We start from the raw sequence: 133,659 nt of genomic DNA, 5'->3' as shown, positions 1-133,659 counted from the left end.
TTTCCACATCCTCCCCATCACTTGTTATTTCTTGTCTTTATAATGATGTCTTGTTGTTTGGCAAGTTAAAGATCTCATTCTTAGTGGCCTTGGCTGCCTGCCAGCGGGAGAAACCACAACCAATAAGCCCCGACAAGACCCAGGGCAGGCTTGCCAAGTAGAGTGTCTTGAAACAATGAATTTCTCTGACAGCCAAGGAAAACTGCTGTGTTTTAACAAAGTAAAAAATTCTATTTCCTAATTCAGAATTTGTAACTCTTTTTTAAAAAGAGTTTATTTATTTATTTGCTTATTTATTTATTTAACGGCAGGGGCGTGGGGAAGAGAGCATGAGCAGCGGGAGCGGCAGAGGTAGAGGGAACAGAGAGCAGAGAGCCTGATGTAGGACTCAATCCCACAACCCGGGGATCACAACCTGAGCCGAAGGCAGATGCTTAACCGACTGAACCACCCAGGTGCCCCCAAACTTGTAACTCGTGACAAGAGTTCATCAGAGCTGGCCCTACTCATCTTGCTGTAAAAGAGGCTACATGAGTTTCCTCTGGCTGCTAAAACAATTGTCCCAAAGATGGTGGCTTAAAGCAACAGTTCCGAGGGCCAGAAGTCTGAAATCAAGGTGTCAGCAGTTCAGTTCCTTCTAAAGGTCCCCAGACCTACGCCTTTCTTCTAGCTTCTGGTGGCCGACAGCGGTCCTTGGCCTTCCTTAGCTTGCAGACAAGTCAACGGCCATCTCTGCCTCCGTGTTCACGTGCTCTTCTCTGTGTCTCTTTCTCCGTTTCGCCGTCTCCAGTGAAGACCATTGTTACTGGACCTTCCTCCTCCAGGATGATCTCGTCTTGAGATCCTCTCGGACAACTGCAAAGACTGTTGATTTCAATAAGGTCACATTCTAAGGTCCAGGGTGGGTGTCTCTTTTGGGTGATGCCATTCAACCCATACAGAGGCCATATTATGTGGGGCTTGGCCCACCAGCCCCTGACAAGTTGGTCATAATGGATTTTAATGAGAACATGGTGCCCTTTTGGAAGAAGATCAGTGTGACCCTGTGGCTGCGGATTAGGATGCTGGGATGGTAGTGACCCTGGTTGCGAAAGCATCTGGTGACAAGGGGGACAAGTGGTACTCGGCTGTTACCCTAAGACCCCAGTATTTTGGGTTGGTGGCTAGAGTTACGGAGGAAGGAAAGGATTCTGAAAGCTAAGAAAAACAGCATGGTGGTTATTCACCCTTTTGTACTACTGGGAGAGCAAAACTTCCCTTCCACTTGTGGCTGTGACCACAGGAGAAACTCCCTAGGGGTCAAGGACAGTCATTTGCACAGAGATGTACTAAGGTCTGCTCTTACAGTGAGCTGGAGAGGAAGAACACTGGGGAGGGTTTTGGCTAAAACTGAATGTCTTTGTCTACCTGGACTGCTGTAACAGAATTTATCATAGACTGTGAGGCTCATAAACCACATAGATTTATTATTCACAGTCCTGGAGGCTGGGAAGTCCCAGATCAAGTCAGCCGCAGGTTTGGTGTCTGGTGACACCTGTCTTCCAGATGTCCTCACGTGGCAGGAGGGTGAGGGAGCTTTCTTGGATCTTAGAAGGGCACTGATCTCCAGTGAGTCTTTACCTCAACAGTGAAATAATGGTCTGCTCAAGAGGAGCTCTCTGCTAGGTATCCATGGGCAATAATGATAAGGGAAGCTATAACTTCCTTTAGAGTCACTGTAACTTCAGCCTGGATTTATAATGGAAACCACAAGTGCCCAGATGATAAGATAGTCGTTCAGGGTCAGGGTGACTGGTTTGTTCAATTGGCACCAATTGTCAGGGACCATTAAATCCAGAAATCTCCATCTACTGGACAACCAACTCCCCCAAATAGAAGCCCAGATACAGGTCAAAGTAAACAAACTTTAATTCCATCTGGCTCTCTAATTCCCCTTATCAGGTAACATAACTATTCACAGGTTCCTGGGATTCGGACTTCAACATCTCTGGGCATCCAAATTATTTGCCTCCCAGAGATGTGTTTTCAGAGAGGCACTCCATGTCCATCTGCACGGGATGTAGGTGCCGTACCAGTCAAGGACGCTTAGATGGACTGCATCACATTTTTGGATTTCCTGAGCACATCTTTGGAGCAAAAAGTGCCCAGCAGTGGGCAGCATCTGGGGCCCTTTCAAGCTGGCATCCTCCCCAGGCAGCAGGTGCCTCTGCAGGATGGCCCGGGCTCCTAAACAAGGAAGAGCTGGCAGGGATAACCAGCTGGATAGTTGAGGCTCAGCTTCCAGCAGAACAAACTACAGACTGTCTTTGAATGTGGCAATTCCTGAGCAAGGACTTCCCATTAAAATAAGCCGCCTGGGTGGCTCAGTGGGTTAAAGCCTCTGCCTTCAGCTCAGGTCATGGTCTCAAGGGCTTGGGATCAAGCCCCACATCGGGCTCTCTGCTCAGCGGGGAGCCTGTTTCCTCTTCTCTCTCTGCCTGCCTCTCTGCCTACTTGTGATCTCTCTCTGACAAAATAAATAAATAAAATTTAAAAAGAAAGAAAGAAAGAAAGACACTGCTGAGCTGCCTAAGGATGAGGCTGGGTGTGTGGTGTGGGCCACATATGGGATGGCAGACGGGGTGACCAGCTGGCTACAGAGGCAGGACATAGAATCATGTGGCTGTGGAAGGAGGGGAAGGACCCTGCCTGCTGGAGAAAGAAAATCTTAGACTTCAGGAGGTTAGCTAAGGAGGCTATGTCAGGCGATGTGACAAAGCAGAGTCTGCAAGATTTGTGGGACCGAGTGGACCACCCTATTCTTTCTTTCTTTTTTTTTTTTTTTTAAAGATTTTATTTATTTATTTGACAGAGAGAAATCACAAGTAGATGGAGAGGCAGGCAGAGACAGAGAGAGAGGGAAGCAGGCTCCCTGCTGAGCAGAGAGCCCGATGCGGGACTCGATCCCAAGACCCTGAGATCATGACCTGAGCCGAAGGCAGCGGCTCAACCCACTGAGCCACCCAGGCACCCCTCTTTTTTTTTTTTTTTTAAAGATTTTTGAAAAAATTTATTTGACAGACAGATCACAAGTATGCAGAGAGGCAGGCAGAGAGAGGCCGAGCAGAGAGCCCGATGTAGGACTCGATCCCAAGACCCTGAGATCAAGACCCAAGCCAAAGGCAGAGGCTTCAACCACTGAGCCACCCAAGCGCCCCTATTATTTCTAACCACACCAAGTAACGTCGGTGGAGAGCCCCATGTTTGCCTGAATGAGGACAGCCTGTGGTGGGGTCCTCACAGGTCAACGGGCAAGAGCAGATGTACAGGGAGCATTGAGTGGATGGTCCTACAGGAGGCTGGGAAGAACAAGGAAGTAGCAGGGCTGCGAGCAATGGGCTTTCCAGATGGATCTACCCTTGGTGAGCCTCAGGAAGGGAAAACAAGATAATACAGCAAATCTGGGGGGGAGTTGAGAGTGGGGGACAAGACGGGAAAACTGGTCAAGGCTGGAAACCCAATCCAGAGAAGGCAGGAAAGAGAGGGGACTTGGGAAGGGTTTCCATATAGTCTCCAGAAATAAGGGTCTTGCCCAGAGGGTCTTCGTCTTCTGGACATCATCTGGGGAGGAAACCATATATTCACGGGTGAATACAGAACTCTTCTACTTTCTCTTCTCTCCTCTTTGCCCTCATGGATTTTGTGGCTTGTTTGCTACTTGAGTCTAAGGCCAATTTTTTTTTCAGATTTTTTTAAAAATATTTTATTTATTTATTTGACAGACAGAGATCACCAGTAGGCAGAGAGGCAGGCAGAGAGAGAGAGGAGGAAGCAGACTCCCCACTGAGCCGAGAGCCTTGGGCGTGATCCCAAGACCCTCAGACCATGACCTGAGCCGAAGGCAGAGGCTTAACACACTGAGCCACCCAGACGCCCCCTTTTTTCAGATTTTATTTATTTATTTGGAGGAGTAGGTGCAGGGGGGGGAGAGAGGATCTCAAGCCGACTCCATGCTGGGCATGGGGCCTGATGCAGGGCTTGAGCCCACGACCACGAGATCACAACCTGAGCTGAAACGAAGTCAGATGCTTAACTGACTGAGCCACCCAGGTGCTCCTAAAGCCAAAATTCTAACTCAGTGTCAAGCCAACTCTTAAAACGAGGGTCCAGAAACCGTCTATGCAGCAGTTTGCCAGACACTTCTGGCCTGTGAGGACATCCCCTAAGCTTCTCCCTGAGATAGAGACCAGGCCCAGCCTAAGAGAAAGAGCCCCGGCGCCAAGAAGAGGGAAGAAACTTTCTGGCTGCAGGGTTCCAACAGGAGAGTGAAACCTTCCTAGGGACAGTCAGAGCTAGGGGTTTTGCCCCCAGGGTAAGGGGGATGTGGGGGCAGATTCCACGCTGTTGACCTGCTAGAGGAGTTAGCACAGGGCAGGTTCCTGAGCAAAGGACTGAGTTTAGGATAATCAAGCTCTGTTGCCAGCCCCATTTTCCCCACGTACCACAACCAGGAGCTATGCTTGTAGCTAGGAAAAATCAGCACCTGCCTAATTTTCCGCCACATGAATTCCTGGGGTCAAGATAAGCTCTGCTTTCCCTGTCAGCTCAGCCTTGACCTCAGTTCCTCTTACCATGATACTCTGACCGCCGGGCACTGACCCTGCGTTTGTAATCACAGGCAGAGTGTGGGAGACCGACATACAGACCTGATCTCAGATCCAGGAACATGACTGTTCACTCGTCTACAGGATAGGGATATTAATAATTAAGTACCTGGATTGTTTTGATAATTAAGAACCCAAACACCATGTTTAGTCCACGCTAAGATGACATCAGTTGTTACATGCATCATTGTTTCCTATATTATCATGAAAGGAAAAATGCCATCCTTGCTGCTTTTTGGCCTTTTTTTGGGGGGGGGGGTAACACTATTGAAATATGGTGTTTTCATTTCATACTACATAGCCTTATCATTTCATACCATGCAATTCACCCCTTGAAATCTGTAATCCCATGGTTTTTGTATATTCAGAGTTGAGTGTCTATCACGACAACCTGATTTTAGAACATTTTCATCCCCACAAAGAAACCCCATTAGTGGGCATGTGGGTGGCTCAGTTGTTAAGTGTCTGCCTCTGGCTCAGGTCAAGATCTCAGGGTCCCGTGATCGAGCACCGGATTGGGCTCCCCACCTGCAGGAAGCCTGCTTTTCCCTCTCCCACTCCCCCCTGCTTGTATTCCCTCCCTCCCTGTCTCTGTCTCTGTGTCAAATAAATAAATAAAATCTTCAAAAAAAGAAAAGAAACCCCATTAGTGGTCACTACCCATTACCCCCTTCCTCTACCCCCTGATAACCACTAATTTTCTTCCTGTCTCCATAGATTTGCTTGTTCTGGACATTCCATATAAATGGAATCATATCCTTTTTTTTTTTTTTTTTAATTTTTATTTATTTATTTATTTATTTGACAGAGAGAAACCACAAGTAGATGGAGAGGCAGGCAGAGAGAGAGAGAGGGAAGCAGGCTCCCCGTTGAGCAGAGAGCCCGACACGGGACTCGATCCCAGGACCCCGAGATCATGACCCGAGCCGAAGGCAGCGGCTTAACCCACTGAGCCACCCAGGCGCCCCTAAATGGAATCATATCCTATGTAGCCTTTGGTAACTGGCTTCTCTCACTTAGCATCGTGTTTTCAAGGTTTGCTCATGTTGTAGATAAACCAGCACAGGCAAACCTTGTTTTATTGCACTTTGTAGATATCACATTTTAAAATATATTTATTTATTTGAGAGAGAGAGAGAAAAAAAAAATCATGAGCAGGGGGAGGAGTAGAGGGAGAGAGAATCCTTAAGGAGACTCCCTGCTGAGCGCAGACTCCTACTCAGGGCTTGATCCCAGGATCCTGAGCTCATGACTGAGCTGAAATCAAGAGCCACACATTTAACTGACTGAGCCTCCAGGTGCCCCGTAGACATCAGATGTTCACACTGAAGGCTTGTGGCAACCCTGGATTGAGCACGTCAATGGTGCCATTTTCCCAACAGCATTTGCTCACTTTGTGTTTCTGTGTCACTTTTTTCTAATTCTTTCCAGGTTTCAAACTTTTGCGTTAGTACATTTGTTATGGCGATGTGTGATCAGTGACCCTGAATGTTCCTCTTGTACGTGTTTTGGGGCGTCATGAACTGCACCCACCTGAGATGGCAAACGTAACCGTAAACACTGTGTGTCTTCTGGCTGCTCCGCTAACCAGCGGTCCCCATCTCTCTCCCTCTCCTTGGGCCCCCCTAGTACCTCAGACACATCAATATTGAAATCAGGCCCATTAAAAAAACCCTACATGGCCTCTCAGTGTTTAAGCGAAAGGCAGAGTTGCCTCTCTCTCACTTGAAATCAAAACACTAGAAATGACAAAGCTTAGTAAGGAAGGCATGAGACCGGCTGAGAAAAAGCTGAGACCCGCTAAAAGCCATGTGCCTCGTGTCAGTCAGCCAAGCTGTGAACGCAAAGGAAAAGCTCTCGAAGGAAATGAAAAGTGCTACTCCAGTGCACACAGGCATAAAGACTGAAACAACCTTATTGCTGATATGGAGAGAGTGTTAGTAGTCTGGAGAGAAGATCAAACCAGCCATAACAGTCCCTTAAGCCTAAGCCAAATCCAGAGCGAGGCCCTAAATGACTTCAGCTCCATGAAGGCTGAGAGAGGCGAGGAAGCTTCAGAAGATGAACAGGAGGCTGGCTGAGGCTGGCTCATGGGAAAGGAGATGTCTCCATCATATTCAAGTGCAAGGTGACAGTGAGTGCTGATAAAGAAGCTGCAGTGACTTCTCCAGAAGGTCCAGCTAGGATAATTCCTGGAGGGGGCTAGAGTCAACCATAGTTTTTCAATGCAGGCAAAAAAGTCTTATTGTTATTATTTTTTTGAACAGCCTTATTTGGGGAGGAGGAGATGCCTTCTAGAACTTTCAGAGCTAGAGAGAAGTCCATGCCTGGCTTCAAAGCTTTATGTATGTGTGCATATGCATTTGTGCATGTGCACGAGTTTCATTTCCTGGGTTGGGGCACAATTCAAGACTAGGGCCACTAGGCCTCACGCCCCCCCCCCCCTTTGAACCCACCTCAATCCCAGATTTGGCTGCATCTTGATAATGCTGGCTCTGGGCTGTCCCCTCCCTTGTTGTTCATGGCTCTCGAAGCTCTGGCCATCTGAAAGGAACGGTTAAGTTCAGCTCCAGGTTTCTGTACTGTTCCTCCTTGGAGCTGGAATATTTGACATGAAGTTGTACAGAAACACAACTGTGGATGAGTTAGGGGCTCATGCAGCTGGTGACTTTGAGTCGAAGCCCATGCTCATTGATCATCCTGAAAATCCTAGTGCCCTTAAGAGATGTGTTATGTCTACTCAGCCTGTGCTGTATAAATGGAATGAAGCTTGAATGACAGCATACCTGTTTACAGCATGGTTTACTGAATATTTTAAGCCTGCTGTTGAGATCTATTGCTCAGAAAAAAAGATTCCTTTCAAGATGTTACTGCTCATTGACGAGGCTTCTGGTCACCCAAGAGCTCTGGTAGAGATGTCCAATGAGATTCATGTGGTTTTCATGCCTGTTAACACATCATCCACTCTGCAGCCCATGAATGAAGGAGTCATTTTGACTCTCAAGCCTTATTATTTAAGAAATACATTCTGTAAAGCTTTGGCTGTCATGGACAGTGGTTCCTCTGATGGATCTGGGCAAAGTAAACTGCAAACCTGGAAAGGATTCACCATTAAAAAAAAAATTTTATTTATTTAGTTGACAGACATAGATCAAAAGTAGGCAGAGAGGCAGGTGGAGAGAGAAGGGGGAAAGCAGGCTCCCTGTTGAGCAGAGAGCCTGATGTGGGGCTTGATTCCAGGAGCCTGAGATCATGACCTGAGCTGAAGGCAGAGGCTTTAACTCACTAAGCCACCTAGGCGCCCCAGGATTCACCATTTAAATGTCATTAAGAACATTCGTGATTCATGGCAAGAGGTCAGAATATCAACATGATATTGGAGGAAGTTGATTCCAACCCTCATGGATGACTCTGAGAGACTTAAGACTTTGGTGGAGGAAGTCACCACAGATGTGGTGGGAATAGCAAGAGAATGAGAGTTTGAAGTGGAGCCCACCAATGGGACTGAATTCCTGTGATCTCACGATAACTTGAACAGATGAGGAGCTATTTCCCAAGGATGAACAAAGATGGTTCTTGAGATGGGATCTACTCCTGGTGAAGATGCTGAGAAGATTAGAAAAATGACCACAAAGGGTTTTGAATATTGCGTAAACTTAGTTGATAAAGCAGGGTTTGAAAAGATTGACTCCAGTTTTGAAAGTAGTTCTGTTTTAGGTCGTGCTGTCAAACAGCATCGCACGCTATGGAAGAGTTTCTGGTAACACGAAGAGTCCACTGATGCAGCAGGAACTTCACTGTTGTCTTATTTTAAGAAATTGCCACGGCCAGGCTAACCTTCATCAATCAGCAGCTGTCAACATCAAAGCAAGACCTTCCACCCAGAAAAGATGACAACTTGTGGAAAGCTCAGATAGTGGTTAGCATTTTTTAGCATTGAAGTATTTCAAAATTAGTGTGTACACCTCTTTTTATTTTTAAAGATTTTATTTATTTATTTATTTGACACAGAGAGAAAGATCACAAGTAGGCAGAGAGGCAGGCAGGGAGAGAGAGGAGTGGGGAAGCAGGGTCCCTGCCGAGCAGAGAGCACATTCGGGGCTCGATCCCAGGACCCTGAGATCATGACCTGAGCTGAAGGCAGAGGCTTAGCCCACTGAGCCATCCAGGTGCCACTGTACCTCTTTTTAGACATAATGTTCTTGCACATTTACTAGACCACAGCAAGCTGTAAACATAACTTTATATGGACTGGGAGACCCCAAAATTCATTTGACTCATTTTATCACAATATCTACTTTATCATGATGGTCTGGAGCCAAACCCATAATATCTCTGAGGTTTACCTGTACTACTACTACAACGGTTTCTCTTCCTCCTCCTCCTCCTCCTACTTCTTCTTCTTCTTCTCCTCCTCCTCCTCCTTCTTTTTAAAGGTTTTATTTATTTATTTATTTGACAGAGAGAGAGAGAGAGATCACAAGTAGGCAGAGGCAGGCAGTGAGAGAGGGGGAAGCAGGCTCTCTGCTGAGCAGAGAGCCCAACATGGGGCTTGATCCTAGGACCCTGAGATCATGATCTGAGCTGAAGGCAGAGGCTTATCCCACTGAGCCACCCAGGCACACTCTTCTTCTTCTTGAGATGCAATCGACATATAACATTATGTTAGTTTAAGTGTACAACATAATGATTTGTATATCTTTTGAGTACTGCATTTCATTTTTTTTTTTTAAGATTTTTAAAAATTTGACAGACAGAGATCACAAGTAGGCAGAATGGCAGGCAGAGAGAGAGGAGGAAGCAGGATCCCTGCTGAGCAGAAAGCCTGACGCGGGGCTGGATCCCAGGACCTTGGGATCAAGACCTGAGCTGAAGGCAAAGGATTTAACCCACTGAGCCACCCAGGCTCCCCTTCATTTTTCTTTTTATTACCAAATAATATTCTGCTATATGGATGTACCATTTTGTCTCTGTACTCATAAGTTGAATGATGTTTGGCTTGATTCCACTTTTTAGCTCTTTGGCCTTTTGGCTATTATGAATAATGCTGCTAGAAACATCCCCATACAGGTTTTCATATGGACATATATTTTTGTTTCTCTGGGTATTCACCTATGAATGGAATTGTTTTCCAAAGCAGCAGCACATTTTGCTTTCTTACTGTCAATGTATGAGGGTTCCCTCCCTTTTTTGCCCAAACATCCTCACCAATACTTGTAATTATTGGCTGTCTTTTGGCAAATAGCCATCCTAGTGGGTGTGATGCAGTATCTCACTGTGATTTTGATTTGTGTTTCCTAGATGGCTAATGATGTTAAGCATCTTGTCATTACTTCCTATCACCTAGAAATTTCTATTTTTCTTATAATGAGACCTTTAGGATATACTCTCTTAGCAACTTGCAAAAATGCAAAACAGTATTATAAACTATAGTTACTTGTTGTACATGATATCCCCATGACTTATTAATTTTTTAACTGCAGGTTTGTACCTTTTCATCCCCTTCACCCATTTCACTCATGACCTGCTTCTGGCAACCACAAACCTGTCTCTTTTTTTTTTTTTTGAAGGCTTTTATTTCTTTCTTTTTTTTTTTTTTTTATTGTGCTTGGGATTTTTAAGATTCCACATATAAATGAGATCGTATGGTGTTTTTCTGTCTGATTTATTTCACTTAGCATAATACCCTCAAGGTCCATTCATGCTGTTGCAAATGGAAAGGTTTCCTTCTTTTTCATGGCTAAATTGTGTGTGTGTGTGTGTTTGCAGCATTATTTACAATAGCCAAATGTGGAAACAACCTAAGTGTCCATCAATAGATGAACAGATAAAAAAATTTTTCGTAGCTATGTATGGTGACAGATGTTAACAAGACTTACTGTGGTGATCATTTCACAATGTATATAAAATCTAATCACTATATTGTACAACTGAAACTAATATAATGTTATATATTAAATATACTTCAATAATAATACAAACCCTTATTAGCCAGATATAAAGTTGTTAAGGATGTAACTTAAAGTATAAAAAGAGGCTGTAGGGTATCATGGATTTAGCAATTGTCTGAAGTAGGGCACCTGGGTGGCTCAGTGGGTTAAGCCTCTGCCTTTGGCTCTGGTCATGATCTCAGGGTCCTGGGATCAAGTCCCAAGTTGGGCTCTCTGCTCGGCAGGGAGCCTGCTTCCTCCTCTCTCTCTTTCTCTCTGCCTGCCTCTCAGCCTACTTGTGATCTCTATGTCTGTCAAATAAATAAATAGATAAATTCTTTTTTTTTTAAAGATTTTATTTATTTATTTGAGACAGAGACCACAACTAGGCAGAGAAGCAGGCAGAGAGAGAGGAGGAAGCAGGCTCCCTGCTGAGCAGAGAGCCCAATGCGGGGTTCAATCCTAGGACCCTGGGATCATGACCTGAGCCAAAGGCAGAGGTTTTAACCCACTGAGCCACCCAGGCACCCCAAATAAATAAATTCTTAAAAAAAAAAAGTAATTGTATGAAGTAGCTACAAATAAAAAAAAAGGAAGTTTTGTTATTTATTGTTTTATTCACAGATTATTGGTTACATTTTTTCCTTCTTGTGTCCAGTAATTTTTGTTATATGTTGGACATTGCGATAATATGTTGTAGAGATTCTGGATTATTTTATCTTTCTATAAAAATATTATGTTTTATTCTGTCAGGCAGTTAAATAACCATGTCTTGTTGAGGCTTGCTTTTAGGCTTTGTTACAATGTGTCTACTTCAGTTTTGCTCTTATCCCTAGAGAGTGGGTAGGTTTACTCCTAGAGGAGTTCAGATTGTTTGCCATGCTCTCTTCATTCTGTATAGGGAAATCTGGGCTGACCACAGAAAACTCTATCTAAGAAGCATGAAGATAAAATTAGATTTTATGGGAAACTTGCTTTCCTCTGCCAGCTCTTACAGAGAGAATTTTTATTGTTTAATAATATATCTCACTTTTCACTTCTCAGGATTAGATTTTTTTCCTCAGACTTCTTTTTTTAAAGTAGGTTCCACACTCAGCATGGAGACCAGTGTAGGGTTTGAACTCAGGACCCTGAGCTCAAGAACTGAGCTGAGATGAGTTGGAGGCTTAACTGACTGAGTCTCCTTGGCACCTCTCTTCCTCAGACTTTGAACAGCAGTCTAGAAGCAGCAGACAGAACAAAACAGGCATAGTTTGGGGGTTAAAGGTATCAAAGATTCTAGAAGAAAGGCCAAGATTTAGTCTTTAATGGAAGTTATGAACAGCTTATATTTAAAATGGGGGAAGTTAGGAGAGTGAAGAAGGAATTAAACAGAATTTGATAGAAAAATAAATGCTATTTTCCCCTTTACTTCTTCTTTGCCGTAAGCTAGGTGACAGGAGTCATCAGATCTATTCCCACTATTGGCACTATCTTTGGGGCTGTTTATTTCAGCGAAACCTCAGTTAGGCATGTTGTTAGGGGAGGCCTGGGGAATAATCAGAAATTGAAATCCTCACCCTAAACAATAGCTCTACCTACTTTCTCTTTCTTTTAAATTCTTCACCAGAACCACTCACACATAGGAATCCCATGATTTGCAAAGTTAGCAAAATCATGATTTGGAAATCCTTTCTCACATTTTCTTCCTGTTTCGCGGTGGGGCTGCCGTGAGAAGGGAGTGGACTGGTTAAGCCATAAGCAGAGAACATCACGCCCTCAAATCCCTGAGAACCAGCTGCATCCTTCCCTCTCAGGGGCTCAGTTTTCCATCTGGCCTCTCCGGGGGTTCAGAACAGGCCATTAAAGGACCTTGGATGAGCCCTAGTTGGAGGTGGGGGTCCGAGAACCCACATTCTCCTCCCCAGAGGAGGTGGTCAGTTGAGCAGGTACCTTCTGGGGCCCCTGGGCCATTTTCTGCCTGAGCACTCCATGCTGCGGGCGACAGAGTGACTTGCAGGCACTGTGGAGGCAGCCCAGGCTTCTGGGGTGTGAGCTCAGTCTGGACACGGATGTGGAGGTGGAAGGGTGTTCTGGCCTCCAGAGGCCTCCAGCTGCTAGAGCCATTCCCAGCCTCTTCTTTCCCGTGGCCGGGGGTTGGGGGGCCTCACGGTGGCGCTGCCGGAGCAATTACACAGCCTCATCTCGCGTGCTCGCGCGCGCTCTCCCCTTAGACACATCTGACCCTAGGGAAGAAGTTCCCAGAGCAGTGGAAGCCAAACAGGTGGCTCAGCAGAAAGAGGCTGCAGCAGTTACACAGGGTTTGATACACTTACATGAGCTATTGTAAGAATGACCAAGGAGACGATGCAGCAGAGGAAAGAAAACCCAAGTAAATATCAAAGAAATCCAAGACACCCAGGTCCTTCCTCAGTTACCTAGAACAAGCTTTTTTTTTTGGGGGGGGGGGGATCACAAACTACCAAGATATCTGTGACATACACAGGTTTTACAGAAAAATAAGATGACAGAGAAACGCGAAGCTATGGACTGAATCTTGAAGAATCTCAAGCAGACTCCGAACTGAGCGCAGAACTGGACACAGGGTGGGGCGCCTGGGTGGCTCAGTGGGTTAAGCATCTATCTGCCTTCAGCTCAGATCATGGTCCCAGGGTCCTGGGATCGAGCCTTGCATCGGACTTCCTCATTCAGCGGGGAGCCGGCTTCTCCCTTTGCTTGTGCTCTCTCTTTCTCTGTGTCAAATAAACAAGTTTAAAAAAATATGTATATATATAAAAGATGAGACCCTGGAGAGCAAGCTCGCTCTCTACTGTGTGAGCACATGCAAAAAAGTGGAGCTTTTTTGGGGGGCACCTGGGTGGCTCAGTGAATTAGGCCTCTGCCTTCAGCTCAGGTCATGATCTCAGGGTCCTGGGATTGAATCCTGCATCAGGTTCTCTGATGGGAGCCTCTCTGCCTCCTTGTGATCTCTGTCTGTCAAGTAAATAAATAAAATCTTAAAAAAAAAAAGGAGGGGGGCCACCTGGGGGGCTCAGTGGGTTAAAGCCTCTGCCTTTGGCTCTGGTCATGATCTCAGGGTCCTGGGATTGGGTTCTCTGCTCGGCGGGGAGCCTGCTTCCCCTCTCTGTCTCAGCCTGCCTCTCTGCCTACTTGTGATCTCTGTCTGTCAAATAAATAAATAAAAGAAGAAGAAGAAGAAGAAGAAGAAGGGGCACCTGGGTGGCTCAGTGGGTTAAAGCCTCTGCCTTTGGCTCAGGTCATGATCCCAGGGTCCTGGGATCGAACCCCGAATCCGGCTCTCTGCTCAGAGGGGAGCCTGCTTCCTCCTGTCTCTCTGCCTGCCTACTTGTGATCTCTGTCTGTCAAATAAATAAATAAAAGAAGAAGAAGAAGAAGAAGAAGAAGGGGAAGGAGAAGGAGAAGGAGAAGAGGAAGAAGAAGAGGAAGAAGAGGAGGAAGAGGAGGAGGAAGAGGAGGAAGAGGAGGAGGAAGAGGAGGAGGAAGAGGAGGAAGAGGAGGAGGAAGAGGAGGAGGAAGAGGAGGAAGAAGAGGAAGAAGAAGAAGAAGAAGAAGAAGAAGAAGAAGAAGAAGAAGAAGAGGCACCTGGGTGGCTCAGTGGGTTAAAGCCTCTGCCTTTGGCCCTGGGATCGAGCCCCGCATCCGGCTCTCTGCTCAGCGGGGAGCCTGCTTCCTCCTGTCTCTCTGCCTGCCTACTTGTGATCTCTGTCTGTGAAATAAATAAATAAAATCTTAAAAAAAAAAAAAAAAAGAAGAAGAAGAATATTCCAGACCAGGAAAGAGCTGGTATAAAGGCTTCTTAGGGAAAGGAACTCAATGTGCTTGAAAAAAATTAGATAAGGCCTGTGGGCTGGAGTGGAGTGAGGATGGAGGGAAAATAGAAATTGAAGTCTGGGGGGCTCCTGGTAGCTCAGTCACTTAGTCGTCTCACTCTTGATTTTGGCTCAGGTCATGGTGTCAGGGTCCTGGGAGGGATGGAGCACCCCCCCCCCCCGTCAGGGTCCATCTCAGCGGGGAGTCGCTTCTCTCCCTCTTCCTCTGCTCCTCTCCCTGCTTGCAAAGGTGTACTCTCTCTCTCTTTCTCCAAAATAAATAAATAAATATTTTTTTAAAAAAAAGATTTAAAATAAAAAAAGAAGTTGAAGTCTGAGAAACAGCCAGAGACCAGATATCACAGGCCATGGTAAGACGTCTTAACCTTTTTCCGAGTCAGTGAGCGATACTGGATGGTTTTTAAGCAGGCAAGTCTGATCAACTGATTCACCACGGGACTTGAAGAATGGCTTGTAGGGTAGGAGCAAAAGCAAAGAGACCAGCTAGGGAACTTTTGTCAACAAGATAGTAAGCAAATGCTGGTGATTGTGGCAAGAGTGGCACCTGTGACGGTGAAGAGATGGGAACAGATGTGTCCTCTGGACTGGGACTCGCAGCTGGGTTAGACACTGGGGACTAGGGAGAGGAAGGAAAAAGCATGATCCCTAGATTTTTGTCTTAGGAAATTTTGTCTTGAGAACCTTGTGGGGGGTAGATCGCATCCTTTACTGAATCCAGGAAGACTGGGGGATGGTCCCATTTGGGGAAAATTCGGAAGATTTCCATACACCAAGCTCATGATGCCTTTAATCTCTCAGATGTCAGGTAGACAATCAGCTGTGTCAAGAAGACGACTGGAGGGGCGCCTGGGTGGCTCAGTGGGTTAAGCCGCTGCCTTCGGCTCGGGTCATGATCTCAGGGTCCTGGGATCGAGTCCCGCATCGGGCTCTCTGCTCAGCAGGGAGCCTGCTTCCCTCTCTCTCTCTCTCTGCCTGCCTTTCCATCTACTTGTGATTTCTCTCTGTCAAATAAATAAATAAATAAATAAAAAGAAAAGTGAAATTAAAAAAAAAAAAAAAAGAAGACGACTGGATAGGCAAGTGTTATATAATAAAGCATGTGGTTGGTCTTTGGCCCTGTTTCCTATGTTGCCCCTAAATCCTTCAAATTTCTGAAGGAAATAGGAATCAGTCCTGAGTTAAGTGAGAGCTGACTCAGATGGGGACTGGCTGGAAAAACCAACCACGCCATCAGAGGATTAGACCTTTGGGTCTGCCTGACCTCCAGGCAGGGGAGGCTCAATCAAGAGTTCAACTACGCGATCAGTGAGTCAGTCAGTTATGCCTGTTTATTTATTTATTTTATTTTATTTTATTTTTTTAAATTTTTTTAAAGATTTTATTTATTTATTTGACAGAGAGAGAGATCACAAATGGGCAGAGAGACAGACAGAGAGAGAGAGATGAGGAGAAGCAGGCTCCCTGCTGAGCAGAGAACCCAATGTGGGACTCGATCCCAGGCCCCTGGGATCATGACCTGAGCCGAAGGCAGAGGCTTAACCCACTGAGCCACCCAGGCGCCCCAATGCCTGTTTAATAAGACAATGAAAATTCTGCAAACCCAAGGCTCATTGAGTTGGCTTCCTGGTTGGTGAACAGATTAATGTGCTGGGAGGGTCATGTCCTGATCCTGTGGGGGAGTGGATGCAGAAGCTCTGCATTGAAAACCTGTCCAGGCCTGGCCCTAGGGGTGTTTCCATTTGGCTGATCCTGATTTGTATATTCTTTTTTTTCTTTTTAAGATTTGATTTTATTTATTTGACAGAGAGAAATCACAAGCAGACAGAGAGGCTGGCAGAGAGAGAGAGGAGGAAGCAGGCTTCCTGCCAAGCAGAGAGCCCGATGCCCAATCCCAGGACCCTGAGATCATGACCTGAGCCAAAGGCAGAGGCTTAACCCACTGAGCCACCCAGGTGCCCCTGATTTGTACATTCTAACAAAACTGTGATAAGTGTAGAGTTTCCTGAATTTTCTGAGTTTTCTAGGAAATTATCAATTCAGGGGAGGAGGGGCATCGTAAGCCCTGAATTTGTAACTCATTGGTGAAAAGTGTGGGTCGTTTGGATACCCTTGAACTTGGCAGGTGCAGTGAAGGTAGTTTTGAGGACCGTGCCCTTAAATCTCTGAAGTCTGTGCTAACACGGGGTGGTGAGTGTTAGAATTGGATCGCAGTCTTACAGGAGTTTAGAGACAAGGCAGAGGTAGAGATCTGATAGTCCTTGGCATGGAGATGGTCTTTAATGCCTTGGTCTGTGGGAGAGTTCCTAGGAGGAGTGTACAGTTGGAGAGAGAGTCTCAGGAATGACCTTGGGGCAGGCCAACATTTTGAGTTTGAGCAGAAAAACAGCCAGTAAAAGAGACTGGAAAGCACCTGGCAGGGAGAGGAGGGAAACTTGAAGGATATGATAGGGTAGAAGCCAAAGGAGAAATGGATTCCTACGAAGATGGAACAGTCAACTGTCTTAAAAGTAAGAAGGTAAAGAGAGGGAGTGCAGGAAAGGGACCAACTGTGTTTGGCAATATGACCTTCTCAGTGGAGTATTTACCTCCTAAGCATCTTTCCTCTTAGATCTCCTTCAATATTCACAAGGTCCTTCCTTTCTCACCTTCCTCCTTGGTCACAGCGGAAGAGGACATTGAAATTATGCCCTCTGTGCAGGCAAAGCAGCTTTCTTAGCCTCCTAAGTTGGGGGCAGAAAGGACATTTTATATCTCCAGACCCTTTCAGTCCAGGTGGGGGGCAGTATGCCAACATAGCTCTCTCAAAGAAGAATATTTCCTATGTATTTTATTTATTTATTTATTTATTTAAAGATTTTATTTATTTATTTGACAGAGAGAGAGAGATCACAAGTGGCCAGAGAAGCGGGCAGAGGGAGAGTGGAAGCAATCTCCCTCCTGAGCAGAGAGTCCGATGGGGGGCTCGATCCAAGGATCTTGGGATCATGACCTGAGCCAAAGGCAGAGGCTTTACCCCACTGAGCCACCCAGGTGCCTCTATGTTTTTAATTATTACCCTTACATTTTTTTTTATTAGTTTCAGAGGTGGAATTTAGTGATTCATTGCACACAATATCCAGTGCTTATTACATCACTTGCCCTCCAAACTGCCCATCACCCAGTGACACTGTCCCCCCACTTCCTCCCCTCCAACAACCTTCAGTTTGTTCCCTATAGTTAAGAGTCTATTATGGTTTGTCTCCATCTCTGTTTTGCCTTACTTGATTTTTCCTTTCCTTCCCCTATGGTCATCTGTTTTGTTTCTTAAATTCCACATATGAAATCATATGATATTTGTCTTCTCTCACTGACTTATTTGCTTAGCACAATACCCTCTACTTCCGTCCATACTCTTACATTCTTAACACACATACTTATCCCTATATTTTTCCCATCAAAATCTAATGGTGACTGGCCAAAACACCTCTTCTCCTTTTCTGAGTGAGATAAGATTCTTGGCTTTTTTTTTTTTTTTTTTTTTTTTTTTTTTTTACTATATTCTAAACATTCCCTCTCCATATCTTACGCTCTTGCTTTCTGATATTTAAATTTACAAATATTTACATATCATTCAGTAGTGTTTATAACAACACACCAGTATATTTTATTGATTCTTTAAAAGACTTTATTTATTTATTTGTCAGAGAGTGAGACTGAAAGAGAAAGAGACCACAAGCAAGGGAAGTGGCAGGCGGAGAGAGAAGCAGGAGCCCAACATGGGACTCCATGGAAGGAACCTGGGATCATGACCTGAGCCGAAGGCAGAGGCTTTAACCCACTGAGCCACCCAGGCGCCCCTCACCTCACTTTTAAAGTTACATGTAGGATTCTAAATTGACAGTCATTTCCCTGTGGTGCTCCTTGGGTCTCCAAGTGTTTCCAAGGTACACTTGCAGAGCCTTCTGACCTCTCTTGTTGCTAATACACAGGCTGCTTTCATTCTGGACAATATTCCCTTATTAGAAATCCCATAGTGCTTGTCTCCTTTCCTGGTATTTTTACATTTTCCACTTGAACCTTTGATCTTTCCCAGCCTCACCACAATAGGTTGATTTGTTTTTATTTTTCCTCCTCAGAACGTGGTGTGTCCTTAAAAAAAACAAAACAAACAAACAAACAAACAAAGAAACCAACAGCATTTTATTTATTTATTTATTTAGAGAATGGGGGCTGGGGAGGAATAGGGAGAGAGAGAGAGACGCAAGCAGATTCTTCACGGACCATGGAGTCCAGCCTCGGGGCTCGATCTCATGATTCCGAGATCATGACCTGAGCCAAAATCAAGAGGACACTTAACTGACTGAGCCACCCAGGTGCCCACTGGTGTGTGCTTTTCAAAGGGAGGATGCATCCTCCTTTCTTCAGTCCTGGGAAATTCTTAGCCATTAACTCTTTGAATATTCCAACTCCCCACTTCTGCTCTGCTTTTAAGGATTGAATGTGTCTTTATTATCTTTGGAATATGCAAACATACTCATTTTATTATTTATTTTATTTTATTGTTTATTGTTTATTGTTTATTTTTAAAGATCTTATTTATTTGAGAAAGAGAGAGAGACAGAGATAGTGAGAGAGAGCGCCAGCTGGGAGGAGAGGGAGAAGCAGGTTCTCCACTGAGCCGGGAGCCTGACACCAGACTGAATCCCAGGACCCTGGAATCATGACCTGAGCCAAAGGCAGACGCTTAATTCCCTGAGCCATCCAGGTGCCCGTAGTCTGATTTTTAAGAAATCAGTAATCTCTATGCCCAACATGGAACTCGAACTCACAGAGTTCCGAGCCAGCCAGACAACCCGAAAGTTATGTTTTAATTGGGTATTACAGTGTTACTAAAATGATGCTGATTTTTGCATGTGGATCTTATCCATACTCATTTTAAAGTCTGTTCCCAATTGTCTTACCATTTCTTTCTTTTTTTTTTTTTTTTAAAGATTTTATTTAGGGGCACCTGGGTAACTCAGTGGGTTAAAGCCTCTGCCTTCAGCTCAGGTCATGGTCCCAGGGTCCTGGGATCGAGCCCCGCATCGGACTCTCTGCTCAGCAGGGAGCCTGCTTCCTCCTTTCTCTCTGCCTGCCTCTCTGCCTACTTGTGATCTCTGTCTGTCAAATAAATAAATAAATAAATAAATAAATAAATAAATAAATAAATCTTTTAAAAAATTTTTTTAAAAAATAAAAATTTTATTTATGGGGCATCTGGGTGGCTCAGTGGGTTAAGGCCTCTGCCTCCGGCTCAGGTGGTCGGCAGGGCTTCCCTTTCTCTCTCTGCCTGCCTCTCTGCCCACTTGCGATTTTATCTATAAATAGATAAAAAATCTATTTATTTATTTGACAGACCGAGATCCCAAGTGGGCAGAGAGGCAGGCAGAGAGGGGGCCGGAGCAGGCTCCCTGCAGAGCAGAGCCTGATTTGGGACTCAATCCCAGGACCCTGAGCAGAGGCCTTAACCCATTGAGCCACCCAGGCGCCCCTGTCTTACTTACCATTTCTAGTTCACAATTATTTGTTGCATCTGCTAGCTATCTCTCATGGTGCTGGGTTTCCTTATACACTTTATAGTATTTATCTAGGAGTATGTTTCTGGAAGAGTATCTCTTTGGGCATTCCTTCTTGGGGGAGACTAATTATTATCCTGGCTTGTGAATATGTCATATTATAGTGGTGACTTTTAATTTTGTAAAAATTTTAATCTCTTAAGCTTATTTATTTATTTTTAGTAAACTCTACACCCAACCTGGGGCTCAAACTCACAACCCCCAAATCAAGAGTCACTTGCTCTATTGATTGAGCCACCCAGGCACCCCTCCCTTTCTTTTTTCATAATAGACTCTCAATATATTCAGGGTGTCAATAAGTTCAGCCACAAGGCCACATTTCCCAGATGATCTTAAAGGTTGGGGTAGTCACGTGACATAATTCTGGCCAAGGAGATGTCAATGGCCATCACTTGGTAAGGAGGGGCAGATGCAACCAGCCCTCTCAGCTTTTTATACTTGGTCCTTTCCCATCACCCCCCACCCTAGGAATGTGGAGTTGATGGCTCCAACTTCAGCAGTCATTCTGTAAGCATGAGGATCAAGCCTCATCCTAGGGATACTAGAGAGCGGGGAGCTAGAGGAGCCTGGGGCCCTCATATTGTAAAGCTACCAGCCCAGCTCTGAATTACCCTCTTCTAGATTTCAAAATTTCTAAGATTTCTAAATTATTCATGCCCCATTTCTGAGAGACTCTGTTTCTTGGAGATTTCAATTCCTAACAGCTATTCACTGTATCTCCTTCCTGTTATCCAGTATATGAACAGCTTGGCTGGGGCTCCAGCTGCTTTCTTGTAGGTGAAAGTGCCCAAAGGCTGGAAGTAGCTTAGGCTCCTGAGGTCATGTACCTAAGCCAAGACCAGGTATACACAATGCTGAATAATGGGCACTTAGCCCTCATTCTCATACATTCCCATAATCTATCATAGATAAGAGTGTGGTCAGAAGCTCCCAGAGCTTACCTGTGCTTAAATCTGAAGACCAAGGCAGAGCCCCACTTGGGTTCAGCTCCTCTGTTTGGTCCTTCTGCTGCTTCCAGGCCTGAGACCTTACAACACTGCCACCAAATAGCCAACTAAACCGTATGGTATCAGGTTACCAGAGGTTTGCATGATGCCAGCTGGCTGAAGGAAGCACCTTTATAAAATGTAAAGGTTGAAAGTACACTGACCGTGAAATGCAAACAAACTCTACAGACTGATCGCTCAGCTACCTCGGTCTTTATGGAGCCTCTGAATTAGCTACTGAGTCAACACAACTGGTAGTACTCTCTGGGGAGTCAGGTTACAGGCCTACAATGCCATGAGGGTGTCCTTGGAGCAGGAGGTCATTCTGTTCCTTGGCACAGCAGCTCTAGAGAAGTTGGGAGCCGGTGGGGGTGCCCGGGATAAATGATGGATAGCTCTAAGCACAGATGGGAGCGTCCTATGCAGCTTTGCTGATAATTGTACTGGTTCACTTCATCCCATGTTACCTGTATTTGTTCTGGAAGGTCCGGGGGATAAAAATTAAAAACAAAACAAAACAAAAAAAAACTACATCTACACCATCCCTGCCCTTGGTTTCTGTCTGGGCCTGTGGCACAGGGCAGAAAAGAGCATATTTAAGTGAGTCTGGGCTCTGAGAAACCAGGAGATTTTCTCAACTTGTCTGAGGGATAGGAGTAGAACTGGGAGACAGCGGTACATGGACAGCTCAGGATTTGTGAATTGACTGGGTGCTTCGTAAGTATTCCCAGTCCAGGCAAGGACCTGAAATTCATGGGCACAATGGTATCAAGACTGTGGGTCCCCACAGCCCAGAACAGGAGGTGGGTTGAGAGCTGCAGAAACTGGTTGGGAGTGAGATCTGGTTCCCTGGGTAATGTAAGGCTACACGGTAGAGGGCACAAGGATAATCCCATTTAAAAATGGATGTGTGGGGCGCCTGGGTGGCTCAGTGGGTTAATCCTCTGCCTTTGGCTCAGGTCATGATCTCAGGGTCCTGGGATTGAGCCCCACATCGGGCTCTCTGCTCGGCAGGGGGCCTGCTTCCTCCTCTCTGCCTCCTCTCTGCCTGTGTCTCTGCCTACTTCTGATCTCTGTCTGTCAAATAAATAAATAAAATCTTAAAAAAAAATTAAAAAATAAAAAAATAAAAATGGATGTGGCACCAGGTGCCCTGAGAGTCTATTTCTTGATTTCTCTCTCTCCCCCTTTGTGTTCCCTTTGCTCATTTGTTTTGTTTCTTAAGTTCCATGTATGAGTGAAATCATATGGCATCTGTCTTCCTCTGATCGACTTATTTTGCTTGACCTAATCCCCTTCGGGCCCACCCATGTTATTGCAAATGGCAAGGTTTCGTTCTTTTTTTTTTTTTTTTTTTTTTTTAAGATTTTATTTATTTATTTGTCAGAGAGAATGAGAATGAGCACACAAGCAGGCAGAGGTGGAGAGAGAAGCAGGCTCCCTGCTGAGCAAGGAGTCCCATGTGGGACTTGATCCCATAATTTTGGGATCCTGACCTGCGCCGAAGGCAGCAGCTTAACCAACTGAGTCACCCAGGTGTCCCAAGATTTCATTCTTTTTTATGGCTGAATAATATTCCACTGTAGATCTATACCATGTCATCTTTATCCATTCATCAGTTGATGGACTTGGGCTGTTTCCATATCTTGGCTATTGTAGATAATGCTGCTATGGACATAGGGGTGCATGTATCCCTCTGAATTAATGTTTTTGTCTTCCTTGGGTAAATACCTAGTAGCGCAATTAGTCAATCATAGGGTAGTTCTATTTTTAACTTTTTGAAGACCCTCCCAACTCTTTCCCCCAGTTTGTATTCCCACCAACAGTGCAAGGGAGTTCCTTTTTCTCCAAATCCTCACTGATACCTGTTGTTTTCTTTTTCTTTCTTTCTTTCTTTCTTTTTTTTTTTTTTTAAGATTTTATTTATTTATTTGACAGAGGGAGAGAGAGGTCACAAGTAGGCAGAAAGAGTGGGGGAAGCAGGCTCTCCCCTGAGCAGAGAGCCTGATGCGGGGCTGGATCCCATGACCCTGAGATCATGACCTGAGCTGGACAGAGGCTTAACCCACTGAGCCACCCAGGTGCACCCTGTTGTTTCTTGTGTTGTTGCAAAGCAGTCCCCTTTATTAAAGCCAGACAGTTCAAGTTCATATATACAAAGTGTACTTATTTATGGAGACAGTTCAATTCTCCCTCACACTTTTTCATGGATGAACCACACTGATTAGAGAAAGATTGCTAAGAAACTGCCTTAGCATGGCAATGTAGACATGGGACAATTTTTAGAGGTCACTTAACTATAAAATATGGCGAAAACTACTCCTGTTGATGAAGCTCTAGGGCCAGTGGCAGGTTCATGACTTAGAAAACAATAGAAATTGTGGAAGGGGTTTTAGTCTTTAACAAGGAGCATTTTATTGTTTTCAGAAGTGAGGAAACTCTGTTCATATTTATGGTAAAAAAAATTTATGATCATAACTACTAACCAAGAAAAAATTTTTTTCTACCTATTGGTAGAAAACTGAAATGAAATTTGGTTAATTTCCAGATAGTGGTCCCTGGACCAGAATTCTGTGATATTATTTGGTCACCTCCCCTGAGGTCCAAACCCATAGATTCTCAGATTCCAAATTCTGATGTGGAAATGTCAGATCCTCATAAAATTTCCAGAGCTGACATGGCTTATTCCTAGAACCTTCCATTTTTCTTCCATTGCTAAGATATCAGAAGAGGAGAAATGCAAGAAGAGTCTGAAGACAGTGATTGGTGAATAGCTTTGATCTCTACACTGACCAATTTTGAGGCTTATGACTGTTTTGTGGGGAGACACAGTGGATCAGTGTACCATTGCTACAAAAAGTGCTGTGTAACAAACAGCCCCACACTCAGTGGCATAAAACAGTAAGCACTGGGGCACCTGGGAGGCTCGGTTGGCTAAGGACCTACCTTCGGCTCAGGTCATGATCTCAGGGTCCTGGGATCGAGTCCTGCATCAGGCTCACAGGGAGTCTGCTTTTCCCTCTTCCTCTACCCCTGCCCCATGCTCTCTATCTCTCTCTCAAATAAATAAATACATCTTTGGTTTTTTTTTTTTTAAAGATTTTATTTATTTATTTGGCAGACAGAGATCACAAGTAGGCAGAGAGGCAGGCAGAGAGAGTGGGGGAAGCAGGCTCTCTGGGAGCCTGGTGTGGGGTTTGATCCCAGGACCCTGGGATTATGACCTGAGCTGAAGGCAGAGTCTTAATCCACTGAGCCACCCAAGCATCCCTAAATAAATACATCTTAAAAAAAAAAAAAAAAAAAACAAAAACAGTAAGCATTGTAAGGACCTGGTTGGCCAGAGGGGGTCATTTTGTGTTTATGTAGTGAACTTAGATTGACCCTGCCCCTCCCAGAGGAACTTACTTGCAAAGCCTAGATACAAGGGCGGGTCAGGCCAGGTGAAGACATCCAATCAGTGGGGCGCGCATATATCTACTAGGGTAAATTGAAATTCAATTGGCCACCTGTGTGTTACCTAGCAGTTTTTTCTGTGTGTGGCAGACCTAGCATGACTGTGCAGTTTTCTCTGTGTATTGCAATCTCATTGGCCACCTGTGTATAGCCCGGCTAAACTACCTCTATAAAAGTCTGTGAGGCTGGGAGGGGTTGCCTCTTTGCAAGAGAGGGCCCTGACCTGTCAGTTGATTCTCGATGCTTGGTGCGAAATAAAGCTTTGCTTGACCTCTTTGTATCAGCCTCGCTCCTTTGATTATGGACCCTAATATGAACACTCCCATGTTCACAGGTCAGTGGGGCACCTGGAACAGCTCTTCTCACATGTCTCTCGTATTTCTGGAACCAGAACATCTTTTTCTCTTGACAGTGGTAGCAGTCCAGGAATATGAGTAGACCCACGCAATGCGTCAGAAGTCCTGGGCTCATTCTGGCATGCCCTCCCTTCTGCCCCTACTCCCCTGGGCCAATCCCAACACCAGCAGAGTAGGGAAGGATACTCCACGTCCAGCAGGAGGACCCACAGGGTCCCGTCATGGAGGGCACCCATCCACGGAGCGGTGAATCACTGAGAACTATCATGCCATGGACTCTATGTGGTCTGTCCCTCCGCAGCTGGACCTAAGGAGGTCCATATGACCCCACTCTCTAGATTTAGGACACTGCCAAGAACACACAAAAGTTGAAGACTGAAAGTGTACATTTGATTTAGTAATGCAAAGGTCATGGGGATCTTAGCAGATGCCGTTCTTCTGACACTCTGGAGGGGCGTCCTTGACAGAGACATTGAGGCAGGTGTGGCTGGGGGAGGGATGAGGCCAATGAGGTCAGACAACTCTTCAGAGAAATCTGGCTGCAGAGGGAGGAAGGAGAATAGTGGCTGAAGAAAAAACTGGGGAGAAATTTTCTTTTCTTCATGAGGCGTGAACGTGTTTACAAATTGCCTGAAGGGGTCCAGGAGAGAAGGAGAAACTACCAGAAACTACCAGAAGCCAGAAGGGAGTCTGGCTCACAGGTGTCGCAGATGATCCAAGCTCATGCTGTTTTCCTCTTCCTCTGTCCTCTCTACTGTGGAAAGACGTGGGCAGCAGCTCCTCTCATGGGGAGAGTGGGGCAGACCCTCTTCCTCTTACCTGTCTCACGGCTCCCGGAGCACACATACTCCAAGTTCCTTCCAGCGCCAGCTCCAGGGCAAGCTATAGAAGTGTGTGGTGCAGAGAGAGAAGGACCTGATGTTTCAAATCCCCTTCCTAAGGGTGGATGTTCCAAGCTGGGACTCTATGTCCATCAGGACTCCTGGAAAAACAGAACCAGAAAACCATAGGACATGGTTTATCTCTCTGTAAGAGAGAAGACTCACAACCAGGGGTTGTCTCCTGTCATGATTGATGCTGTGAAGCCTCAAGATGGGCAGTCGGCAAGCTGGAGACCGAGGAGAACTCACAGGGGAGCTCCAGTCCAAGTCTGAAGGCCTGAGACCCAGGAGAACCGGTGGTGGGAGCTCCGGTCTGAGTCTGAGGGTGGGAGAGGACTGATGTCCCAGCCTGAAGCCAGTCAGAGAGGGGACATTCTCTCTCACTCAGCCTTTTCGTTCTCTTCAGGCCTTCAGCAGACTGAGGCCCGCCCACCTCTGCTTCCCTCAGTCCACAGATTCAACTGGGAATCTCATACGGAAACAGCCCACCAGACACAAGTATCCGAACACCCAGGGGCCCCTGTGGAGCTGACACAGAAAAGTCAGTCAGCGCAGATTCCAAACAATCCGGGCATTCAGAGCCAAGGTTAGAACTGGCGGTGCTTGCTTTCAAGGGGAAATGGTGTTGCGGGAATTCTGGATTCGGTCTCCCTACACATGTCTTTCTTTGTTTCTGGGGAAGACCTCATTCCTTGTTTACTCAAGAAATGAGTATCAGTGGGAAGTCTAGAATGATGTTCTGGCGATCAGGGCCACTGAGCTCCTATGCTTTGCAGCTCAGCAAGCTCAGCGCAAGGGTGTGTTTTTTCTGTGTCGTGTAAGGGCACACACAGCCCAGGGAGGCGTATTCAGGTGCAATTATGCCTGGAGAGAGAGCAAGAAAGTGCACAGAAGACGGCATGGAAAGATGTTCTGATGATACTTCAGAAGGGTGTGAAGGAGTGGATGAAATGGCATTAAAGAGACTTTAGAAGCTTACAGATGTTAGCGAATAAGTATGGATTAGTGGATAGCATTTACTCATGTGTCAAGCATAGAAGGTGCTTTACTTGTACAAACTTTTTATATTCTTTTTTTTTTAAGATTTATTTATTACTTATTTGACAGACAGAGATTACAAGTAGACAGAGAGGCAGGCAGAGAGAGGAAGGGAAGCAGGCTCCCTGCTGAGCAGAGAGCCCTATGCAGGGCTCGATCCCAGGACCCTGAGATCATGACCTGAGCTGAAGGCAGAGGCTTTAACCCACTGAGCCACCCAGGTGCCCCAACTTTTCATATTCTTAACAGCTTTGTGAATGAGGTCCCATTACCATGATCACTTGATCACATGATCACCCAGTATCCGATCACAGATCATGTGATCACAGATCACGGATAAAACCCCTGAAGCACGGAGAAGTTAAAGGACTTGCCCAAGGTCGCACAGCTACAAGGTACACCCGGAATTTGGCTCCAGAATCTATGCTTTTATCCCCTTGACTACCTTAATTGACTGCTCCTTAATAAAGTGAAAGAAATGCAAATTCCTCCCAAGAAGGGAGGAAATTAGATGAAATCTTTGAGGATGAAAGGCACAACACAGGGAATACCATTGCCTTGCATGGTAACAGGTTACACTCGTGCCCTCGTGGTGAGCAGCGCATGAGGTAGAGACTTGTGGAGTCACTGTGTCATACACCTGAGACTGACGCAACATTGTGTGTCAATTACACCTTAAGAAAAAGGAAAAAAAATTAGATGCAATCTTGGTGAGAGTGAAGACTTCAGTATATGCAAGTTTTTTTCTAGTTTTATCTTTTTTAAAAAATTTTCAATTCATAATTTTTCTTTGGCATACTCCAATTGAATGAAAGGATTAGATAATGGTGTAGTGTGGACTTAAAGGGATAGGTCCTATGAGGACTCTCTAATGATAGGATACAGGTTTGCAATCTCAGCTGGCTGAGTGTTTATTTAAATCAGGGAGTGGTGAAGTCTCAGATCCCAGTGAAAACTTGCCAGCCGGTAAACAACTCAGCCTGCTGAGATGGTAACTCTAGTTATTTCTGGGTAGAGTGAACTAGTTTTAATGAAGTTTAATTCCTGGATAGTTCAGAAGTAAATATAAAGATGAAATAATAAAATAAATCAAACCCATTGTATTTATATTATATTGTTGGGGCCATACTCAGGAATAATTTGTGTTTTAGTAAGTAATGGGGTTTTTGATTATTGATGACTTGTTTAGTTATATATTTATTTACTTATTTATAGAGCACGAGCAGGAAGAGGGGAAAAGGAAAAGCAGGCTCTCTGCTGAGCAGGGAGCCCGACCCAAGGCTGGAGGAATTGGGGATCATGATCTGAGCTCAAGGCAGAGGCTTAACTGACCAAGCTACCCAGGTGCTCCTAAGAATTGTGAGATTTATTTAAGAGAAATGTATGACCCTGGATTAAGTTTATAAAGTGATGGGATTTTTTTTATTCTTATTTTTTAAAAATATTTTATTTATTTATTTGACAGACAGAGATCACAAGTAGGCAGAGAGGCAGGCAGAGAGAAGAAGGGAAGCAGGCTCCCCACTGAGCAGAGAGCCCAATGCGGGGCTCGATCCCAGGACCCTGACATCATGACCTGAGCCGAAGGCAAAAGCTTTAACCCACTGAGCCACCCAGGCACCCCGATGGGATGTTTGTCTGATCAGAAGTGCTTGAAAGAGAGAAAAAAGTGAATAGAAATATGTTCCCCTTAAGAACGCAAGTACAGGGTGCCTGGGTGGCTCAGTGGGTTAAGCCGCTGCCTTCGGCTCAGGTCATGATCTCAGGGTCCTGGGATCGAGTCGGGGAGCCTGCTTCCCTTCCTCTCTCTGCCTGCCTCTCTGCCCACTTGTGATCTCTCTCTGTCAAATAAATAAATAAAATCTTAAAAAAAAAAAAAAGAACGCAAGTACAGGGGCGCCTGGGGGGGCTCAGATGGTTGAGCCTTTGCTTTTGGCTTGGGTTATGGTCCCAGGGTCCTGGGATTGAGTCCTGCATCCGGCTCCCTGCTTGGTGGGGAGCCTGCTTCTCCCTCTCCCTCTGCAGCTCCCCCTGTTTATTCTCTCTCTCTATCAAATAAATAAATAGAATCTTTGAAGAAAAAAAAAAAACACAAGTATAGGCGGTCCGATGGTTTGACTTACAATTTTTTTGACTTTATGGTGATACGAAGGCAATATGCATTCAGTAGAAACTGTGCTCCAAATTTTGAATTTTGGTCTTTGCCCCGGGCCAGCAATACATAACCCAATGTTCTCTCATGATGCTGGGTGGAGGTAGCTCCCCGTCCACTACCTGATTGTCAGGGCAAACAACTGAGAACCTGTAATCATTCTCTGCCTATATGGCTGTTGTGGGTTGCATTTTCAGTACAGTATTTCATAAATTACAGGAGACATTCAACACTTTGTTATAAAAGAGGGTTTGTGTTAGATGATTTTGCCCAGCTGCAGGCTGACGGAAGTGCTCTGAGCACATGTCACCTAGGCTGAGCTATGATGTTCAGTAGGTGAGATATATTACGTGCATTTTTTTAAAGATTTTATTTATTTATTTGACATACAGAGATCACAAGCAGGCAGAGAGGCAGGCAGAGAGAGAGGAAGGGAAGCAGGCACCCCGCCGTGCAGAGAGCCTGATGCGGGGCTCGATGCTAGGACCCTGGGATCATGACCTGAACCAAAGGCAGAAGCTTTAACCCACTGAGCCACTCAGGCACCCCTATTACATGCATTTTTGACTTAGGATATTGTCAGTTTATGATGGGCTTACTGGATGGAACCCCACTGAATGCTGAGGAAATTCTGTAGAAATGTTTTAGGGAATTTAATTAAATAAGATTGTTGTAGAAAAGAAGACTATCTAACCATCCAGAGAGCTGGGCTTCCCTCCTATGGTGGGAGGTCCCCCGATAGCTTGTTGCTAGGAACTGACTGCCCAGCCAGGGTCCAAATTCCCCAGGCTCCTCTGATCAGTGGAAGGGAGTAGAAGTTATGTGTCCCTTTCGGAACAAAGAGGACATTTATCTGGCTTATCTTTTCCATGAGTTTCTTGGGATAGAGTCAATAGTGCCATAAAACAAGCCTTTAGTCTCAGGCTCTTTGGTTGAAAGTCCAACTGTGGTAAAGCAGATCTAGGCTGGGCTCAGCTGGGGAACTCTGCTTTCGGCTACTGGTCGTGGGTTCCAGGTGGCTCTGCTTCCTGGCTTTTCTTCTGGAGCTACAGCTGAAGGGACAATATCTGTCTGGGACAGTCTCTTCTAATGGCAGATTGCCGGAACTCAGGAGATAAAGCAGATTCACACAAACATAGTGCAGCCTTTGCTAACATCCATTTGGCCAAAACAGGTGTTATGGCCAAGCCTCAGGTGGTAGCTGGGGCCCACCAGGAGGCAGGGCAAGGGTGTGATGTGTAACTCTTACAGGGGAACAAAGCCTCAGAAGTGATCAGTCAGCAAATAATAAGATCTGTTCATTGAAAACAGAGCTTGCACTTGAGACTTCACTAAATTCAATATTAATTTAAACCCTAGCAATCGCAGAGACTTCTCAAAGCACAAAAGCTTCCCTTCAAATAATAATTGCTAACACTTACTGTGGAAATATCACTTCCTGGACACTGAAGTACTTTACATGTATCAACTCACTTAATTCTTTTTTTTTTTTTTTTAAAGGATTTATTTATTTATTTTAGAGAAAAAGAGAGGGGGTGAACAGGCTGGGGGGTGGTGGAGGTGTTGGAGGAGGTGGACAGATGCAGAAAGAGAGAAAGAAGAGAGAAACAGACTCCCTCTTGAGCACCAAGCTCAACCCGGGGATCAATTCCACAACCCTGAAATCATGACCTGAGCCAAAATCAAGAGTCAGATGCTCAACCAACTAAGCCACCCAGATGCCCCATCGGCTCACTTGATTCTTAAAGCAACTTCTCAAGATAGGTACTATTATCTACATTTTTATAGCTGAAAGTACTGAGGCACAGAGATGTTCAGTAACTTGTCCAAGGTCACAGAACAGGTAGGGGGCAGGAGCAGAGCTAGGCTCTAGAGTTCATATTTTTAAATTTTTTAAAAATTATTTTTTCTGGAGTTTGTCTTCTAACCAGTATGCCATACTGCCTCTTGAAGGCATCCAGACCATTCAGAAGACATCTGAGAAGCAATCTGCAGCCTCTCAAGTCTGTGTTACCTTTTGCCCTGGTCCGCATAAGTCAAGGTCAAGGTCAAGCTGAAGCCAATAGGGCAGCATCCTGTCCTGGCTTCACTGTTCCAGATGTGGCTCTACTTCTTCCTGACTTTCTTTCTGTCTCTCACAGGACACCAGGCAGCAGGGCAGGTGGGGGGCTTCCTGACCGACAGAGGAGGTACCAGTCCCTCTGGGTCCCCCAGCAGGGCTCTGAGATTCACCTTCTTCATGTGAGAGTGAGACAGACCAACCAAAGCCTACTGTTGTCCTGAGCATCGCAGGATCTGGTAAGATCCCTTCCTTCCTTTCTCCGGCAGACAGTTTTTGAGTATTAACTACGAACCAGCTCTTGTGCAAGGGGATACAACGGTGAGCAAAACAGAAGGGGTGCTGTTTTTCAGGGAACGTGGGAACCAGGCAGCAGACACACATACACGCGTGCACGTACTCACATGTGACTACACAGGCATAAGAAAATCCTGGGTGCTGCAGAAACACCAAAAGAGGAACCTGACCTGGTCTGGAACAGGCCTCTCTGAGGAAGTGACATTTAACCAGAGGCTGAAAGTAAAAGCCAGGCAACAGAAGCATAGGGGGTGTGGCGGAGTCTCTGGGGGAGAGGGAAAGGCATGTGAGCCCTGGAACAGCCTTCACAGCTCCTTGAGATCCTAGCTCAGTCTGTTGAGGACCTTCCCCCTTGGAGGGTCTAAGTTCGTGCCCTCATAACTTAATTCTTAGTCTCAAGCAAATGATACCACTTCCTTTTCCTGTGGGATCATGACAAGTACGTGTTGGAGAAGGTAGGTGACCAAGAGGATGTGACCTTTGGTTGACCTTCAGGCTGAACCTGAGCAATTAGGGGTTCCTTCTCCCCTCTCCTGGCCCTGGAATATATGCTCTGTGCACTGCCCCCACAGCGAGGGCTGTTCCAAAGACCACCTGAACAGTGCAGGAGACCAAACACAGTTTAAGGCCCCTGTGGTATAAACTGTTTTTTAAAGATTTTATTTATTATTTGACAGACAGCTTGAGAGGGAACACAAGCAGGGGGAAGGGCACAGTGAGAAGCAGGCTTCCTGCTGAGCAGGGAGCCCAGTGGGATGCAGGGGCTCGATCCTAAGACCCTGAGATCATGACCTGAGCAGAAGGTAGAAGCTTAACGACTGAGCCACCCAGGCCAGGCACGCATCCCGCCCCCACCCCGCGCATATAAACTTTACCAGCCTGGGGAGGAGATGCACAGAGCTTCTTGCCTGCAGTGGACTGTGTTCTGCAAGTTCCCTCTTTTTAGAACTGCCACCCACCCATCTGGAATGGTCCGCTTTTTCTTCCATCTCTCCTTGTCTCCCATGTTTGGGGGACATGAAGTTTGGGAATGAAGATCAGAGTGTTTCATCCCTACCCCTTCTGTCCCCTGAACACCTGAACTTCTTTTTCTTCCAACACCCATTTATTGAGCATGAGCAAGGAAGGGCTGGATTTGGGGAGGGGGGCGAGGAGTGCCTTCGGGTAAGAAAGTCCTGGGCTCCAGGCAATCATTCACTCAGTGGACTTATTCTGAGCCACCTTGCCCCGTGTGGAGCTCTGGGAGTTCCAAAATGAATAGGACCCAGTCACCTTTCCCTGGAGCTAAGAAGTGGCTATCAATCACCAGCACTTTGAGACGGTGTCAGAAATCATCTGACTTCCTTCCTCGCTAAGCTCCCCTCCTCTTGGCCAAGAGCACTGTTTTAATTGGACCAGGATGCAGAGCTGGCTGAATCAGTCTTTCACAGAACACCTTTGAGAAGGCTTGCATAGGACACCAGGATCTGCTGGACGCAGGTGAGGTCCTTGCCGGCCACTCCAAGCTTCTTCCCGAAGGGACAAGCAGAAAAGAGCCTGATTATCAAAGATAAAGAGTTTGGCCATTGGCCAAGTGACACCAGTGGCAGAGATGTTTGTCCTGGGACCTGGGAGTGGCTGGAATGACCAAGCACAGAGGTGACTTAATTACTTAACAACCTACCAGTTTGTTCAAGTGGTAGCCTGCTCTGGGCCCACAGCCAGGGAGACGTGGAGGTCACATCCTGGTGGTAAATAGTAACCGGCCACAGTGACGAAGCCTGAGGTCACCCGCAGGGAGAGGCTATCCCCGGATCAACCCCAGGCAGCATCTGGAGTAAGATGCACACCAGCCCGACCACCTACCCATCTGTGCTCCAAGTGGTAGTCAGGGGCCATCTCTCCTCTCCCCCTCAGGGCAGCAGCGAACACCAACCAGGGACCACAGCCTGCCTCTGCCACATAAAGCTTGGTGTTAGAGCTCCTGGCTGGTTGGGCTGAAACCCAGCAAACATGACCTCACTTAGCTAACTTGCCAGGCAGAAGTTATAGTTGAATGAACCCAGACCCCACTTCTGAGTCCTGAGAAAAGTCCTCCTGTTTAGGGGTGCCTGGGTGGCTCAGTCTGTTAAGCGTCTGCCTTCGGCTCAGGACCTGGGCCTTGATCCCAGGACCAGCAGGATCCAGGGAGCCTGCTGCTCCCTCTCCCTCTGGCTGCTGCTCCCCCTACTTGTGCTCTCTCTGTGTCAAATAAATAAATAAAATCTTTAAAAAAAAAGTCCTCCTGTTTAGGCGAAGCTGGTGAGGCAGGGGGGTACAGCAAAGCCAACCCGGATCCCCCTTTAGAGAGCCAGCTCCTGGGAGCAGGTCCTAGCTCCATCATGGGCCACAAAAGTTTGAACAAATCATGAAATCTTTCTTGGGCTGGGTTTCACATCCGAAAGGCAGCGCATGGCATTATCACAAGAGTTGAGTTAAGGAGGATAATGTATGTGACAGTCTTTTATAAGCAATGAGGTCTCTGTACTACCCGCACAGGGTTAAGTAGAATTGCTTTCCTGATTAGTCTTGTCCAGGAAAGCAGAACATCTCTTCCCCAGCTGTTTCTAGAAAGCAGTCATCTGTATTGCTACCTCAGTACTCCCCTCAGGCAAGGTTGTCTTTTCTGCTGGCTGCAGAGAAGCTAGGAACTGAACTTGTGACTCACCTGTACCGAGATTGTAACTCCCTTTGGCATTTCTTTCTACTCCTTCTGGACTTACCTGGTTTGACTGATGGGAGTACCATTTTTTTTTTTTTTTTTTAATTTGCACGGCCTTGTATTGTATACATCTGTCTTAAATCCCTTTTGGGACACAACAGGGTGTAATGAAGTACATCCTATATCCAAATAGAAGCACCAGTCCTTTGGCAAGACTTTGCCTGCTATTGTTTTGTTTACTTAAAAAAAGGTAGGTTTTGCAATGCGGTCTAGGTCATGGTAAAAACACAATACAAGCCCACTGGAGCTGAACCATTGCTGAACCACAGTGCCCAGCACTGCGCGTGGGTATTGAAAAGGGTCCTGCCATATTTTCATCTGAAATACACCGGGCACTGGTGGCCACACAGGTGTGTTAGGGGGATTCAACCCACTCCAGCTTCCCACCCCCGCGTCTTGTGCCTGAACAGTCCCTGTGGGGGTGGGGAAGGGATGGAGGCGGGGCAGAGGCAAAACCCTGCGAACGGATATGTGAGCTGTCGGCGGGGCCCCGCGACTCGGGGTTCGCCTGCACCCAGCTTCCACCGAAGGAAGAGGGAGGGGCTGCGGTGGTCGGGAGGCTGGACTAGGGGACCGCACGGATTGTGTCGCTATGTGAGGGGGAGACAGAAGTCCCTTTACCAGCCTAGGAGGAGAAGAGGTCCCAGATACAGGCTGGAAGATGGCCGGAGAAGGGCGGGGGGGTGGAGTGGGGTGGGGGTGGGGAGCGGCGCTGCAGCCTGGAGCCGGAGCGCTCGGCCTCGGGGAGCGCAACGAGGACCCGCCCCGACAGCCCCGGGAGGAGGGAGGAGCGAGCGACGCTGTGACCGCGCTCCTGTCCCGCCTCCTCCAGCCCCTGCCTATTCGGGGTTCGGGGTACGCGCTCCATCCGCGCGGTCCCCGGCAGAGAGGGCCCCTCTGTCCACTTGGTCCCCCGACGCGGCGGAGACTGGCGGGCTCGGGACAGAAAATGCTCCACTCGCCGGGGAGGTGGGGGCGCTGCTCAGTCGCCCGGATGCGGTTCCCACCCCAGCCCCTCCACCTCCTGGCTGGTCACCCCACTTTGCGTCAGTTTCCCCGTCCTAAAAGTGGGGTTAATGACTGTACTCACTCTCCTCTTAGGGCCGTTGTGACAAGTAAGTGGCACAACGCAAAAAAAAAACGTGTAGCGCCGAGAAAGTCCCTAACAAGTATCACCAGCGGGGGCTGTGGGCCTTCTCTCCACCTTCTCCAGATCCCCAGGGCGTGGGCCCGTGTAGGATTCGGGGGTCCCCGACGACACCGACGCTCTGGCAGACGGGTATCCGGCTGGGCGCACGGCGGGAGCGGGGGGGTTGGCGGGGGTTGGCGGTGACGTGGGAGGGGACCGACCGGGACTCTCCTCGTTTCCTCCACCTGCCCAGTTCCCAGGAATTTGCCTGGGGCAGTCGGCGGGGTGGCCGGGCCAGCGCCAGGCGGCGGTTTCGGGATGACTTGGTGCAGGTGAGTGTCCGGGGCGCAGAGAAAAGTGGGCGGTGGGCCCTGGGCGATGCGCGCGCCGCGGGGACGCCGCGGTCTCTGGACTGAGCCGGACCTGTCCTCCCACGTAGCGCGGCGGGAAGGGGACAGGACGCCGTTTCGAGCCCCTGCTCTTTCTCGATCGCCGCATCCCAGGGCACCCTGATTTTACAGTCGGAAAATTGGACATGGAGGTTGCCTCTGGTCCCGGGGAAGGTGTCGCTCGGGTGTCCCAAACGTGGGAATCGGGCGGAGCGTGGGTGGCTCAGTGGGTTAAGCCTCTGCCTTCGGCCCAGGTCATGATCCCAGGGTCCTGGGATCGAGCCCCACGTCGGGCTCTCTCCTTGGCGGGGAGCCTGCTTCTCCCTCTCTCTCTACCTGCCTCTCTGCCTACTTGTGACCTCTCTGTCTCTCTCTGTCAAATAAACAAATAAAAAATCTTAAACAAACAAACAAACAAACAAACGTGGGAATCGGTCGGCTTGGGACGCGGGCGCTCCACCAGGGGACCGCGGGCTCCCGGCGGACGGGAAGCTGAGGTCGCTCAGAAAACAGCCGGAGCAGTCGGGGAGTTTAGAAAGTCGGATTTCAGGCGCCCGGGGCGCGCAGCCTCAAGGCAGAGTGGGCGTCTGTCTGTTCCATAACCCGGGAGCAAAGGAGCGGGAGGACTAGAGGAACAGTCACGGGGGCGGAGGGGGTGGTGGTGTGGCGGGCAAGGAGACGTGGAAGTCTGCTTTAATTTTTACAGCCTACAAAAAAGGATCAAAATGCATTCTGTGCCTTTTTACCCCCAAAGTTTATTTTCTTTGTATTTTTCAATATTAGAGTCATTATTAAACACTGACAAGGAAATCATCTTGCGAATCTTGCAAAAGAGTGTTCGTGCGATGGATGATGAATGCTTTATAAGCATTCGCACGAAGCCGGGGTTCTACGGAGGATGTGGCGAGGGGAAGGGAGGCAGCCCCGCGTGCAGAAGTGTTCCGGCTTCCATTCCATGTTTCCTCTCCCTCCCCAGCATCCCCCACCCCTCGTTTCTTAATGTGTGACTGAGCAGTCCCGGCATCAGGCTGGGTGCCAACGAATTTAAAACTGGCAAGGCCTTGGCAGGTTTGACTTTTCCTTCACACATGGACAGCTGGAAGGCCCAAGAGGTCTTGGTTTTAACTGACATTGTTTGCTGTGGTTATAGCCCTGATCTTAAGGCAGTTGGCCTGCGCGGCCAGGGGGGGAGCTAAGCTTTCTTTCAACCAATTTTTTTTAACTTTCGCTTGCCTTTTTATGACTCCCCCCCCCCTTTTTTTTTGAAGATTTTATTTTGACAGAGAGAGATCACAAGTAGGCAGAAAGGCAGGCAGAGAGTGAGGGGGAAACAGGTGATCCTGGCTCTATCCCCTGACCCTGAGATCATGAGCTGAGCCTGAGATCATGACCTGAGCCTAAGGCAGAGGCATAACCACTGAGCCAGCCAGGCTCTCCTTTATGATTCTTCTAAAAAGTACTCTCTACACCCAACCTGAGGCTCAAACTCAGGACCCAGAGAGCAAGAGTCCCAGTGCTCCACTTACGGAGCCAGCTAGATGCCTCTAGTTTGTCTGTCTGTTTCTTTCTTTCTTTCTCTGCCTTGTTCCTTCCTTCCTTCCTTCCTTCCTTCCTTCCTTCCTTCCTTCTCTCTCTTTTTTTCTTCCTTTCTTTTTAAAATAAGAAAATGTGAGATTTGGGGGCACCAGGGTAGCTCAGTGGGTTAGGCACCCCAGACTTAATCTCAGCTCAGGTGGTGATCTCAGAGTGAGTTGAGCCCTGTTGGGCGTGGAGCCTACTTAAAAAAAAAAAAAAGTCTGATTTTGGAATGGGTATTTTTGTTTTTGTCCTCTAGAACAGGCTAGTCCACTTGACACATGCTGCCAACCCCAGAAATGATCGTTACAGTGTCAGGTGCTAAACTCAGTAAATTGGTGAATTCATCTCATTTCATACACTGTGGATCACTGGGGGGCAGGCTTCCTGCTGAGCAGAGAGACTGATGCGGGGCTCGATGTGGGCGGGGGGGCTCGATCCCAGGACCCTGAGACCATAACCTGAGTCGAAGCCAGAGGCTTAACCCACTGAGCCACTTTGGCGCCCCTGTGGATCACTTTTTTTTTTTTAAGATTTTTATTTATTTATTTGACAGACGAGATCACAAGTAGGCAGAGAGGCAGGCAGAGAGAGAGAGGAGGAAGCAGGCTCCCCGCTGAGCAGAGAGCCCAATGCGGGACTCCATCCCAGGACCCTGGGATCATGACCCGAGCCGAAGGCAGAGGCTTTAATTGTGGATCACTTTTTGATTAGGTATAGACCCTGTTCTAGATTGACTCTAGATTCTCCCTGTGGAGAATATTCTCTTATTATGTCCACTCTACAGTTGTGGAAATTGAGGAAAGAAGTCGCCCAAGGAATGCATCAGAAGGAGCAGATTGGAATTCAGCTCCATTTGAGACTAAAGCTGATGCTTTTCAATTGCTTGGGACATTTTATTTGTAATATTTCACTCAACATATGTTTGATAATCTGCTCTTTGCTAGGCATTGTGCTGGGTACTAGGAACACAGCTGTCCTCACCTCTTGGAGAAGTGGTAACTTCAGCATATTTCATTCCCAGCTGTTCTTCTTTTTTTAAGTAGCCTTCACCCTCAGCATGGAGCCCAACGTGGGGCTTGAACTCACAACCCTGAGATCAAGAGTCCGATGCTTAAGAGTCAAATGAATAATGGACTGAGCCACCCACCTGCTCCTCTTAGCTATTTATTTTTAACACCCCCTTCCTCTACAGGACAGAATTATTTGCAGTAATAATCATGTAATAATAATATTCTCTTGCTTCTTCCATTTAAAGACAATTGAAGTAAACTGTAATTCCTAAAGATACCAAAATTGGACAAACTATTTTAGGTATGAATTAAAATGGGTGCTTACCGAACAAAATATTACACTTGGCAGTTTGTGCCGTTTGGCTGCTTTAAATCTTAAACACTAATGAAAAATCAGTGGGCACACACACATAATGACAGAATTGAGGTGACTGAAGTTTGGTTTACTCATCTTTAAATTAGATGACAGGGAGGGGTTCCTGCTGGGTGGCTCAGTGGTTAAGCGTCTATCTTTGGCTCAGGTCATGATCTCAGGGTCCTGGGATCGAGTCCCGCATTGAGCTCCCCGCTCAGCGGGAAGCCTGCTTTTCCCTCTCCCACTCCTCCTGCTTGTGTTCCTTCTCTCGCTGTGTCTCTCTCTGTCAAATAAATAAATAAAATCTTTTAAAAAATACAATAAACTAGATGACAGGGAGATAGAGGAGGGATTTGCTTCATTCATTCCACGCATGGACCTGGTATTGTGGTACCTCTGGGTCTACCCCCCAGGGGCTTAAAAAAAAAAGTGTGCTATTCATGTGTGTTTCACATCTGCTGCTTAAATGGAGGAATAGGTAAGACCACATGGTTTACAACCAAGCTGCGCCCTAAGCCAGTTTGAACTATTTCTCCATTTACCCTGGTTGCAAGCTTACCTTTGAAAGGAATGTATGGAGCTGAGCCAGGTGTGTGTTGGGAGCCAACTATATAACTGAGTTGTTTAGATCAAATTCCATGAAAAATATGATTTTTCTAAAGGATAAGCAATAAATGGTGCTGTTTTGAAGCTCATGTATATTATTAAACTGTCATAGTAAGTGACGTAGACATAAAATAGCAGTTCTCAACCATTTTTGTCTCAGAAGCTTTTACACTCTTAGAAATGATGGAGGACACCCAGGAGCTTAAAATTAAAAAAAAAAAAAAATTTACGAGAGGCAAGGGAGGGGCAGAAGGAGAGGAAGAGAGAGAATCCCAACATGGGGCTCGATCTCAAAACCCTAAGAAAAATGACCTGAGCCAAAGTCACGTGTCCAGATGTTAACAGACTGAGCCACCCAGGTACCCCAGGAGCTTTCATGGATATGAGTTGTATTTATTCCCACTATGACACGAGACATTAAAGCTGAGAAAGTTTATTTTTATTTTTTGAAAGATTTTATTTATTTATTGGATAGAGAGAGAGAGAACACAAACAGGGGGAGCGAGAGAGGGAGAAGCAGGCTCTCTGCTGAGGGGAGAGCCTGATGCAGGGCTGGATCCCAGGACCCTGGGATCATGATCTGAGCTGAAGGCAGACGCTTAACTGACTAAGCCACCCAGGTGCCCCCCGAAGCTGAGAAAGTTAAAAAAAAAGTATTTGTTAAGGCATTAAAAATGACAATTCTCAACCTACCAGATGTTAGCATCGTGCATTTTATAACTTTTTAAAAAGATTTTTATTTATTTATTTGACAGAGAGATCACAAGTAGGCAGAGAGGCAGGCAGAGAGAGAGGGGGAAGCAGGCTCCCCGCTGAGCAGAGAGCCGGATGCGGTACTCAATCCCAGGACCCCGGGACCATGACCTGAGCCGAAGGCAAAGGCTTTAATCCAGAGTCACCCAGGCGCCATGCATCATGCATTTTAATGAAAAATTAATTATTTGAAGGTTTGACCGGGACTGGTTGATGTGCTTGCTAACTGTTACTGGCTGGAGACTTTGGTTTGCCTCTACGGGGCACTCTGTGGGCAACTCACAACAGGGCAGCTGGCTTCGCCAGAGCTGATGACTTGAGAGGGGGTGTGCCATCAAGATGAAAGCCACGGTGTCTTTTATTACCTACCTTAGAGGTGACCTATGCTTTTTGCATATCGGTCACCCTGGCCACTGTGGGAAGGGGGTACACTAAGGTATGACTACTTAAGAGGTAGAGATCATTGGGGGCCACGGTGGAGACTGGCGACCACAGGACTTTTGTATCTATTTTTATGAATGAGATTGGCTGTGGTTTTCCTTTTTTTGTTCAAGATTTTATTTTGATTTTTTAAGTAATCTACACCCAATGTAGGGTTCATACTCACAACCCTGAGATCAGGAGTCCAATGCTCCATCCGCTGAGCCAGCCAGACACCCCCCACTGCCCCGCTCTGATTTTTCTTTCTTATCACATCCTTCTCAGGTGTTGATAAACTGTTTATGCTGTTCCACAAAACAAGTTGGGGAGGGTTCCCTCTCTTCCTGTTCTTTAGAAGAACAGAAAATGGAATCAAAAGGAAAATTTGGAACTATAGGATTACTCAGAATTTTCTCTTTTTGCCCGTGTTGGTTTTTATAAGTTGTATTCTTCTCCAAGAATTTTATTTCCTCTACTTTTTCAAGTTTATTGGTACAAATTGTTAATTTATATTCTCTTATTACTCTTATATTCTCTTATTACTTCGTTAATGGCTGTAAGTTTCTAGTGATGCTCTCCATGTTCTTGCCACTGGCGATTTGTGCCTACTCTTGCTTTCTCTTGATCCTAGATGAGGTTGATCTATGATGAGGTTATTTTATTGGTTTTTAAAAATAAAACAATTTTTGACTTTGATGATTCTTTATAGTGTGCATTTCCTTTTTTTTAAGATTTTATTTATTTATTTGGGGGTGGGGGGGCATGAGCACAAGCAGGGTGAGGAGCAGAAGAAGAGGGAGAAGAAGAGTCCAGGCTGAGCAGAGAGCCCGATGTGGGGCTTGATCCCAGGACTCTGAGTCGAAGGCAGACGCTTAATGACTGAACCACATAGGCGCCCCAACAATAAGTGATTTTACCATAAAGTACTTTGCCATTCTCTAAGCATTGAATATTTAAGTCATTCATTAAAAAGTTTATCTTAGTTAGAGTGCCCCTTTGGTACATTAAAAATTGGCAAATATAGGATTATTCAGACTTTTTTCTTTTTTTTTTGGCTGTGTCCGTTTTTGTAAGTTGTATTCTGTAAGAGTTTTCTTAATTCCTTTGCATTTTCAAGAGTATTGGCAGAAAATCATCTGCCAGTTGACAGAAAGAGATCACAAGTAGGCAGAGAGACAGTCGGAGAGAGAGGGGGAAGCAAGCTCCCTGCTGAGCAGAGAGCCCGATGCAGGACCCAATCCCAGGACCCTGAGATCATGGCCTGAACCGAAGGCAGAGGCTTAACCCACTGAGCCACTCAGGCACCCCTCTGGTTTTTCAGTGTTAAGTAATGACGCAGGGAACATATGGTTGTCTATATCTCTTTACCTCTATATGTCTATGTGTCTGTCTGTCTAGACATATATGTCTAATTATATCTAGTTGTTGTGTGGTTTGACAAGCCAAGATTCTCAACCTCCTTCTATTGTTTCTTTCTTTCTTTCTTTCTTTCTTTCTTTCTTTCTTTCTTTCTTTCTTTCTTTTTTTTAAAGATTTATTTGTTTGACAGACAGAGATCACAAGTAGGCAGAGAGGCAGGCAGAGAGAGAGAGACAGAGTGGAGGAAGCAGGCTCCCTGCTGAGCAGAGAGCCCGATGCAATGCAGGGCTTGATCCCAAGACCCTGGGATCATGACCTGAGCCGAAGGCAGAGGCTTTAACCCATTGAGCCACCCAGGCGCCCCCTTCTATTGTTTCTCTGTGTGAACTTTTGTTAAACTTGGCAGCCTCAGGTAATTGTGTCCAGGAAAGTTCTGTGTCAGTAGATTTGCATGCTCACAGGAAAGGGCTGGTCCGAACAGGCATCTACTCCCGTGAAGTTGTCTCTGCTTTTCGGGCGTGTCCTGGAGAGGGGAATGGATCCTTTTTTCATGTGTTCAGAGGCATTTTTAGGAGGCCTGCCTGACTGAGCAGCCTTCAACCTTGACAAGATCAAACAAACTAAACCCTTTGCAGGTTCAACAAAGATGAGAAAAGGCACTCCCCGCGGTTGGTTGAAAACACAAGCAAGGAAATAATTCACTTCTAAAAATGATTGTTTAAAACTGTGCAGTAGCCAAGCCTTGCAAATTTGGTTCCCTTCCTATGTGACAGCCAACGACAGGCTTCATCAAAATTCAATACTGCATCCCTGGGATGAAACCAGACTTGTTTTGAAGGTTAACATTTGCCACCATAACACATATTCATGCTGATATTTTTCTTTTAAAAAAAATTATTTATTTATTTGACACAGAGAGAGAGACAGTGAGCACACATACAAGCAGAGGGGAGGGGAAGGGGCAGAGGGAGAAGGAGAAGCAGACTCCCCGCTGAGCAGGGAGCCTGATGCAGGGCTCGATCCCAGGACCCTGGGATCATGACCTGAGCCAAAGCCAGACGCTTAATGAGTAAACCACCCAGGCACCCCAAAAAAGGAATTTCTTCTTGCGAACCAAATATTTTACAACTTTGAGGTATCTGTGATTTAGCTTTTTGTCTTTAAAATCTACCTCATTTGATATTAATATAGAGATACCAACTTTATCTTGGGTACTTAGTTTATTTATGTTCCTTTTTTAATTCTCAACATCTCTATTTCCATGTGTTTTAGATGTGTCTCTTGCAACACCTCCTATTAACTGGGCTTCTTTTTTTCCATCCAGCCTGTCTTTGTATTTTAGCTGAAACATTTAACTCATTTACTTTGGTTTAAATCTAACTTTCTATTTGTTCCACCTGATCTATGTTCTTCTCCCTTTTCTTGCCCTTTTTTGTATTGCTTATTTTTTATCATTCCATTTTCCTGTGTATTAGCTTGAAAGTTATTCACTGTTTGTACTGTTTCCATGGTATTTACACGATAGGTTGTAACGTATTCTTGACCTATGAGAGTCTAAAATTACATGGTATTTTTTATCTTCCTGGGCAACGCAAAGACTTCACAACACTTTTCTGCCTTTCCTGACTAATTTTACTTTTTGTGGGTTGTTGTTCTATGACATACAAAACGGTATTACTGCTTTATGTAGGCAGTAGTTACCTACATTTCCCCCACTTACTTGCCATTTTGATTTCTCTTCATTCTTTTCCTTATGACCTTCTATCGGGGATAACGTGCCTCCCGTAGCTCCTTTAGTGCGAGTATGCTAGTGACAAATTCCTCAAACCGCGATTCGTCTGAAAATGTTTTTTTTTTTTTTAAAGATTTTATTTATTTATTTGACAGACAGAGATCACAAGTAGGCAGAGAGGCAGGCAGAGAGAGAGGAGGAAGCAGGCTCCCTGCTGAGCAGAGAGTGCGATGCGGGGCTCGATCCCAGGACCCTGAGACCATGACCTGAGTGGAAGGCAGAGGCTTTAACCCACTGAGCCACCCAGGTGCCCCCAAGATTTTATTTTTTTAAGTAATCTCTACATCCAACGTGGGGCTTGAACCTACGACCCTGAGATCAATAGTCTTACGCTCTACCAACTGAGCCAGCCAGGTGCCCCTTTCCAGTATTTAAAGTCCTCTGTTCTTCTGCCTCTTGTGTTGGTGGTTGTCTCCTGCTCTGTCTTTAGTCTTGCTTAATTGTTTAGTGTAACCATCGAGCTGTCAATACTTGTTATTTTTTTGCTTCTTAAAATTCCATCTGGTTCTTTTTTATATTCTTCAATTCTGTGTTGAAATTCCCAAATCAGGGTGCCTGGGTGGCTCAGTGGGTTAAGCCGCTGCCTTCGGCTCAGGTCATGATCTCAGGGTCCTGGAATCGAGTCCCGCATCGGGCTCCCTGCTCGGGAGGGAGCCTGTTTCCCTCTCTCTCTCTCTCTGCCTGCCTCTCCATCTACTTGTGATCTCTCTCTGTCAAATAAATAAATAAAATCTTTAAAAAAAAAAGAAATTCCCAAATCACTAACTTATAATTCTTCAGTGTCCTTAGTCTATTTATTTTACAGTATGTCTGAGAACTTCAGTCTCTGAAGAGACCTTGTGATTTGGTTTGATTTTGCCTTACTTGCCGCATTAGACAATGTAATCTCCATATGTGCTAAATATCATCTTTACAAAATACATTGCAGACATCATCTGAGATGTAGGCTGCTGCCAGAACCGAGGATTCGTGTTTGGCTCTGCTAGGCACTGGGAGCAGGGGCAATGTGTGGTTGCCTCAGTTCAGCTTCCGAGAGACGGTGGGCAGCCCAGCCAGCCACACCTGAATCCGCTTTTCCTGGAGGAGTCCCTTGAAGTTCCTGCACAAAGCGACGGGCTTCACTTGGAACCCCCATCCCGACCTCTACCCATAGTGGATCTTGGACTCTAATATCTAGTCTTCTAATTCTGAAAGGCTGAGAACAGCATGCCCAGCCTCTCAGCTGCCCCCTTAGGAATCGGTAAACACAACCAGAGGGAAAAGGAACCTCATTCTTGAGCTTCCGTTACCCATCCAGTCCTGCCCCTGTAATTCATTACCTTGGTAGCCATCTGAGTGCTTCAGGCAGATGTGTTTTTGGTTTGGGTTTTGGTTCAACTTTTCCAGTTATCAACAGTAAAAAAGTTGGTCCAAATTGCTCTGTCCTCTCCTGCTGGAAGCAGAAGTCCTTTGCCCCTAAGGCATTAGGATGAGGGGTGCCTGCGTGGTGCAGTGGGTTGAGCCTCTGCCTTTGGCTCGGGTCATGATCCCAAGGTCCTGGGATCAAGCTTTGCATCAGGCTCTCTGCTCAGTGGGGAGCCTGCTTCCCTTCCTCTCTCTCTCTCTCTGCCTGCCTCTCTGCCTACTTGTGATCTCTCTGTCAAATAAATAAATTAAATCTTTAAAAAAAAAAAGTTTCTAGGATGAGCCAGTAGGGGAGGTAAAAGCTCCATGAGACTGATTTTGGAGTCTTATAGCAAAGGTGGGGTATAGCTAATTTTAATTGAGTCCAAGAAAATAAAGATGATATTATCTGTACTTCTAATATGGCAAAACAATTAATAGTTATTATTATAGAATTACAGTTGATCCTGGAACAAAGTGAGGGTTAGGGGCACTGCCCCCCCACCCCCAACTTCTGCATAGTGAAAAATCCACATAGCACTTTTGACTCCCCCCAAAACTTAACTACTAGTAGTCTACTGTTGACTGGACGCCTTCCCAATGGCATACACAGTTATATGCATATGTGTTATATAATGTATTCTTAGAGAATACATAACTTTTTCTTTTTTCTTTTTTGGTATTTCTAGGCTATATGGCTTGTCTGTGAGTTTTTCATATTGTGGCAAATCTCCCGAATATTTCCAATATCCTTACTGCGAGAAATCTGCATATAAGTGGACCCACACAGTTCAAACCCATGTTGTTCTAGGGTCAGTTGTGTGTAATAATTCATAGTTATTATGTATATAATTTGAATGGGTTTCTGATACTGGCAACCCAAATTCCTAACTACAGTATGCAGAAGCAGTATGTATGCACCACTTTTACCTAAAATCTCACCAGAACTTTTTGGTTGTTAATTTAATATGTATAAAAAGGCTATTTCAAAGTTACTTTTAATTTTAGCACTTTTAACTTTCAAGTGAGAACAAGTATTTTCCTATGTGTTTGACAGTAAATATATCTATCCTTGAGTTAGTACTTTTTTTTCATCTTCTGTGCCCACTTATTCATTGGTATCTTGATGTCTTTTATGTAAGTGAATTGAGATTAAACCTCTGCTCCCATATTTGTTAGGAACCATTTCAATAGTCCAATAGTCCTATTTTTATTTCAGGGGTGTTTTTTACTGTATAGGTATTTTAAATATATTTTTTAAAGATTTTATTTATTTGTCAGAGAGAGAACACAAGCAGGGGGAGCGGCAGGCAGAGGGAGAAGTAGGATCCCGGCTGAGCAGGGAGCCCAACGCAGGACTCAATCCCTGGACCCCTAGGATCATGACTTGAGCTGAAGGCAGACGCTTAACCGGCTGAGCCACCCAGGCACCCCAACACTGTGTACGTATTTTAAAAAATTGGATGCACACTTAAGCATTTTGGTCTTTCCCCTTGTAGGTGTTTCTAGGCTGTAAAGTATTGTGGTTCACAACAAACAAACAGAAATTATGAGATTGCTTTCATTGGCAACAGGAAAATCCTGCCTAACCAGCTTCCATTGTCTGCTGAGGGGCAGACATCTGGACCAAATCTGCTAGAGTACAAGAGCCTCTCAGGGAAATGAGTGTCCCCATCTTCTGACCCGGGACTCAGGCTGCTCCTGCAGTTCCCCCCTGGTATGAAAGTTCTGTACCTGGAATGTGAGAACTGCTTGTCGGGGTTAAGTGGCTTCACCTTGACCTTGAAGGGACAGGCTGACACCAGCTAATACGGATGACTGGCTCCTGTCCTTATTTCTCACCAACTTTAGAAATTGCACGTTGGCCTTTTCTTGAATGTTTCTCAAACAGGGTCCAACCAGGATAGCAAACTCATGTGATAATTTTAACCAGTCCCCACAGCAGGACACAAACAGCACAGACTGAACATTGTAGAACAAACACTTGTACTTCTAAAATAAAAATTGAAAAAATTTTAATCAATTATCAAAAATTATCAATTATCCAAAAAATCAAATATCAGAATTTTTTATCAATTATCAAGAAAATTGTTAGAAGTTCAACTGCTTCATATCTTATTGGTAATCTCCTACCAAACAATTCCCCTTCATGACTGCATCCCAAATGCTATCGCTGGCTGGAACCAGGTTTTGTAAATGGGAACCCCAAGGCTGAGAAACGTCCAATCACGTGGTCCAAACGTGGGTAAGAGGAAGTGAACTCCTATTTTCTGCATGGGTTTCTATAACTTGACTATTTGAAGTGTGTCCCTCCTTGTCTGAAGGCCATTTTAGAAAATGCAGAAGTTACAAAGTAGTGAAAATTCCATATAAAATTTTTATACATACCCCTATTTCTGGGCTTTGGTTTATTCCCTTTACCTATTTGCTTACTCTGGAATCAGTATCATGCTTTTAATAACTGTAGCTTTCTAATAATTTTATTCTTCAGTAAGAGTACAGCAGCCATCCCTCTTATTTGTAACATATTCCTTGGTATTCTCGTGTTCCCATTAGAGTCATTTTAACAACAACAACAATGACAAATCTTTTATTTTTTTTTTAAGATTTTATTTATTTATTTGACAGAGATCACAAGTAGGCAGAGAGGCAGGCAAAGAGAGAGGGGGAAGCAGGCTCCATGCTGAGCAGAGAGCCTGATGTGGGGCTTGATCCCAGGACCCTGAGATCATGACCTGAGCTGAAGGCAGAGGCTTTAACCCACTGAGCCACCCAGGTGCCCCACAACAACAAATCTTGTTGCAGATTCACTGGTTTGGTTGTTCTGTTAAATTTATAGATTAATAGAGAGTGAAGTTACATCTCTGAAATATGGAGTTATTGTAGTTAAGAATAAGGAAATTAGGGCAACCCTCTTGGGACCCGACTCACTCTTGAGAGCTTTTTCTGTATCTTCACTTAATAAACTTCCACCACTTTACTCATATGCACACAAAAAAAGTATAAAGATTTTATGTCCATTTATTCGTATTTCCCTAATATCCAAGTACTTTTCTTAATTCTTAATTCTTGATTTGTTCAATGACAAAAGTAATTTTTTAAAAAGATTTTATTTATTAATTTGTCAGAGAGAGAGAGAGCACAAGCAGGCAGAGGCAAAGAGAGAAGCAGGCTCCCCACTAAGCAAGAAGCCCGATGTGGGACTGGATCCGAGGACCCTGGGATCATGACCTGAGTGGAAGGCAAAGGCTTAACCAACTGAGCCACTTCCATGTCCCAAATGTAATTCTTAATCACTGCAAAAAGTAAGAGAGAATATAGGAATATATTGATAGAAGAACACGTTGATTGAACAATTTCACACTGTAATCCGATTCCTAGCACTGACTATAATTAACAACTTGGTGTATGTCATTTCAGATTTTTTAAAAAAATATTTTATGTATTTATTTAACAGAGAGACCATGAGAGAGGGAGCACAAGCAGGGGGAGTGGGAGAGGGAGAAGCAAGCTCTCCACTGAGCAGGTAGCCCGAGGCTTGATCCCAGGACCCCCGGGACCATGACCTGAGCCAAAGGCAGATGCCCAAATGACCGTGCCACCGAGGTGCCCCTCATTTCAGATTTTTCTTCTGTGACCACAACACACTTTAAATAGACATGTAGTCTTGTATCCAATCCAATAAGGTCCTAGTTTTTTAAAGGCTTTATACTATGTCTATTCAGTAATTTGCTTTAAAAAAATGCATTTCGGGGTGCCTGGGTGTCTCAGTGGGTTAAAGCCTCTGCCTTCAGCTCAGGTCATGGTCCCAGGGTCCTCGGATCCAGTCCCACATCGGGCTCTCTGCTCAGCATGGAGCCTGCTTCCCTTCCTCTCTTCTCTCTGCCTGCCTTTCTGCCTACTTGTTATCTCTGTCTGTTGAATAAATAAATAAAATCTTAAAAAAAAAAAAAACCAAAATGCATTTCAATATTTATTTAGATATTTGAATTCTCACACTGGGGTTTTGCAAGCCGGTGAACATTTGGCAACTTCTTTCTCCCAGAGAACTGTTAACATACATTCCCAGACAACAGAAATATATAATTTCAACTAGTATCAACGTATATGACTTTTTTATAAACGGATTATCAAGTAATAAAACAAAAACTCTCATAATAAATTCTCAAGTATCCAAAAATGAGGTGACACAGCTCAAAACTCGTCTGCTGCTTTCTGCACGTTCATGTAACACCACTTCACTTATACGAAAGACCGACATTGTACTTGCTTTTGTTAGCCAAAAGAAATCCAAAGAGGATTTTTGCTTTTGTGAAAAAAGATGAAAAGCGGAAAAAGGTGGAAAGCAAAAACAGCGTTCCAGGTCTGTTTTCCAAGCCCTCTGTATAGATGCGGCGTGCGCCCTGAGCCGTCTCAGTGGCGCCACCAAGCACATTTCCAGGGAACTACACTCAGCATCTCAACGTCAAAGGCACCAGACCTTTGCACAGTGTCTGCGACCAACGGACTTATCTCAATTTTATTTTGTGCGTCCTTTAGCAAGAGGTTTGTAAGGTATCAGAAAAGTCTAAGTGTGGTCAGTTTGGAGGTCTGGCAACACTAAAAAATTTTCTATATAAATTTATGATGATTACTTCTTTGCACCGTTTTGCCTTACAGAAGGTCTCATATGGTCGCTTGCTCTAGTTTCAAAGAATGGGGCAAACCTGTCATATATTAGACTTCTGCTAAGTTCCTTGCCAGAAATTTACTTCCTTTTTTTTTTTTTTGGAGAGGTTGGGATGAAAAAAAAATCGCACTTCAAACAAAAATAAAAGTGGTAAACAACTCATAAAATCATGAGATCAGAGATTTTATGACTAAAATTCATTTTAGTTTCAGTAACAAAGCATCACCATCTTTTAAAAAATAGTTACTAAATTAAAATATGTATTCTACATGTTCTGCGCAAGACAAAGGCAATCTTTTATTAAAAACATGAATAGCCCTCTCATTGTTTTTCAGGCTTTCCCTGCTAAATTGCATACCACATGCAAACATTAGTGAACTGTATGGCTTTTGTCTTAAGACTTTATGGTTGTGCTTCCTTCCAAACGGAGGTTTTCTTTTTTTTTTTTTCTTCTCTTATTTTTTCAAGATTTTAAAAATTTATTTGAGAGAAAGAGAGAGAGAGCACAAGCAGGTGGAGCTACAGAAGGAGAAGGAGAAGCAGGCTCCCTGCTAAGTCGGGAGCCAGATGTGGGACTTGATCCCAGGACTGGGGGATCATGACCTGAGCCGAAGGCAGACACTTAACCCTCTGAGCCACCCAGGCACCCCCAAAAGATTTTATTTATTTAAAAAAATTTTTTTAAAGATTTTATTTACTTATTTGACAGAAAGAGAAAAATCACAAGTAGGCAGAGGGGCAGGCAGAGAGAGAGGGGGAAGTAGGCTCCCTGCTGAGCAGAGGAGTGGGGGGGTTGGGGCTCCACCCCAGGACCCTGAGATCATGACCTGAGCCGGAGGCAGATGCTTAACCCACTGAACCATCCATGCGCCCCAAGATTTTATTTTTAAGTAATGTCTACACTCAGCGTGGGGCTTGAACTCATGACCCAAAGATCAGGAGTCATATGCTCTACCGACTGAGCCAGATAGGCACTGCTAAATATATCTTTTTTGATGAAATATACCCATAAAACCCTCCTGGTGTATATTGAAGTACAGTGGTAGTTGTCTTGAGAGAAAACATCTGTGGGGCGGCTGGGTGGCTCAGTGGGTTAAAACCTCTGCCTCTGGCTCAGATCACGATCCCAGGGTCCTGGGATTGGGCCCTGCATCAGGCTCTCTGCTCAGGAAGGAGCCTGCTTCCTCCTCTCTCTCTCTCTCTGCCTACTTGTGATCTCTGTCTGTCAGATAAATAAATAAAATCTTTTAAAAAAAGAGAGAGAGAAAACATTTGTGCAATTCGAGCTGCGAGATGAACTAGGTGTTTTTTTGTTTGTTTTTAATAGAGAGATTTTTAACTTAAAAGTACGACTAATCAACCATGGTGTTTGGTAGGTGTCATCTCAAAAAATTGGAAGTGATCTTGTTACCTCCCTCAGAAGAACAACTGGTAGTATTTGTTGCCAATATATAAAATTTAAGCAAACAATTAGAGGTTTGTACAACTTTGTCCCCTGCAGCAAGCTTGACAGCTTCTCGGTTTGTAGAGACATCTCTGATGAGGGTGGTGTTGGTTATCAGTGAATGTGGACTTTCAATATTGCATAATGAGATGTATTAACATTAGGAAGATCAGCATAACTCAGGGCAACGATATTTTCCATATGACCAATGAATGATGCTGTAAAGTCATACACGGGTAAGAGATCAAAGTACAGGGTAGATTAGTGGATTTTAATGTAACAGCACAAAAAAATCATTGATATGGTTTTGCATTCCTTTTAATGACTATGAACCTTTTAAGAAATGTCTGGATTTTTGGTCTTGATTTTTTTGTGTGGTATCTGGATAAATAGCCACAATTATCTGAAAAAGTAAAATATTTCTCCCTTTTCCAACAACATATCTGCACAAGGCCATATTTCCTTCATATATGTCAACCGACAACATGTAACATTGAATGCAGGAACAAATATGAGAATTCCTTCGTCTTCTATTAAGTTAGATGTTAAAGAGATATGAAAACATGTCGAAGTGATGCTGTTCTTATCACTACTTTTTGTTCTGAAACAGGTAGTTATTTTTCACAAAAATATGTTACTTGTGTTAAAGTATGTGGGGTTTAGTATTCTATTGTTAAATGAATAAATACTTTAAAAATTCCTCCAATTTAATGTCCAGGGTGGTAAGCATTGATAGGTGAAATCCACAAAACAAAGACTCTTTGGCGTCCTCAGTAATTTTTAAAATTGTGAAGTCGGGGCATCTGGGTGGCTCAGTCAGCCAAGTGTCTGACTTGATTTTGGCTCAGGCTGTGATCTCGGGCTGGCAAGATGGAGCCCTGCTTCAGACTCTGCCCTCAGTGTGGTATCTGCTTGGGATTCTCTTTCTCCCTCTCCCCCCACTCGTGCTCTCTCTCTCTCAATAAAATAAATAAAACCTTTCTTTTTTTTTTTTTTTAAAGATTTATTTATTTATTTATTTATTTATTTGACAGAGAGAGAGAGAGAGAGATCACAAGTAGGCAGAGAGGCAGGCAGAGAGAGAGAGAGAAGCAGGCTCCTGGCTGAGTGGAGAGCCCAATCCGGGACTTGATCCCAGGACCCCGAGACCATGACCTGAGCCGAAGGCAGAGGCTTTAACCCACTGAGCCACCCAGGCGCCCAAATAAAACCTTTTAAAATAAAATAAAAATTAAATTGTAACGGGGTGGAGTGCCTGGGTGGCTCAGTGGGTTAGGTCTCTGCCTTTGGCTCGGATCGTGATCTCAGGGTCCTGGGATGGAGCCCCACATCTGGATCTCTGCTCAGCGGGGAGCATGCTTCCCCCTCTCTCTCTGCCTGCCTCTCTACTTGTGACCTCTCTTTCTCTCTGTCAAATAAATAAATAAAATCTTAAGAAAAAAAAATAAAAAGAAACTTAGGGGACCTATTAGTTGAGGTATGGACCTTCTTTGCATCCTGATTGGATCCTTAATAAAAAGAGAGAGAGAGAGAGAGACGATGGGGAGATTTAAATCTTGTGGACACTTGATAGTAATAAAGAATGATTGTTAATTGTTTAGCTGTGATACAGTATTGTGTGGGTGTGTGGCAGGGCAGTGTGTGTAAGAAACTTTGTATCAATCAAGCCTCAGTCAAGGAAACAACTACTATGCATATTACAGAATAAGAAATTAATTATAGGGGCGCCTGGGTGGCTCAGTGGGTTAAGCCGCTGCCTTCGGCTCAGGTCATGATCTCAGGGTGTTGAGATCGAGTCCCACATCGGTCTGTCTGCTCAGCAGGGAGCCTGCTTCCCTCTCTCTCTCTCTCTCTCTCTCTCTGCCTGCCTCTCTGCCTACTTGTGATCTCTCTGTCAAATAAATAAATCTTTAAAAAAATAAAAAGAAATTAATTATAGAGTCAAGATCCTAGTGTCCTGGGATCGAGTCCCCACATCTGGCTCAGCGGGGAGACCGCTTCTCCCTTTGTGTGGCTCTCTCTCTTTCAAATAAATAAAATCTTTTAAAAAATTTCATTAAAAAATTCATTACAGGAATTGGTATGCTTATGGGACAAGCTGGGGAAGTAGAGGCTCAAAAAAGGACCAGAGAAGTCCTGAACCAGCTTTGGCAAAGTACGTTGGAAGCATCCATCTTCTGGAGGACAACCACAGAAAGAGTTGGTGGCGATGGTTATGGAAAATCGTTTGTTCTTTGTGGCTGCTGCTACCATGAGCTCACAGAGGAAGTTCTGGTAGTGAACTGGGTTTCGTTGGTCAGCAGGTCCAGTCAGTGGGAAGGAGGGCTGGATGTGGAGTGGGGAAAAGCAGACCAAGTGGATGGAACTTGCCAATGCCTGGCTATCCCTCACAGCCTCTAAGGAAGGACAGGACAGGACACCTTTCAGAGCACAATGGCTACAGTTTCACTTCCGCCTCCCAAATTGTATGCAAATTTCTCTCATGGCTGTCCCTCACCTGGAATCACACAGGGAAAGGAGTTATGGAAATGTGGTTCTGGCTCAGTCATGCATGAAGTACATAGCTACGCCATTACTCTTCAGAGATATCTATAAGAATTCTCACCGGTGCAATCATATGGTGTCAAGATTTGCTTCAAAATGGTTTGGAAAGGAAGGGGAATAGGAAGAAATAGCTCCATTTTGCCCATGAGCAGAAGATGGGTGATGGTTACCTGGAACTTTGCTTGACTATTCTCTTGATGTTCTGTGTCTGCTTAGAATTTTCCTCTAATTAAAAAGTTAATTAAAAGTGCACTCTTGGGGTGTCTGGGTGGCTCAGTCGGTTAAGCGTCGGACTCTTGATTTCTGCTCAGGTTATGATCTCTGAGTCATGAGGTGGAGTCCTACATCAGACTCTATGCTCAGTAGGGAGTCTGCTTGAGATTCTCTCCCTCTGCCTCTCTCCCATGTGCTCTCACTCCCAAATAAATAAATAAAAATCTTTTATAAAGTACACCTCAGGGCACCCTGGTGGCTCAGTGGGTTAGAGCCTCTGCCTTCCGCTTGGGTCATGATCCCAGGGTCCAGGGATCGAGCCCCGCATAGGGCTCTCTGCTCAGTGGGGAGCCTGCTTCCCCCTCTCTCTGCCTACTTGTAATCTCTGTCTGTCAAATAAATAAATAAAATCTTAAAAAAAAAAGTACACCGGGGCGCCTGGGTGGCTCAGTGGGTTAAGCCACTGCCTTCGGCTCAGGTCATGATCTCAGGGTACTGGGATCGAGTCCCGCATCGGGGTCTCTGCTCGGCAGGGAGCCTGCTTCCTCCTCTCTCTCTCTCTGCCTGCCTCTCTGCCTGCTTGTGATTTCTCTCTGTCAAATAAATAAATAAAATCTTTAAAAAAAAAAAAAAAGTACACCTCTTGCACTTTTCCCCCTTGAAGTATCAATAGACTCATAGATTTTTTTTAAAGATTTTATTTATTTATTTATTTAACACAGAGAAATCCCAAGTAGGCAGAGAGGCAGGCAGAGAGAGAGAGGGGGAAGCAGGCTCCTTGGTGAGCAGAGAGCCCGATGCAGGGCTTGATGCCAGGACCCTGGGATCATGACCTGAGCCAAAGGCAGAGGCTTAACCCACTGAGCCACCCAGGCACCCCCAGATTTTATTTTATTCAATGTGGTGTAGCTCATTGTAGCCATTGTTCTTGTGTATGCTTCAGTTGTCCCAAATATGGCTGGTGGAAGACTAAACTGTCTCCTATTTTTTTTTAAATTTTATTTATTTATTTAACAGAGAGAGAGAGAGATCACAAGTAGGCAGAGCAGCAGGCAGAGAGAGGGCAGGGGGAAGCAGGTTCCCCGCTGAGCAGAGAGCCTGATTCAGGGCTCGATCCTAGAGCCCTGAGATCATGACCTGAGCCAAAGGCAGAGACTTAACCCACTGAGCCACCCAGGTGCCCCATAAACTGGCTCGTATTTCTTTGAAGATGACTGTGGTCTTCTTAGATAGCTCCTGTCCTTTCTGGCACTACAGCACTCCTTCACTCACTTTACATTTCCCTTACCCCAAACCCAGAACTGGGCCAGTTCTCCCAGGTGCTCTGATTTCCTTTAGAGGGGAAGAATGTTTAGAGACCAAAATACAGGTGTTAGGTGTTAGATGTGCTAGTGATTATTAGTGAAGTGTCATTTCTTCTGGGTCCTTTCTTAAATGTTTAACAAATGAAGAATGGATGTTGGATTTTATTAAATGCTTTTTTAAAATTTAGATTTTATTTATTTGATAGAGAGAGATCACAAGTAGGCACAGAGGGAGGGGGACGAAGTCTCCCTGCTGAGCAGAGAGCCCAATGCAACGCTGATTCCAGGACCCTGAGATCATGACCTGAGCTGAAGACAGAGGCTTAACCCACTGAACCACCCAGAGGCTTAACCCACTGAACCACCATATTAAATGCTTTTAAGATAATCTGTCAATATAACCATATTCTGAATTTTCACCTGGTGAAATTTATTAATAAATTGCATAATATTGAATCATCCTTGAACTCCTAGAAAGAACTCCCATTTGTTGATGATGAATCATTCATGTAACCTACCATTGTATTCTAGTTCCTAATATGTATTTAGCATAGGTATATAGCTATTCATGAGTACTCATGTCTGTATCACTGTAAAGCTTTTATTTATAAACCAGGCTGGAATTGTTTACTGGTGAAACATGGATCTGAGACTTTGTTGAAAGGGAGAGTAGATAGGCCTTTGATAATTTTCTCAAAGGCTTTATCACAGGTCTGTTGAGGTCATTTGTGTTTTTCTGGAAAGTCATCCCTTTCATTGGGTGTTCAAGATCCAGGTTTCACTTTGTGTCTCTTGTTTTCTATTCCCCCTTCTCTTCTTGGTTCAGGGGACCAGAATAATCTGATCTCATTTCTAATTCCTGGGGAAGAAATTGTGGTTGACTGGCCCAGCTCAGACCAGGTGTTCACCCTTGGTCTAATCCACCATGGCCACGGAGTACCGAGTAGTGAGCTGAGATCTTAGGTGTCCCCGGTGTGGGTCAGGAGAAAAGTCTTACAGAAGAGAGGTTATAAACTGGGCAGACACCACAAAAGCTGTCTGCTCAGGGCAATGACTCCATTTTAGGTTTCTCTAATTCACGATTTCTCCTTGCGTTGTTCTTAAGTTCCTCTTTCTGCTTTTCTTAGCTTTGTTCCTTTGTCCTTTTCTCAAACTCCTTTTTTTTTTTTTTAAAGATTTTTATTTATTTATTTGACAGAGATCGCAAGTAGGCAGAGAGAAGGGAGGGGAAAGCAGGCTCCCTGCCAAGCAGAGAGCCCGATGTGGGGCTTGATCTCGGGATCCCGGGATCATGACCTGAGCCGAAGGCAGAGGCTTAACCCACTGAGCCACCCAGGGGGGCTCCTTTTTTTCAAGCTTCTTATTTGATTGCTTAATTTATTAATTTTGTGTCTCATAGTTAGAAATTGGCATTTAAAACTTCAATTTTTCCTCTCAGGACAGTTTGAGTGTGTTCCATAGTTCTGGAAGGTAATGTCTTTATTATCTTTATATTTTCATTCCGAGGTCTGTGATTCAAGGGTTGCTTTGGAAGGCCTTTCTAAAATCTCCATGCTGTTGGGGAAGCGGGCTTTTCGGGAGGTTACATTTTTGATTGTGCTGTCATAGTATATGATCTGAACTATTTCTACTTGATTACAGTTTTCTTTGCGTGGCCCATTTTTGTAAGTGTTGTAAGAGCTCTTCGACAGAATATGAATTATATCATTTAGTTGCTATACTGTTTTATATATTTTGGAGACTTGATTTGTGAAGCATTGACCTGCAAGAGTGTTAGGTAGTAGATGTGAGAATTTGGAGTCTAAGACTATCTTTGTATTTGTAATCCTTCTGCCTTTTTTTTTCTTTTTTCTTTCTTTCTTTCTTTCTTTTTTAAATGTAGGCTCCGCACCCGGCGTGGAGCCCAACACGGGGCTTGAACCCACTGAGATCAAGACCTGAGCTGTGATCAAGAGTCAGATGCTTAACTGACTCAGCCCCCCAGGTGCCCTGCTATCTGTACTTTAATGCTATTGTTTAGTGGATAAAGTTCATGACCACTACATCTGTTTTGTGGGTCATGTATTTGGTCATTGTAAGTGATCTTTTTTGTCCTATTTAATACTTTTTTTTTTTTTGGCCTTGAATTCAACTATGCTGACATAAATATTGCAAACCTTACTTTCTTTTTTGTCCCCCTTGGGGTGTTTTTGCCCATTCTTTGCTTTGTGATTTTTCCGAGTCTCTTTGTTGCGGCTTGATTCTTTACTCTCTTTTTAAAATAAGAAATCACTTTTGGTAAGCAGTATAAGGTATTTCACTTACATTTTTCCTCAAGTTATTATTCCCACGAACATTACACAGTCGAGTCATTTATTAGGTGGTCAAGAAAAAAAAAAGGTGTTAACGGAATTTGGTCTTTTTGTCTTCTAACAGGTCTGAGTTTCCTTGGCTTCTCAAGATCTCAGTGTTACTCTTAGGACTTGGCACTGTTGTATTTCTACTCAGAAGTGTGGAGTTCAGTAGCCCCACGCCAGAGCTCCCTCATTCTGCTCTGCCCAACCAGATCCTGAAGCTTCTACCTGAGGAACGACTCAAGAACCTCTTTACCTACGAAGGAATCTGGTGAGAGTCAGTTTATTCCACATTGGCCCGATGTCTCCCTTGTTCCTCTGACGGTTTACTGTGCCCAATTTACTGCCAGTTCCCTGCCTTCCCGAACCTGTGCTTGTTGTTCAAGTGATCCAAACTGGGGGACCTGGAGAAGGGCTGGTCTGCAGGGTGCTGTGTGCTCTCTACAGCACCGAGCAAAGTCCCTTTAAACTACAAAGGGTGTGTTTGGCTAAAACTGTAAGAAAGATGCTGCCTTTCTGTCCCGCTGGCCTCCTCTTCTGGTGAGGCCCCGATGCCATGAGCATTCACATGACTCAAGTTCAAAGCCATTTGGTGCTGGAGATAATTCTAGAGAGCGGGCTTTCTTCCCCTTCCCCTTCCTCCACCCGACCCCTGTATCTCTGGGGGGGGGCCGCTGCTAGGATTCCAGAATCTCCTCCTGAGTAAAGCAAGTGAGTATATGGAAAGGAGATTCTCAGGGTGAAACTCACACTGATTAGGCCCCGGGGTCTCTCACCCACCAGCCCACCCGCCCATTCCATGGTCACAGTCCCTTTTCTGGTTTTAGGCTCTTCCCGAAAAACCAGTGCAAATGCGATGCTACCTCACAGCCGGGAAGCTACAACTTTCAGGATGCCTATGACCAGACTGAGCTCCCAGCGGTGAAAGCAAGGAGACAGGCTGAATTTGAACACTTCCAGAGGAGGTAATGCAGACTGTGAGGGCTCTTTGGTGCTGGGGTAGAGCAAAAGCTCTCTCTACTGTGTCCTGAGGGTGTGGGTCCCAAGAAAACAGGGAGGAGCTCCTCGCTTGCAGGAGTCCCTGGGGGACACTGTTAGGAATAAAGCAAGGAGAAAGAACAGAGAAAAATGGCCCATAAATGAAGATTTACCAAACTTTGGATGTCTAGAACAATTCATAGTAAGAACAGAGCAAAGGAATGAAAATAGTCTGGGATGTCCATGTGGTGTTGGTGGCACAACTCCAGCATCCAGGCCTTCACAGCAGGTGACTTTGCAGCAGGTGCACCTCTAATTCATTTACGTTGTGAGCATGTGTCCCCGTGCTATATGCAGGGCCTAGACACACCTGGAGTGTATAGGCCAGGGTTGTTGATTGAAAAGAGCGATGATCGACTCTGATGGGCTTATATCAAAAGGGTGTTTGTCGGAAGGATGTTGGAACCTCCTCAAAACCATAGGTGATAGGATGACCAGGCTAAGAAATCAAGAACCAAGGAGCACAGAAAGGCTGGACAGGCCCACCCTTGCTCCCTCCCTTCTTTTCTTCCTTCCTTCCTTCCTGGAATCATTTATGAGTCATAGCAGAAGGAATGCCATAATAAAAAATAAAAATAAGGGTGCCTGGGTGGCTCAGTGGGTTAAGCCTCTGCCTTCGGCTCAGGTCATGATCCCAGGTTGCTGGGATTGAGCCCCACATCGGGCTCTCTGCTCATTGGGGAGCCTGCTTCCCCCTCTCTCTCTGCCTACCTCTCTGCCTGCTTGTGATCTCTCTCTCTGTCCAATAAATAAGTAAAATCTTTAAAAAAGATAAAAATAAAATAAAAATAAAAATAAGAGCACCATGATTAGGGACTTGAACTCTAGAATAGGCTAGATAGCAAGTGACTTCACCTCCTAGTACTTAACCATCCTCATATGGAAATTATAATAAAGATACTTCTTTCATAACCTTTGAAGGCTTTGTAGTATGCACTGTATTAACATACAAAGACCTAGTAACTCATGAAGGGCCTGAAATATACAAGCACTACAAAAATATCACCTGCTGCTATTGTTGTGGTTTGCTATTAAAATTGTTGCTCTGCTGGTTCTCCCAGGAGACACATAATTCATTAAGAGATACACAAATCACCTAAATATTAGATCATTGTAAGTGCTTCATGGAGACGTAAATTAAAAATAGGTGTGGTAGAATGTTTCTTGATGGCATAAAATTTAATGGGATGATGAAGGAAGGTGACCTTGAACTCTGATTTGTATATCAAGCAGGAGTCCCCACCACCTCCTATAAAGGAGAAGCTCTGAAGGAAGAGTTAATCCAGGGCTCAGAGCCTTGGGCATAGGGTGCTTTCATGATGGCTGGATGACAAACAAGCAGGTGATGGCTGTCGGAGCCCTGGTCGCTCAAGGGAGGGCTGGTGGGATGAGCCCAGAGAGAGGCCAGTAAGCCAGGAGGTGGAGCATACGTTTTGCTTTCTGAGTAGTGCAAAGAATGGAACCATTTTTTGGTAAAGATCTCATTTGTTTATTTAGAGAGAGCATGAGTGGTGGGGAGGGGCAGGGGGAGAGGAAGAGGACGAGAGAGAACCTCAAGCAGACTCCACGCTGAATGCAGAGCCCAACCCAGGGCTGATCTCACAACCCTGAGATCTTGACCTGAGCTGAAAGCAAGAGTCCAATGCCCCACCGACTGAGCCAGTCAGGCGTCCCAAGAACTGAATGGTTTTTAGAAGTGGCAAGTTCTTAGAGATACTTTCGTAAAATACCGCTCTGGTTTTTGGTGGAGAATTACATCATAGGAAGGTATAGGGGAGGCAGGGAGACCCAGTGCTTAGTTGGTGGGAAAGTAAAGGTTCGTCTACTGCTGGAACAGTGGTGTTTGTGCCTCTTGGATGCACCGACCCCAGGTGCCCAGTTGGCTGAGCCTGAGTCATGAATCAAGGAAGAGAAAGGGTGAGTTGGGCCCTCCAGGGTTGATTTGGGAACTCAACTACCACCTCCCCGCCCCCCAACTACATACAAATGGGAGACCCCACAGAACAGAAATGGGGGCACCAACAGGAGGCAGCATTGGAAGTCAAAGAACCAGTGGGTTAGACAGAGGATTCTGGCGCGGATTTGAACCCTGCCCCCACGTAGCTGTGTGAGGAGCAACAGGGCTCCGTAGTTAACAGTGTGGCCAAGGGAGGCTGACCGGCTGCGTTTGGGTCCTGCATCCTCCACATCCCATCCAGGTGACCTTGCACAGGCTGCCTACCCTCTTCTGTAAAAAGGGCGCCTGGGTGGCTCAGTATGTTAAAGCCTCTGCCTTCAGCTCAGGTCATGATCCCAACGTCCTGGGATCGAGCCCCGCATTGGGCTCTCTGCTCCATGAGGAGCCTGTTTCCTCCTCCCTCTCTGTCTGCCTCTCTGCCTACTTGTGATCTCTGTCAAATAAATAAATGAAATCTTAAAAAAAGGGAGGGAATAGTAATCATACCGAGAGTTGTTGCGACATGTAATGAATGGTGTGAGGGAAACAGGCACATTCTTGCAGGACGGTGGCTTCTGTCTTTGGTCTGGGCAGTGTGGGCCTGCTGGGAGAAGGAGGTCAGGACTGTTCCCAGCAAGGAACATCTCAGGTGTACCTATTGCAGGAGGTGCGTGGTGGGGGAAGGGAGAAGAGGCAGGAAGCTTGGAAGACACTGGAGACAGTGAGATGGGGCAACGGAGGAGGTAGGAGAACATGAAGCAGAGGACTCATAGGAGGGGGTGTTGTCTGGAGGTTGCTGGGCAGAGGAATTAATTATAAGAAGGAGCATTACTTCAAGCAGGGAAGGCTATGAGCTGATCGTGTCCTCACTTGGCCTCCTTTGCTTGGGGAAATGCCCAGCTCTCCTGGGATTATACCTGGCAATGCAGGTACCAGAACAAACAGCCCAGTAATAACCAGTGATGTGAACCAGGCCTCCTGTCATCATGGCTGTAGCCAGGAAAGAAGATGCTCAGCTCCCTCCCCACCCCCCAGCCTCGAATCTTTCTCCGTTAGCCAGAGAAACAGCCAGAACACCCCTAGCAAGGCGCTGAGTTAGATGCAGAGACAGAGCTGATCTAGAGCCTGCTCCCAGGGAGCTCACAACAGAACCAAGAGGGTGGAGTCAGCAGGTCCTCCCTGTGTCCCTTCCACTCTCCGCATCGCCCTCTCTGCCGCCACTGTAACATACCAAGAGCTGCGGGGTGACCGTGGGCGCTCCGTGGCCCCCAGGGTGTGTTCAGCTAACGGTGTGGATCCCAGGAACTCTGTCCAAAGCTCGGTGTTGCGATAGTAGTCAGGGGAGTAGTCAGTCTTAGGAGGGAGAGCAGTTTCCAGTTCTGAGAATTTTACAAAAGGAATGTTCCAGAAGGTAGGATTCAGAGCTGCCTCATTCCTGTTCCTGAACGGGTGACGTAGTATTCTAGTTCTTGGTGTCTTGGTCTGGGTTGTCCCCCCTCCAGGAATGGGATTTTCTTAGTCTCTTTGTACCCACTTGAGCACAGGGGCAAAGGGATCACATAGAATAAATAACACAGAATCTTTGGCCCCTGGCGAATGTCACATAAGCTGACAACTCTCTGCGAGTGTAAAACGGAGATGATTCATGACTTACATGCTCTCTGCTGTGTGCGGGAGCCTGGCAAAACCCTATTTGGAGATCACACCTGTTATCCTTGGCTGGGGAGTGCAGGTCTGATGTGGGAAGGCGGGCGTGGGAACCACCCTGGTGCATGCACCACCCCTGTGTGCTTGGTCTCCGCCACCTGTTTGTATCCTTGAAATCATGAGCTCGCTTGATGCTGGGTGAGATCTCTGGTTCATTTGAGTCTGATCAGCTCCGTATGCTACTTCACTTAAAAAGTAGTACGGGGGTGCAACTGCGTGCTCAGTCGGTTAAGGAACAGCCTGGGGCTCAGGTCATAATTCTGGAGTCCCAGAATCGAGTCCCACATGGGGCTCCCTGCTCAGTGGGGAGTCTGCTTCTCCCTCTGACCGTCCCCCCTCTCATGCTCACTCTCTTAAATAAATTAATAAAATATATTTTTAAAAAAGAGTAGTACACAGATAATGCTTTTCTGTTTATATATTTGGGAGAAAGAGAGCAAGCTAGCATACACAGGTCAGGGGTGGAGCAAAGGGGGAGAGAGAAGCAGGCTCCCGGCTGAGCAGGGAGCCTGAGGCGGGGCTCGATCCCAGGACCCTGAGACAATGACCCAAGCCAAAGGCAGACACTTAACCTACTGAGCCACCCAGGCACCCCAGATAATGCTCCTTTTAAAAAAGTCCACTTGAACCGACCCCCTCAACTCTCCTTGCTCCCCTGCCTTATATGATAGGCTCTCTTGCCAACCCAATCTGCCCTTGGGAGTTTGGTATAGATTACCTCACACTGTTTTACACAGCAACACACACGGACAAACACACATAATCACATACATATGTGAGTGTAGCTATAGCCACATAAACATATACTCTTGGGGTTTTGTGTGTATTGTTAAATTTCATGTTAATTCCAGTGTAGTTGACACACAGTGTTCTTTTAGTTTCAGGCGTACAATACAATACAGCGCTTCAGCAACTCTATACACAACTCCCTGCTTCATCCCCTTCTCCTGTTTCACACATCTGCGTGTATGGTTTTAATGTAATTGACACCATAAGAACAAATCACTCTAGAATTTGTTTATTTTTTCATTCAATTTGGTTATTTTTTTTTAAGTTTTTTTGTTTGTTTGTTTGTTTTAGAGACTGCTTGAGCAAGGGAAGGAGGCAGAAGGAGAAGGGGCAGAAGGGGAGGGAGAGAGAGAATCTCAAGCAGGCTCCACTAAGAGCTTGGAGCCGGACATGGGGCTCAAACTGATGACACTGAGATCATTTCCTGAGACAATACCAGGAGTTGAATGCTTTACCCAGTGAGCCACCCAGGAGTCCCCGGTTAAGTACATTTTTAAGAGCCGTTTATATGTCTAGTTCTTTCCTTTTATTTTTTTTGTTAAGATTTTATTTATTTAGGGGCACCTGGGTGGCTCAGTGTGCTGGGCCTCTGCCTTTGACTCAGGTCATGATCTCAGGGTCCTGGGATGGAGATGGGCTCTCTGCTCAGTGGGAGGCCTGCTTCTTCCCCTCTCTCTGCCTGCCTCTCTGCTTGCTTGTGGTTTCTGTCGAATAAATAAATTTTTTTAAAAAGATTTTATTTATTTATTTGATGTATAGAGAGAGATCACAAGCAGGTAGAGAGGCAGGTCGGGGTGGGAAGTGTGGTGGGGAAGCAGACTCCCCGCCAAGCAGAGAGCCCAATCCCAGGACCCTGAGATCATGACCTGAGCCAAAGGCAGAGGCTTTAACGCACTGAACCACCCAGGCACCCTACTTCTTTCCTTTTAATTGCTATACAGCTATGAATACAATGAATTTTATTAAGCCATTCTATTGAATGATATTCAAATTTGGGGGGAATTTTCATTATTACATTTACATAATTTATAATAATCATCTTATGTTATATTTACATTCTTTCCTTATTTTCTTCAGATGTGTATAAAGATGTTCATTTCAAATGAACTGAAATGAACCTTCTTATGCATGTTGTTGCTTACACCGGCAGGTGTTTTCCCCCTTAACTAGCATCTGAATCCCTCATTCATGAGAGGTGCTTATCTCTGCTTTTAATAAATACGGGCAAATAGCATTCAAGAGTATCTACATTAATTCACATTCTCATGACAACCCACTACCTAACCAATACTCCTTATCATTACATTTTGAAACATTAATGAAAAAAGTCTTTCCTTGTTTTTTTTTTTAAGATTTTATTTTATTTTTTATTTATTTTTTTTAAAAGATTTTATTTATTTATTTGACAGAGATCACAAGTAGGCAGAGTCAGGCAGAGAGAGAGGAAGAAGCAGGCTCCCCGCCGAGCTGAGAGCCCGATGTGGGACTCGATCCAAGGATCCTGGGATCATGACCTGAGCCGAAGGCAGAGGCTTTAACCCACTGAGCCACCCAAGATTTTATTTTATTTTATTTTAAGCAATCTCTACACCCATCATGGGGCTTGAACCTACAATTAGGAGTCACTAGCCAGGCACCTCCAGTTCATTGTTTTTATTTTGTAATTTATTTGTATTTGTATTTTTCTTATTATTTTAAAATTTTATTTATTTATTTATTGTCAGAGCAAGAGAGAGAGAGACCATATAAGCAGGAGGAGTGGCAGGCAGTGGGAGAAGCAGGCTCCCCACTGAGCCAGGAGCCTGATGCAGAACTCGATCCCAGGATTCTGGGATCGTGACCTGAGTCAAAGGCAGACACTTAACCGACTGAGCCACCCAGCTGTCCCCAGTTCATTGTCTTTAAAGTTGTATTTCCCAGGTTAATTCTGAAGCTGAGCTTGTTTCATTTATGCGTTAGCCATTTGCTCTCCTTCTTTTAATTGCCTATTTACATCATTTCCCATTTTAAAATTTTATCTCTTTTGTATTCCCATAAATATTCACTACAGTAGTCTAATCATTCTTCCAGGGGATCTAAATGATACATTTGGCTACACTGGATCGCCAAGGGCTGCATTTTAACCGTATTACCTTAGTCCGCCAAAGAATCAATCTCACTGGCTCGTGATGTGCTTACCCTTGACTGAGGTTGTTATAACCACAAAACCATATGAAAATCATCACCGTGTTTGCTCTGAAAATACTGAGGCAACAAATCACACTTCTTGTGATGTATTTTCTTTTTGAGTTCAGCGCCAGGAAAAGGTTTATTTGCCTCTGAAGTTGTTTGCTTTGTCCTGTTGATAAGACCGGAATATTGACCGCCCATAGCTTTACACCCTGACTACCAGGAAGTTCACCTGTGACCCTGGCATTCATCTGATGCAACTGGGTTCACCCAGATGGTCTTTTACTTTGTTTCTTCTTCCCCTGCTGGTTGTGTTTTTAATTTTCTATGTGCTTTGTTGTAAAGGGCCTGGACTCTTGTGGAATTCAAGGCTGGAGGGAATTCAAGGGTGAATAAAGGAGGGAAGGAATAGAGGGGTGAATGAGGCAGTCTACTTTCAATTTCTCCCCATTGGCAGCACAGAGCTCCGGGTACAGGTACCACTTTCAGAACTAACCAGGGAGGCGCGTGAGAGCAGCTGCTGACAGTTCCGGTTCTGTTTCCTGCAGAGAAGGGTTGCCCCATCCACCGCCGCTGCTGGCTCAGCCCAACCTCCCCTTTGGATACCCAGTCCATGGGGTAGAGGTGATACCCCTGCATACAGTTCCCATTCCAGGTACGTAGCTCTCCATGTGGAGAAAAGCCAGACAACTTTCTTAACTCTTCTTAAGCAAAATGGGGGAGTGGAAGGGAACAGTCATTTATTGAGTACCTGCTGTGTACTCAGCACAATGCGGGAAGCTTGACATGATTTCACTTAGTGGTTAGTCTCAAAGTTTCCACCATTGGGGATTACCCTTAGGTACTATGATGTCCCGGGGGATCCAGAATCACACAGAAGAGGACAGAAATATGTGTGCCTCAAGGAATCTTAGCACATGATTGGCTTTTTGGTGTCCTCCAGCATCATGAGATCGGGCAAAGATGTGCCCATCTCCTGGGAGAGCATATTGAAAAGAATATTTAATGTTGGTTAAAACTCCCCTCCACAAGGGATTTCTACACACTTCTCTAGTTCAGCACCACATTCCTGGGAGGTAAATGTTATTTTGCCAATTTCACAGATGATGTAAGTTATCTAAGGCCCCATAGGGAGGCTCTATTTGAAGTAGAACTTGAATTCACGTATTATGAGCACAGAGATAGATTCTAAAGTACATACATTTGGATGAATTGCTTTAGTCATTTAAATGAATTGAATAGTCATTTAAAAAGTAATTCACCATTTTGGATGAGTCCTTTTTTTGTTGTAAAATATGCATAACATAAAATTTACTATATTAATCATTTTTAAGCACACAGTTTTGTGGCATTAAGTATCTTCTCAGTGTTCTGCAACTGTGACCATCATCTATCTCCAGAAATTTTTTATCTTCCCCAATTGAAACTCTGTACCCATTTAGCTCTGCCTTCCTTCCCCACTCCTGCCTCTGGCAACCACCGTTCTGTAGAATGTCTTATCTCGTCTCTACCAGTTTGACTATTCTAGTAACCTCATATAAAGATGTTTCATTACTTATCCATTGCTGCCTTCCGTTCCATAACAGAGATATCCGGAAGGGGCGGGATTAATTCACAGTACCCGTCCAGGACTAAGGATGGGCATCGGAGGCTTTAGATCCACTAGAATTTGAGAAGGACCATGGGACACCACCCAGCAGGACCCCAGGGAGCGGGGAGTGGTCAGCAAACACTCTACACGGGAGATGAGCTTGGAAGGGATTCTGGAAGGATGTAAGGGAGTCACCAGGAAAGTAGTGAGCATCAGGGAGCCCTTGGCATTCTCTCAAATGGTGTTTTTTATCCTTTTCTCCTGTGTCCTCCAGGTCTCCAGTTTGAAGGACCAGAGGCCCCCATCTATGAGGCAAGTCCCCTTCCCAGCCCCCTTTTGCACTTGGCATCACTGCCCAAGCCCCGTCCGTCCCCAGTGGTGGCCGGTCTCAGATTTTGACAGAGTGCTCATCCAGATTCAATATCTGCCATGAGTCTGAGCTGGGGAGATGGGGTAGGGATGCCTCCAGAAGGCATGATTTTTCCGGCCGTCTGAGTGGCCGGAGCTCCAAGGAGGACTTCCAGAAACCCAGGTCAGTGCAGAGGCTTCTGTTTTTGCTGCAGGAAAAAGCTGTCGCCACAGCCCTGGCTCCGGTGCCTGTTGCCTCCATCGGGTTTAGCACCGGCCAGCAACACGGGGGCTCTGTGCCCTGCCTTTCGTTCCTGCTTAATGTAGCTCCAAATCCAGCCCTTGTGCGTAGAGCTGATGGGGTGGAGGGAGGCAAAGTGCAACTAGAACCCTAATCTAAAAAGTAGTCTGGGAAATGTAGTTTTAGTTTTCCCACTCTGCACACCAGAGGTTGGAGCGGGTGATGAGTCTGTACCTGAATTATTTTATATGCATCAAGATATACTTAACCGCCTTTCTCCCCAACTAGAATATAAGCCTCTTGAAGGTGGGGAGTTGATTTTATTCACTACTTTTTTCCCAGGACCTATAATTTGCATCTCAGAAAACACCTGTTGGCTGACCGAAGTGTTTTCAGCAGGTGTGGGGGAACCCACTGTACTTTTCATAAAAATATCCAGCTGCCCAGAGGACAAGAAGGCAGGAGAGGAGATGGGCTTTAGGGAGTAGCAGTGGGATGGAGAGAGGGGACCAGTTCTAGCTACATGTTGAAGGTAGACGCAACGGGACTCATGCAGAGCGGGAATGACCTCCATTAGGGAACGCAACAGTTGAATGGAGGAAGGTACCATTCACAAGGCAGGGGGAACCAGGAAGAGGGTGACAAACAGGTGTATAGAGAAAAATCAGTGGCTTGGTCGTGAAGATTTCAGGTAGTTGTGGCACTCCTAGCGGAGCAACTGGCCAGGCAGTTGGATCTTAAGAGGAGAGCTGGAGACACACATTTAAGTCATTAGCATATGAATAGTATTTCAAGCCGCCACCTCTAGTGAGAAGGTGTTGAATAGGAAGAGAAAAAGGGCAGAAGCCAAACCCAGAAAAACTGTTTTGGGAGGTTAAATAGAGGTGGAGGAGGAAGTCGGAAATCAAAAGGCGCAGCCAGCAGGAGTAAGGAGAAATCTAGAAGAATTGGATCCTGTAAGCCAAGACCTAAGAGACCAGTGACCTTTGAACACACGAGTCCCCAGGACTTGGTTGTCCTTCTCTGGGGACAGAGCAGCAAATGGCTTTGGCGCCAGACTCCAGCTCCCAGGGACGCTAAGAGGCGCCTCCTCTCTGCCCCCTGCTGGCCATCCTGGGCATGTGCCTTCCCTCGCATTTAGCGTCTTTCTGCCTCACCGGCCTTAGGTCACCCTGACCGCTTCTCTGGGGACACTGAACACCCTCGCTGACATCCCAGACAGTGTGGTGCAGGGCAGAGGCCAGAAGCGGCTGACCATTTCGACCAGTGACCGGAAGCTTTTGAATTTCATCCTCCAGCACGTGACTTATACCAGCACGGTGTACCAGCACCGCAGGGTGGACGTGGGTGAGAGCCTGTCCTAAGCAAAATGCTTAGGGAGTGGGAAAACACCACTGGGCCCTCTCAAAGTCTTCCTCCTCCAGGAAGCCTGCCAGCATTTAGGATTCTGCACTTACTCTTGTTTCCAACTGTAGACATCCAACTTCTCAATTACTGTCCCCAACATTACTCCCATTCTGCCACTGACCCTATAGCGTGACTTGAAGAAAATGCATTTCCCTATGAGGGCAGATCCTTTGTGCTCTGCACCTGGAAACCAGCTGGCTCTGTTCCCCATTATCCGTAGCTCTCAGAGCTGAAGACTTCAGCTGTGAGAGAGGAGGGACCCAGTCTGCGCATCAATATCTCGTCCTGGGCATTAACAGAAAAAGAGGGATGTGGGGGAATTAAAGTCATTCTTTTCTCTTTTGACTAGCTACCTAAGATGCATTCCCAGGACACCAGCAGAAAAATGAAACGCGGGATAGATTATGCTTGACCATGAACTAAAGAGAGCACCCTCTCTACTTACAGATTCCCAAACATCTCCCTTCACCAAATGACCCTGTGAGATAAAACAAGGGCGGGTGGTGGTATCCTGGTTTTGTAGCTGGAGAAGGAGAGTAAGTGATTTACCCAAGGCATTTCGAATTTGTGTGGAATCCCTGCTCAGGGGCCATGATGATCTCTATATCTTTCCAATTTGAGTATTTGTGCTGCCGAAGCAAGCACTGATTTACCCAAGTAGTTCAGATAATAAATGGCAAAGTAAAACTTATTCCAGGCCCTCTGATTCGAAGCCTACTCTACCCCACCAGACTCTCACAGTGGAAGAAACGCGAGTTAAGGAGCATTCAGCAGGAGGCACCTGATGTCTCAGTCAAGAGTCAGCAGGCGACTCTTGTTCTCAGTGTTGTGAGTTCAAATCTCACGTTGAGCATGGAGATTATTTAACTAAAAAAAATAAAAGCACTCAGCCAGTTACCCCAGGGACACACAACAAGTCAGGAGCCAGAATGCTGTCAACTCAGTGGGGTCTCATTCCAGGCAGGACATTTCTTTACTGAACCTTCACTGACGTGCTGCAGGTCGTCTACCTTGGGGCAGTGTGGAGAGTGACCTAGACTCCATGCTACCCTCCTTGATCTTATTTCTCCCTCCAGTGAGTCTGGAGTCCGAGTCCTCGGTGGTCAAGTTTCCAGTGACTATCCGCTATCCTGTCATCCCCAAGTTATACGACCCCGGACCAGGTAAGGCCCTGGCTCCTGGGGGGTGCGGGGTGGAGTCATGTCGAGCTAGTTGGTGAATCTCAGAAGAGATCAGCTCTTGAGGCCAAGGAGGAGAGTTGATGAAAATAACCACTCTGGTATGATTCCTGATAAATGAGAAAAAAATTCTAATATTCTCATATTGCTTAATTGTATTTAACTTATTATGTGGTTGTGCTTATTCTGGGAAAAAAAAAAAAAACCCAACCATTATAACATCTTAATAAGTGATAGTAATAAACACAGAGCGGTATTGGACCATGGCTAGATAATATCGTTGGGGTCAAATTGGAAACTCAGAAACTCCAACGAGTATCTGTGAGAAAGGTAGCTTTCCAAATTAAAGGGTGCAGAGATGATGATTCAAGAAGTCACATGGGACAACTGCACTGATAAAGGAAGATAGAAAGATGAATCTGTCTTATAGCTCACACCAAGACAAATTCCAAACTGATCAACTATCTCATATATATATATATATTTTTTTAAAGATTTTATTTATTTATTTGACAGAGAGAAATCACAAGTAATCGGAGAGGCAGGCAGAGAGAGAGAGAGAGAGGGAAGCAGGCTCCCCGCTGAGCAGAGAGCCCAACGCGGGACTCGATCCCAGGACCCTGAGATCACGACCTGAGCCGAAGGCAGCAGCTTAATCCACTGAGCCACCCAGGCGCCCCTCATATATATTTTTTAAAGATTTTATTTATTTATTTGACAGAGAGAGATCACAAGTAGGCAGAGAGGCAGGCAGAGAGAGAGGGGGAAGCAGGCTCCCCACAGAGCAGAGAGCCCGATGTGGGGCTTGATCCCAGGACCCTGGGATCATGGCCTGAGCCAAAGGCAGAGGCTTTAACCCACTGAGCCACCCAGGTGCCCCAACTATCTCACATTTTTAAGTGCTAGAAAAAAAACAAAACCCATGCAGTTTATTTTTTTAATTTTTTAAGATTTTATTTGTCAGAGAGAGAGAGAGAGACAGCGCACAAGCAGGCAGAGTGGCAGGCTCCCTGCTGATCAAGGAGCCCGATGCAGGACATCATCCCAGGACCCTGGGATCATGACCTGAGCCGAAGGCAACGGCTTAACCGACTGAGCCACCCACCCGTCCCAAACATGTGCAGTTTAAAAAAAAGAAACAAAAAGCTTAGAGTGTAAGACCATTCTAAATATGACATAAAACACAAAGGCCAGGGGGCCCCTGGTTGGCTTAGTTGTTAAATGTCTGCCTTCGGCTCAGGTCATGATCCCAGGGTCCTGGGCAGGGTCCTGAGATTGAGCCCCACATCAGGCTCCCTGCTTAGCTGGAAGCCTACTTCTTTCTTTCCCACACCCCTGCTGGTCTTCCCTCTCTCGCTGTCTCTCTCTGTCAAATAAATAAATAAAATCTTAAAAACAAACAAACAAACCAAAACCACAAAGACCAGAAAGAGGAGACTACACACGTAAAATACATAAAAATTTAAAATTCTGTTTGGGCAGACACTCACCAAAAGCAAAGGCAAATGACAAAGAACAAATTGGGGAAAAAAATATCTTCAACACATGTTAAAGTCAAAGGTATACTTTTTCTTTTTCAAGATTTTATTTATTTATTTGACAGAGAGAGATCACAAGCAGGCAGAGAGGCAGGCAGAGAGAGAGGAGGAAGCAGGCTCCCCACAGAGCAGAGAGCCTGATGAGGGGCTCGATCCCAGGACCTTGAGATCATGACCTGAGCCAAAGGCAGATGCTTAACCCACTGAGCCACCTAGGTGCCCCCAAAGGTATACTTTTACTTTAAAGTGCCCATGAATCCATAAGAACAGTTAATAGGCTTGTGTGCCTGGCTGGCTCCGTCAGTAGCGCTTGTACCTCGTGATCTGGGGATTGGGGAGTTCAAGCCCCATCTTGGGTGTAGAGAGTACTTAAATAAGCAAATGCTTTAAAATATTTTATTTATTTATTTATCAGGGAGAGAGAGCATGAGCAGGGGAGCAGCAGGCAGAGGCAGAAGCAGGCTCCCCACAGAGCAAGGAGCCCGATCCTAGGGATCATGACCTGAGCCAAAGGCAGATGCTTAACTGACTGAGCCACCCAGGCATCCCAAATAAGTAAATGTGTTTGTTTTTGTTTAAACCACCTAAACAAAACAAAACAAAAAGCCAAACACCTAGTAAGCCAATGGAAAAATGCACAGTTGGCAACAGATGAAATTCAATGGTACTTTTCGCTGTTAGAATATATGCTCAGTCTCATACTAAAAAAAGTGCTAATGAAAAATACATTCATTATCAGAAAGTACTGGACAAGGAGTGGGGAGGGGCAGGCATTCTTACAAACTCCTGCTGGGAAATGGAAATGGGCACAGCCTTTCCGGAGGCAATTTGGCAATACCGATCAACATTTGGAATGTGCATTCCCTTTGGCCCAGCAATTGTACTTCTACAAATTATTGTACAGATATTTTTATCTGTGTGAAATGATGTCTGTTCGAGGTTCTTTACTGCAGCATTGTTTGCAAGCACAAAAACCTTAGAAGTGGGATGCACCGATCAGATTAACTGTGGTCCATCCATATAACGAAATTCTGTGCAGAGGCATTCAGAAGGATGGAGGAGAAAAACAGGGGAAGGCTTTTTTTAATACTGATACAAAATGAGAGAGGGAAGAGGAAACTATTGTTTCCATAAAAAGAAAGATGGGGAAGAATATATATATGCCATTGCTTGAACATTCTTATTTTAAATCGGTTTTGGAGTTCTCTGTCATTTTCTGTCTGTCTGGAGTGGGTACATCTGTATACGGGAGATTCATTGGCTGTCGTTCATGCTAATTTCCTTTAAGTGCTCTGTAATTTTTGTGGGTGAGCTCATCGTGAGTAGGAGGCTGTGCTTGTTTGTTTTCTTCTCTTCCCCTTCTCTCTCCTGGCTCCTTCCCATCTCACAGCTTGAGCCTTGGATCTGATCCCCGTCTCCTCAGCCTTCTGGTCTACTTTCTGATACTGGAGGCTCGGGATTCCTGTCTCATGGTGGTATCAGACTTATGAAAGAGCCCGTTGCTGGGCCTGAGGATGGCTTGGCACAGGTCGTGGCTGTGAAGTGATGTCATTTCTGTTTGCACCTGGAGGTGTGTGCAGGGGTGATGGCTGTTCTGGGGTTCCTTGCCTGGCAGGTAGTGGTGAGGGGTGGAGGGTGTGCCACCTAGCTCTACTCCATGACTTCAAGCAAAAAGCCTGGTTCTGGACCCACACATCCCGTGAGATATCTTAATTTCATTATCCTTCAGAATAAACCTCCTCTGTTACTTCTTCTTTTTTTTTTTTTTTTAAAGATTTTATTTATTTATTTGACAGAGAGAGATCACAGGTCGGTAGAGAGACTGGCAGAGAGAGAGAGAGAGAGCGGGAAGCAGGCTCCCTGCCAAGCAGAGAGCCCGATGTGGGACTCCATCCCAGGACCCTGAGATCATGACCCGAGCCGAAGGCAGCGGCTTAACCCACTGAGCCACCCAGGCGCCCCTCCTCTGTTACTTCTGATCCCAGAATGCAGGAGGTCCCAGCTCTGCTCACTGATCTTTATTTTTATTCCTTGGAAGTAATGTGTATTTTTGTGCATCGTTCTATCTTTGTATTTTTATCGTTGCTGTATATTTGGAAAAAATAGGGACTCTCAAACAGAAAGCTACACCACCAACTTAGCCAGGAGTCCCCCAATCTTGACTACATCCACGCTCCTGGTTCTCTCTTTACTGTAACAAAAGAACCCAACTTGGCACATGGCCCAAGAAAAGGTGTCGCCCTCGACCCGCAAGGACAACAAGAAGCCCCAGTTCAGATGTATCTTCTCTCTCTTTATTTCCGCAAGTCTACACACTTATATACGTTTACATGACCAATCAGCGAGCAGGGTACAGGAGGGAGCGAATCAGGCTGTGCACCTAAACAAACAACTTCACTAGCAACCAATGCTGTTTACTTCCTCTTTGGGCATTCCGCTTAGTCTCACAAGGCAATCCTAACCTGGCAACTAGCCAGGCACCATCTTTTAATGGCAGAGGCCGCCCTGGCCAGGGGCCAGCCTCTGACAAAAAAGGGAGGATATAATTCACTTGGCATGCCCTTGAACACAATTTACTTGACTCTTCCCACCAGTCATTTTTCCCTCATGCCCTCAGCCCCCCGGGGGAGCTGCTATAATGGTACAACAGGTATTAAAAAGAGGATTCTGGAAGGATGTCTGACTTCCGTCATTCTGAGAAGGAGCTCTGTGGTGGTGTTCTAGAGCACTTGCCACTGGTTGGGTTGTGGCTTTCAGCCAGCATTAACTCCAACAGAGCCTACCCCACCCAGACATCCCACAGCATCCATCAGTGGGCGTGCCTCCACGTTTGGTGACTAAATCCCAAAAACACACCACAGCTCCAGCTGATTCATATGAAGACTTTTCTGCAGAATAGCTTTTCCTTTTCCAAATTTTTATATTGATTACATGCCTTGAGCTGGACTGTCTGGTCTAGACCTTCCACTCTCCAAGTAGACCTACTTCCACTGATGTCTTCCTGAGCAGGGAGACTAAGTGTGCTTCTCTCTAGGAGTGCAGCTGATGATGGGGCGTAGGTCTCAAGTCCTTTAGAGCTTTTCTCCCCTCCCCTGACCCTGATCTTGAACCCCTTGATGGGCAGAGCTCTGTGCATCTCGATTCCTAGTATTAACACGACAGCAAGATCCAAATAGTTTCGGTAAGACAGAGCATTCACACTGATGGGAGGAGATGGCATAGTCAAGCCAACAGAACCAGGGAAAGAAATTCTAGAAGACACATACAATTTCAACAAGCTGGCTGTGTTTTAAATACATTTATTTTCTGTTCCAACTAACAAATTCTTACCAAGTGCTTTATACGAGAAGCACGAGGGTGTGGCATAAAGAAATCACCAGAACAGCTCAAGTCAAGTCAGTGAGGCTTCCCAAAAGGCAGCGCTCTGATACCCCACCCTTTCTCGTCCAGAGAGGAAGCTCAGAGATCTGGTGACCGTTGCCACCAAAACCTTCCTCCGTCCCCACAAGCTCATGACCATGCTCCGGAGCCTTCGTGAGTACTACCCAGACTTGACAGTGATCGTGGCCGATGACAGCAAGGAGCCCCTGAAGATTAATGACAACTATGTGGAGTATTACCCCATGCCCTTCGGGAAGGTACGTCCCGCCCACATGGGGAGGTGTCTGGGTCCCGGGAAAGAGCTCTCTGGAGTCAGGTTCCGCCCCGATGGGGATGCTTGAGTGGCTTTCCCAGGACGGCATGATGCCAGAGCAGAGGGGATGCGACTTTCCTCTGCGTCCCTTCGCCGACTCCAAGTTCACAGGGAAATCGGACCACCCTCACGTTTCTGCATGGATGAAGTGGTTAATCTGTCTTTGGTACAGACATTAATTGAGGTCCTTCTATGTGACTTGAGGTGTCTGACATTCTAGGGATTCCTCACAGACAGAAAAACTTGTGATCCCTAGGATTCCTCCCAGGCTAGAGGCTTGCTCTCTCTCTCTCTCTCTCTCTCTCTCTCCCTCCCACACACACACCCACCCTCTTTCCTCCAGGACACACAAGGAAATGGATATTATACAAACTGTAGCTCCCCACCCTCCATCACCTTCCAGGCTCCATCAGGGGAAATGGAAAGAGAGCCACAGAGACTCGGGTGAAAAAGGACTTCCATCCTACCACACTGGTCCTAGGACCAAGGGAGAACTTCCTAGCCCTTCCCCGCCTCAGCCTTTGATTCAGGGAGTCACTGTCCTTCCTCCTGTGTCTCTGAGACACGAGCTCCCTTGAACTCAGTGGTTTTCAACTGCTGTTTGGGGTGCAGCCTGGCGGTGGGGAATTTATTTTATTTTATTTTTTTCTTTAAAGATTTTATTTATTTGACAGAGCTCACAAGTAGGCAAAGAGGCAGGCAGAGAAGAGAGGGGGAAGCAGGCTCCCCGATGAGCAGAGAGCCCAATGCGGGGCTCTATCCCAGGACCTTGAGATCGTGACCTGAGCCGAAGGCAGAGGCTTAACCCACTGAGCCACCCAGGCGCCCAGCCTAAAAAGCTCCCAGGTGATTCTAAAATGTGGCAGGGGATGGCAACTGCTGATCTGACCTCATTATACCTGCAGGGCTGGTTTGCTGGTAGGAACCTGGCCATCTCTCAGGTCACCACCAAATACGTTCTCTGGGTGGACGACGATTTCCTCTTCAACAACGACACCAAGATTGAGGTGCTGGTGGATGTCCTCGAGAAAACAGAATTGGACGTGGTAAGGGAGAGTGGCCAGTTTCACCCCAGTTGCAACCTGTAGAGCTGGCCAGGAGAGGGAAGGGGAAGAGGAGGGGGAGAGGGGAGGAAAGGGGAAGTCGGGATAGGGTCGGGGGAGGGGCTGGGGCAGGAGAGGAATAAGCTTGGTGGGAATCAGGAGCTGTGTGGTTTTGGCTTTCACCTCCAAATTTTCTTTTCTCTGGGCAAATTACATCCCCCCCCCATATTAATCCTCGTTCTGTCTTTAAAATGGTGTGTTGATGTAAAAAAAATGCATATTGGGTCCCCCAAAATTGGGTACCCCAATAATGGGTCCGTGATTAGAGGAGCAAGACTGATACAAAGCGAAGGTCAAGCAAAGCATCAGGAATCATACCAACCGTCAAAAAGACCGGTTGGGCCACCCCTCCAGAGAGTACAACCCCTCCCTGCTTTCCAGACTAACTTTTATAGAGCAAAGGCCATGCGGTCGGGCCTGGCCACACACAGGTGGCCAATGAGATTGTAACACACACAGGAAACTCCACAGTGATGTTAGGTGACCACCTGAATTACAGTTTACCCTAGCAGACACTTGAACCAGCCTATCACACCTTGGTTAGGATTGGTGCCAAAAGGCTCCCAAAGGGCGGGGGCCCATACTCCTTGGTAGCTAGGAGACAGTATGGCCCCCCACTGACTGAATACCTCCACCTGGCCTGACCCACCCTTGTATTTGGACTTTATTACCTGGGACTGGTTTCCCGGACTTGCTTTTAAATAAGTTCCCCTGGTGGGGCGCAGGGTCAATTTAAGCTTTACAGCAAAATGGCAGTTCAACCGGGGTGGGGCTGCTCTGGCTGAATAGGCCCTTATATGCAAATGGTACAAAGTTCTAAAAAGCACACATAGGCCTCATGACATTTAAAAAAGGAGAAAAGAACGAGAACATCAAAAGTCATTTGCTACATAGAAAAGAAAAAGGCAGCTACCGTTAATAATAGTGTATTGTATTCTTGAAATCTGTGAAGAGAACAGATCTTCACTCTTCTGGCCAAGGGCACAATGGTTACACATGCAGGTGATGGATATGGTAATTAGCTTGATTGAGGTGGTTCACAATCACGGTTTCACTACATGGTTTTACTACACAGGGTTTCACAGTGTGTAGATATGTGGTCTACACATATCAAAACATCAAGCCCTACACCTTAAATATGTAGGATTAAAAATATATGTACAATTTTAATGTGTTAAAGATAGCTCAATAAAAGCTGTTTCTAAAAAAAAAGAAAAGAAAAACAGGAAATAGATAAGAAAATCAGTGGCATTGAGATCATAGTTCTCTCTTCCAGGAGGACAGTCCCCAAGGCATCTGTATTGACTAAGATATCTCCTGGCTAGGGGCACCTGGGTGGCTCAGTCGTTAAAAGTCTGCCTTTGGCTCAGGTCGTGATCCCAGGGTCCTGAGATCGAACCCCGCATTGAAACCCACATTGGGCTCCCTGCTCAGCGGGAAGCCTACTTTTCCCTCTCCTACTCCCCCTGCTTGTGTTCCCTTTCTCGCTGTCTCTGTCAAATAAATAAAACCTTAAAAAAAAAAAAAAACCATACCAAAAAGAAAAGACCAGGGTATCTCCTAGCTACTCTTCCAGAGAGCAGATCACAGTACATCAGTGGGGTAGAAAGCAGAACTCCCGTCGTGTGAAAATCCAAGCTGGCCCTTGACTTTGCTTCCAGGATCCTCCTGGACCAGCCTCCTTCCCTTGGTGCTACGCCGTCCTCATAGTCCTCGGCTGCGTGGCCAGAAGAAAGGGGGAGAGAACATGAAGGACAAGCATTTGTCTTTGTAGAATGTGCGAGAAGTTGCAGACATCCCTTCTGAAGATTCACATCCCTTCAGCCAGGACTTAGACACATGGTCAGACCTCACAAGGAAAATGGGAAAGAGTCCGTCTTTACTGGTGTAGCTGGCTCTCTTCAGTTAGTCCACTTAACAACCCGGAGGGTCTCTTTGCTAAAGAAAGAAGGAAGGAACTAGTGACGAGGCGACTAAGAGCCACCCTAGAGGATTATGAGGGTTCAGGACTCATCCTGTTGTGCTGGGGCTCACACGTAGAAATGCACAGATCTTCCGTGAGTGCGTGGACAGACAGCTCAGGGAGGAGAGCCAGGAGCAGAGGAGTGGGAGGAAGGCAAGCTTGAGACACACGGCACATGGCTTGTTGCAAGAAGCCTGGCCGTGGGGACTCCACCAAAGGACCCGTGTGCATGCAGGCTGCTTGTCTGCACGCAAACACTGCTCCTCCTCGTGAAAGGGAGTGACCTACCTTCTGGAAAAAGTGAACTTGCTGTTGGGTGAGTGGAGCAGAGTCGTGTGCCCTTTGGACTTGGCACTTTCTGCTCCTACCAAGGAGATTTTCTGCTGTGAGCAGGATGAAAAGATCAAGAGACCCCAGCCATGGTGTTTGGAAGATGGTGGCTGCAACAGCAACAAGAGAGTACCCAAGGACTGGTATGGAGGGTAGATACAGAACAGGTGTGATTCTTGTTGTAACTCAGGTTCAGTCCAGGAAGGCTTCCTGGCAGAGGCAACGTGGATATCAATTCTATGTGCTCTAACATGCATTTCTCTGCCCACCGGTTAGGTAGGTGGCAGTGTACTTGGAAATGTGTTCCAGTTTAAGTTGTTGCTGGAGAAGAGTCAGAATGGGGACTGTCTTCACCGGAGGCCAGGCTCTTTCAGACCCCTGGATGGTTTCCCCCGCTGTGTGCTGACCAGTGGCGTTGTCAACTTCTTCCTGGCCCACACGGAGCGACTCCAGAGAGTTGGCTTCGACCCCCGCCTACAGCGGGTGGCTCACTCAGGTGGGGACAAGCTGAGTGGGGAAGGTGCTGGCCCGTGGACTAACCTCAGCAGTTTGTCCTTTCCAAGAGCTGCGAGTCACTGATCATGGTCGTTGCCGGCAACAGTGGGCTCGTCTCCCTTTCCCCCAATGAGGGAGCTCAGGGTCTCTCTTCCCTCCCTCCTTCCTCTCACTGTGATTTCTTATCTCCTGTCTGCTGCTCCCCTGTGAGACACCTTCCCCTGCAGCTCTGTCCCCTCCCTCACTCCCCTCTGATTCCTTCAGTTCTGGAGTTGGCTGTTTTGGGTCTTTCTGCCTCTCTGGCCACACCTCGGAGAAATGTGCTTACTTATTTCCTTCCCACTCATCAGCCTGGGCAGGGGGCTTTGCCTGGCGCTCAACTTCCCCATGGGTACACACCGCACCCTTCCCCACCTGCCTCTCCCCCCAGACCTGGAATATGGCCCCGGGGTCTCTGGCTGAAGCTTACGCTCTCCCTCTCTTGGCAGAGTTCTTTATCGACGGGCTCGGGAGCTTGCTCGTGGGGTCATGTCCGGAAGTGATCATAGGTCACCAGGCCCGGTCTCCGGTGACCGACCCAGAGCTGGCCTCACTGGAGAAGACCTACAGCGCATTTCGGACCAACACCAAGGAACAGGTCCAGTTCAAGCTGGCACTCCACTACTTCAAGAACCATCTCCTGTGCTCTTCATGAAGGTGCCTGGGCATCAGAAAAGCTCTAGGCTTACTGGGGTTGGGTACCTAAGACAGTGGAACTGGGGGTGGGCCACCTGATGAGATGAAGTTAGGACAAGCTAGTGGGTGGGGCAGGGGGTGGGGCTCAGTTACTACAAATACCCACCAGAGGCTCATTAGAAATGGACTAGTCCCGGGGCCCCTGGGTGGCTCAGTGGGTTAAAGCCTCTGCCTTCAGCTCAGGTCATGATCCCAGGATCCTGGGATTGAGCCCCATGTTGGGCTCTCTGCTCCGCAGGGAGCCTGCTTCCTCCCCTCTCTCTCTCTGCTTGCCTCTCTGCCTACTTGTGATTTCTCTCTCTGTGTCAAATAAATAAAATCTTTAAAAAAGAAATAAAAAAAAATTTAAAAAGAAATGGACTAGTCCCCGAGAAGGGTGACAAAAGCCCATCAATAACAATCATTATTTGTATGATGCAGTACCGTTTATGGAACACCTACCTGCACATCCCCTGTTGGATCTCCTGCAAAAGAGTAGAGTATGGGTTGGCTTCCGTAGTCATTCCTTAGGAATGGCTTTGGGGTTTTTGAGGGTTATTTGGGAGAAATGATATTGTAGTCAGAAATATCCTCTCTGGGGCACCTGGGTGGCTCAGTGGGTTAAAGCCTCTGCCTTTGGCTCAGGTCATGATCCCAGGGTCCGGGGATCGAGCCCCATATCGGGCTCCCTGCTCAGCTAGAAGCCTGCTTCTCCCTCTCCCACTCCCCCTGCTTGTGTTTCCTCTCTCGCTGTGTCTCTCTGTGTCAAATAAATAAATAAAATCTTTAAAAAATTTTTTTTGAATTGGGTCTGCAAAGCAAGTCTCTGTGGATGGCTGGACTTCAGACATCACACTCAGGAGCTGACGACGTGTCCCTTGCACCATGTGACAGGAGCTGAGACAGCCAGCCTTCAGCCAAGAAAAAAAAAAAAAAAAGGAAAAGAAAAAAGCAACATATGCACAAAGAGGAGCTGAAACAAGAGCCTCTTGACAGCCTTCTGGTTCTTTCCTGAGGTCTGGCTACAGTCCTGCCCTGGGATTTTGTGAAACACTATACCCTTATAATTCTTCCTTTTTGCTTAACCTAATTTGAGTTGGCTCCTGTTACTTATAACCACAGTGTTCCGAATAATACGACCATTCTGTGTGTCTGCCTGTTTTCAAAACAGAAAAGCGTAACTAAAAAGTTTTCTCCTTGGGTGGTTTGGAAGCAAAAATCAGGAAACAGACGATAAGAGTCACACGGACCTCCCTCCAGTCTTGCATTTCAGACACAAACCCAGCAGCCCAGACCAGACCGACGACAGAGGTTTCCTTCCAGGACACTGCAGGACAGTGAAGTATCCCTTACAGGAAAGTGACAATAAAGGACAGTGAAGTCATCCTTCCTGAGACTTTGGCCAAACCCCAAATTTCAGGACAAGTTGGTGTAAATCATTGTACAGGCCTCCAGGGGGAGCTCGAGCCTGCTCTCACTGTCTCCCCTCCACCGGTTCATTCCACATCCCCGGCTCAGGAAAGGAAAACTGCTTCTGTGACTTTCAGCAAAGAGGGACCTGCAGGCCACCAGGCATGTGTGGGTGTGTCTGTTTCGCGTGGCCGGAAGTGGAAATGGGACCGGGATCAGCTTTCTTCTGGATATTCTCTCCTCCACCCGGGAAGGTCCTGCCCCAACTGTTAGTTCTCTGGATTTATTTATTTATTTGACAGAGCGCGTGAGTGGGAGAGGGGCAGGGGTAGATGGACAAAGAAATTCAAGCAGACTCCGTGCTGAGTGCAGAGCCGGAGGTGGGGCTTGATCTCACGACCCTGAGATCAGGACCTGAACTGAAACCAAGAGTCAGAAGCTTAACTGTGCCACACAGGTGCCCCTGTTTTTGATTTTTCATAGACAGAAAGTATATATAAGCCGCTATGAAAAGGTTATCTATTAGAATGCTTTTACCTACAAGTACCAGAGACTTGACCCAAGTTTAAAATTGTGTTGAACAGTGTCAGGTGGGGTAAAGACGTGGAGCAGACCACAGGTGTGCTGAAATCAGGAGGAAGATCAGGGATTCCAAGCCTGACAAGAGGAGGGGGTGCCTTGCTCAGCCCATCTGGCAGTTCCAGGTTCTTCTCTCAAGGAGGGATAACCTTGTCCATTATCGTCCATATCCCCATCTGAGTGGCCCTGGGGAAGGGTGACCCTTCTGTGGCCTGTCAAAGATTTATCTGCCCACTTCCTGTTAGTGTCCTTCACATGCCCAGGGATGGCCGTGAGGTAAAACTCACTGGAAGTTATCAGTGAGATTTTTAAGGGAATTGAATTGCTAATGAAATCTTGTCAGCAATTCCTTAAAACTTAAGAGGTTTTTCTGTCATTTCCAGCCAATTTCAGAAATCTTCCTTAGACATAGTCTTTGAGACTGGGAAACCCATTCTGGTAACCCCAGGATGCACCTCGGTGCCTCCTTTGCCCTCTGGCACTCAGTTAAATGGCCTCTGCCTTGAGGCTGTTCAAAACCTTCCTCTGAAGGACAAAGAGACTGCAATCGGCTCTTTGCTCCCAGGCTTTTCCTCTTTGTGCACAGAAAATAATGAAAACATCACAATGTAAATAGGCTGGTCCTTTGCTTAACCTGGTCTCCTGGTAAGTCTCCTGTCTCCGTTGGTGATTTCTCTTGGGGTAGAGAATTAAGCTCTTCTGGACCTGCAAGGCTCCAAATTACAGGACTTCCAGGAAGCTAGGATTGCAAGCCACTCTTAAAGAAACCGTATTACACCCGCTTTAAAACAGGGCACCTTCAGCCTGAAGCTTGTTTTCCTTATGGGACCATCCTAAAGACTACTGCAGGAAATCACTAACATGCTAGCATGCTAATTTTCCCTACCAGTTCTCATTCCTGATATTCTAGAGTCTGTTCTGGACACCAGCAATTTTCAGAATCACCTGTTTCCCACTTGGTCGCTATCTCTACCCCATCTCTTCCACTCAACCATATATCGAATGACTTTCACAGAGGAGTCATATTTGAGTGCAACTCTTTTTCTTTCTTTTTTTTTTAAATTTATTTTTATTTTTATTTATTTTTTTAAGATTATTTATTTATTTGACAGACAGAGATCATAAGCAGGCAGAGAGGCAGGCAAAGAGAGAGAGGAGGAAGCAGGCTCCCCGCCAAGCAGAGATCCCGATGCGGGCCTCGATCCCAGGACCCTGGGATCATGACCTGAGCCGAAGGCAGAGGCTTTAACCCACTGAGCCACCCAGGTGTCCCTAAAATTTATTTTTAAAGATTTTATTTATTTATTTGACAGAGAGAGAGGGCACAAGCAAGGGGAGTGGCAGACAGAGGGAGAGGGAGAAGCAGGCTCTCCGCAAAGCTGGGAGCCCGACGCGGTGCTTGATCCCAGGACTCTGGGATCATGACCTGAACGAAGGGAGAGGCTTAACCTTCTGGGTCACTCAAGTGCCCCAGCTTTTCTTTTTCTTAATCCTTTGCCTAGATGCTCCAGCGGGCCTCATGCCCTTCAGCCTTCCTGCTCTGGCTTCAAACAAGTTTCCCATACAAAATGTATGTCTCTTCTCCCACTTGAAATTTTACCAAGAGATTACCAAAGTTTTAATTATGTAACTGAATAATCTGTCCCTCTCCTATCCCGTGTGCTTGGCAAAGGATCCCAGCTCTCTGCATGCAAGGACACAGAAGGCATGACTCATAAAAGAAAAACAAAAGGATATATTTGATTTGGTTGAAATTAAACTAATGCCTTCTGCCAATCAAAGGACACTATTAAGAAAGTGAAAAGAAAAAAAGAAAAAAAAAAAAAAAAGAAAGTGAAAAGAAGGGGCACCTGGGTGGTTCAGTCATTAAGCATCTACCTTCAGCTTGGGTCATGTTCCCATGGTCCTGGGATCAAGCCCCGCATCGGGCTCCCCGCTGGGCAAGAAGCCTGATTTCCCTCTCTCACTCCCCCAGCTTGTGTTCCTGTTCTCACTGGCAAATAAATAAATAAAATGTTAAAAAAAAAAAAAAAGAAAGAAAGAAAAGCTACAGACTGGGAAAAGAAAAGATCTGTAATACAAATATTTGGCAAAAGGATGCATATCCCAGATATACAAAGAATTCCTATAAATCAATAAGATAAGGGCAGTTGTTCTAAATGGGCAAAATACTTGAAGAAGCACTTAGAAAAGAAGACATCCGAATGGCTAGGGAGCATGTAAAAAAGAGGTTCAACATCATTAGCTATCAGGGAAATGGTTTGTGCTTACTTTATGTAAATGACATCTCAATAAAATACCATTTAATTAGATTTTTATTCTATTATGGAACAGTCTTCAAGATCCAGTGCTAAGTGAGTAAAACAAAGTGTGGAACAGTGTTTCTAGTTTTTTTTTTTTTTTTAAAGATTTTATTTATTTATTTGACAGACAGAAATCACAAGTAAGGGGGGCGGGGAAGCAGGCTCCCTGCTGAGCAGAGAGCCTAATGCTGGGCTCCATCCCAGGATCCTGGGATCATGACCTGAGCTGAAGGCAGAGGCTTTAACTCACTGAGCCACCAAGGTGCCCCCAGTGTTTCTACTTTTTTTAAAAGAAAAGGAAGATGGGGTGCCTGGCTGGCTTGGTGAGTAAAGCATAAGACTCCTGATCTCAAGGTTGTGAGTTCAATCCCCACGTTGGGCACAAGGCTTACTTTTTAAAAGGTGGGAAAAAGAAAGGAGTATGCATATTCATGTATATTTGTGTAAGGATAAAATATCTCTAGAAGGAGAGCATCAGAAATTGCCTCTGAGAGCAGAAAATTATAGTCAAGGGGTGTCTGGGTGGCTCTGTCCTTCGGATGTCTGCCCTCAGTTCAGGTCATGATCCCAGGATCCTAGGATCTAGCCCCATGTCGGGCTCTCTGCTCAGCGGGGAGCCTGCTTCCTCCTCTCTCTGCCTGCCTCTCTGCCTGCTTGTGATCCCTGTCTGTCAAATAAATAAATAAAATATTTTTTAAAAAATTATAGTCAAGAAGTTTTGTCTGTGCATTTCCTTTTAAACCATGTGAATTTTGTATTGTGCTCATGTATTACCCACGTAATACTTTCAACTTTTTAAGGAAAGAAGAAACAAGGTGTTTGTTTTTTTTAAGAAACAAGGTTTTTAAGTAACATGCCATTGTGATATTAAGCACAAAAACAGAACATAAAACTTTACAATGAAGACTACATAAAAATGAATTTTAAAACAGAAAGTGGAAAAAAAAAAATCAAGTGTCAAAGGTGCTTGTTGGGGAGGGCCTGGCTGGCTCAGCCAGAAGAGCATGGAACTCTTGATCTCAGGTACGTGGGTTCGAGCCCCACATTTGTGGAGGGATTACTAAAGAAAATAAACTTTTAAAAAAAGTGTTTGTTGGAATTATAGTTATTTAAAATTCTTTCTGCTGTGCTGTATTTTCTACATTTTCCATAATAAATGCTTCACCTTTATAATCTGAAAAGATAAAATAATTATTTCAAGAGGAGAAAGTGAAAACTTTCAAGAAAAGGATAAATGTAGATGCTGCTTTGTTCAAAGAAAGTAAGCAGCCAGATTGCCCTGTCAGAGCCTCTGTAATGCCAAGCCCAGAGCAAGGGGCAGGGTGGGACGCTCAGAGACTCAGGGCCTCACATGTCGCCTGGCACAAGGTGGCGCTTATGGCTTGTCTGGCATAGCTGGGGCTCCCAAGGCAAAGTAGGGGATTTGTGGCACATTCATCTGTCCTGTGTGGCAAGGACACAGAGCAAGGTTGATTCTATTGCAGCTAGCTGTGAGCAGCATCAGCATGGGTAAAGGAAACTGACTTGGATTTGACAGTGAACCTGAATTCTTTCCACTTCACGCAGAGCATTACTGTATCTATTGTCCCATTCGCTAGCCATTTACAGGCTCACAGGAAATTTGGGAGAATACCTTGAAACTCCCTAATCCCGGACTTCAACTGTCTTTTTTTTTTTTTTTTTAAAGATTTTATTTATTTATTTGACAGACAGAGATTACAAGCAGGCAGAGGCGCGGGGGGGGGGGGGGCGGACGTGGTGGGGGGGGGATGGGGAAGCGGGCTCCCCATTGAGCAGAGAGCCTGATGCGGGGCTGGATCCCGGGACTCTGGAATCATGACCTGAGCTGAAGGCAGAGGCTTTAACCCACTGAGCCACCCAGGCGCCCCTTGAGCTGTCTTTTCTTAACCTCTGACCTCATTAAACTTTCTGGGCCACTCTCTGCCTCTGTTCAGCCCTCAATCCCGGGTGGCACCGCTGAAGCCAGGCAAACCCCGCCTCCCACAGAGCCCAGATTTCCCCACGCGTGAGGAGCCCCCTTGTGGAGGCTGAGGGTCTGTGCTCAGAGCCTTCATGGGATGCCATCTCTGGGGTGTCATGCATTACGGATTTATGTTAAAAGAAACGAGTGATGGGCAGGCAGAGGGATTACATATTGTCTCTGTTTGCTCTGTTGTCTCAAAAATAACCAATGTGAAGTTAAAAAGAATGTTCTTGGGGCACCTGGATGGCTCAATCGTTGGGCGTCTGCCTTCAGCCCAGGTCGTGATCCCAGTGTCCTGGAATTGAGTCCCACATCAGGCTCCCTGCTCAGGGAGAAGCCTGCTTCTCCCTCTCCCACTCCCCTACTTGTGTCCCCTCTCTCGCTGTGTCTCTCTGTCAAATAAATAAATAAAATATTTAAAAAAAAAAAAAAAAAAAAGAATGTTCTTTCTCCCTCCTGAGTTCTGGTATGGCACTAGCCACATTTATAAATCAGCCAGTCCTGGGCCTTGACCCCAGAGCAATTCACAGTCCAACCAAAGGGGACATGGAAGGAGGGGAGAGGGGAGAGACTGAGCCACAGAATAAAAACACCTATAACTCCAGCAGGTAATGACAAGAGCGATCAGGCAGAGGATCCTTCTGCGTAACTTGAGGAATTCACGAGTGGAGATTTCAGTGAAGGGTCTCATTTGGGCAGGTAAGATGTTTCAAGCTGAGAAGATGGAGGGAACTGGAAAGGAAGAACTAGTATTGGGAGGAGGGAGAAGTCTTCCTACTAGACAGAAGGAACTACCTCCTGTACACTTTCAAAGGGCATAATCACAGTTCTGTAGGATTTCTACGTAGCTTCTGAAAATTAATTTCAATACACCTTCATGGGTACAGAGCGCTTGAAAGAAGGATATAGATGGGAAACGAGAGACTAAAGCCATTTGATATCAAGTCGATTCGGTGTTGTTACTCCAGCCTAATGAAGAGACACCCTTATCTCACCATGGGAATGCAATGGGAGTTTGGTTCACTCCTCGAAATGGAAAAGTTTTAATGTTTCTTCTGACAATATACAAGAGTTATCAAATACTTTCTCAAGCAATACAGTAAATCATAAACTGTAAGAAAGGGGCCTTATAAATGTATTTCCCAGGGATATCTGTCCACAGCAGACCTTTTTGGATTTGAGCTAAGCAGGTTTTTTTTTTTCTTTTTAAGATTTTATTTATTTGTTTGACAGAGATCACAAGTAGGCCGGGGGGCGGGGGTGCTGGTGGTGCGCAGAGAGCCCAATGCCGGGCTAGATCGCAAGACCCTGAGATCATGATCTGAGCTGAAGCCTGAGGCTTAACCCACTGAGCCACCCAGGCGCACCCAAGCAGGTTTTTGACAGAAGAAAAGAAACAGATTCGGGTAATTTAAACAGGAACTGTACTCCTTGGAAGAAAGTCGGATAGCTCATAGCATGAGGGAAAGCAACTCAAGAAAACAGACAAGAACTAAGGGGACCTAAGCAACCAGGAACCCAGCCAAGGTCAGGATCCAGGGCAGTCTGATTAGGACCCAGCTTCTGCTGCCAGTTGAGAAGGCACGGCTGCTGTCACTGCCCTTGAGACACTGGGTATCACAGCTACCACGAGGAGCAGAACAAATTCTAAAATGTCCCCATTTCTGGGCATCAGTCGCGTTGGATTCCAAGTCCAGCTGGCCAGGCTAAAGGACATACAGTCACTGTGCTGTCACCCAGACCCACACCATGTTGGATCCCTCAAGAAAGGCAGCCAGTCAGATGTGATGGCACAAATAAATGACAAATGTCTATTACACATGTATGAAGTTTTTCTGTTTGTAGAAAAGTGAGACTTTATTATGCATACTAACTGGTAAGTAGATTTTTGGTGTTGGTTCCATCTGGGTAGACCTATCGCTCTTTTCATGTCAATACAATAAATCAATGTAGTCCTATACATCAAAATAATGTCAATACAATAAAAACTCATCCTCTAAATTCCTGCACAGTATTGATCATATAGATATTGTCAATATTTACTAAATTGATTTTCGCTTTTATATTCTCTTCTTTACCATTGTGAACATCACCGCTGAGAACATCCTTGAACACTTGGCACTGGTCCTCGTCCTTTAGGATAAAGTTACAAAAGTGAAACTGCTGAGTCAAATCTTATAAAAGGTTAAAAACCTGGAAAAACTCCAAAACGGTCTGATTGTCCCCCACTCATCAATACCTACAGGTTGAAATGTACCACCCACTACCGTAGGGTCCACCAAGGGTCCCTCTACAGAGGTTTCCGCAGAAAGCCGTGGTTTCAAGTCCGCGACCCAATCGCTCCCACTAAAGAGACCCGGGCTTTGAACCGCTGTCCTGGCACCTACCAGCCCGCTTCCCTCCCCGCTTGGCCACAGGGACCACGCAGAGAGCGTTTTGTGGAAATAAATAAATAAACGAGTCCGGAGCCCGGCTGCGTGCGCGCCGCCTTCCGCTCCCGGCAGGGGCCACCGCCGGCCGTCTCCGCCCCCAGCCCGCCGTGCTCCCGGCTTCCCCGGGCGCAGGTCAGGACCTCGGGAGAAGAGCAGGAAGATCGGCGACAAGAGGTGACACCCCGGCACTGGCCACATCGGGGCCGCGGCAGCCCTTGCTGTTTCCGCCCGCCTGAGCGGCCTTGGGCCCACAGCGCCCAGCCCGGGCCGGGGGAACCGGGCCTCCTCCGCCGCCGCTCTGGGAAGGCTGTTCAGCGTGCCATGTGGCTTGAGAAGCCTCCCGGCCGCCTCAAGTCGCCAGCAGGTCCCATGGTGTAATGGTTAGCACTCTGGACTTTGAATCCAGCGATCCGAGTTCAAATCTCGGTGGGACCTCTTCGAGCCTTTTGGTTCTACAATTACTGTTTTGTGGACTGCTGGCGGCGGCGGCCACTTTGGGCTGTGCCGTTACCCCCTTGACCTAAGGGATCGCGGTTTAGGGTCCCTCCTCCTTTCGTTTAGGTCCGGCCTGTGAGTCTCAGTGCGCATGCGTGAGAGTCCGGGCGGAAAAGTGTTGGTGGAGACCGAGAGTGACTTTACCTTGAACAGGAGGGCGGAGGAAGCCCAGCAACCGGGTGAGCCTGCTTGGGACCAAGGCCTTCGGGACTCCGACACCTCCCTCCTCCTGCTGCTGGGAGTCCCTTCTTCCTATTGGCTGATGTGCAGAGTGCGATCAGTTATTCCTTTATCAACCCGGAATGAAATGCTGGGCGGAGCCAAGGGGCGCGGGAAACATAGGAGAGAGGGCAGTGTGTTTGGGCAGAGGAGAGTGTGTTTGGGGCCAGTCCGCCTGTGAGTCTAGGCGGTCAGATGGTGAAGTGGGTCTGTTTCAGGCAGTAGGCAGTGAGGTTGTCCATGTGGGTTCTTAAGGCCGTGCCAGCCGGTCAGGGGATCTCCGCACGCGGTTTCTCACCCCGTGGATGGGGTGTTGATCCTTTAGAGGGTAGGAATCTCTATGGGGTTCACCACAGGGCTGAGCACGTCTCCTGGAGAATCTGTCCAGGACTGGTATTTTAGGAGCTGGCCAGCCGCGCCTGATTTGCAGGCAGGGGTGTGTCTCTGGGATGGAGGGGAAGAGGCGCGCTTGGAGTGCTGTCTTCTTTTGAGTTGTATCTGGGTTTTTTGAGAGCTGTCTGGCCCCCTGGGATGAGTGACGAGGGAGCCCATTGACGCATTTGTGATCTCCCCACAGGGTGATTGGCACTGTGGCTCTACGTGCCCGCCCCTTGGGAGGATGCCATGGAAACAGGATCCTCGCTCCGATTTCCCCTGAGCACCCCTCCTCCCCACCCCTCCGCCCCCACACCCTGCAAATACGTTTGAATGGATTTGTGTGTATGAAAGATCCCAGCCTCGAAAATACGTAGGCATGAGAGGTGGGAGGGCTTGCCTACCAGACATTAAAGGTTATTGTCAGCTATAAACTATAGCAATTAAGATAGTGTGGTCCTGGTGCAGGAGAGACAAACATGCCAATGGCACATAAGGGGGTGGGCCGGATACAGCCCCACACGTATTTGGACAAATGATTCAGGACAAAGTAGCACAGCAGAGCAGGAGAGGAAAGAATCTACTTTTCAAAAAATTATTCTGGGAGAATTGGGTGTCCAAATGGAAAAGTATGATATCAGATTCCTTCCAACTTACACTAAAGACAGAAATACATTCCATGTGAATCATAGACCTTAACGGGAAGGGAAAAGCAATAAAGCTTTTGGAAGAGGACATAAGAGAATATCTTTATGACCTCAGGGTAGGGAAAGTCCTCTTAAACAAGACACAAAAAGTTCTAAAAGCTTAGTCTACATCACTATATTAATATGATATTCTGTTCTTCATATAAAAAAAAAACCAGTAAGAAAGTGAAAAGACAAGCCTCAGAATAAGAAAAGATATTTGTAATGCATGACTGGCAAAGAACTTGTAATAATCAGTAAGAATATAAAATTAAAAATTTTTAAAAAATCAGTAAGAATAAAGACAACCTACTAGAAAAATAGCAAACACTTGAACTGGCACTGCACAAAAAAAGGAAATCCCAAATAACTGACATAGGGCCACCTGACTTGGCTCAGTGGATAGAGCATGCAACTCTTGACCTTGAGGTTGTGAGTTCAAGTCCCAAGTTGGGTGTAGAGATTACTTAAAAGTAAAGTCTTAAGGAGCACCTGGGTGGCTTAGTGGGTTAAGTCTCAGGCTCTTGGTTTTGGCTCAGTTGGTGATCTCAGGGGTTGTTTTGTTTTCGGGGTTTTTAAAAAAATATTTAATTTATTTATTTGACAGACAGAGATCACAAGTAGGCAGAGAGGCAGGCAGAGAGAGAAGGGAAGCAGGCTCCCCACTGAGCAGAGATCCCAACACGGGGCTTGATCCCAGGACCCTAGCCAAAGGCAGACGCTTTAACCCACTGAGCTACCCAGGTGCCCCCCTTTTTAAAAAATAATTAAAAAAATTTTTTTATAAACATGTATTATTTTATAATATAATATATTTTATAAACATGTATTATTAGCCCCAGGGGTACAGGTCTGTGAATCGCCAGGTTTACATACTTCACAGCACTCATCATAGGACATACCCTCCCCAATATCCATAAGGATCTCAGGGTTTTGAGATGGAACCTCCTATAGGGCTCTGTGCTCAGCAGAGATTGGGGGGGGGGGGTGTTCCTGCTTGAGTTTCTCTCTGCCCCTCCCCACCATGTGCTCTCTCTCTCTCTGTCAAATAAATAAATAAATAATAAAATCTTTTAAAAATAACTGATATACATATGAAAATATGTAAAGCATCATTAATCATAGCAAAATGCAAATTAAAATGTCAATGAGGGGCGCCTGGGTGGCTCAGTGGGTTAAGCCTCTGCCTTCGGCTCAGGTCATGATCTCAGGGTCCTGGGATTGAGCCCCGCATCGGGCTCTCTGCTTGGCGGTGAGCCTGCTTCCCTCTCTCTATCTCTCGCTTTCTCTGCCTCTCTGCCTACTTGTGATCTTTGTCAAGTAAATAAATAAATAAAATCTTAAAAAAAAATAAAATGTCAATGAAATACCATTATACACTCACCAGAATGACAATGCTGACTCTTTTTAAGAGTAGAGAATAACATGAACTCCCACGGGAGTGTAAACTGGAGAAACTAATTTGATGTTAACTATTGAAGCTGTAGATACTCATATCTTATAATCTAGCAATTTCAGTCTTGTACCTATATCCGTAGAAAGGTGAACATGTATAAGAGTGGTTTTGACAACATGATAGCCAAAAATGGGAAAGAATTTAAATGTCCAGCAGTACAATGGATAAATAATTTATTGTAAGGCCATACGAAAGAATATTATACAGCAACAAAATGGATGGGTCTTCTTTTTAAAAAAGTATTGAGCAGAAGAAGGCAGATACAATGGAGTAAATAATATATGACTCCATTTATATAAAATTGCTAAAAAGGCAAAAATAACTACTGTATATTGTTTAGAACTGTAAACTTAGACGGTACAACTATCAGGCAAAGCAAAAATACCCATGTGAGTGAGAATATCCAGGATCTTTGGAGAAGAGAGAGGGCCATGATTGGAAAAGGGTCAACAACAGTCTTCTGGGGGTAGTGGTATTATTATTATTTTTTAAAGTAATCTCTATGCCCAGTGCAGGGCTGAACTCAGGATCCCAAGAGTAAGAGTCATGAGCTCTATGGACAGAGCCAGCCAGATACCCTGTACTGGTATTATTTTATTTCTTGTCCTGGGTGGAGGTTACAGAGCTTATTTAAGACAAAAATTTGTTAAAATGCACATAATGGTGGGGTGCCTGAGTGACTCAGTGGGTTAAAGTCTCTACCTTCGTCTCTGGTCATGATCCCAGGGTCCTGGGATCGAGCCCTGCATTGGGCTCTCTGCTTGGCGAGGAGCCTGCTTCTTTGTCTCTCTCTGCCTGCCTCTCTGCCTACTTGTGATCTCTGTCTGTCAAATAAATAAATACAATCTTAAAAAAAAAAAAAAAAGTTTGTCCACAGACTGGGGAGTCAGGATAGAGATCCTCTACCCTGAGCCAGCCCAAGGGCATTCTAAGGATCAGGTTCAATCCTGGGCATTGCAGGAGAACGCTGATGAATATCATCCTGTCACTAGCTGTCTGGGTGCATTTGGGTAAGCAATTCGGATGTTCTGAAATCGTAACTATGTGGTGATGGAAAGGTTAACTAAACTTATTGTGGTAATCATTTCACAATTCACATGTGAAATACATCACTTTGTTGTACACCTTAAACTTATATGATCATACATGTCAATTACATCCCAATAAATCTGGGAAGAAATATTAGGAGCCTCATTTGTAAAGGAAAAGGGACAGCAGCTGTGCTTTTTGCATAGCAGTGGGGGCAGGAACTAGTAAAATCGTAAGCAAGAGTCCTCTTCTCTGCACCTGAGCCAAGATAGGCTCTATAATGGTAACTGCTAGAAAGAATCAGAATAGTGAGGACTACAGAAGCTCAGGCTCCGGAGAAAAGAAACACCTGCTTTTGTGGGGGGAGGAAAACAAAACTTGAAGGGTAGCAACAGAGGCAGGGAATGAGAACCTGTGGCTGGAAGTTAGAGCAGCAGTGGGAAGAACTTTCTAACAATTCCTGCAGAACAGGCTGAGGAATTCTGATCGTCTCATGCGTGGAAGTCTTCTGGGGGTGCTCAAAGGTCATTGTCACTGAGAGGTGTGGGACGATTTCTAAAGCCTGGTCTCGATCTACTAAATATGTTTCATAACTCACTAACTTCAGTAAAATCACTACATTGATTTCATAACTCTTGTCTCAACCCACAGTTAGGAAAACATTTACAAACTTGCCACTCCCACCTCAGCCCACGCTGTCCTTCCCCTCCTAGGTCAAGATTCTCTGAGAGCCTCTCCACATTTCTATCTTTTTCTATCCCTGCTAGCTCAGGAAAGAACCTCTCTCTCCTCCAACAGTCTGAGGGGCCCCTCCCAAGGCCTTTATTCACAGGAAGGTCCCCCCAAAGGCAGCAGTTTCCAGAAGGTAGTGTCTGTCCTACGTTGTCATTGACCAGAGTCACCAGGAGAGGGCAGAGGGCCAAGCCACCAGGGAAGCCAGGTCTGTGCCTTGCCTGGCCTCTCTCTCCCTCATGCTTGATTCGCAGAGTTGTCGGTTTATTATCTTCTTTGTGTATTCGTTGGTGCCTGAGATAATGTGGATACAACACTTATCACAATGCCAGACACATACAAAGTCTATAAATTACGGGATACACACAGTCATTTAACACGCACCTGTGCTCAAGTTGCCAGAAATACATAAATCAGAGACTCGACTTCAGCCTTCAGGGTGCTTGAAATCTGGGCTGATAAAATGAGGACTAAAATAGGGTGTAGGGGCACCTGGGTGGCTCAGTGGGTTAAAGCCTCTGCCTTCAGCTCGGGTCGTGGTCTCGGGGTCCTGGGACCGAGCCCCACATCGGGCTCTCTGCTCGGCGGGGAGACTGCTTCCCCCACTCTCTCTGCCTGCCTACTTGTGATCTCTCTCTCTGTCAAATGAATGAATGAAATCTTAAAAAAAAAATTAAAAAAAAAAGTAGGGTGTACATGGTGGGTGTGTCCAAGAAGAAATAAATCTGTAGGTCTTGTCTGTTAATGGATTAATAATAATAAAATAAAGTAGGGTGTAAGACGAAAAGCAATAGGCGAGGGAGTACAGGGGACACATTAGGGACTCAGAAGACAGAGGGGCCAAGGGCATGTTAAGAAACCACTTCAGAGTTGCCTCCCCCACCTCCTCTTGTAACCCTCAGAGATCAGGGAGGAGGGCGGGGAGTAGGTGATCGGGGTGTTATTTTGAACCTCTCCTTGAACTCTGCTCCTCAGTAAGCATCCTGCCTCCTCCATCAGTCTGGAGCCTCTGCCTCCCTACACAGGACCAGATATGGAATATGGGGGGCCCCGAGCAAAGTGAGAATGTGGGGCTCCTGTTCAAAAATCATTAAGAATTTCAAGCAAAGTGGGCACCTGGGTGGCTCAGTGGTTAAGCCTCTGCCTTCAGCTCAGGTCATGATCTCCTGGTCCTGGGATTCAGCCCAGCATCACGCTCCCTGCTCAGCGGGGAGTCGGCTTCTTCCTCTCTCTCTGCCTCTCCCCACGACGCTCGTGCCCCATTCTCTCTCTCTCAAATGAATAAATAACATCTTTTTTAAAAAATTTAAGAATAAAATAAAATCTTATTTAAAAAAAAGAATAAATAAAATCTTTTTAAAAAGTTTCAAGGAAAGTGTTACACCAAGCGCGGGGCCCTTCTCAGTAGGAGGCCCTATGGGACAGCACAGGTTGAAAGCACCCATAAAACTGGTCTTGTTTCCAGGCCCCAAGCTCAGGTAGGGAATTGGGGTAGGGGCAGGCCAGGGGGGCTTGGACTGATTTTCCTAGAGGCACTGAGATCAGGGTTGGGTAATATCCTCTGCCTAAGTCACCAAGATGCTAAGCAGCCTATTCCCCTCCCCACCCCCAACTCCTCCAGGTTACAAGGATAACACCCGGAAGACGGGGTGGGGGAGGTGAGAGGTTGGGGGGGGTGGAGGGTTGGGGGTGCTGGGCTGCCTGATCCACTAAGAAGGATTTCTAGCTGTGGGCAGCTCCAAGTCCTAAGTGCTGAGCCCTGAATTAACCAGACAGCAGTTCCCTTCTTCCCCTCTTTTCCTTCTAAGGCCCAGGGATCCCACCCAGGGACTCTGGTGCATATGGAGCATGGACGGAAGGTGACAGAATTTAAAAACGATTCAGCTGTTTGTTTGTTTGTTGACCGGGAAATCAAGAGTCCTTTTCCTGACTTGGATCACTTTATGGCTCAGAATCATTAGAATTTCGATGGCCCGGTCTCTGCTTAGCCTCCTCACACCATGACCCTCCCTACTTGGTCCTGTCCATGGCCCATCCTTCTCTACTTAATCCTGAGTCACTGATGTTCTCCAAGCTCCATCGCTGACCTCTTCCCATGCTGCCCCACATTGTCATCCTCCTCGGACTCACCTCCTTCCGTATTACCAGCTGTCACCTCCAGTGGTTTTCAGCAGGGCCAAAGCGGAGGGAGGAGAAGCCAAGGGGAATCACCTAGAATCACCTGTTGAGAAGGGCCTTCTGATGAGTGACACCCCCATTCCTTCAGTCATCCCAGACAGAAACTTGAAGTCACGTGTGACATTTCCTTCCTATCCTGCCAACGTTCAAGCAATCTTTAAGCCCTGAAAATGTTACTTCTTTTTTTTTTTTTTAAAGATTTTATTTATTTGACAGACAGAGACCACAAGTAGGCAGAGAGGCAGGCAGAGAGAGAGAGAGAGAAAGAGGGAAGCAGGCTTCCTGCGGAGCAGAGAGCCCGATGCGGGGCTCGATCCCAGGACCCTGAGATCATGACCCGATGCGGGGCTCGATCCCAGGACCCTGAGATCATGACCCGAGCCGAAGGCAGCAGCCCAAACCACTGAGCCACCCAGGCGCCCCTGAAAATGTTACTTCTTAATTATCTCTCCAACTCATCACCTCCTCTCCATCCTGACTCCACTTCCCCAACTCAGGCCCTGATCACGTCTGAATGTCTGCATCCCAGTGATTCCCCTTTCTCTGGGAACTGCCCTTCTCGGGTGACCTAAAAGTCAGCAGGAAAGGGAATTCCTTCCTCTCTGATCCTGGGAAGCAATTCAGCTTCTGGTCAGATGATCAAGGTCTTAGAGGCCAACGGAAGAACTGGAAGAGACAAGGACATCTGGGGAGGGCTATGTGACTGGTCCCCTTAGGGTGAGTTCAGAGACTGAAAATATTCAAGTGTCATGAACAGGTTTACCAGAAGACTGCCCCTGCAGAAGAAGTTCTTTTTTTTTTTTTCCTTAAAGATTTTATTTATTTATTTGACAGACCAAGATCACAAGTAGGCAGAGAGGCAGGCAGAGAGAAAGAGTGGAGGAAGCAGGCTCCCTGCTGAGCAGAGAGCCCAATGCAGGGCTCGATGCGGGGCTCGATCCCAGGACCCTAGGATCATGACCTGAGCCGAAGGCAGAGGCTTTAACCCACCGAGCCACTCAGGTGTCCCAGCAGAAGTTCTTGATAAAACCTGGACAAGGTGAGCCCTGGGCTGACTGGCAGTCATGAAACAAAGCAACAGAGAGACAGAAACAGAGGTTCTGCAAGAGTGGAGCAGTCAAGACTTTCTTGACAGGTCGTCAGTGAGCCAGTGATGGTGATAACCCTGAGCCCCTCATGCAATCCAGACCTCAAGGACAACCAGCCAGTTCTCTGGTGGCAGGTCAATAGAGGGGACAGAGTCACTGGAGTAGGGACTTACTCAGGAATCAGATTTGTATTCCTTGTCATGTTTCTGTCAGTGCTACTGTCTATACTCATGAAATGTCTTCTAGGTGGCCATGGTGTCCTAGACGTACTAACTCCACATAGAAGCCCTTCCCTGGGGACACCTGGGAGGCTTAGTCAGTTGAGCGTCTTACTTTGGCTCAGGTCATGGGTCACGATCTCAGGGTCCTGGGATTGGGCCCTGTGTGGTGGTCCCTGCTGAGCATGGGGCTCCCCTCTGAGCATGGGACTCCCCACTCAGCTGGTCTCTCTGCCCCTCCCCCTTCTTGTTCTCTCTCAAATAAATAAAATCTTTTTTAAAAAAGATTTTATGTATTTTTTATTATTTAAATTTTTAAAAGATTTTATGTATTTATTATTTTTAAATTTAAAAATTTATTTTTAAAATAAATTTATTTTTTTAAATTTATTTTTCAATTTAATTTATTTATTTGACAGAGACAGAGATACAAGCAAGGGGAGTGGCAGGCAGAAGGAGAGGGAGAAGCAGGCTCCCTGCTGAGCAGGGAGCTTGGTGTGGGTCTCCATCCCAGGACCCTGAGATCATGACCTGAGCTGAAGGCAGATGCTTAACTGACTGATCCACCCAGGCGCCCAAACAAAATCTTTTTTTAAGAAAGAAGCCCTGGGGGGGCCTGGGTGGCTCAGTGGGTTAAAGCCTCTGCCTTCGGCTCAGGTCATGATCCCAGTGTCCTGGGATAGAGCCCTGCATTGTGCTCTCTGCTCAACGGGAAGCCTGCTTCCTCCTCTCTCTCTGCCTGCCTCTCTGCCTACTTGTGACCTCTGTCAAATAAACAAATAAAATCTTTATAAAATAAAAAATTTAAAAATTTAAAAAAATTAAAAAGAAGCCCTTCCCTGAAAAATAAGTAAGACATTAAGTGGAATGTAGGTCCTAGAACAGAACAATGACGCCTAGTGAAAACATCAGGGAAATCCAAGTTGCAGTCTGGACTTGAGTTCCTGGTATCAGCCCAATGTTAACTTCCTCGCCTTACTACAAGGATGTGGTTTTATGAAACATTAACGTTGGGGGAAGCTGGGTGAGGGGGGATATGGGAACCCCCTGTCCTAGCTTTGCAACTTCTCTGTAAATCTAAGACAAGGGGTCAATGCTGATGGGATTTGCTGACCTCACCATGAGTCCATCATCTGGGAGCCGCTGGCTTTGCAGGAGGAAGGACTGGCCAGGCCAAGCCCCAGTGGGGTGCGGACTAGGAAACACTTTGCAAAGATGAGGGGCTATTGTCCAAGTGAAGCTGCTGCCCGTGCTTCATAGCAAAACACGAACAACACATGGTGCTTCTCTTTGTCGGGTATGAACCCCCCGATCTCTGGGATAGGGGTGAGGTCGGGCGGCTTAGATGACACCTGGGACCTGCTCTCAGCATCATCCCTGGGGCCGCTGAATGGCTCCCTCGCAGGGCTGGGCACTCAGGGAGGGAATGCGGCCCCCTGAGGCCATGATACTTCCTTTGAGGCAGAAGCTCAGGTTGCCTTCAGCCGTTTGAGGCTCCTTCGGCACGAGTGAAACAGAAGAGGGGTTCAGGGTGTTGGGCTGATGACTCACTTTGAGGCTTAGGGGTCCTGTGACTGTTACCCACCTTGGGGTGGACGGAAAGGGTATTGGAGAAACCAACAGAACGCCCAGAGCATCTCTGGGTGCTGTGCACTGAGAAAAGGCAAGCAGAAGCTGTTCCTGTAAGCAGAGCCCCATCCAGGGTTCAGACCCCTCAGGAATAATGGTTAGAGTCCCCGCAGGGCCAAGGGGTCCCAACAGCGCAATACCACCTGGAGGGAGCAGAACAAGGACTGGGTGGGTGGGAGGAGGAAGAAAGCCACAGCCTCGTGACCTGTAGCCCACACCTGCTTTTCCTTTTTTTTTTTTTTTTTAAGATTTTTATTTATTTGTGAGAGAGAGAGAGAGTGCACGAGGACAAACAGGGGGAGCAGCAGTGGCAGTTCCTGGCTGGGCAAGGAGCCCCATGCAGAACTTGATCCCAGGATCCTGGGATCATGACCTGAGCTGCTAAGGCAGACGCTTAACCCGCTGAGCCATCCAGGCGTCCCCTGGTTTTCCTTTCTTACAGCTAGAGCCATATGGAATGTCTACCCATCCCTATTTTATTTTTCAAAAATTTTATTTATTTATTTATTTGACAGAGAGAGAGCACAAGCAGGGGGAGCAGCAGGCAGAGAGGGAGAGACAGACTCCGTGCTGAGCGGGGAGCCAATGAGGGCTTGATTTCAAGCCCCTGAGATCAGGACCTGACCTCTAAGCAGAAACTTAAGCGACTGAGCCACCCAGGTGCCCCACCCTTCAGTCTTAAAAAAAAAAAAAATAAGAATTACTGTATTTAAATCTTCTCTTTCTCATTTCTTTTCCCTCTCAAGTATAATGAGATTGGCTGAACCTATTTGAGGTTGCAGAAAGGTGAGTGGAGGGTCAGGATGGAATTTTTGGGAGGGAGTTGGGAAAGGAGCGGACACTTCCCCAGAGAGCCTGGATTCTGACCAGCGGCCCATGACCTCCCCAGCACGCCCAGGGCATGCCCTCGGGCGGGGGCCTGCTGAGCTGGGCAAGTTTGCGGCTCTAGGGGGGTCACTGTATTATGTTTAGTTTCACACACTTGCCATCTATCTAGTCATCTCCCAAGCCAGAAGCTCATCATCCCTGACGACTCCCCTCTCCCTCACCCATCACTCAGCGAGTTGTCAACATCTGAAAACTTCATTTCCCAAAGAACTCCTCACCCCACCTCCCCATCCAGACTTAAGACGGCCTCCCCCAAGCTAATGATCATCTCCTTAATTGTCTCTCTGCCTCCATTCTTTCTCCCTTCAATCTCCTCAAAAGCCAGTTTCCTTCCAGAACGCAAACATTGCCAACTGACTCTCAGCAGATGAAGGGGGATGACAGAAGACCCTTGTGCTTATCTCCAACTCCACCTTCTCTAGCAAGGATCTAGATCTGGCCCTCCAAAGATCTAGGTCTCTCCCTGGACAGTCCACTCTAACCTGGTTGGTGTTTGTATTCAAACCCTGGTTCCTACGTCTTTCCCTTCTCCTCTCTATACCTCTGTTGATATGACCACTTCAACCAGATTTACCACACATCCATTTACAACTTCAGTGTTTAGGATTCGGCTCTGGATATCACCTCCTTCTAGAGGCTTTTACTGGTTCTCTCTCCCAGGATGCAACTCACCCATCTGGTCGGTCACCTTCCTCTCCACCACCCGCCCCCCACCGCCGCTGCCCCGTCTTTGCCCTGAAAGCATTGTATCATGTGAGTCCTTCTGACTTGGTTTTTGAATGTAGGTGAGGTTTGGTGGGCTGAGGTCCAGAGCCAATGACCAAGAAAGAACTCTTGAGACGTCTTTGGTGCAAAATGGTGGTTTTATTAAAGCACGGGGACAGGGCCCGTGGGCAGAAAGAGCTGCTGGCCCAGGGTTGTGAGGGGTGGCGGGTTATATACTTGGGAGCTGGGGGTAACGAGAAAACAAGGTTTTCAAAAGAATTTTTGTGTGCTAGAAAGGACCTACAAGATATGGGAGGCCTTGCCATTGTTAGGTAAATATTGTTTTTCCCTCTAGGAAAGCAATGACAGTAAGACAGTTGGAGTTTCCTTCTGGAAGTTAGGTTTTTGGTAAGAATGCTCCCCTACCACCCTCCCAGCCCCCCCACCCCCCGTAAATTGCTGACACTTGTAAACCAAGGGAGACTCCTATCTTGCAGGGCTGTGATCTCTAAGAAGGTAACTATTTGTTTTTCCTTTCCTTTGCTTTAGGGCGGAGGGATTGTCACACAGATCCCACCTGGGGGAGGGGCGACCGGGGTTACGGGGTGTCAGCTTATGCCCTGTTCTCGGCTTGCCTTCTGTGGTTCCATAAGACTATAATCTCCTTGCTGACAAGGCCCAGGAATCCGTGTCCTCCTTAGCCAGGAGCCAGCCTCCCTCCTGCTCATCAAATCCTGTCCCTTGGCTGCTTCATGCCTGTCACTGCGGGTGGAGAACACAGTTCTTAACTGAGTTCACGGGGGTCCTTTAAGGCTTCGCGCACCTCCCTCTTGGGCCTCCGTGTGCCCCATTCCTCCCCACGGCCCACTGGCCTGCAACAGTTCCCTCGGATCTTGCCCATGGCCCTGGGTGTCTGTCTGCCGTGTGGCTCACGCCACTGGTGGTCCTTTCTGCACAGAAGCGCTTACTGACCTCACTGCCAACTCTGTTCCCGCTGTGTCAGCGCTGCTACTCTGTCCTCCCCAGTGCCCAGCACGGAACAGACACCCCACAACATTAAATAGAGCGTGACCTCATGACGTCACAAACTCTTTTTGTCCTCAGCCCTCTGGGGCGATCTAAGTGACTAGGAGGAGGACCACAGGGTCAGACATAAGATGGGGAAGAAGGGCCTCCCCCACTCGGGCCCTCCACGCAAACGGCTATGAATAGGAATGCTGGTTCCTAGGAAGAGAGTGGAGGGAAAGACTGGGAGGGCCATAGGGAGGGGTCAACGTCTCTAAGGATGCTGTCTGGGGTCCCAGGGCGTGGCGGGCTCTTCGGACCCCACCATGGAATGTGCCACGGCTGCTGAGCCAGAGCAGCGGTCATCAGGGGCCTCCAAGGGGAGCCCACAGTGACCCAGGGGTGGTGGTGGAGAGCTAAGGGCAGGAGTGGGGAACGGCTCCCCAGTGCACGGGCTGGGGGTCTCCTCCTGCTGTGGCCGAGAGAGGGTGGAGAGTGTCCCCCCGCCCCTGGAGCCCTGGGTTCCTGGGGAAGAGTGGGGTTGAGGAGGGGCAGACGGTCGGGGTTGGGGGGGCCTCCAGAGCCCTCAGCTTAGGGTGCAGCCGCCTTTCTCCTTGAAGGGATTCTTGTCCTCAGGGATGCCTTTGAGGAGAGGGTCGTTTCCTGCTTCAGCCTCCACGTAATCCTTGATTTCCTTTCCCGTCTTGGAAATCTGTGAGAAAACAAAGGTGCCAGCCCTAGTTCATCTGTGGGCATCCACGATTGGCTCGGTGCAAGAAAACAGGTCCTGGACTGGGTGGGGACGGAGGCTGGAGAGGAGAGAGAGAGGCAGGCGGTGGGTGGGGGGTGAGGTCTCACCTCCGAGGGGCGCTGAGCTGGGCACGCTGTGGGGCTCCCTCCTGGCACCCCCCGCGGGGCTCAACCCCAGCCTCCCTCTGCGGCCTCCCCTGGCCCAGAGGCAAATCTCCCTCTCCTGCCGCTTGTGCTGCTCTCTCCAGTGGCCTCCCTCCACCTTGGGGTCCCAGCTCTGTGAGGACCCGGATGTGATGGAGAACAGGGGCAGGGAAGGGAAGAGGGGGCTCACCGGGCTCCTTGGGTTCTTGACTTCCTTCCTCAGCTGTTCTACCTCCATCTTCAGGAGCTCCTTCTCGCTGAGCTCCTGGGCCATCCTGCTCCAGAGAGACCTGCTTCCGGAAAGGATCCCGCAGCTGGGATGGCAAATGCCCTGGGCTCCCCCGGGCTCCCTCCTGCACGCTCCACACCTCAGCTTCCACCCACTTCCCTGCGCAGCCCCTCACTTCACACCACCATGAGACCCGGCTCTGGAGGAGAGGACGCCCCCCAGTCTGATGGGGGAGGCACAGACTCTGCCCTCAGAGTAGTCTCTGTCTAGGGATGAAACAGGAATCAGTGTGGAGAAGAAAGAGAAAAGAAGTCTCTTTCAGTGAATAAGATTCGGGAAGCCAGGTTATTGTTCCACATAATGGCACAGGTAGAAGTTTTCAGGAAACAGCAGATCCTGTCAAGGGAGAGTGTACCCTAGTGGATAAGAGAAAGGCTCTGGAGCCGTCAGATTCCACTTCTGATCCTGGTTCTGGCCCCTTCCAAGCTGTGAGGCTTAGGCAAGTCACTCAGCCTCCTTGAATCTTAGTGTCTCTGTCTGTAAAATGGGTATAATAACAGTACCTACTTTGTGTGATTTTGTGAGTCCTAAGAAAATAATGCATATAAAATACTTTAACCCTCTGTATGGCACATAATGAATAAGAATAATATTATTTTTATTGTTACAGTTACTGATATCATCATCATCATGAGGACAAGGTTATCAGGAAGGTCTGCCGGCTGCCCGATTTTAATAATTCTGAGACTAAATCCCAACCCAGTGCAACTTCAGCCCCTCTCACCTGCCAAGAAAGAGTTTGCACTTCAAGTCACTGGTCCCCGACTCAGGCAAGATGATGTCTGAGCTTCCCAGCTCCTCAGCTTCTCAAAGTCTTCAGATAAAGCAGATGGTTTAAAAGCCAAAATCTCTGATGCCTAAGCTGATCATGGGCTCAAGGTTCTAAGCCCATCCGCTGGCCTGAGCCTCCAAGTCCTCACTGCCACTGGAGCAGAAACCCTGCCCCCTATACCTGCCTTGCTCCTTTCGAGACCCCTCTGGCTTCTAACCAGTTCTCACCCTCAACCTGACACGCTCCCCTTCCCGTGCCTTGTCTCCCAAGCCCTCCCCTCTGCTACCTCTGAGCCTGCGCTGAGGCTGTTCTCTGTGAAGCAAGTCCTAGACCAGCTCCTAACTTCCCTCACCCAAGAAGCCCTGGTGTCTCCCACTAGAACCCCGTGATTACACCTTCCAAGCTTCTCCTAGTTCAATCTTTATTCAATAAAAATGGACCCCTCACTTCGGATGCTGGGCCTGTCAGCCCTTGGGGCCATGGCCACCTCCAATGGCTGTGTCCATTCTTCTTGGCGTCAATGCCTCCTTCTGAGCCTTGCCTTCACCAACCACCTAACACAGGGCCCATATCCTCATATCTCTCTCCGTCTCCTTCCAGAATCACCCACGGGCTAATAGACACTGAGCTCCTGCTCAGGCTGACAGCTGCCCCATGGCAAGGGGACCCTCCCGAGAAGCAGATGCCTAAGAGATCAATACGGTTGGTAAGGGATCCTCTTTTTGTCCTGTCTCTAGGTTCACAGGAGGGGCTCCGGAAGAGGCTGGGAGGAGGCCTGGAGCCCACCCTGACTCCCCCACTCCAGGGTCCAAATCCCATTCACACCTGGAAGCGCTAAGAATTGAAGAGCCTGGAGGGTCCTAGTCCAGCTGTCCTGTAAAGGCAGGATGGGAGAGCTCAGACCTCTAGAGGCCAGCTTGGTGCTCTGTCCGCTGTTGTTTCCTAAGACCAGCCAGTTAACCTGGAACTTGAACCTGGTGCTTCTCAAAGCCAATTCCTTCCTGTTGTCCAATCCGAAACCCCCGCGCTCTGGCTGGGCTTACCTCCATCAGGACAGAGCATGCGCACCGGGGCTTCTCCACGCACAGCCCCTCGGAGGTTTGCTAACGCTTCTCAGGGGACCTCTGGATGTGTCTTCCTGGTGTCTGAGCCGATTCCTCTTGCTGCTGCATTGGCTGGTTTCCATTGTTGCTGGGCCACCCTCCAGTCCCCAGCGCCCCTGGTCTCCATATCCTATCCACCCTCCACTCCCCTGGCCTTTGGTGACTCATCCCTGAGCTTCCCAAGGAAGCCCCCACCCTCTGCCCTTTCCTCCCCTTCCATGAGTGGAAAATCCACCTCCCCCTCCCATCCCAAGCAGGCCAGCCCCCTTCCTCCTGTCTCCCAACCCTTCCCCCGCCCCCGGCCCCCGCCCCACCAAACAGTTTCCTCTCCAGGCCCAGGGAGCAATCACAGCGCCCCGACCTTGGCTTCCTCTGCTGGGAAGGGGTTGGGGGGCCGGGTCCCCAGAGGGGCCCCTGGTTTCCCCCTTCCTCTGGGCAGGGGGCAGAGAGGCGCGGGCCCAGGGAGCGGAGACTGACTTCCTCTTGTCCCGGAATGAGCCTGCCTGCCCTTTGCAAGCAGGTTTGGGTCTCTCACGGAGAGGAAACCAAAAGCAGTGGGGTGGGGTGGGGGGAGGCCAAGCGACCAATCAAGAGCAGGGTGAGGCACAAAACCGGCGGGCTCCCTGGGGAGGCAGCCAGAGGCAGGGGGCCATGGCGGAGCTGCAGCAGCTACAGGAGTTCGAGATCCCTACGGGCCGGGAGGCCCTGCGGGGCAACCACAGCTCCCTGCTGCGGGTCGCAGACTACTGCGTGGACAACTATGTGCAGGTAGGCCACGGGCCCCCGCCGTGATACCCTGGCCCCTTGGGAGCCCACCTCCCAGGCAGGACCTGGGAGCCATCCTGACAGGTGCTCATTCTGGGCCCGCCTGGGAAATCCTTCACCCCAGGACTTGGCTTCATTCCGGTCCCCCCAGACTTCGGCCGACCCCATGCTACCGAGCCCCATCATGCCCCTTCCCTCTCCCAGAGCCTCAGAGACGCCTAGGCACGCAGCGCTGTTCCATCCTGTTAGAGGGCCTCACACTACTTGCATCTCCTTCCTGGGTCCCGCTCGGGTGCAGAGACCCCGGATTTGTCTTATACAAATGCTGGCCTCATCATTCCATTTGCAGGCTGACTGGAGGTGAGACTTGCGAACTTCCCACACAATGTCACAAACTGGAGAGGGACCAGGGAGAGAATTGTTTCCCTGACCTTTGCGCGACAGGGGAGAGACATCGGACAAGGCTGGGTCTGGCACAGAGGCAGGGGGATGGACTACATGATTGCTGAGAGCAGCCCACCAGCAAAAGATGGCAACCATGGCGTTTTAGAACCGTCTTCTAATTTTTTTTTTTTTTTAAGGTTTTATTTGTTTGAGGGAGAGAAAGTGCCAGTGAGCGCAAGCGGGAGGGAGGGGCAGGGGGAGAGGGAGAAGCAGACTCCCCACTGAGCAGGGAGCCCCATGAGGACTCCATCCAGGAACCTGGGATTGGGGAGCCTGGGATTGGGACTGTGACACTGGCTGAAGGCAGATGCTCAACCGAAAGAGCCACCCAGGAGCCCAGAACAGTCTCCTAAGTTGTATAGCTGTTCTAGGACCATGAACACGATTTCTGGAACAAGGAAAGAGGGGAAAGGGAAACTTAGCAATGATTGAGTACCTCTGTTTTTTCATTAATTCTCATAAGCGCCTTATGAGGACAAGTATTATTATTCCTCGTTCATAGATGAAGAACTCGAAGCGCGGGGAGGCCAGATGACTCGTCCAAGGTCACACGGCTTAGCCGTGGCAGAGCTGCTGCTGACTTCTTCTTTTTTTTTTTTTAATGCTGGCTAAGTCAGCCATTCTAGATTTTTTTTGGTAAGATTATTTATTTATTTATTTATTTATTTATTTATTTATTTGACACAGAGAGAGAGATCACAAGTAGGCAGAGAGATAGGGGGAAGCAGGCCCCCTGCTGAGCAGAGAGCCCAATACAGGGCTTGACCCCAGGACCATGAGATCATAACCTGAGCCTAAGGCAGAGGCTTAACCCACTGAGGCACCCAGGCGCCCCAGCCTGCTGACTTCTGGAGCTAGGCTCTCTCCTCTCCACCTTTCTCCTTCCCTGACATGCCTTAGGACTTAAGGACAGTTTCTTTGCACTGGCATGCCCAGGGACCTCCTGCCTCAGTAAGAGCATTGAAAAAAATAATTAAAGTAGCAAGTGCTTCTGGGAAAATGACAGATCAAAGAAAGTCAGTGATGATACCAGTGAGAATGTTCTGCCCCCTTCCTTTGGGCAGGCATGTTGCCCAGATGGCCTCTTGTAGTGTTCCCCCGAGTCCTGAGAGGGGAGAACCACTCCCACTCCACAGCCAGGGAGCTGAAGTTCACCCAGACCCACTCCCTTTCCCAACGTCTCTGAGCTGGTGGTGGAATTGGGATTCGAACCCAGAACTCTGACTCTGGAGCCCAGCCCCAAACCTCTAGTTAAATAACTGCTGTTCGTGTAGATGTTGAGTGACCCGCTCATGGATGAGATGGACCTGGCTCGTAAGCCTGCCAGGTTCTCAGGGCGCTGCAAAGCAGGCTTCTCCTATGGACAAGGAGAGAAGCGGTTCTGTGCACGCAGGATTTGGGGTCCCAAAGACCTGAGTCCAGTTGCCAACTCGGCCTCCTAGCAACTACAGGACCCATGGCAAGGAGGGTCGCCTCACCTCTGATGCTTACACCTTCTCAGGGGGGTCACGTGGGTTAAACTCGAGAAGGTGTTAAAGCACTTAACCCAGTGCCTGTCCCTTAGGAGGGGCGGGAGGATGCATGGAAACTATTACCGTTACTGCCATCATCATCATCACCATCATCATCTTTTGTCGGAAGGATGAAAGGCACATAGAGATAATGAAAGTCAGTTCTAGCGAGGCGAAGCAGCCCTTGGAAAAACACGCAGGTCAGAGTGCCCGGGCTCTTGCTTCCTTCATGTGGAACGCTAACTAATTGACCTTAGTTACCTTTCCCGGCCTCTCTTAGGATCCCCGTCTGGGGAGCAAATGCCTACAAAGGGTTTGGATGACTTCTCAGCACCACCCTTAAACAAGGCCTGGTTCCCACGCCCTCCGTCTCTCCCCCACCCCCTCCTTCCACCCCAACCAGGTGTCAGGAAACCCATGGGGAATGGGGGAGGGCAGGCTGGGGTTCACAGAGTTCACAGTCAGAGTCCATTGAGTTTACAGACAAGGTAATTTGCATGGCAAATAAGCAGGGAGCCATGACAATGGATCTCACACCTTTGTACCTCCATACCTACCCCGGGCCAAGCCCCAAACCAGGGGTCAGTAGGTACCCACCGGCTCCAGCCTCCTGTAGCTGGGCCCAAGCAGACAAGCAGACATTCTCCTGTCTGGGCTGACAGCTCCACATGGCAGGCCAAACAAGGGACAGTGATGGTGAGGTGAGCTGGGAAATCTGGGTGCAGACCAAAGGAGGAGTGAGTGGTCTCTAGCCTGTTCTGGGCCTTCGTGTCCTCGCCTACTAAAGAAAGATCTTGAGCTAGAACAAGACATGCTCTCCTTTCTGGTTTAAACATCCTGGGTTGATTTCTTTGCCTTTTCAAGGCTCTTGGTTACATATGCTGATGAGATGTAAATCACATGCAAATGAGCATCCAGGTGTTGGAGCAGGAAGGCAAGGAAGGGCTGCCCAGAAGGTTCTGGGCCTGCCCTTTGACTCCAGCCTGGCTCAGGCTCCTTCGGAGGCACCCTGCCCTGAGAGGTTCCAGGTCTGCTCTCTGTAGGATAGGTCTTGGGGAGAACCCAGGGGCCTTTCGCAAGGAGAACATGTGGTGCAGCCCTGCCTGTCCATGTGTGGGACTGGCCCAGACTTGCCCTGGACTCACCCCTATACCCCCTAGAGAAGGCTATAGGCTAAATGGCAGCACCTCCATAATCCGACCTGAGATGAGGAAGCTGCCTGGGGAACCGAATGACCAGAGGAGCTTTGCTCTAGCCCCATGGTTTCAACTGGAACTGAAAAAACAAAAACCAAAACACACAAAAAAACTTCTTCTGTCTTCAGCCATTCCCTGCCCACCCTTCCACCGCTGACTGCCACTGTGACTCTGGCCAGCATCTGGCACAGTGCCTGGTGTACAGTAAGGAGAGGCCCAGCAAGTGTGTGGGTTCATATTCAATTAATTAATTAACTCACAAATGCATATTTATTAAATATTGTCTGTGTTTTGGGTACTCTTTCAGAGTAGGATACAGGGTAAGATAGGTTCTCTGCCCTCCCAGTGCTAATGTGTTAGTCTGTGGGGAGAAATAGATAATTTCCAATAGGTAGTGCTAAGTTCTATGAGGAAAAGAGAACAGGGTAAACATGGTAGAGAGTCAATACAGAAGTAGACTAGGAGAATCTTAGGGTGGTGATGAAATGTGTCTCTGAGGAACTGAGACTTAATAATAAGGTTTCTAGAAAGAAGTACGGCAAGTGCAAAGGTCCTGAGGCAGAAACAATCTTAGCTTGATCTGACAACAGGAATCTAATGGCCACAGTGCCTGGAGGGGAATGAGAGGGAGTGGTAGAGGAGAGCCAGCCCTGTGGAGCCCTATACAGGTCATGGCTAGAAGTCTGGATTATATTCTCAGTGTATTGGGAAGCTACTGGAAGGAATGAATGAAGTGACTCTTCTCTGGGCCTCAATTTCCTAATCTGGTAAAATGGACTAGACCATTGGTTCCTAAACACTGCTCTGCAGACTGGAGAAAGGAGCACAAGAGTCCTCTGGGGGGCTTTTAAAGGCATGGATTCATTGACCTCACTCCTGAGGGGATTGTGGTTAGAGGGGGGATAGGGAGGATAGGGGGGCTGCCATCGATTGGTTGGTTTTTAAGTTTGAAAGTACGCTTTCCGGGGCACCTGGGTGGCTCAGTGGGTTAAACCTCTGCCTTCGGCTCAGGTCATGATCTCAGGGTCCTGGGATCGAGCCCCGCATTGGGCTCTCTGCTCAGCGGGGAGCCTGCTTCCTCCTCTCTCTCTGCCTGCCTCTCTGCCTACATGTAATCTGTCTGTCAAATAAATAAACAAAATCTTAAAAAAAAAAAAAAAAAAGAAAGTACACTTTCCTCTTTCCTTTCTACTATTCACCCTCTATTCCCAAAGGTCTGCTGGAGGTAGTGGGGTCAATCTGCAGCTTGAGTCTTGGAGGAGGGAGATCTTTCCCTCCCCTGGTACCCCCATTCCTCAGGGTAACAGATTTGCCCTCCTAATGTTCCCAGGTCCCTCTCAGGGAAACCATGTCAAACATCTGGAGTTAGCGCTTTCTCCCAGTTCAGCCCCTACGCTCTCCCTCTCCCATCCTTCCCACCCAGCCAGCGATCTAGTGAGCCGGACTGGCCTCCCACCAGAGCTGTGTGTATTTCAGGCCACAGACAAGCGGAAAGCGCTGGAAGAGACCATGGCCTTTACCACCCAGGCACTGGCCAGTGTGGCCTACCAAGTCGGCAGTCTGGCGGGACACACTCTGCGGATGCTGGACCTGCAGGCGGCCTCGCTGCGACAGGTGGAAGCCCGTGTGAACACGCTGGGCCAGGTGAAGGCTGGAAGAGGGCTTCTTGCCCTGGCCACCCATCCTTCAGCTCTGCTCGGTCGTGTTCTCGGGCAAAAAGTTCTTTCCTACCTTCCTCCAAATGCTTGCACTTCCCAAGGGTTTTGAGCCTCCTTATCTCAGTGGTATGTCCCTGTGCTGAGCCCTGCTGCCCTACCAGACTAGGAACTCCTGGAAGGCAGTCCTTTTCCTTTCTGACTTCCATCTGAATTCTATCCTGCCTGATACAGTAGAATTTAACAACCGCGGAGGCTGCTGGAACAGGAAAGAGGCAAATGGATCTTGTTCCCCGCTAAACACAGGCAGTGACTTAATCAGTGTCCTCATCCCAGAGCGTATGTGTGTGTGTGTGTGTGTGTGTGTGTGTGTGCCTGGCAAGGTCATCTTCAGCCCTGAAGGCACTGCACCATGCCCCCCACCCCCCCTCACTCCCCACCCATCTAGAGAGCACACACACCCTCGTCCTTCCTTCCTGGATCCTTGGCTGAGGACTTGCCCCATCAACCACGTGCACCCGTCCCCAACCCAAGGGCCTGGCCCGCACATCCCTGGCGTGTTCACTGTGGGCAGGGCCTTTTCCTCTCGACCCAGCAGACCGGAGTTCCACCCTCTCCGGGTTGCGAGTCTCCCCACGTGACATTCCAAGAGATGGTGAATTCACAGCTTTGTCCCGGCCAGAGAGACAGGCTCTCTGGCCACCAGGCTCTGCCACCCTCCACGTTATCCACCTCCGCTTCAGAGCCAACCCAGTGCAGCCCCGGCAGCCCCAGGGAGCTGTGTTTTCTCTTTTCCTCTGGTTCCTGCTCAGCTAATAATAACCCTCATTCTCTTCCACGAGGAAGTTGCTCCAGAGTGGCCCCATCCTCCCCTGGCAATTCTTTTCCCAAACGCCAAGTGACCCCGGGGACAGCATTTACTCTTTCTCTGGACCTCACAGCCTCCCCTGGCCCCTAATCTCCCATCCCAAAGTCTCTATCCTCTTCCTCTGGTCAGAGGAAGGGCGCGGTACAGAGCCTGGCCCACTGTTGCCTCAAACCCTGTCGTGGCAGATGGTGAACATGCACATGGAGAAGGTGGCCCGAAGGGAGATCGGCACCTTGGCCACGGTCCAGCGGCTGCCCCCTGGCCAGAAGATCATTGCCCCCGACAGCCTCCCACCCCTCACGCCCTACTACAGGAGACCCCTCAACTTTGGCTGCCTGGATGATATTGGCCATGGGATCAAGGTAGGGAGAGGGGCCCTCCTCCTTCCCACAATCCACCGTTGTCTCCTTTTCAAGGCTCCTTTCACCCCAGGTCCCCAGTTCTCTTCCCCATCTACATCCCTGTGTGTCCCAACCTGCCGCCCTCATCTTTCCTGACTCCCCGGAAGCCATCACCCTAAGCGGACCCCAACTCTCCAAGCCTCCCTCCTTGAAGGTCCTTCCTGACCCCTCCCCCCTCCACAGCCTTGACCATGTCCTCGGGTGATCTGCTGAGGGTGCATCTGAGCAGCCCCTTCCGTGGGGGCTGGGTGCATGTGAAGGGGAAGAGGGGGAGGAGGAGTGTCAGGGTGTGCATGAGAATGGCTCCCCAGCCGCAGAAGGGCAACTTCCTCTGTCTGGAGGTTTGAGGTCACCGCACTCAGCGCTCACCCCCAGCTGCTTGCTGTTGTGTGGGAACAGATGGGGGTGCAGCCACTCAAAGGGGGCCTGGTGAGGACAGGGGAGCAAGACACTGCCATTTCCTTCTCCCTGAGAGGTGGGAGAGGACACTCCCCCAGCCCCATTTCCTCAGTTCCCCCTTGCCAACTTTCCAGATTAGATTAAAGCTCCCCTGGGTCTAACTGATCCCTGGAAGCCCTTCCTGTCCGGCAACATCCATCCCCTCCTTCAGGCACCAGTAAGTTCTCATTCCCCAGCTTCTATTCTTTATGACTCTACTGGGGTCCCTCTTGTCTTGTGCCCAGGGGAGGTTAGCGGAGGACAGCATTCCCCATGTGCCCCATGCTGGGGGCACCCCACCAGACGCGCTCCCTTGCCTGTGGGCTTGGCCTGGCCATTTGCGCATTTGGAAAGCTCTGGCCCTCTCTGTCCAGAGCTGGTTCTGCAGGCCCATCAAAATGGCAGGTGGGGAAAAAAAATAAATGGCAGGTGGGCTCTTTCTAAGTGTGATGGTCCTCTCCCCCATCCCCCCACCTCCTCAGCCCCGCGTTGGGGTTGGGGTCTATCAGAATTAGAGATCACCAGGCTGGCCATGGAGATGTTTTGGGGGCGAGGTGCGGCTGCTAGGCGGTGCAGAGGAAGTGGCCTTCAGACCGTGTCTGCTTCAGGTTTCCGCAGCGCCTGCGGCTGGGGGATCAGAGGCTGGGGCGGCAGCCAGAGCAGGAGACTGTGGGGTGGGGGGGGTGGGAGAGGGGGCTGGGGAGTGGAAGTGGGAACTTGCTGTCCCTGCTCTCTTCCTCCCAGTTCTCCGCTGCCCCTCCCGCCCCTCCCTTGCTTCCTTTGTGGGACCACGGGGGCTACCCGGGGGAGCGGGGTAGGGGGGAGTCATAGACGTCAGCCTAGTCCCCTCCTCCGCCGCAGGATCTGACCACGCAGCTGTCCCGGACAGGGACCCTCTCGCGAAAGAGCATCAAGGCGCCTGCCACGCCGGCCTCCGCCACCCTGGGGTGAGACCTCGGGATCCTGAAACTTTCCTCCCCCCACTCTCAACGCAGAGAAGCCAAACTTCCTCCTCCCCGCACCTGACCCCTGCTCTACGAAGCCTTCTTTCCCCCAAATGACGACACCCCACGCCTTTCTTCCCCTCCCTCCTCAGGAGGCCACCCCGGATCCCCGAGCCCGTGCTGCTCCCCGTGGTGCCCGAGGGCAAACTCTCCGCAGCCTCCTCTGCCTCTTCCCTGGCCTCGGCAGGGTGAGCCCCAAGAGTCCAAGTTGGGGGGGTGGGTAATGAGGGGGCCTCCTGCCAGTTGTCAGGGTGACTGCTAGGGTAGGGAGAACTCTCATCACAGGCCTGGGGCGCACGACTGAGGGGGCGGGGCCAGTGGGGGGGATGCTGAGTTAGGGAAGGTGTCCCCCAACCTAGCCGAGTCCCGCTTTCTCTGGTCTTCAGCAGCGGCGAAGGCGTCGGTGGGGTCTCCACGACCAAGGGGCAGGCAGCACCCCCACCCCCACCTCTCCCCAGCCCCCCGGCCCCACCCCCTCCACCGGCCTCCGAGGTCTTCCTGCCGCCCCCTCTGCTGGAGGAAGTGTCCCTGCCCCTGCCGGGTAAGGAGCTCCGCCCTCTCTTGGCTCTATCGCTGGGTCTTTTCTCACCTCCCTCGCCCTCCTGTCGGTCCGCCTCGTCCCAGGTAGGGGGTAACCGGAGAGGAAGGGGCCAAAGTGGACTAACAACTTAGCGCCTGCTTTCTGCCAGGTTCTGTGTTCAAGCTTCTCATCCATTTTCGCACTTGAACTTTAACAACCCTAAGAGGATCTTCACACACTGATTTAACAGCCAGAATTAGAGGCTGGCAAGGAGGGTCACCCAGCTAAGTGGCAGTGCCTCAATAGCCCACATTGCTCAACATTTGTGTGTTTGCTGAGAAGTTCTAGAAGCATCGTGGTAGAGGTCAGGATGGGCCAGGGCTGGAGAAAGATTACAGAAAATCGGTAGATGCCAGAGCCCGGACTGAACAGCAGTTTCCGGGGGGCCATTGGAGGGGGTCCCCTGTGCCACATCTGCAGGCTCTCCCTTTTCCCTCCCAGCACCAGAGTTGCCTCCACCCCTGGATCTGCCCCCTCCTCCACCCCCGGATCTAGATGAAATGGGGCTGCCACTTCTGCCCCCACCAGACTTCGGCCCTGAAGAGCCTAGCTGGGTTCCTGCTTCCTACCTGGAGAAAGGTACCTGACTCCTGGGACTAGGAATGCCCCCGCTCCCCACCCCGCTTCTACTCTAGAACCTGCAAAGGTATGAACCTGTTACACACACACCTATTTTCTGATGAACTGATCAAATATTCATCCAGGAGTGGTGAATCAAGCTGGAAAGACAGGCAGCTGACCTGGCAGAGTATTACTAAACCCAGCTGGGGAGGGGGTCCTAAGAGCTTTGGAGCCCCACTCCCTGCAGCCGGGATTCCCCTTAGATGTTTCCCGGCATCCCCATGGTAGGGTGGGAGGCACATCTCATGGAAACCCTTCCTCCCATCCCGCAGTGGTGACACTGTACCCATACACCCGCCAGAAGGACAACGAGCTCTCCTTCACTGAGGGGACCATCATCTGCATCACACGCCGCTACTCCGATGGCTGGTGTGAGGGCGTCAGCTCGGAGGGGACTGGATTCTTCCCAGGGAACTACGTGCAGCCCAGCTGCTGACAGCCTGCGGCTCTCTGAGCTCCCGACCCAGGCACAGCCTTCATCGAGCCTCTCGAGCTCCAGTACAAAGCCAGTTCCGTGGTCAAGGCTGGACTAGGTGTGCCCACCTCTTGGCCTGGGAGCTGGGTCTGTCCCTTCCCCTCATTTTGGTGGGAAGGGGGCTCTGGGGAGAGGATGTACCCAAAGGCCTGCTGTGGACGGGAAAGAACTGGAAGCCAAAGAGTTTGGTGATCTTGTCCACAGAGGATCCCCCCTCTCCAGTCCATGCAGGATCGGGTCTCCAGGTGCAAATGTCCACTTCGAATAAAACTCTGATGACCTCCTTGGTGATTGCCCTGCAGGGCTAGGGGGCCAGAGAGAGAGTGAAAGGCTCCTGCTTATTATTGACCCTCTCTGCTCTGCCCAGAGCAGCTGTCTCTCCCCATCATTTTGGTCCTAAGTGCCCCCTGCACTAGACCCCTGACGCTGGGCAACGACCAAGTGCAACCTGTACTTTTGCTTGTTGCTTGCTTTTTGTGTCCCAGACGGGGGGACCAACTCTCCCATTTATGTGGGGCTCTCTCAGGCCAGGGATCGCCTCACCCTCACCCTTCAGACATTGGCGGCGCGAGAGATCTCAGTCAGCTCTTCCCCCTTCACCTTCTTTATAGCTCTAGAACACCAAAGAGGGAGGAGGGGCTTGGCTTTCGCTGGCTCGGCTTTAAAACATCATGGCTTTCTGTTCCATACGGGAGGACGGAGGCGCAGAAGGCCCAGCCCGCAGGGCGACTTTGGTAAAGTCCCTGGTCTCTTGCTGCATAGAAGAGGCTGGGGTGAAGGGAGACACCATCGCGCGCTGCGAGGTCCCAGGCTGGACGGACCCGAGCCGGACAGTGTGCTACCTCGTTCCACCACCAGGAGGCGACTGTTCCCTCTGGCTTCCCCCCACCCCTTTGGGGATGCTGGTGGGGGTGGGAGAAGGGGATTGTGCGCGGGGAGGGAGGCCAGAAGAAAAAGGGTGTAGTGTGAAGACGCGCTAGGTGAAGCAAGATCTAGGCCTGAGGTCGTGGGTGCAGAGCTTCATCTCTCTCCGCTGGGATTCCGGCGCGTCGGAGAGGCTTTGGGGTCGCGAGTTCCCTTAACAGAAGAAAGGAAGATGGGAAGGTTCCGCAGTTCAGGGGAGTAGTGAAAGCCGTGGGAACCGCTTCCTCTCAGTTCCGAGGACAAGGATCTTGGAAACACCGCTGCCTTCCCAGGGATGTGCACCAACGACCTCGGTGGGGCCGGACTCCAGAATTTAACGTTGCAGTGAAACGGGGACGGGGTGGGGGTGGGGTGGGGCAGAGAGGCAGCCGATTGGGGTTAACTGCATAGACAGAGACGGCTCCGAATTCCCTCTCCCAGCCCCCACGTGGACGAGTCCGGGATTCCCGGAATTTCCGGAGGGACATACCGAAGCGAGAGCGAGGGAAAGGGAGTAATAAAACTAGGTTTGTCTTTCCCGCTGTCCCCCACCCCCACCCCGCCCGGGCGCCCCCTGCAGGCCGCCGTCCTCAGCAAGTCTTCAGCACCTGTTGCAGATGGAGGCGCACGTCGGTGGCCGTTTCCCAGGGCACCACGCTGGCGCGGAAGGAGCTGGGTTCGGCCTTCTGCGCCTCCTGGATAAGGCGGTGCATGGGGTAGCCGCTGCGCGGGAAGGCCACGTCGCCGCCCGCCAGCAGCCCCATGGGGCAGAAGTCGTTGGCGCCGTCGCCCACGTAGAAAAGGCGTTCGAAGTGCACGCCGTCCTGGGCCCGCTCGCGCAGGTAGTCGCTGAGCACCTTGTGCTTGCACATGTTGGCGGGGCAGCGCGCGCAGCTGTGCGTGTGAAAGGGCCGCAGCGCCAGCAGCCCCCGCGCGTCGGGCCCCGACGGGTTGCTGAGGATGCGGCGGAACAGGCCATGGTGGCCCGCGGCGCGCAGCGCGCTCTCCACGCCGAAGGTGTTGGCATCCGAGATGAGGATCACCTCGAAGCAGGAGCCTTGCTTGGCCACAAACTGCAGCAGATCGCTCATGCCCGGCGACAGGGGGATGGCCTCGTAGATGGCGCGCAGGTCCCGCGGTCGCACGCCCTGCTCGCCCAGGTACTGGAAGACGCGCTGCATGTACTCGTTGTAGAAGCCCTCGCGGTAGGTGGCCCGCAGGCTGTCGGGGAGCCGCTGGCCTGGCGCGGCGCGCACGATGGAGTCGTCGCTGTTTTCGTCCACGATGGTCTCGTCGAAGTCGAAGGTCAGGAGGAAGCGCGGCGCGCCCTGCGTGGCCATCCCGCCGTCCTGGGAGCAGGGGGGAGAGGAGCAGGAGGAGGAGGAGGAGGGAGCAAGCGAGAGGGGGCGCGGCACGAGCCGGCCAGGGAGAGGCTGGTTAGCAGGCCACGGCCATAGGCGCTGGCACATCCAAGACCTGAGGAGGACCCAAGGCAGGTTAAAGTAGGCAGAGGACCCCACGCCGCCGCCCCGGCCCCAGCTTTCCCTGCCCACCCCCATGTTGCCACCTCTCAGTGAACTGTGCTGGGGTTTATCCCCGAAAGACCCCCCTCTTCCTGAACCCAGAAGGGCTTCCTTGGCACCTATTTCTGCTAACTCTCCTGTGGGGCCACTGGGGCTTAACAGGTTCAGCTTAACGGAGGGGAGGAGCAGCTTCCAAGGGGTCACCCCTTTAGGGAGGTTTCTGACGAGGCCATTCTGGAGACTTCCAGTGACCCCCATTCTGGTTTGGAGCCCTCTCCACCCCCTTCTTCCCTAACATATGTAGGCAAGGGAAACCAGGCATTCACCCAGATGAAGCAGCCTCCTCATTCCCTTTTTGGGCCATGCCCAGCTGATAGGACTGTGGACAATAAGGAGCCAGGCTCCAGGGAACACTCGTTGGCGTGAATGCCAGGTCCTCGGGCCTGGATCATGGCTAAGGGCTGGGCCTGGAGAGTTACGCGTCTGGACCTCTGCACAGGCCAGAGAACTGGGTTTTAGCTCTTGGAATAACCAGGTCACTGCGTTGACCCAGGAAGGCTCTCTGGGAGCTGCTTCCAGCCAGATGGCACTGGGCAAAGGTCCCAGGATGGGACACGGCTTCTCCAGGGAGTTTTAGGGCCCTGTGCGGACAGCTCATCACTAATCACTTGCCAGTTCCCTGGGAGGAACACGTCAGCGGGTGGGGTTTCTGCCAGAGTCCGAAGGAAGCGGGCAGCAGAAGCAGTGGGACTTGGGGAGATAGAAGCTTCCCGTGCCAGGCCGCGACATACCTGGGAGACAGGTGAGGGAGAGGAGAGAGAGCAGCATGGCTGAAAAGGCAGAGCAGGAGGGAGCAAAGAGTGGGCACAGGGCAGGGAAAGAGAAGGCTAGAAGAAGGCCATGCCAGGGGAGCCTGGAGACAGCACAGTGGGGATGCAGGGCTCCAGGAAGCAGAGACCTCGGGCCACAGTCCCACCTACAGAGGATGTGGGAGAGGATGGAGGCCAAGAGTGCAAGTGCGAGGCACAAAGGCAAGCGAGTGGAGGCCCCTTTTGCTTGGCAGAGGGGCAGAGAGCCAGTCACGGACAGTTCCAGAATACCCACCACACTGCCTTTCACCCTCCCGGCCTCCCACCTCAGTCAGTCCAGACGGAACCACTCCTCCTCCTGGCTTCTTCCTAACTCGCTCTCTGATACTCCTGTGAGGTTTGTGGCCTGGCCCAGCTTGTGAAATGAAGTCCAAGCTCCCAGTGTCAGAGCTGGGGTGTGGACCTAGCTCTCTGCCTCCCTAATAGCACTGTCCCTTCAAGCTCATCCCTAAGAGTCACACTCTGGTCTCATGGACATCCATCTGGGAGTCTTAGCTGCTCAGGATCCCTGGAGTTGAGGTTGTAAAAGCATCAGGACCCCACACCTGGGATGGAAGCTTTCAGAGGTTAGTGGAGGCCCAGTAGAGATGAGGGTAGGCCTAAAAGGGGCTGGAGAGGGCTCCTTCCACCCTGTGATGGGAAGGCGGTTGAGGCCTTAGCCTCAGAGACCCCTGGAAGTACCCACTTACCCTAGACAGGCATCGGAGACCAGTGACTGGAAAACACCCGCTCATTGTCACTGCATCACCCTGGGCACCAACTGCAGAAGACTCCGTTGGCCTCCAGCCGTCGTCCAGAGCTCCTGACAACCACACGAGGTCTGTTGGAGGGCGCCAGCAGCTAGCCTTGTGTCTATCACTAACGCCCACCTGATTCTGTCTCCTCAGCTGAGCCCCCGGAGCCACTCTCAGGGACTCAGTAAAAACCCCTCAGATAAGCACTGGGCTCACAGAGGGCAAAACCCTTGCGAGGTATCCCCCTACCAATCCCCTGTGTCATTTGAGAGGTTATAGTAACTGGAGACCCAGTGAAGTCAGCCGACTTACTCAAAGGTAAGTGGCAAAGACAGGTCTCAAAACTGTAACTTAGGGTCTGAGACCAGTGCTTTTTCTCTCCAGTATGATCCTGGACCCTTTCCTGTGTCCGGATTTACATGTCACCAGCATGCATGTTCTCCCACTGCTCATCACAGTTGCATGAATTCAGCAGATAAGAAGGGCCCAGAGAGGTTAAGGAGGCTGTACAGTGTCCCCCAGGGAGACCTGGTTCATGAGCACCTGGCCACAGCCTTGGATGCTCTATGCCCTTAAAGGGAAAAGGGCAAATGGCGAGCTTACTGTACCATAGCTGGGGGCCGGGACCCCTGAGCATCTCAGACGATCTGGGACTGGCCTCCCCCTGGTGATTTCAGAGAGCAGCAATCGACCAGAAGTCAGTTTGAAATTTCTGCCGGGGCTTTGCTATGTGGTTTTGGGACAGGGATTGCCTTTGTGGGGGTTTCACCCACTCAGCTACAGAGGACACCACCTACAGCTCCCAGGGCCTCCCTATGCCCCATCCCTACCCCTCACCCTGGGGTTGAATGAGAGACTAGAAGCATCTGGGACAGATCTGGAAATATACTGAGAACCGGAGACTAGATGGGTAATCGAGCAAAGTCCTGGCTGGTTGCTGCCCTCTGGTGGTCATAGCAGGTGACACTGGAAACCCCTGACTGTCAAGGTGACACTCTTCCCCAGACCATCCCAGACCCTCAGGGAGCCCCTGTGGCCGCGGAGATAGAGATTGGGACCTCCCAGGAAGCCCGCACAAGTGAGAGGGCGGGCCTCTGACACCTTGGAGCTACCACGCCCTAACCCGAGGTGTGTTGAGCCCTTTTGATATGGATGGAAGTGGGTCTCAGGCTCTTACAGCAAGCACTTTTCATTCAGGAATTGGGAAAGGCAGCCAAAGCTGAATGGGGAGAGGGGACAGAAAAAGGTTGGGGCTAGGGAGAGGTCAAGGAGACGATGGATGAGAAAGCATGGGGACCTGGAATGGCATGTTTTGGAGGATGGGAAGGCTCTTCCCAGGCCCTATCTGGAGGGAGTTCCAAACTCCCAGGATCCTGCCTGATAGCCCCTGTCTACTCCTAGGCCCAGCGAATTTGAGGGGAAACGCCACTTCTGTGATAAAAGCAAGCAGCCCCTTGGCACACACAGTCTAGAGCAGGGCTCCGGGGAAAGGGAGTGGGAGATAGAAAGATACACAGGCTCTTCAAGCAGCCACCCAGAGACCAACTTTCATCCCACAGAAAAGGGCCTCCTGGTTTTGCCCTTGTTTCTTTTTTTCTTTTCTTTTTTGAAAATTTGGTGGAATCATCTACTGACTTTCAATCATATCCCAAATTTCTCAATCATTAGAGCAAAAGACATAGTTATTTTTTTTTTTTATCTAATAATACTGAGGGAAATCGGTTCAACATTTGTTGTTTAGGGAGTTGCCTTTGTTTCTTTTAGGCCCCAGAGCAGAAAGCCTGGCATTCTGAGTTTCTTCCCCCAGAAAGAGAAGGCTGTGCTACCACCCCGCCCTCACCCCAGAGTAATCAGTGGCTCCCCAGGCTCCACCGGCATCTGGGACTCATGACATTCAGTAAGTTTACTCACCTCTGGCAGCTTTGTCCTAAGTGACCAAATTCTTTTGTGGTCACAAAAAAGAGTCCCTCAGAGAAAAGGGGGACAGGATGTCTGAGCTTCTCTAGATGGCTAGAGCATAGAGAGGAGAGAGGAGTTTCTCTGGGGCGGCAGGGAGTCCATATTCTAGTCCCACTTAAAAGCGGTGCTTGCCTCCCTGATGCCACGTCAGATCACTGGATTCCTCCTTGTTTCCTCCTGCCTTTGACAAAAATGCTTTAGATGACATTTGTGGGAATGTGGGTGGGGGAGGGGAAAACGGTTTGAAAGTCCGCCTCCCCTCCCCCGCCTCCATGAGGGGATGGGGAGCCCACAGGACAGTTCGGGGACAGTTTTCCCCAGGAAATGAAACGTGGAGGGTAAGGATTGAGGTGGGGAGGGAGGGCCCTGCAGATACCATAGTTACAAGCCCCTGCCCAAGACCAGATCTTCTCTATCAATCACTAGGAACTGGATCCCACAACTAAACTGAAGTTTTCTCCATCTCCAAGACTGTATTCCCAGCTTCACCATGGTCTCTTCCTTCTAACCACCACCAGCAGCAAATAGGAAAAGTGGAGGCCCAGAGAGGTCAAGCTAACATCCCCGGAGGTCACAGAACATCAGTTGCAGAATTAGAACTTAGGAGTCCCTGGTGCCCCTTGGTGGAGTTGCAGCCAGAGCTCCCCCTCTTGTCCTGGAGACCCCCCTTGGGGTGTGAGTAAGCTGGCCCTGAGGACCTGAAGCCCTGGTGTCAGTGAAGAAGCTGGGACCAGGAGTCCCCTCTGAGCCCGCCCTGCCTGGGTGGACAAGCTGGAAGGGGATCCTCCGTGGACAGGGAGGTGGCAGCTGCCGGTGGATTGGGGGGAGAGATATTTTTAGAGGTGGCTGGAAAGCAGGCATCCTGGCACACCCCCAGCTGGCGGGTGCTTCGCTCCAATGCGGGGCAGTGGGGGGGGGGGTGCGCAGCTCCTGGAGCCCAGGGGACTGGTGGGTGGCGGGGACCAAGGGGGCACAGATCCTTCGCTTTGCCTGAGTCAGGGACAGAGGGATATCCCGGTACCTCGTTCCTGGGGTAGGAGAAAGGAGGAAGGCTCATTTCTCCGCTCCAGTGACTCCCCCACTGACACACGTGAAGGAGCGCCCTCAAACTCCACACAGCCCCCACCCCACACTGGGACCCCAGCCCTCCCCTACCTCGGGGAGCCCAGGACTCACGTGGGGAGCGGCGGCGGCAGAGGTCTGTCCCGGCTTAGTTTGGAGTGTAAAGTGAGGAGATGGGCTAGCTGAGGTATTTGGGCGCAGGATGGGGCAAGGGGTGCTTACGGGAATTGGAGGGGACGCGGTGTCTTATCCACCCCCGGATTTCTAGGCTCCGGCTCACGAGTCCCTCCAGTTCCGAGGGGCCGTGGATGATGTGCGTCTGGGCCGTCCCCTCCACCTGCCCCCCATCCCCCCGGGCCGCCGCCGCGTCCCCTTTAAATGCCCGGGAGCCGGAGCCCGAGCCGCGGCCGGCGCTGCGGCTGCCGCAGCACCCGGGCCCACCGCAGTCCCCCCACGTCACAAGCGACTGTCCAATCACAGCGGCGCCGGCTCACATCAAAGGGGCGGGCCGCCTGCGGGACACGCCTCCAGGCCTCCCCGCAGGCAACCCGAGCGCTAGCGAAGGTGGGGTTGCGCGCAGGGAGAGAGGGGAGGAGAGGGGAGATGGAGCGCATCCCTCCGGAGGAGCGTGGGTGGGGGGCACCCTTGCTGGAGCGGCTGCGGGGCTCTGCGTGAGTCCCCGCCCACACACCCAGAAGTGTCAGGGCTGTGCCTTCAGGGCGCCGAGCCCTGAAATTTGCAGAAATGCACTCCTACCGCCAGCCCCCATTCCCTTCTTCGCTCCTAAGCCAAGCGGTAGGCACCGTTGGACCCAGACCAGGGAAAGCAGTGCCTCCCCCCACGTACGCCTGGCTCGCCCCTCCGCGCGGAGTCGCGGCACCTCATCTCTTGGGACCCTTCCTCGCTTACGGGTTACAGGGGATCGCCGGGGAAGGGGCCCTTCCACACCCCACCCCGTAAACACTGATTTAAGGACCCAACTGTTTGCCCTTTGTAAGTGGTGTTTTAAATAAACCCACTTTCTCTTCTGCTTGGTAAGAGCCCGTGCCTAGCCACACTCCCCTGCGTCTCCCCTTGCCCCCAACCCAGTCCCCGCCCCCACCCTGCTCCGTCCGCCCTGCAGCCGGATGGTTGAGGAGAGGCTTCTTGTTTCTACAGCAGAGACCCGAAACTTATATATACTGGGAACGTACTATGAACAGGGCACTACACGAGGTTGCTACACTTGCCGTTGAATATTCACAACCGGAGAAATTATTTGCCTGAGTTCAAACATAGGCGCGCCTGGCCCTCGGGGTCACAAAGGAGCTGTGGGGGCGCAGGCGCCCCCAGGCCTGGGTCTGAATCTCCCCCTGCTCCACTCCTCCTGGAGGGCCGGCGGGTGGGAAGGCCCTGTGTGATCTGGCAGCCGGTAGCGCTGGAAACCAGCGATGGAACAAGGGTCCATAAGGAATTACCCTGTGCGGGGCACTAGTGTGGACAGGACAAGGGTGTGCTGCGTTTCTGCATGTACAAAGGAGAACGAAGGCCTTGGAGCTGCTTAAAAACCTTTGACCTTAACTTCCAGCGCCCCAGCTCCTTCACTGGCTTGCTGCTTATGTCCCTGTCAATACTGCCCACCCTCTCTTCTGGCTCTGCAGCACCCCTGATGTTTTTCAGGGACTTCCCTCCTCAGGAACACACTTGCCCCACTTGCTGGGGGAGTCTGGCCTCTGTCGAGGTCTTGAAGCTCCTTTGATTATACCGATCCTCCGTGTGCCACCAGAGCACGTGGGAAATGTTGTTGGTGTATTTCCGTGGGTCCCCTCACGGAATCCTCACCACTCTGTGAGATGGTGCATGGCTCCTTTTGCTGATGGGAAATCAAGGCACGAAGAGGGGAGCTTGGCCAGGGTCATCCAGCCGGTGAATGGTAGAGCTGGGCTTCCAGCCTGGTTGCCTTTTTTTTTTTTTTTTTTAATTTGTCGGAGATAAAGCACCTGCACAAGCAGGGGTGGGTGGTAAGCAGAGAGACAAACAGGCTCCCCCCTGAGCAGGGAGCCCGATGAGAGACTCGATCCCAGCACCTTGGGGTCTTAACCTGAGACATGATCATGACACCCAGATGTCCCCCAGCCTGGTCGCCTTAACCTTTACCCTACACGGGTCCCCTTCTTCAGCGTCTTGCCACCCCTTCTCTCCTGTCACCAACAGGAGGGCAGAGACCACGCTTGCCTTATGCATTAGTGTCCTGCCGCACACAGTGGGCTTTGGATGTTTGTTATTGAATGAAACACGTCTTCTGCTGTGTTGGGCAGGACCTATCACTCCCTTTGTGTCTCCTCATTTCATCTTCTCACTAACTGGTTGCTCCAGGATTATCCCCCTTTTCCTGCAGGGAAACTGAAGCTCAGAGAGATCAAGTGACGTGCCCAGAGTCCCATGCTCCCAAGGCAGCACCAGATTCAGATTCTGATCCTGATGATTAGATTAACATCCTCTCAGCTGATTCCAAAATCACCTCGGGGGCTGAGGGTGCGGCAGGCGGGTAACATTCTGTTGTGGCCAAAGCCAGTCCTTACTGGCCACCTCTGCCTCCCAGCCCTGGGGGTATTAGAGCTCCAGGAGCTCTCCGCAAGGTGCATCTGTGGAATAAATCTAGAAACTCCCAGTTCCCTCTGCGCTCAAGGTTTCTGGACACAATCCTGTCTCTTAAACCCGCGCCTCTCATTGTGCCAATGAGCACAGCTGGGCAGTGGCAGTGGGACAAGTTGGAATGATCAGCTGTGTGTCTAAAGAGGTGGACAGAAAGGGAAGGGGAATCCTACCTCCCATCTCACCCCCTCCCTGTGCCCAGCAGGGTGAGGCTCTGTCTGCCCAGCATCAGCTGCAGAGCTTCCTCCCTTTCCTGCAGGGTTCACCTGAGAACTCCCGTCAGTCAGTCTGGCCCAGAGCTTGCGGGGACGGGGGTCATCTGAGGCGACAGAGACAGGAGTGTCAGGGAAAGCCTGATTCAGGTGGCCAGGGATGGGGCTCTCCAGTTGGCCTTGGCAAAGAGGGTGTGACTCTCTCCTAAGGTTTTGGCAATAGAGCCTGGGAGGCCAGGAATCAGGATGGGGGACTTTGGCTCTCTGACAGGCCTGGTGGAGGGAGAGGCAGTGGTGGAAGGGGAGGGGCACATGGTCTGGTTCCTCCCAACTCGGCATCTTGCGGAGGGAGGGAGGACTTCAGTGCTGGGAACATCATCCCTATAGCAGCCCTGGCCAGTGGATTTTAGTATTCTCATTTTTACATATAAGAAAGCAGAAGCTTGGGGACATTAATAAAGCGCCTTGCCCAAGGCCGCTGTTTAGCGAGTGGCGGTCATCAGCTCCACTGTGGAGGCCTGTACTTCTCTGTCTGGAGGAGGCTGAGGGCCTTCAGTGACCTGGCGACCTGGGCAGGTGGGCTCAGCGCCAGAGCCACCAGAAGGGCCCCGTTATAGTCTGACTCCAATCCCACTTGCTGGGATAGTTCCTCTCCTTTGGCTTCTAAGGCACCCTCCTTCTATGTAACAGCTTCCGGAGACTTGAAATCCATCATGCCATTTTCTACGGTTTTTTTTGTTGTTGTTGTTTTGTTTTGTTTTGTTTGCAAATGTCCCATTAAAGAGGACAAGGTGAATTTGGTCTCTGCCTGCCTTGTGACTGTCCCTGGTTACTTCTTGCATCCCTCTCCCACTCACTGTGTAATAGACTTCTTTCAGACTTTCAAATGTGCTACCACCGGCCCTTTGCACTCGCCATGGGCTCTTCCCAGAGTACTTCCCACTGCATCCATCCCACTGAATTCAGAGCCCAACTCATCTGTTACTTCTAAAAGGAAACTTGTCCTGCCCAGGCACCCTCCCTCTCTTACTACATACCTCCACAGCACCCTGGGCTCTTCCTGGATGATTGATTAAAATCTTTTTCCCTCAGACTATCAGCTCCACGATGATGGGGACAAGAGCAGGTTTGCTCCCATGATGTCCCCGGCACCTGGTGCAGGCCCTCGTCTGGAGTAGCTGCTCAAAAACATTTATTGCCTGAATGATTATAAGACCCAGTCTCAGCTACTTAGGTGGGGGGTGGCCTTAGGCTGGGAATGACTCCATACAAGCTACCTCCCTTAACCTGGGCCATCTGACTGGAGATATGCTAAATGAAGGAAGGGCTGGCAGCTCAGCTTCTCTAGAGCAACCCGCCCCAAGGAGGAACCTTCCCATCCCCCAGGCAGGTCTGTGCTATTGGGAGCTGGAGAAAATGCACCCTTAGAATAAGAGTCCAACCAAAGGGAGAGTCCCTGGTATGTTCAGTAGGCTTTGTAATTTACAAAACACTGTCCGTAATTCACATTATTTTCCTGATGAGGAAGGTGAAGCAGAGAGAGGTCAGGGGACAAGTGCAAGGTGGCTAAGGCAACGCTTGAATGCAGGTCTTTCAAAACCAGCCAGTGTTTCTGAGGCCATTGTGTTGTACCAGGGGGGAGAAGCATTGCCCACCAGCAAAGCTGCCAAGAGCCTGGGGCTTTTGTTCCTTTTTATTCGTCCATCCATGTAGGCACACATGCACTCATTTCTTCAGGAGATGCAGGCTCCGATCGTGCCTCCGCGGGGGCCCCAGTCGAGCGTTCTGGAACAGTGGTCCCCCTGTGAAGGGCCTGAGCTTGCTGGAGATATTTTTTTGTGTTTACATATAAATGTGCATTTTTCATGTCAACTTTCAAAAGGTTCTCTGACACCACTTAACCTTCCCTCCCTGTTCTGCGAAATGTTTAAGAACCACTGGTGTCATACAGGCTAACTCAGTATAAATGGACAGCAGTCCGCGGGCTCATCAGCCTTTCCTGCCCGTTCGGGTGACTGAGGCCCCAGCACGTGACCATCTCTGGCTCCCAAGAGATGAACCTGGTGTCTGGACCACATGTGTCATCCACTGGCCCCACTGACTTGGGACAGAGGCTCTCAGCCACGGCTCTGGGGAGAGAACCCCACGGAAACACACATGCATGCGCACACACACGTACCCAACATCCCCAGCTCTACAACTTCTGACTCCAGGAAGCTACTTTGGTTTTGGTTCTTTCCCTCCAATATGAGTAACACACAACACCGCCCACAGGGGTGACATTTGCTGAGGGCTTGAGTGTGTCAGACTTTGTGATGCCTCCCTCCTCACCCACCCCCCTTTTAAAAAATTTTGTATTTAAATTCTAGCTGGTTAACAGCCTCCTAGTCTTTTTAAATCCCCACAACAGGCCTCTGAGTGGAGGAACTTGCCCAAGGCCTGGAAGAGGCAGACATGGACGTAGGATGGGGGTCGAGGAGAGCTCAGTGTGTTTAAGATCCTTTGGGATGGGGCTCCTACTAGCCCCCTTTGGGAACGAAGCCTAGACGCATCCTGCAAGAGTCCTTTCTTCCTTCCTTCCTTCCTTCCTTCCTTCCTTCCTTTCTCTTCCTACAATTTCTTGAGCATCTTCTATATGCTGGGGATGTGTGGGGGCTTAGTAGCCGGCCTCCAAAATGGCTCTGATGAGGCCTCCATCCTAGTGTCCACACCCTCCGGCAGCCCCCATCTCCAAATACTGTGCCAGGGTGAGTGTGCTTGGCCCATGGTGTGGGGCAGGTTTCTTCTAGTGTGGGTTATGACAGACTGCACTTGGTTTAAGACCCAGGAGCGCTCTCTCACTGTCTTGTTCCCCCTCAGCTGCCCTGCTGTGGACAGCCCTGGCCCTGCAGGGGAAGCTCACAAGGAAAGGAGCTCAAGCCTCAAGCCAGCAGCCAAGGCAGACCCGAGGCCCATCAACAACCACACGAGTGAGTCTGGGTGCAGCCCCCAAGCCCAGGTCAGGCTCTGAGATGACAATAATCTTGACAGGACTCTTGGCTCCCAGACACTGTGGAAATAATACACACTAGTTTGAAGCTGCTGAATTTTTAGGGTCATCTGTTACACAGCAAGAGAGAACCAGAGATACATCTGTAAACACAATTGCCATGGTTCTCACATTCTATTAAAGGAGGCAGCCAGTGGAAGGAAGGAAGGAAGGAAGGGAGTGGGGGGAGAGAGAAAGAACCCAGTATGTCAGTTAGCAGGAAGTGCTATGGAGACAAATAAAGTAGGGAAATGGTAGGGGGAGCGGGGGAGGGAGCTTTGCTTTAAAAAGGGTGGCTAGGGAAAGTCTGACTGATAAGGGGCCAATTAAGCAAAGACCTGAGGGAGTGAGCCTGTAGAAATCTTCAAGATTGGGGAAAGAACTTCAGGCAGCACAAACAGCACGTGCAAAGGCCCTGGGGTAGAAGCACATCTAGATCATGTCACCTACCCAGTGCATAGACTTTGTCTGTTTGGCTACTAGATTGATTGTCTTCACCAGGCCTGTCTTTGACCATCTCATCCCATGGCCTCCAGGAGTGGGAAGTGGCATGCTGGGCAAAGGCTTGGGCCCTCGACCTTGGCTCTGTGGCTGTATTCCTAGGACTGGGTCTCATGTTCTCAGGAGGTGGAAGTAACTGCAGCGACAGATCTTCCTAGCCTTCAGTCAGGGCAGGTGATCTGGGGCAAATCCAAGTGAGACTGTAGGACGAGAGAAGTGCAATTGGGACACAGAAATACTCCAATTTCAGAAGTCCTCCAATAATGTATGGGGCTAACTGGTAGAATCATCTAGCTCCATCCTGTTGCTGTAATTGTAGGTTATTCTTTGCCATTTACCTGTTTAGAGCAAGCAAGATACGAAGGGTGTCTCTGTGTCCTAGCAGAAGTGCCCAAAGCTGCCAATTTGATACACACACCCACCTTGCTTCTTGGTAACAGATATATTGCTTGGTAAGACCTGAGGGCTGCCACTTTCTGTGCCCTCCTCCTGCTCAACCCAGGGATGCCTGCCTTGTCCTACAGTACATTCTCAGAGCCCCTCAGGGCTTCCCAAGCAGGCCCATGGCCATAGCAACCGTATTTTCCAGAGATCAGGGCAGTGAGCCTGAAGTGATAGGTAGAGACACAAACACAGGAGCTGAAGATAGGGATTTCTGGGAGAATGAAGGGCACAAGTAGCAGTGAGCTCTCCAAGAGACCCACTCATCCCCCGAGGGGCAGAGAAACTGTTCATTTATTCATTCATGCATTCTTTCAACAAATTTTTCTTAAACCTATCGTATGTCAGGACTGGGCTTGGTGCTGGAGAAACAATGTAGGCAAGACAGAGTTCTTGCCCTGGGATGCTTCTAGTCTCCTGGGGAGACAGACAGGTGCATCAGCGGGGGCCTGGTGATTCTGGTAAACATGGGAGGGACACCCATCACAGTTCAAGGGGAGGACGAGAGAGGAGTATATAGGTGTATTGACGTCAGGGGAAGGTTCCATGAAAAGTGACAATGACTTCTTTTTTTAAGAAGAAACAGAGAGCACAGGTGGGGGTAGGGGCAGAGGCAGAGGGAGAGGGAGAGGCAGGCTCCCCACTGAGCAGGGAGCCCTACCCAGCGCTCCATCCCAGGACCCCGGGATCATGACCTGAGTCAAAGGCAAACGCTTAGCCAAATGAGCCACCCAGGTGCCCCAAGAAGTGACTTCTAAGCCAAGACCTGCAGCATGAGTAGGAGTTAGAGGAAGAAGAAAACTATATCCAGGCAGAGAGAGAGTTTATGCAAAGGTCCTGAGGCAAGAGAGGTGGTAGAAAGAGCAGAAGATAAAGGGTCTTGTGAGCTTCATCCCTAAGGGCCATGGGGAAACCACGGAAGGTTTGGAGCTTGGGACAGACACAATCACATCTGTGTTTTAGAGAGATCACGTTCGTTGCTGTTACTGACTGCTCCTCCTCCTTCTCGTGGCCCTGTGGCCAAGCCCGGGCCTTGGGGGAGAGTGCTGGCCAGGCCAACCCAGTTCTCAGAGTGCTGGGGGGATAATGGCAGGCTCTTCTCTCTTCGGCTTCCCTACCGCACCTCAGCAGACTTCAGGGTCAGGTTCTGAGGGCTGCTATATTGGGCTGTTGTGGGTGAGGGTTCCATTCCACCACTGTCCACGCTGGGCTGGCCGCCCCCCAGATTGAGGGGTTATTTGTATCTTCTGGGTGGCGGGGCCTCCTCCCCAGAGCCATGGAACCCAAGATAACAGGGTAGCCTGGGAGCTGTTTATGAAAAGGCGGTCTAGGAGGGGGTGGGCAGAGCCCACGGGGACGGGGACTGCTGCCACAGATAGCAACTGGGGCGGGCAAGGCTGTGTAAATTACAGCTCCCGGAATAGAAGGGCCCAGAGGGAGTGGCGGGGCATCCTACCAGGGAAGCACTGGCGGCCGGCCAGGCCTGACCGGGCTCCGGGCCCCGCCGCAGGCAGAGGTGGGGTGGCCCCAGGGCTGGTGGCAGAGAGGCTCCTGGGGTTTGAGAGAGAACCCACCTGGGGTGACCTTCCAGGAGGGGTGAGGGCCATGAGTGGAGGGCAAGGCTAGGCTAAGGGAGGGGGTCTTGCCTGCCCCTGGAAGAGAGGATATTTCACAAGTGAGTGAGAGACGCTGTAAAAAGAACTAGGATGGGGACACCTGGGTGGATCAGTCTGTTAAGCATCTGCCTTCAGTTCAGGTCATGATCTCAGGGTCCTGGGATCGAGCTCCGCCTCGGGCTCCTTGCTCTGTGGAGAGCCTGCTTCTCCTCTGCTTGAGCTCTGTCTCTCTGTCTCTGTCTCTCTCTCACAAATAAATAAATAAAATCTTAAAAAGAATAACAAGAATGGCAGGCATCATCACAGCAGCTAGGTTAGGCAGTGTTCTGAGCGGCAGTGTACATCAGGTCTCCCTCATGGCTCCCCGTGACGTAGGTATTATGAGACCCACTTTATAGATGAGAACACTGAGGCCCACTGAGGTCAAGTATGGGCCAATTGGGGCTAGTGAGTGATAAACTTAAGATGCAAGTCCAGGTTTGTCTGACTTCAAAGCTTGGGCTGAGTCAGGGAGGTTGTTGGAAACCTTCGTCTCCCGGACTCAGTTTTCTCCTCTTTCTCACCGATCATGGCTTGCTCTGGACCAGCCTCCAGAGCTGTAGGGATCACATGGGGACAGCATGGTGTGCTGGGAAAGCTGCAGGTTGGAAGGCCTGGCTGAAGTGTGTGACCTACCCACCTCCTCCGTTTCTTTATCTGTAAAATGGGGATTGTTGTAGGTAACTCAGAGGGTCCTCAGTGAAGCTAATGAGAATATCTACATGTGAAAGTATTTGTATTTTTGAAGGCAGATTGTAAACTGGAAGGTGCCACATTTCAAGTGATTAGGATGTGAAAGCCCAGTACTTACAAAGGCAATGATTTCCAGTTCACTAGGGGAGCTCACAACATCTTCCTTAGCTTAATCTTTTATTTTATTTTTTAAAAGCTTTTATTTGTTTGACACAGAGGGAGATGGCTAGAGAGGGGAACACAAACAGGGGGAATAGGAGAGGGAGAAGCAGGCTCCCCACTGAGCAGGTAGCCTGATGCGGGACTCGATCCCAGGATCCCGGGATCGTGACCTGAGCCAAAGGCAGATGCTAAACTACTGAGCCACCCAGGTGCTCCCCCTTTACTTAATTTTTAATTTTTCAAAAGATTTTATTTTATTATTTATTTGACAGACAGAGATCACAGTAGGCAGGGTGGGGGAGAAGCAGGCTCCCCGCGGAGTAGAGAACCCTATGTGGGGCTCGATCCCAGGACCCTGGGATTATGACCTGAGCTGAAGGCAGAGTCTTTAACCCACTGAGCCACCCAGGCGCCCCCCCTTTACTTAATTTTTAAAAATATTTTATTTATTTATTGTGGAGGAGGGGCAGAAGGAGAGGAAGAGAGAAAATCTCAAGCAGACACCGCACTGAGCGTGGAGCCCAATGCAGGGCTTGATCTCATGACCCTGAGATTATGCCCTGAGCTGAAATCAAGAATTGGATGCTTAATGCACTGAGCCACCCCAATGCCCCCTGGAATATCCTCCTTTAAAATGAGGATTCAGGGATGCCTGCCTGGTTAGCTCAGTTGGTAGAGCATGTGACTTTTGGTCTCAAGGTCATTAGTTCAAGCCCTACCTTGGGTGCAGAGATCATACAGATAAAAACTTAAAAAAAAAAAGTTAAAGTAAAATGAGGAATCGTCCCTTTGTTTGTCCTTGGTAGATATTCAGTTTTCCTATAGGTTGTAGCTTAAAGCAAGGCACACCTACATTTAAAAAAATGTATTATTATTTATTTATGTATTTACTGGTGAAGGTTTGGTGCCTTGAAACTGTATTCCTCTACTGCTATACCCAAGGTGCTGACGCTGAGGACGATCCCCTTCCCTCCAAACCCCCAAGTTCCCAGCACCACCAGCTGTTTCCTGAGCTAGGGGGTCTCCATACAGAGACTTAGGTTTGGGCTGGATGACGCTTGTCCCCAGGCTACTACTGCTGGCTTTCTGAGCCTCCTGCCCTGCCCTGTGGGTTACTTAATGTCGTGCAAGATCCTCTGGTCTGCCCCAGGGGAAGTGCCACAAGGAACCTCAGAGACTAGAACTTGCTGAATCATCTGCGGAGCCAAGGGCAGGTTAAGGGGACTGAGTCCCGGAAAAGGAGGTGACACCTGTCTGGCATCCTCACCAACGCTCCCCTCAGGCTTGACTGCCTCCTCTCTCTTTCTCCGGAGGAGTACCACCACCACAGGGAGTGCAGAACCACACCTTCCACCTGCAGATAACTCATCTCTAGCCCTGGGCAGTCCCTTTCCAAGGTCAGGTCTTCCCCTCCCCCGCCTCCCTGGGCCTGGGAGCTTCAACATCTACTTGGCCGCTGTCCTGGTGAGGGTTATGATCGAGCTGTTAGGACTGCTCATGGCTTGGTGAAATGCACCAGATGTGGCTGGCTGCTATCGCTGTCCACAAAATCACAGCTCCTGGCCAGCATGCGCACTGGGTCTATCCTAGGGAGCATTCCATGGAGAATAACCAAGACGGAATCCCTCCTGCACGTACTCGTTCCTGTGTGAATGTTTATTGCATACCTATCGTGTATCTGGACGTATTCTATGCTCCAGGGCTACAGTTTTGCCCTCATGGAGCTCACATCTAATGGGAGAGGCAACCAACAAGTAAATATACCGAGTTCCAGAAGGCGATGTGTGTTACAGGGAATAGAGAGCGGGAAGGGTACTGAGGGGGAGGGAGGGGTGATCCTTAATCAAGGGCAGCTGGAAGCTGTGGGAACCATGAGGGATCCAGCGGTGCAGACAGCTGGGGAGGAGCCTTCCAGCAGAGGAAACCAGCAGCAGGAGGCCAGGGGTTGAGTGGGGGCAGTGGCTGGAAGGAGAGAGGTGTTCTCCAGAGAGAAGCAGGTTTGAAGGATGGAAGTTGAGTGCTGTGAAGATTTTCCTAAATTCTTTTTTTTAAAAAGATTTTATTTATTTGCGGCTCCTGGGTGGCTCAGTGGGTTAAAGCCTCTGCCTTCGGCTCGGGTCATGATCTCAGGGTCCTGGGATCGAGCCCCACATCGGGCTCTCTGCTCAGTAGGGAGCCTGCTTCCCCTCCTCTCCCTCTACCTGCCTCTCTGCCTACTTGTGATCTTCTCTGTCAAATGGATGAATAAAAAAAATCTTTAAAAAAAGATTTTATTTATTTATTTGACAGAGAGAAAGAGCACAAGCAGCGGGGAGTGGCAAGCAGAGGGAGAGGGAGAAGCAGGCTCCCGATGAGCAGGGAGCCCAACATGGTGCTGCATTCCAGGACTTGGAGATCATGACCTGAGCCAAAGGCAGATGCTCAACTGACAGAGCCACCCAGGGTCCAGATTTTCCTAAATTCTAACTCAAGTCCCTCAAGCCAGTGAGTTTAATTAAGCTGGATTAAGGGTTCAGGTCCCGATTTGCTGTTTCTTTGACTCTGACTTCACCTCACATCTCCAGGGAGAGTGGCTGAGCTTCCCTTGGAAGGCAGTGTTTCCTGAGCTCCTGCACAGCCCCAGCCTACCCTCTGCCTCTCCACACCACCCTGTCCTTTCTCACTCACCCTCATCAAAGAAGACTCGCTTGCCTGCCCACCTGCCTTTACCCCTCCCCAAGCACAGCCCTGCTGAATGTCCTTATCACCTTCTTCTGTGTCTTCTCTCTCTAGCTAGACTGAGAGCCCCATGGGCAGGACTCGACTCATTTTCAACTGCTTAGAGTTTATTGCCCTGGGCACCACACAGGTCTCTGTAAATATGCTTGAATTGATTCAGATGTGGATGCTCAAAATGGGCCAGCTCTCTTCCTGGGGCCGCATGGGCTCCAAGCAGCCTTCTGTGTACACCAGCCCTCCCATGGGCTTGAGGGATATGAGGAGGGCTGGAGGTGATCAAGCATGGGGCGGAGGGAAAGCAATCTGGGGCTGACGTTAGGAGAGTTGAGCTGGAATTTCTGATCCCTTTCCCCCACTCTGGACTTGACCATCTGCATACTAAAATCCTGTCACCTCTAGGACGTCCCACAAGATGAGACTGTGGTCTTTCAACCCCTGGGTCCCAAGGAGGTGTCCCAGGAGCTGCTTAAGGCAGGGGAGGCTCAGTGAGTTCCCTCTGCCCCACTCCCATTCTGACAGGGGGAGGAACTTGCTTTTATTTATTTTCCATGTGTGTTTCCAGGGATGGTTTCATTTCAAAAGAGGATTTCCTTCTAAGGACACACACGCGCACACACACACACACACAACACG

The 133,659-nt window shown here is 48.5% G+C and overlaps 4 protein-coding genes and 3 long non-coding RNA genes across 36 annotated transcripts; 4 read left to right on the top strand and 3 right to left on the bottom strand.

Moving 5' to 3' along the window:
* Positions 1-25,184: 25,184 nt before the first annotated feature.
* Positions 25,185-35,263, bottom strand: LOC309850655. Of its 3 annotated transcripts, none has more exons than XR_014304383.1 (4): positions 35,074-35,256; positions 33,089-33,177; positions 25,636-25,798; positions 25,185-25,355 (listed from the first exon to the last, which is right to left on the bottom strand). It is a non-coding gene; the product is annotated as an uncharacterized lncRNA (long non-coding RNA). The 3 variants fall into 3 exon arrangements; XR_014304384.1 differs by lacking the exon at positions 35,074-35,256 and adding an exon at positions 34,605-34,715; XR_014304382.1 differs by lacking the exon at positions 33,089-33,177 and having other exon boundaries at positions 35,074-35,263.
* On the top strand, positions 34,686-80,299 carry B4GALNT2 (beta-1,4-N-acetyl-galactosaminyltransferase 2 (SID blood group)). The gene is made up of 13 exons (XM_082704752.1): positions 34,686-35,098; positions 35,197-35,262; positions 35,366-35,444; positions 57,347-57,535; positions 58,092-58,229; positions 65,452-65,558; positions 66,769-66,806; positions 68,250-68,430; positions 69,567-69,653; positions 74,657-74,844; positions 75,806-75,946; positions 78,573-78,792; positions 79,280-80,299. The coding sequence occupies exons 1-13, from the start codon at positions 34,933-34,935 to the stop codon at positions 79,483-79,485; spliced, it is 1,806 nt and encodes a 601-aa protein (XP_082560878.1). The 5' UTR covers positions 34,686-34,932; the 3' UTR covers positions 79,486-80,299.
* A 7,970-nt stretch (positions 80,300-88,269) lies between these two features.
* LOC309850652 lies at positions 88,270-89,736 on the top strand. Of its 2 annotated transcripts, XR_014304377.1 has the most exons (3): positions 88,270-88,387; positions 88,775-88,887; positions 89,505-89,736. It is a non-coding gene; the product is annotated as an uncharacterized lncRNA (long non-coding RNA). The 2 variants fall into 2 exon arrangements; XR_014304378.1 differs by having other exon boundaries at positions 88,276-88,887.
* A 10,314-nt stretch (positions 89,737-100,050) lies between these two features.
* GNGT2 (G protein subunit gamma transducin 2) lies at positions 100,051-104,464 on the bottom strand. Of its 7 annotated transcripts, XM_082704868.1 has the most exons (6): positions 104,336-104,464; positions 103,915-104,046; positions 103,697-103,745; positions 102,824-102,913; positions 102,001-102,100; positions 100,051-101,628 (listed from the first exon to the last, which is right to left on the bottom strand). In XM_082704868.1, exons 5-6 carry the CDS (start codon positions 102,082-102,084, stop codon positions 101,503-101,505), a joined length of 210 nt encoding a protein of 69 aa, XP_082560994.1. In that variant the 5' UTR covers positions 102,085-102,100; positions 102,824-102,913; positions 103,697-103,745; positions 103,915-104,046; positions 104,336-104,464; the 3' UTR covers positions 100,051-101,502. The 7 variants fall into 7 exon arrangements, with proteins under 7 accessions (XP_082560994.1, XP_082560991.1, XP_082560992.1 ...); XM_082704865.1 differs by having other exon boundaries at positions 103,915-104,464; XM_082704866.1 differs by lacking the exon at positions 103,697-103,745 and having other exon boundaries at positions 103,915-104,037.
* Positions 104,465-104,534: 70 nt separating this feature from the next.
* Positions 104,535-114,261, top strand: ABI3 (ABI family member 3). 3 transcript variants are annotated; one of them, XM_082704788.1, is made up of 8 exons: positions 104,542-104,742; positions 109,367-109,534; positions 110,599-110,775; positions 112,114-112,199; positions 112,349-112,444; positions 112,643-112,797; positions 113,278-113,415; positions 113,730-114,261. In XM_082704788.1, the coding sequence occupies exons 1-8, from the start codon at positions 104,626-104,628 to the stop codon at positions 113,891-113,893; spliced, it is 1,101 nt and encodes a 366-aa protein (XP_082560914.1). In that variant the 5' UTR covers positions 104,542-104,625; the 3' UTR covers positions 113,894-114,261. The 3 variants fall into 3 exon arrangements, with proteins under 3 accessions (XP_082560915.1, XP_082560914.1, XP_082560913.1); XM_082704787.1 differs by having other exon boundaries at positions 104,580-104,742; positions 113,759-114,261; XM_082704789.1 differs by lacking the exon at positions 110,599-110,775 and having other exon boundaries at positions 104,535-104,742.
* A 259-nt stretch (positions 114,262-114,520) lies between these two features.
* Positions 114,521-121,442, bottom strand: PHOSPHO1 (phosphoethanolamine/phosphocholine phosphatase 1). Of its 19 annotated transcripts, none has more exons than XM_082704794.1 (5): positions 121,205-121,341; positions 119,873-119,971; positions 117,917-118,029; positions 117,031-117,149; positions 114,521-116,311 (listed from the first exon to the last, which is right to left on the bottom strand). In XM_082704794.1, the coding sequence occupies exons 3-5, from the start codon at positions 117,959-117,961 to the stop codon at positions 115,426-115,428; spliced, it is 1,050 nt and encodes a 349-aa protein (XP_082560920.1). In that variant the 5' UTR covers positions 117,962-118,029; positions 119,873-119,971; positions 121,205-121,341; the 3' UTR covers positions 114,521-115,425. The 19 variants fall into 19 exon arrangements, with proteins under 19 accessions (XP_082560920.1, XP_082560934.1, XP_082560932.1 ...); XM_082704808.1 differs by having other exon boundaries at positions 119,873-120,097; positions 121,205-121,304; XM_082704806.1 differs by having other exon boundaries at positions 119,873-120,101; positions 121,205-121,302.
* LOC309850658 lies at positions 118,055-122,020 on the top strand. The gene is made up of 2 exons (XR_014304387.1): positions 118,055-119,858; positions 120,347-122,020. It is a non-coding gene; the product is annotated as an uncharacterized lncRNA (long non-coding RNA).
* Positions 122,021-133,659: the final 11,639 nt, after the last annotated feature.

Source organism: Mustela nivalis (genome assembly GCF_964662115.1).
Source record: "Mustela nivalis genome assembly, chromosome: 17".
Taxonomy (NCBI): domain Eukaryota; kingdom Metazoa; phylum Chordata; class Mammalia; order Carnivora; family Mustelidae; genus Mustela; species Mustela nivalis.
The sequence above is the reverse complement of the archived record's forward strand: the minus strand, read 5'-3'. Positions and strand labels throughout refer to the sequence as shown.

What these genes read in the sequence shown, in the direction of transcription:
- B4GALNT2 (XM_082704752.1), top strand. Translation starts at nt 34,933, where the DNA reads ATGCTCCACTCGCCGGGGAGGTGGGGGCGCTGCTCAGTCGCCCGGATG. An exon ending in TTCGGGATGACTTGGTGCAG is followed by an intron (nt 35,445 to 57,346) that starts GTGAGTGTCCGG and finishes GTCTTCTAACAG; the next exon opens with GTCTGAGTTTCCTTGGCTTC. An exon ending in ACAGCGGGTGGCTCACTCAG is followed by an intron (nt 78,793 to 79,279) that starts GTGGGGACAAGC and finishes CTCTCTTGGCAG; the next exon opens with AGTTCTTTATCGACGGGCTC.
- GNGT2 (XM_082704865.1), bottom strand. Translation starts at nt 102,084, where the DNA reads ATGGCCCAGGAGCTCAGCGAGAAGGAGCTCCTGAAGATGGAGGTAGAA. An exon ending in TCAAGAACCCAAGGAGCCCG is followed by an intron (nt 101,629 to 102,000) that starts GTGAGCCCCCTC and finishes GTTTTCTCACAG; the next exon opens with ATTTCCAAGACGGGAAAGGA.
- ABI3 (XM_082704788.1), top strand. Translation starts at nt 104,626, where the DNA reads ATGGCGGAGCTGCAGCAGCTACAGGAGTTCGAGATCCCTACGGGCCGG. An exon ending in GCGTGGACAACTATGTGCAG is followed by an intron (nt 104,743 to 109,366) that starts GTAGGCCACGGG and finishes TGTGTATTTCAG; the next exon opens with GCCACAGACAAGCGGAAAGC. An exon ending in GTGTGAACACGCTGGGCCAG is followed by an intron (nt 109,535 to 110,598) that starts GTGAAGGCTGGA and finishes CTGTCGTGGCAG; the next exon opens with ATGGTGAACATGCACATGGA.
- PHOSPHO1 (XM_082704792.1), bottom strand. Translation starts at nt 117,961, where the DNA reads ATGAGCGGGTGTTTTCCAGTCACTGGTCTCCGATGCCTGTCTAGG. An exon ending in GTCTCCGATGCCTGTCTAGG is followed by an intron (nt 117,150 to 117,916) that starts GTAAGTGGGTAC and finishes CCTGTCTCCCAG; the next exon opens with GTATGTCGCGGCCTGGCACG. An exon ending in GTGTTCCTCCCAGGGAACTG is followed by an intron (nt 116,312 to 117,030) that starts GCAAGTGATTAG and finishes GGTCCTCCTCAG; the next exon opens with GTCTTGGATGTGCCAGCGCC.